General features: G+C 46.6%; 1 protein-coding gene across 1 annotated transcript; it reads left to right on the forward strand.

The window, feature by feature from the left end:
• Window positions 1–17,817: 17,817 nt before the first annotated feature.
• Window positions 17,818–95,941, forward strand: MYL10 (myosin light chain 10). Its single transcript, XM_073670764.1, has 7 exons — window positions 17,818–17,888; window positions 47,853–47,942; window positions 57,819–57,894; window positions 75,585–75,689; window positions 90,352–90,430; window positions 92,235–92,283; window positions 95,787–95,941. Exons 1-7 carry the CDS (start codon window positions 17,886–17,888, stop codon window positions 95,889–95,891), a joined length of 507 nt encoding a protein of 168 aa, XP_073526865.1. The 5' UTR covers window positions 17,818–17,885; the 3' UTR covers window positions 95,892–95,941.
• The last annotated feature ends 48,238 nt before the right edge of the window (window positions 95,942–144,179 follow it).

Here is a 144,179-nt window from a genome sequence, read left to right on the forward strand (position 1 = left end):
CTGACATGTCACCACACTCACTCACACCCCTGTCAGGCTGATAGGCCCCCCTCACTGACCCCAGTTAAACAGAACCTTGTCAGCCTGGTAGAGCCACCACCAGTTTCTATTAGATATAAGTCCCTGGTCCATTAACAGTAATTATATCGGGCCAGAAACCAGCCCCTGTAGCATGAGAATTAAGTCGAACAACGGATGTGTGGATTCGTGGATCGAGATAAAAGAGCAGCCGAAGGTTATATTATATATTTAATCGCCTTAAGGGTACACAAGACAATACACTATATACATAAGGGTTATACATACATAATGGTCAGAGATGCAAACACAATAGTAAGGGTACAAAACATATAAGCAGATATTAAGAGTCATTTAAATGGAAGAGTTTATTAAATGGAAAGAGGGAGGCATATCTAAAGAAGATTATAATGCAGTCTGCAGATCCTGCAGGGCACGTATCAGGTTAGCTAAAGCTGACAATGAATTAAGGCTTGCAAGAGATGTCAAAAGCAATAAAAAAGGATTTTGGGGGTATGTCAAAAGTAAAAGAAAAGTCAAAGATGCTATAGGATTTTTACAGGATGAAAATGGAGAAATGGTAAGAGAGGATGTTGAGAAGGCCGAACTTTTTAATTCCTATTTTGCATCTGTTTTCTCTCAGAAAGAAAATGTAACATCAACTGATCTTCACTGTCCTTTTAAAGGAATAGAGGAATCCAAGTTATCTGTAAACAGAAAGATTGTGAGGGAATATTTAGCTAACATAAATGAGTTCAAGTCTCCAGGTCCAGATGAATTACACCCCAGAGTACTGAAGGAGATCGTAGAAGAAATTTTAGAACCACTCTCCATAATCTTTGAAAATTCTTGGAGAACAGGAGAAGTCCCAGAAGACTGGAGAAGAGCAAATGTTGTTCCTATCTTCAAAAAGGGGAAGAAGGTGGACCCTGGGAACTATAGGCCGGTGAGTCTGACTTCTATACCAGGAAAGATCTTTGAACAAATTATTAAACAACATGTATGTGTAATGCACACGCCCGGGCTGAGCGGCGTGTGCATGTGATTCCACTGGACCGTGCCGGAGAGTGAATGCCTGGAGGGGCGTAACTAGGTATTCACCCGATCCGACCAGGGTCGCACGACGGCATACGACGCCAGTGCACCCAGGAGGAACCGAGCAGAGGGACCAGGTGCTACTCCAGGACAGACCCCGGACACGGCTGTTGACCCACACAGGGGAATACAGGAACAGACTGGTTAGGCTGGCACACAGACTGGTGGGAATAGGCAGGCACGACTGGTATGCGGGCAGGTGGGTATGCAGGCAGGGGGGTACAGGCAAGCACGGCAAGAGTGCAGACAGGAAGGCACTAGCAGGTAGGAACACAGGCGGGATAGGACCCAGTACACACTGGGACTCTGGAACAGAACCACAGATGTGGCAGACAAACACAGCAGAGTGAGGCCGCCCAGAGAGGTGAGTGAGAGCAGGGCAGGACGAGACCGCCTGGAGCGGTGAGCAAGAGCAGAGCAGGACGAGACCGCCTGGAGCGGTGAGCAAGAGCAGAGCAGGACGAGACCGCCTGGAGCGGTGAGCAAGAGCAGAGCAGGACGAGGCCGCCTGGAGCGGTGAGCAAGAGCAGAGCAGGACGAGGCCGCCTGGAGCGGTGAGCAAGAGCAGAGCAGGACGAGACCGCCTGGAGCGGTGAGCAAGAGCAGAGCAGGACGAGACCGCCTGGAGCGGTGAGCAAGAGCAGAGCAGGACGAGACCGCCTGGAGCGGTGAGCAAGAGCAGAGCAGGACGAGACCGCCTGGAGCGGTGAGCAAGAGCAGAGCAGGACGAGACCGCCTGGAGCGGTGAGCAAGAGCAGAGCAGGACGAGACCGCCTGGAGCGGTGAGCAAGAGTAGAGCAGGACGAGACCGCCTGGAGCGGTGAGCAAGAGCAGAGCAGGACGAGACCGCCTGGAGCGGTGAGCAAGAGCAGAGCAGGACGAGACCGCCTGGAGCGGTGAGCAAGAGCAGAGCAGGACGAGACTGCCGGAGCAGTGAGCAAAGGAGTCAGAGCGGAGCGAGACTGCCGGAGCAGTGAGCAAAGGAGTCAGAGCGGAGCGAGACTGCCGGAGCAGTGAGCAAAGGAGTCAGAGCGGAGCGAGACTGAGCAGGGGGAACAGGGCTCTGTTCACACGGAACAGACAGGAAGGGAAAGGCAGAGCCAGATACCCACAAGGTACTTGCAGTGAAGTAGCGAGTGGACCACAAACACACAAACGGGAGTACAGAGACAACAAGCAGGAGTTAGGTACGAGTTCAGACTCTGCAGAAAAAAGGAAAGGAACGGACATAGAGGCAAAACAGGTAAAGGGTAGGAGAGAGTTCAGACTGGAACTGAGTGTACGGAAGAGACCGACACTGCAGCGGGATACAGGAGCGGGTCTGGGAATACGGCCCCCAGAGAGGCGGGACGAACAGACAAGGAGCATGTTCAGACAGGACAGACAAGATACAGGAGCGGGTCTAGGTAATCGGCCCCTAGAAGGCGGGAGGAACAGGCTAGGAGCGAGTTCAGACAGGACAGACAAGATACAGGAGCGGGTCTAGGTAATCGGCCCCTAGATGGCGGGAGGAACAGGCTAGGAGCGAGTTCAGACAGGACAGACAAGATACAGGAGCGGGTCTAGGTAATCGGCCCCTAGAAGGCGGGAGGAACAGGCTAGGAGCGTGTTCAGACAGGCCTGGAAATACAGCCTCCAGGATAGGCAGACAAGAGAACACAGAACGGGACCTGGCACCTTCAGAGTGCAAGCACACACTGAATGAAGCACAATGCTCAGGCAGGGATTGATTGGAGCAGCTGGGTTATATACCAGGTGACAGACAGCAATAGGCTGAGGACGCACAAGGGGTGTGACCCACAGCAGGTACAAAAAGCAGGAAGTGATCGGGCGCCGCCCTTAAGCAGCAGAAACAGACACAAACAGACAGCATGGAGGGAAGCCAGAGAGACATTCTGAACTGGAGATCAAGTGCGCGCTCTTGCACAGTGGGAGATGGTGTTAGAACCTTGCTGTTAGGTTTTTTTTCCTTTGCTGGTCACATGACCTTGTTGGCCTATTTAATCCTGCTCCGCCCTTCTGGCTTTGCTGGACTTCATTGTATATCTACTTTCTAGCTAGCCTGTGCTCTGTATCTAGCTCTGTTAGTTTGCTTGGTCTACGGACCTCTATGTTCTATCTATTTTGTTTGTTCGTCTGTCTGCTACTATTTCTGTTAGGAGGTGTCCCATATTCCTCCCAGTCCTTAGTACTTGTAGGGATTCCCTCCCCACATCTATAGGTCTCCGTACAGACTAGATTAGGACTTTAGCAGGTCTGATCGCAGGATCAGGTTCCCTGTTACATCGTAGGGATTCAGCTGAGTCCTATAGTAGGGACAGATCTCCTCTCTTTCCTTAGCTTTGGTAGCAGAACATAACAGTAAGTCCAGCCTGCAAATTCTCTAAGGAAAGATTTTTTTTTTTTTTTGTTCCATCATGGTGTCGGTTCAGGATTTGGCTAAACACCTGCAGGGACTCTCTCTGGAAGTGGCCGAGCTCCGTCAGCACGTGAGTAACTGTCCTGGAGCATATTTCTTGGAGCCTAAGGTATGTTTGCCGGATTTATTTTTTGGTGAACATCGAGATTTTTTTTCATTTAAAAATGCTTGCTTATTGTATTTTCGTTTGAGACCCAGGTCGTCTGGGGATGAATCCCAGCGCGTAGGGTTCATAATGTCACTTTTGCGCAAAGAGCCTCAGGAGTGGGCCTTTTCTTTGCAACCTAGTGATACATGCTTCAGATCAGTGGATAGTTTTTTTTCTGCTTTAGGATTATTATATGATGATCCTGACCGTGTGGCATCAGCTGAGACTGAGTTGAGACGTTTAAAACAAGGATCAGGTAATGTGGAAAAATATTGTACTCATTTTCGTCGTTGGTCCACTCAAACAGGGTGGAACGATTCTGCTCTGAAAAGTCTATTTCTTGCTGGGCTCAGTGAAAGGGTTAAAGACCTGCTAATTGCTTATCCTACACCTGAGGATTTGCAACAGGCTATGCAATTAGCTATGCGGGTGGATAGAAGACTGCGTGCTAGGGTTAATGAGAGCAAATCCTCTGCTATGTCAGTTTCTGGTTATGATAATGTGTGTACTAACAGTGGTGAACCGATGGAGATTGGATCGGTGGCACCTCGCTCTCAAGAAAAAGACCGTCGTTTTTCGGAAGGCTTGTGTTTCTATTGCGGAAAATCTGGTCATTTGATTAAAGGCTGTGAGCTTCGTATGAAGAAAGAAAAAAAAATGGTCAGTCACGCCCGTATTGCCTGTTTAAATTCCAAGGGTATATTTTTAGCTGCTTCCACGATTGCTCAGGAAAAATTAATGGAATTTCGGGTGTTTGTTGATTGCGGGTCTACACTGAATGTAATTGATGGGGGATTCGTGGAAAAACTCAATTTAAAACCTGAACCTTTATCATCCCCCATTGCTGTGGTTTCTGTGGATGGCTCCCCTTTGAAGAATATTACTCTCAAGGTCAGTGAATTTCCTCTCACTATTAATGGTGTTCACCATGAGAAATTGGATTTGGTAGTGTTGAATAACTTGCCTTCTCCAGTAATATTGGGTTTGCCCTGGTTAAAATTTCACAATCCTGTACTGGATTGGTCTACCAGTGAAATTAAATCCTGGAGCCATAAATGTTATGACAAGTGTTGTAACGGGCGTATTGCAGCTTTGGATAGGGGAGAATTGCCTGTTCCTATTCAGGATTTTTGGAGAGTTTTTTCTGAGAAAGAATCGCAGGTTTTGCCTCCCCATAGAGACTATGATTGTTCTATTGAATTTGTCCCTGGAGCGATTCTTCCTAAAAGTCGTTTATTTAACCTTACTATTCCTGAGAGGAAGGCTTTGGAGGAATACATACAGACAAGTTTGGCCGCCGGTCACATTAGGCCCTCTAAGTCTCCTGTGGCGGTTGGATTTTTTTTTGTAAAAAAAAAGGACGGCGGTTTACGTCCTTGTCTGGATTTTCGTGAGATTAACAAAATTACGGTACGCAATCCTTACCCACTGCCATTGATTCCTGATCTGTTTAACCAGTTATTGGGGGCCAAGTGGTTCTCTAAAATTGACCTTAAGGGGGCATACAATCTGTTGCGCATGAAGGAGGGTGATGAATGGAAGACTGCTTTTAACACTCCTGTGGGTCATTTTGAGAATCTGGTTATGCCTTTTGGTCTTACTAATGCTCCTGCATTTTTTCAGAATCTGATTAATGACATCCTTAGACCTTTGATCGGTAAAAATGTGGTTGTGTATTTGGATGACATTTTGATTTATTCGCCAGATCTGGAGTCTCATTGGCGGAGCGTGCGTGAGGTATTACAGTTATTAATGGACAATTCGCTTTTTGCTAAGCTGGAGAAATGTGAGTTCGCTGTACAGAGAATTAGTTTTTTGGGCTACATTATCTCCAGCAAAGGTTTTGAGATGGATCCGGTTAAGGTTCAGGCTGTGCAGGAATGGCCTAGGCCTATTGGTTTGAAATCGATACAGAGGTTTTTGGGTTTCGCCAATTACTATAGAAAATTCATAAAAAATTTTTCTAGTATTGTCAAACCTCTGACTGATCTCACCAGGAAAGGTGCTGATGCGGTTCAGTGGTCTTCTGAGGCCATTGAAGCTTTTGTGTATCTCAAGGAGAGGTTCACCTCTGCTCCCATCCTTATGCAGCCTGATGTTACTAGGCCGTTTTTGGTTGAGGTTGATGCTTCCTCTGTGGGGGTTGGCGCAGTATTGTCTCAGGATAACGGGGATGGATTACATCCCTGTGCCTTTTTTTCAAAAAAAATTTCGGAGACTGAATTGAATTACGATATTGGTAATCGGGAATTATTGGCTATTAAACTCGCATTTGAACACTGGCGCCACTTCTTGGAAGGTGCGGAATTTCCCGTTCAGGTTCTTACGGATCATAAAAATCTGATATATCTTGATGCTGCCAAGCGCCTGAATGCCCGTCAGGCTAGGTGGGCACTGTTTTTCTCGCGGTTTAATTTCTCCGTTACTTACATCCCTGGTACTAAGAATGTTAAGGCGGATGCCTTGTCTCGCAGTTTTTCTCCCATAGTCGGTGCTGAGAAAGAGGAAAACATTTTACAAGAAGGTGTTGTGATAGCTGCTTTAGACTCCGTTTTGGAAGATGAGATTCTTAAAGCTCAGGAGAATGCCCCATCTAACACTCCTCATGGGAGGTTGTTTGTGCCTGGGACCTTTAGGAGAGATTTGTTTGTTGAGTGTCACGAATCTCGGTTGGCAGGTCATCCCGGAATCTCTGAGACCAAGAGACTGGTGGGTCGCAGTTTTTGGTGGCCTGGATGGCAGAAGGAAGTCATTAAGTGGGTGCGCCAATGTACTATATGTGCTAGATCTAAGTCCTCACATACTCCTGCTGCGGGGTTACTTTGTCCTTTGGAGGTCCCCAGTGCTCCTTGGACACATTTGGCTATGGACTTTATAACTGACCTTCCCCCTCTGAGGGTTTTACTGTCATCTGGGTGGTCGTGGACCGTTTTAGCAAGATGTGTCACTTGGTTCCCTTCGTCAAACTGCCCTGCGCTAAAACTCTCGCTAAGGCCTTTGTCAAGGAAATTGTCAGACTTCATGGCGTTCCTACTGACATTGTTTCTGATAGGGGTCCTCAGTTCGTGGCTCGTTTTTGGCGTGCCTTTTGTGACAGGTTGGGAATTCATTTGTCGTTTTCGTCCGGATATCATCCTGAATCTAATGGCCAGACAGAAAGGAAAAACCAGGATGTTGAGCAGTTCTTGCGTTGTTTTGTGGCAGACAATCAAGAGGGGTGGTCTGAGTTTCTGCCACTTGCCGAATTTGCTCTGAACAATCATACATCTTCTTCTGCTGGTTGTTCGCCTTTTTTTTGTTGTTCTGGGAGACATCCGTCGTTTGGGTCGTTCTCCAAGTTGGGATCTGCCGTGCCTGAGGAGGAGAATTTTTCCGGTGATTTGGAAAGAGTTTGGACGGATGTGCGTGGTAATCTTCAGGAGGCCAACAGAAAATCTAAAGACTACTTTGATAGGAAACGACAGGAGGTTTTGTTCGCTGTTGGTGACATGGTTTGGTTGTCCTCTAGGAATCTGCGGTTGAGGATTCCTTCTAAGAAATTGGGTCCCAAGTTTGTAGGGCCCTTTAAGGTGCTTCAGGTTGTCAACCAATCTGCTGTTAGGTTGGAGGTTCCTACCTCCTGGAGAATTAATCCGGTCTTTCATGTCTCTCTGTTAAAAAAAGCTGTTGTGTCGGATGGTGACGCCTCTGCCTCTGTTCCTCCGGTGGTGGAGGACGGGGAATATGAAATTTCTCGCATCCTTGACTCTAGACGGTATAGAGGTAGTTTGCAGTATCTTGTGGCCTGGAAAGGTTTCGGACCCGAGGATAACTCTTGGGTGAGGTCAGATGATGTTTCCGCGTCCAGACTTATCAGAGCGTTTCACAGGAGATTTCCTGATAAGCCTGGTCCTAGGGGATCCGGAGGATCCTCTTAGAAGGGGGGGTACTGTTAGAACCTTGCTGTTAGGTTTTTTTTCCTTTGCTGGTCACATGACCTTGTTGGCCTATTTAATCCTGCTCCGCCCTTCTGGCTTTGCTGGACTTCATTGTATATCTACTTTCTAGCTAGCCTGTGCTCTGTATCTAGCTCTGTTAGTTTGCTTGGTCTACGGACCTCTATGTTCTATCTATTTTGTTTGTTCGTCTGTCTGCTACTATTTCTGTTAGGAGGTGTCCCATATTCCTCCCAGTCCTTAGTACTTGTAGGGATTCCCTCCCCACATCTATAGGTCTCCGTACAGACTAGATTAGGACTTTAGCAGGTCTGATCGCAGGATCAGGTTCCCTGTTACATCGTAGGGATTCAGCTGAGTCCTATAGTAGGGACAGATCTCCTCTCTTTCCTTAGCTTTGGTAGCAGAACATAACAGATGGACCACCATGCAAGGGCGCCGCCAGGTATGTTACAGTACCCCCCCCCCCTTACGCCCCCTCTTCTTCAGGCCTGCCAGAATCTTCCGCAGGGAATTCGAGGGCCAATCCTTCACTTTAAGGAGATCACTCCCACTGTCCACAGGAAAAACTGGTCTCATCTGTTTAGCTAGGATGCTACCTCCTATCCAGCCATCCTCAGCAACAGACGAAACGGGTGGAGTACCAGGAACAGCACACAAGGAAGTCTCTCTCCACATATTTTCAGGTGGCACCCCAGAGGGTACAGGAGACAACTGGAAGTCCTCCACCGGGTTGGAGGGGAGCAGAGACTTGGGGGTAAACTCTGCTTCGAGGTACATCTTGTCAAGCACACAGGAAGAAATAGACGGGTTATCAGGTACAGGATGAGGAAAAATCACTGTCTCTTTGTTATCTGGTGGTACCCCGGAGGATTCAGGAAACAACTGGAGGTCCTCCGCCGGGTCAGAAGAGTGCAGAGGCTCGGAGAAAACATCTGCTTCAGAGTACACTAGGTCGGACTCACTGGACGAAGCAGGCGAGGTATCGGGTACCGAGTATAGGAAAGTCTCTGTCCATTCACCACCAGGTGGCACCCCTAAGGGTACTGGAGACAACTGGAGGTCCTCCGCCCGGTCGGAGGGGTGTAGAGACTCGGGAGTAACCTCTGCTTCGGAGTACACTAGGTTGGACTTACTGGACGAAGCGAGCGAGGTATCAGGTACAGAGTATAGGAAAGTCTCTGTCCTTTCGCTACCAGGTAGCACCCCGAAGGGTTCTGGAGACAACTGGAGGTCCTCCGCCTGGTCAGAGGGGTGTAGAGACTCATGGGTAACCTCTGCTTCAGAGTACACTAGGTTGGACTCACTGGACGAAGCGAGCGAGGTATCAGGTACAGAGTATAGGAGAGTCTCTGTCCTTTCGCTACCAGGTAGCACCCCGAAGGGTTCCGGAGACAACTGGAGGTCCTCCGCCTGGTCGGAGGGGTGTAGAGACTCATGGGTAACCCCTGCTTCAGAGTACACTAGGTTGGACTCACAGGACGGAGCGGACAAAGTATCGAGTACCAGGTGTAGAGAAGTCTCTCTCCATTTGTCATCGAGTGGTATCCCGGAGGATTCAGGAGGCAACTGGGGGTCCTCCGCCAGGTAGTAGAGGTGCACAGACTCTGAGGTAATCACAGCTTTGGAGCATCCTTGGACATGCACACCGGTTAAAGTGGGTGAAGCATCTGATGCCGGGTGCAGGAAGTTCTCCTGTGTGGAGTCTGGATGGGCAGTAGTCTCTTCGGGCAGGAGAACTGGTGCACTACCCACGCACATTACCCATTGGGGCTTCTCCGGGATACAGGGAGATGAAGCTTCAGTAGGGACTTCAAGGTTGGGGTCAGGAGGTCTCAGGGAGGACAGACCCTGGCGTGACGGCTTGCCTCTACGTCTAGCACGTCTGGACTGCCTCTTGAGGTTGGGAGAAGTATTCCGGAGAGCGTAGTCACCCTGTGAGGATTCTGGGTGGGCAGTAGTCTCATTGGGCTGGAGGACTATTGCGCTACCCACACACATTACCCATCGGGGCTGCTCCGGGATATTGGGAAGTGAAGCTTCAGCAGGAGCCTCCGGGTTAGGATCATCGAAGACCATTAGAAAGGCCACCAGGAAGGCCATTATGTCCAGGACGATAGGATCCTGTGTTTCCCATAGGGGGTTGATCCATTCCAAGGCATCACCTGCTAGGTTAGACATAATGAATGCCACCTTAACCCGATCGGTGGGAAAACATAGAGGGTAGAACTTGAAGTGTAGCATGCATTGCTCCACAAATGCACGACTTTGTCTTGGATCCCCATAGTAACGTGGCGGATCCGCAGGAACGAGAGCAGATAGATCCATCTGGACGGGTGCGTAATTAGCCAGGAACTCAGCTAGAGAAAAAAAAAATTGTATTTATTTATTTTTAATGCATGTATTCGCTGGAAAACGTCTCAGAGAGCGAAGGCCGTGGGGCTCAACGGGAACCATGGCCTGAGCATGCTGTAATGCACACGCCCGGGTTGAGCGGCGTGTGCGTGTGATTCCACTGGACCGTGCCGGAGAGTGAATGCCTGGAGGGGCGTAACTAGGTATTCACCCGATCCGACCAGGGTCGCACGACGGCATACGACGCCAGTGCACCCAGGAGGAACCGAGCAGAGGGACCAGGTGCTACTCCAGGACAGACCCCGGACACGGCTGTTGACCCACACAGGGGAATACAGGAACAGACTGGTTAGGCTGGCACACAGACTGGTGGGAATAGGCAGGCACGACTGGTATGCGGGCAGGCGGGTATGCAGGCAGGGGGGTACAGGCAAGCACGGCTAGAGTGCAGACAGGAAGGCACTAGCAGGTAGGAACACAGGCGGGATAGGACCCAGTACACACTGGGACTCTGGAACAGAACCACAGATGTGGCAGACAAACACAGCAGAGTGAGGCCGCCCAGAGAGGTGAGCGAGAGCAGGGCAGGACGAGACCGCCTGGAGCGGTGAGCAAGAGCAGAGCAGGACGAGACCGCCTGGAGCGGTGAGCAAGAGCAGAGCAGGACGAGACCGCCTGGAGCGGTGAGCAAGAGCAGAGCAGGACGAGGCCGCCTGGAGCGGTGAGCAAGAGCAGAGCAGGACGAGGCCGCCTGGAGCGGTGAGCAAGAGCAGAGCAGGACGAGACCGCCTGGAGCGGTGAGCAAGAGCAGAGCAGGACGAGACCGCCTGGAGCGGTGAGCAAGAGCAGAGCAGGACGAGACCGCCTGGAGCGGTGAGCAAGAGCAGAGCAGGACGAGACCGCCTGGAGCGGTGAGCAAGAGCAGAGCAGGACGAGACCGCCTGGAGCGGTGAGCAAGAGCAGAGCAGGACGAGACCGCCTGGAGCGGTGAGCAAGAGCAGAGCAGGACGAGACCGCCTGGAGCGGTGAGCAAGAGCAGAGCAGGACGAGACCGCCTGGAGCGGTGAGCAAGAGCAGAGCAGGACGAGACCGCCTGGAGCGGTGAGCAAGAGCAGAGCAGGACGAGACTGCCAGAGCAGTGAGCAAAGGAGTCAGAGCGGAGCGAGACTGCCGGAGCAGTGAGCAAAGGAGTCAGAGCGGAGCGAGACTGCCGGAGCAGTGAGCAAAGGAGTCAGAGCGGAGCGAGACTGAGCAGGGGGAACAGGGCTCTGTTCACACGGAACAGACAGGAAGGGAAAGGCAGAGCCAGATACCCACAAGGTACTTGCAGTGAAGTAGCGAGTGGACCACAAACACACAAACGGGAGTACAGAGACAACAAGCAGGAGTTAGGTACGAGTTCAGACTCTGCAGAAAAAAGGAAAGGAACGGACATAGAGGCAAAACAGGTAAAGGGTAGGAGAGAGTTCAGACTGGAACTGAGTGTACGGAAGAGACCGACACTGCAGCGGGATACAGGAGCGGGTCTGGGAATACGGCCCCCAGAGAGGCGGGACGAACAGGCAAGGAGCATGTTCAGACAGGACAGACAAGATACAGGAGCGGGTCTAGGTAATCGGCCCCTAGAAGGCGGGAGGAACAGGCTAGGAGCGAGTTCAGACAGGACAGATAAGATACAGGAGCGGGTCTAGGTAATCGGCCCCTAGATGGCGGGAGGAACAGGCTAGGAGCGAGTTCAGACAGGACAGACAAGATACAGGAGCGGGTCTAGGTAATCGGCCCCTAGAAGGCGGGAGGAACAGGCTAGGAGCGTGTTCAGACAGTCCTGGAAATACAGCCTCCAGGATAGGCAGACAAGAGAACACAGAACGGGACCTGGCACCTTCAGAGTGCAAGCACACACTGAATGAAACACAATGCTCAGGCAGGGATTGATTGGAGCAGCTGGGTTATATACCAGGTGACAGACAGCAATAGGCTGAGGACGCACAAGGGGTGTGACCCACAGCAGGTACAAAAAGCAGGAAGTGATCGGGCGCCGCCCTTAAGCAGCAGAAACAGACACAAACAGACAGCATGGAGGGAAGCCAGAGAGACATTCTGGACTGGAGATCAAGTGCGCGCTCTTGCACAGTGGGAGATGGACCACCATGCAAGGGCGCCGCCAGGTATGTTACAGTATGTAAGTACATGGATAAGAATGAAGTGATTAACCAGAGTCAGCATGGGTTTGTAACTAACAAGTCATGTCAGACTAACTTAATTTCCTTCTATGACAGAATCACTGACTGGGTGGATCAGGGAAATGCTGTAGATATAGTATATCTTGACTTCAGCAAAGCATTTGACAAAGTATCTCACACCATCCTTATTGAAAAAATGACCAAGTATGCAATGGACCAGGCAACTGTTAGGTGGATTCATAACTGGCTTAGTGATCGGACTCAAAGGGTGGTTGTAAATGGCTTCACATCCAGCTGGATGAATGTCTCAAGTGGGGTACCACAGGGCTCTGTCCTGGGACCTGTATTGTTCAACATCTTTATCAATGATTTAGATGAAGGAATTGAGGGTAAACTGATTAAATTTGCTGATGACACAAAGCTAGGAGGGATAGCTAATACTAGAGAAGAGAGAGAGAGGATTCAAAAAGACCTAAATAAACTGGAGCAGTGGGCAGCAACCAACAGAATGTTTTTTAACAGAGAAAAATGCAAAGTACTACATCTGGGCAATAAAAATGAAAAAAAGCATATACAGAATGGGAGGTATAGAGCTAAGCAACAGTACATGTGAAAAAGACTTAGGTATACTAATAGATCATAGACTGAACATGAGTCAACAGTGTGATGCAGCAGCAAAAAAGGCAAATACAATTCTGGGATGTATTAACAGAAGCATACAGTCTAGATCACGTGAAGTCATTATCGGTCTTTACTCCTCTTTGGTCAGACCTCATCTGGAATACTGTGTACAGTTTTGGGCACCACATTTTAAAAAAGACATAGACAAACTGGAGCAAGTTCAGAGAAGAGCGACCAGAATGGTGACTGGTCTGCAAACCATGTCCTATGAGGAACGGTTGCAGGATTTGGGAATGTTTAGCTTGCAAAAAAGAAGACTGAGAGGAGACTTAATAGCTGTCTACAAATATGTCAAGGGCTGTCACATTGTAGAAGGATCATCTTTATTCTCATTTGCACAAGGAAAGACTAGAAGCAATGGGATGAAACTAAATGGGAGGAGACACAGATTAGATATTAGAAAAAACTTTTTGACAGTTAGGGTGATTAATGAGTGGAACAGGCTGCCACGAGAGGTGGTGAGTTCCCCTTCAATGGACGTCTTCAAACAGAGGCTGGACAGACATCTGTCTGAGATGATCTAGTGAATATTGCTTTGAGCAGGGGGTTGGACCAGATGACCCAGGAGGTCCCTTCCAGCTCTACCATTCTATGATTCTATGATTCTATGATTTACCAGTCAGATGGAAGGCGTGGCATGTGGGGGAGGGCTGCCACGATGTGTCTTCGTGACCTACCAGAGAAAAAGCACTAAGCCAGAGCTGCAGAAGCATTTAACCCCTCTCGGCCATCCCCCTCCTGCTCCCTGGGCTGGACCTAAATCTCCACCCCTGGCCTCCATCAGCTACAAACTATAGAAACTAAAATGGGTTATAATTCCTTACTGGATGCTCCTAGGGAGCCGGTTCTGGTGTCACCGGATCCAGCCGGGCCCCTGCTACGTATGAAGACCAACACAGTGGTCCTAGGGGTTTCTGAAAGGCTGTGCCGGGTATCTCCCCATCCCTACGCGCTTGACTGGGCTGGGAGCCAGGCTGACATTCCCCATCCTCTTGGATCTCGAACACCTATGTTATGAATAACTAGGACATATAGAATTTCCATAATTTGGTATTGAATTATAATTGTCTGACACAAAGGGAAGACCGCATGGCATGGATCCACCGGGGGCCTTCCTGTTGTAGCCCACCAGCTAGCTGGTGGTGGTGTATCTCCTTGGCTTGGAGCTGCTAAGTGAGATTTTTGCCACTCACTGTCTCTTCGCCCTCTCCCTTCTCCTTGGCTGCAGAAGTGTCCAGTTACACCTGTACACTGTAGACCTTTATAATACTCTGCCAAATAGGATACAATGATTGACATGGGATTATAATTCCAATATTCTTCATAGGGGGGTAGACCCTGTAAGGGTCTTAGTCCTGTAATCCAGCAGGGGAATGTGCAACAATCGCAAAACAACTGGGATGGGGGAAAAACACACTGTAAACACAAATTCTTCTTCATCTCTGGCCGGGCAGGCCAATACCCGACACTTCTGGCTTTCTTTCAGGGCTGTCTGCCCTCAGAGATGCAGAACAGTATCTCATTTTTTTATCTTGGTGCATCTGGCACCAAGCTCTGTTGAGGCTTGAAAATTTAAAGGGATCACTTTCACTCTACTGTGTCCTTGCAGCTAGCATAGTTGGCCGCTCCATGGCCCTGCACATATATGAAAGTGGGCCCTGTTGACGACCCACTTGAGGACGAGTCACCATTTCCTCTTCTGACTCACTCTCTAACCACAGGGCTCGGTGGTCATAATGCCATGTTTGGCTGCGGTTCAGAAGCCGCTCAGGGTTTCTCCGGCATAAGTGATGCCGACCTTGGGGGAATAAGGGCCTCCTGTTCAGTGACCGCTATCTGGGCTGCGGCCTTCGCCTGTGGCTGCCAGCTCTTAGTGCTGGCGCCCACCTTCAGGTCATCTTCAGAGGAGGGCCACCGCCACTACGATGTACCCCCTGGGTCTGTTCTCCTAAATAAAGGTGATACGATCACCCTCCCGCAGTGGCCACTGGAACTTGATTGAACCGACATTTACATACAACTTGTCATTGGGGATGGGTTGGTGTAGGTGAGTAGGCCACATATTGCAGCTCTGCCCAAATATCCTTTTCTCGCTGCTTCTTTCTTTCCACCACCCCCGCTATCCACGCCTTGTGTTCAGGGAAGGTAAAGGGGCCTTCTCCCTCTTTGTACCTGGGTGGGGAAAAGCTGGGAGACACTGCATGGAACTTGAGCCTGGGCAGAGGAGATTGGGGTTGAATGTCACCGCTGACACGTCCTCATGGTTTTGGTGATACGGTCGCGACAGGTCCTCGGCTGCGTGGTTTAGTCACCTCGGCCGCATTCTCTTCATGACCACGAGACACAGGATCCCTGGCCACATCTCCTTTACGCCCGCTCAGCTTCCACGCTTCTCGTCACTGCTGGAACGCGCTCCCCACCAGTATAGGCAAGTCGTATTCACTTCTTAGAGGCCTCCAGGCCTCTCTTCCTTCTCGGCCACCCATTGCCTCCACTCCATGGGGCTGATTCAGCTGCTGTGCTTTATGCTGGTTGGTATCATTTTTTGCAATGGCACAGCACTGCTCGACATGAGGGATCCCCCTTCCAGACTCTGCCCTTTCCATGGGTGGAGCCACTTCTGCTTGTTCCGCCAATTCAGTTTAGGGCTCCTTCCGTTCTTTGGGAATCTGCTGCAGGGGGCGAGGCTGCTTCTTCAGCCATGCCCACCGTGGGCAGGCACTGCTCACACCAGATGGATTTTCAAGTTGTTTTTCTTCCAGGACGCCCATGATGGGCAGAGATTTTGCCAGACTCCGCGTCATCATCCACAATTTTAGTATTTTCAACGGTCATCATCTTTGCCATTTTTTGGGTTCCTCCGCTTCTGAATGCAAAGACTCTAAATCCTGCCAACTACGCCAAGTTGTAAGGTGGTGGTCATGGGCAAGGGGCTGTTGTTCTCCCACACCTTCGTACCCCACAAGTAAATAATGTCCCGTCTGTCGTATCGTCTGTGTAACGTGGATAACACTCACTTTTGGTCCCGAGGATTCCACTTGCTCCACGATTCTGGATCTGGATGCAGCTACACAGTCAACAACACACTCTTTGTCGTTTTTAAACAGTTTATTTATTTATTTCAAAACACTTAAAAAATGCTTGGTAATATGTGCCCCATGGTCCCCAATAATAATCCGCATGTGCTGTGCACATGCTGCGGAAATTTCCGCTGCGGATTATCATTGCGGAAAAATACACAGCATGTCCATTAATTTTGTGGACACGCAGCGTAATCGCCGCCATTGACTTGCATTGGACCGCGTGACATCCGCATCACTGCATCTGTACATGCGGATATCACACAGTTCAATGTGCGGATGGTACCCAGGTCTGGAGGAGAGGAGACTCTCTTCCAGACCTGGGTACCATAGTAAAATAAAAAAAAGATTATACTCACCTTCTGATGTCCTCCCAGTGTTTTCTCCCCTCCGTCTGGTCTGCTGTATGGGTCGCGGTGTTGTGAAGGACCTGCCATGACGTCATTGAGTCATGTGACCTGTCACATGACTCAATGACGTCACCGCAGGTCCTTCACATCACCGCGAGCCGCCCAAGACACCGGACGCAGCGGAGAAAACACCGGGAGGACATCGGAAGGTGAGTATAATCTTTTTTTTTTATTTTTTACCATTCTTATTCTTTTTTTTTTAACTAACTTGGTCACACTACTATAAATCCATGCCGGTTGCATGGATTTATATAGTGTGACCAAGTTGTCAAGCACTTTTCCAAGTGATGCTAAAATCGCTTGGAAAGCGCTTAATAACCCGCATGCAGAAATGTATGCAAAAACGCTTGACAAACGCTTCTACCTGGTGGGAAAAATGCATGTAAAATCCGCATGCGTTTTTCCTGCCAGGGAGAAGCGGAAAAAATATGCAGCATTTCTGCATCGTGGGCACATAGCCTTATATTTGCTTGTCATATTGATTTATGCAGTTTGTTGAAACAACAGTGACCAATCAAAATGGTAAATTTAAGTAAAATTAAGTACAAGGTATCAATAAAATAAGCCTCCACACTCTCACCAGCAGAATACATCAGTCACTGTCTCCATGATTTACTTTATGTATATTTAACTCTGAAGTACTGTGGCATTTCAGAGAAAAATATAATTTAAAAGCCACCGGCAACAAAGCCGCATGGCTTCTCCCTGCCCGCTGCCAATGAGTTACAGTCACTCAAAGGGAGCAGGCAGGGATAAGTCACCGGGGATCGGCCTTTGTGACTAGTCTCTCGTGTGGCTCAGTCCACAGTCGGCTTTTGAAGCATGTTTTTCTCTTGAAAGGCCCCTGAAACCATGCGGCCAGTGTCTGATCCGGCTGCCCGCAGATGGGGCAACATGTGTCAGCTGTCACGTTTCCATTGACAAATGCTCCTTTTTAAATGCTTCTTAAATAATCTTAAGTAGAAGTGCTGCTGAGGGCGCTGAATTTTTCCTTCTCCAAGTGGGTGAAGTAGATTCGTACATATGCACAATATTGACAAGTCTGGGATCTCTAGTGGGACATGGGACTAGTAGTTTGCTAGGAGCCTGCAGTGCCGCTGTACCAGCTCTTGTTCATTATATAATTATATATGTTCTTTTCAGTTTTGTTGCCTGGAAAAGTTAGAAGAACCTTTTGAATATGGTTCCAGGCACCTGTTAAGTCTGTATCAGTGTTAGATCACATTGGCTGCTTTCTATTATCTTTGCACCATTTGTTTCTATGACATACCGTGAAGTCTTTTATTCACAGCTGCCATTCCGTAAAATGTTTACAGGTGCAGAAATATTCCAAGTGAAAAGGGCTTCCCATAATCAATTTGTATTTCTCTGAAAAACAATGGCCCCTGGGACAGATGCCTTGGATAATTCTGAGATCCAGTTACTGAACTTCTCCGACCTTACATCTATTGTCTAAACTTGGAACAAACGTATTTAATCCTGAGTGACACTATAAAAAGACAATCATGGATTCAGCTGGCTTGATAGTTGGCACTGAGGAGGGCAAGGGAGCAGCAGCAACATGGTAAGACATACTAGTAAAATTTATACATTAGTTTGCTTTCATATTGTCTATCACAATGTGTACATGTGGGGTTGAGTATGTTTGGTAATGTGTTAATAAATCTCTTTTTATAGCAAATATAAGCTCTGCTCATATCAGGTTTGTGGCCTAAGTCAAATGTGTGGCATGAAAAATTTCTTATAGTTCTGCATGTGAGATGCTTTTTCAAGGGATATCAACATGATCTGTCCAAATGTATAGGAAAAGGACACACTTTTATCTTACATCAGGTGGAAGTGTATACATAAAATCAGCATCAGTGACTGTATGTCAGGGGCAATTTTTGCCATATGTGCTGGATGTACAAAGGTTTACGTCAAAGTTTCCGATAACTTTCTAGTATTGTTGATGGCAAGAATAGTGCAGTATATTGTACAGGACAAAAATATTAAAAACCCAATGGAATAAGTTCCAAAAATAAGGGTAATTTAATCTTCTGTTCATAAACCAGAGGTCAGAGCCATCTAAGAATATGTCCCCTTAGTTTGGAACCAGTGCTTTACAGGAGCAATGATTTGTGAATCTTCCAATGAGAAAGAATACAACTGCTCTGACAGATATCAATAATTTATTTCCTAGCAATGCAACAATGTTATCTCAGAATTACCTGTTATAGATTGTTCATCATTTTAAAGGGGAAAGGAGGGGGGGGGACTGTTTTTTTATTATTAAATCCTCGTAAAGTTTTGAGGCAATAGAAGGTGGTCTTACCTATTCGAACCACAGAATTTCTATGAATTCCAATGGGGTTCTATACAGTTTATTTATTCTGAAAAACAAAGGTGGTCTGCTTTTGACCCACTCTTTGCTTTTAAGCAAATACATATTTGATAAAAGTTGTCCAAACCTGACAATTGTCTAAACCTTCCAAACGCTAGCCGACCACCTAGTACCTCCTGATTGTCCCCAGATTATGTTGGGGATGTAAGGATAAAGAGAAAGGAATTCAATCATTTGATCCTTTTTTTTCAGTCGGGGGATAAACTGTTGCCAGATGATTCTCTCATTTGGAATATGGAGAACTGTATGGGGGAGTTGGGAGACATGGCTGTCTGTTGAACAATAGTTCGGCCGTCAGCTTGGCCAGCTTTACTCATGGAAACTCACAATCTTTAAGGTAATTACCTAAGTTTGTTCTTTTGAATGAGCAGTTATCATCCCTTCAACAGAAGGGAATGAGTGTGTACAAAATGTTAATATTCTATTGTTATGGATTATGTGCCATAATGCTTATAATTTGAGTATAGTCACACCCAATGGTCCATGTAAGTTACTCATTCATATCAAAGTTCAGGGTCTGTAACACCGGACCTGATAATTGTGTGACAAAGAGGTTCAAGCTTGTAATAAATGTAATCCAATTTTACAATTTTACAATAACCATTAGGCGTAAAAGTGTATTTATTGTCATTTGAGAAAATCGGATCTATTATTCTACTCACACTCTGATCAAACTCTCTTCACAGGTTGATCAGAGTGTGATCATAGTACGATCCGATTCTCTCAGATGAGAAGTTGGAGAAAAACATTTCTCCCTCTTCTCCATTGTGTCTCAGATGTCATCCCAGTGTAGTCTAGTGTTTTCTATGCACTCATTGACTTGCATGACTGAGTACAATTTGAATATTGGATCAAACTCGGGCATGCAGTGAATTTTTCCTGGGACAGCCTCTGTCCGAGGAAAAATTCGGAGATGTGCTCTGCCCCAAAGAATAACATTGGTCCAAGTACGATCTGATGTTTTGTCGGATGGCACTCGGACCAAACATATACGCTCAGCTGCACCTGCCCTAACGCTGTATTCTAAAATGAGCTTCCATCAAACTATACAGAATCCTACAAATGCAATAAGCATAATGTAACTTTGAAACTTCCCCAGATATGTTACCTATAATTATGAGTAATGACTTAATCTTTCTCAGTGATGCTACTATGGGCTTAGTGGAATTATTTTTTTTATAGATAAGAAATCATCAAGCAATATAAGCTACACTCAATTCAGTTATGTATCAACAGGTTTTATTGAACCCTGAGGCTTAAAACTAATGTACAAGGAGCAAATGCTTGTGTAAATCCACACTATATAAACTTGTTGATACTTATTTTTTTTTTTACTTTTAATTAAAACTAATTACTCTCTGGTACAGCCAACATCTGTTATGCTTAACATACATGATAGACAGTCACATACCATCAAACATCACCTAGTTTTCTTGGTACAGAATATAGTTACTATTTCATATTATTCCTATTGTTTCAACTTAAAGAAGCACTCCCAGGATTTTTTCTATTTGTTAAACCTGTATATAAACGTGTTTTCTGTAGTGTAAGTGCAATAAAATACTTACTGATCTTTCCCCATTTCCAGTGCCACTTTGGTCCTCTGCTCACTTTAGTGACTTTCCTGAACACACTGGGGGTTATGTGTGAGCCGGAAGTCGCTTTAACAATGTAAGTCCATGAAGCCTTGTTCTGACGATTACTAGACCTACATTGTAAAAGCGATTTACCCTGTGTGATATGGTGATTACAGTTAAATGAGTGAAAAGAGGACTGGAGCAGTGCTGGAAACGGGAGAAGACGGAGATCGGTAAGTATTTTTTTGCTCTTTATATACACCAATGTACACTATTTATTCAGTGGATTAGCTATATGTTTGCTAGTCTCCTTACTAATGTGCAGGTACTGCTGAAATTGGAACTTTGAATAGTATTAGTATAATTGATCCATCAGTAGATTGCAGTTTGCTATTTAAAGCAGCCTGCAGTCTGAAGGAAATATTTAGTATCTGAACAATTCCATTTGTAATGCGAATATCCAGAGTAACAATACAAAGAAATGTAATCCAGATTTTCAAGAGAAGGCACTAGGGCTCCAGATGTAGAGTAGAACACATGGATCAGTTTATTCACCCATATTGTGACATTTTGTTTTCGACTTAAAAATTAAGGGTTATAAATTAATACACATTTTCTGAGCTTAAGTCCATCTAGTTCAACTTATTTTCCTGCAATATCGTATAAGGCAACACAATCATGACTTTAATTTTCTCTCATTATGAAAAATATTTAGATTTGAGAGTCCTCAGTGATTGATACCTTTTAATGGCTAACTGAAAAGATGGTAACAAACAAGTTGCGAGCTTTTGAGTCTACGCAGGTGTCTTCATCAGGATCGTATAATGCAAAATCTGAAGAGTCACATATTTATACACAATAAGACACAGAAATAATGCAATAGATGAGACAGGTGACGGAAAGGTGAGTTATTATGGGAGAGATACACAGTTCTGGCTATAAATATTTTAGCAGTTAATAGATAAGGAGTGTGAAGGTTTTATTGTCCTGTGACTAGGTCCAGTGTTATGATGACCTCACAAGTCTGATGGGCACATTCCTTAGTTGATCTAGAAAGACATAAATCCATGCGACACATTCATGCCTGCTCTGAAAGTGTCAAAGGTCACCATCATTTTATATTCCGAGATTCGTCTTTCTCTTTGAGATTTGAAGTTACCTTTTAATGCCAGTAATTTCATGTCTTTTATGCTGTGATCAGTGGAACAAAATGCTTGGCTACAGGTAGATCTATTCTTTTTTCTTTTATTGTGTGGCGATGATGATTCATCCTTGTCCTAAGTTTTTGCCCTGTCTCCCCTACATAAAGACCCCCAGCTGGACATTTGGTACATAGAATTAAGTACACTACATTAGATGTGATACCGCTGAAAGTACCTGGGATCTTATAGTCCTGATGTGAATTGGGAATCTTTATCTTGTATGTGGTCGTTATAAACGGACAGGTTTTACATTTTTTCTGGTTGCAAGGAAAGGTACCTGTAGCTGGTGGAGATGACAGGGAGCTACAGGTACCTTTATGTAGGGGAGACAGGGCAAAAACTTAGGACAATGATGTATCATCATCGCCACACACAATAAAAGAAAAAAGAATAGATCTAGCTGTAGCCAAGCATTTTTGTTCCCCTGATCACAGCATAAAAGACATGAAATTACTGGTATTAAAAGGTAACTTCAAATCTCAAAGAAAAAGAAGAATCTCGGAATATAAACTGATGGTGACCTTTGACACTTTCAGAGCAGGAATGAGTGTGTCGCATGGATTTATGTCTTTCTACATCAACTAAGGAATGTGCCCATCAGACTTGTTAGGTCATCATAACACTGGACCTAGTCACACACAGGACAATAAAACCTTCACACTCCTTATCTATTAACTGCTAAAATATTTATAGCCAGAACTGTGTATCTCTCCCATAATAACTCTCCTTTCCGTCACCTGTCTCATCTATTGCATTATTTCTGTGTCTTATTGTGTATAAATATGTGACTCTTTAGATTTTGCATTATACTAGCCTGATGAAGAGACCTGCGTAGACTCGTAAGCTAGCAACTTGTTACCATCTTTTCAGTTAGCCATTAAAAGGTATCAACCACTGAGGACTCTCAAATCTAAATATTTTTCTATCTACTGGGTAACACGGTACAAAAATATATATTTTCCCTCTCTCATTATGACAAATTTCTTTCAATCTATTAGTTCACAAAAGTCTATCAATCTTTTCTCTATCCATCTATCTGGTATCCAACTTCTAAAATCTATCTGTTGTTTTCTAAGGTACATCTATTGCGAGCAAAGAGTAAAACTTTTACTTTTTTGGATGAAAGCATTGACCTAGGCTGGCCTCTGTGATTGAAGTTAAATCTGATTTTGTTCCACAGGTCAGAATTAATTGGGCGATTTTGAGATTCTTTTTTATGCATTTATTTTTTCTCCTTCTCTGATGGATGGAAATGGATAAAATGCTCAAAAATGAAATACGTATATTTGTCTTAGCATTAGAAGGATGTGGAAAAAGCTGATAATTGTTTTTATAATCCTCTAGAAATGTTCAAGTAGTAATTATGTCAAATGAACTCTGCTGGGAATTTGTTCTTTCTGATGTCTGAAGGGATTCTTCAATATTACAGCAATGTTGAAGGTATCGTAATATTTCAAATGGTTGGTAAATCTACTTTCAAAGGATTAGTCCATACAAAAGCGGCAGAGTGAAAATAATTACACGTTTTAGCTTGAGCTGTTGGATACTGACAAACAGTAATGACGTGTGCAATGAGACCACACAAATTTACAGAGCGGAGGCTGTGTTGTTTTAAGTAGAACACTGGAATGTAACTGAGGGTGACATAAAAGTATTCTCTATTTTTATACTCCGTAAGCCCGGGGAGGGTTTATTAAGCTTGGCGACACTTTGGACTGAGCTGTGTATGCAGGAGGATTTTGGGGGCAGTGATTCATATGTCTGAAAATAGATGCTCTCCTGATAAACTGTCTGGAATTTACCACCTGAGCTGAGAAATCAACATGTCCCTGTAAAAATAATAGACATCACAGAAAAAGAAAGTTCATGTCAGAATTTTCTAGGAAGAGTCCTTGAAGTTTGAGACAGTCTGGAGCTTAGTTTTAGGATGTTAGACATTTGTGAGCTGTGGGAGTTTTTTTAATATCCTTTTTTGGCATACTGTATGAGAGTTCTCATTTTAAAGATGCTATTGAGGTTCTCCATCTAAATTAATTTTTGGGAAAAATATAAGTAATAACATAGGAAAAGATGGGCTTGACTGCTGCCATGCTGCATATATCTTAAGGTCAGGTTCACACATTTTTGCCACACACCAGGGCTTCTGTCTGAAGCCTTTAAAAACATGATTTAGCAGTATCCACCGACGGGGCTATTGGATTTCATAAAGCAGATGGAGTCTGGCCTTATACAGTAATAATGTCCCCCAAATGACACCCTACAGTAATTAAGGGATTCTTCAATATTACAGCAATGTTGAAGGCATTGTAATATTTCAAATGGCTGGAAATTCTACTTTTAAAGGACTAGTCTTTCCTATCCAGGTAAAAATGAACATTTAACTTTTTTCACAAAAATGTTACTTTAGATCCCAATTTTTTTTATTTTTGCAAGGGTAACAGGAAAAAATGGACCCCAAAATTTGTTGTGCAATTTCTCCTGAGCACGCCAATACCCAATATGTGGGGGCAAACCACTGTTTGGGCGCATGACAGGGTTCGAATAATTGAATAATTAGCGGACGCCATATTGCGTTTGGAGAGCCCCTGATGTGCCTAAACAGTGGAAACCCCAAACAAGTGACCCCATTTTGGAAACTAGACCCCTCAGGGAACTTATCTAAGGTGTGTGGTGAGCACCTTGAACCCCCAGGTGCTTCACAGAAGTTTATAACATTGAGCCGTAAAAATAAAATTTTCACATTTTTACCACAAAAATGTTTTTCAGCCCCCAATTTTGCATTTTTATAAGGGTAACAGGAGAAATTGCGCCATACAATTTGTTGTGCAATTTCTTCTGAGTAAGCCGATACCCCATATGTGGGAGAAAACCACTGTTTGGGCGCACGGCAGGGTTCGGAAGGGAAGGAGCGCCATTTGACTTTTTGAATGTAAAATTTGCTTGAATAATTAGTGGATACCATGTTGCGTTTGGAGAGCCCTTGATGTGCCTAAACAGTGGAAACCCCTCACAAGTGACCCCATTTTGGAAACTAGACCCCTCAAGTATTTTATGAAGAGTTATAGTGAACATTTTGAACCCAGAGGTACGACACAGAAATTGATAACATTAGGTCATCATATTGAATAAGTTGTCATTAGTCTTGAGCGCAAGTGCTCGCTACTTGAGTTTGCATCAGGTACTCAGGTATGCACCAAGTATTGCGGGTGCTTGAGTGACATGCTCGAGTCCCCGCCCCGCATGTTTCATGGTTGTTAGACACCCAAAAAGAAACATGTGGGGATCACTCGTGCATGGCAGGCAATTCCCGCCAGGTTTTTTTGGCCACGAAGCATATGGGGCGGAGGCTCGAGTTTGTCACTCGAGCACCCGCGATACTCTGTGCATACCCGAGCACCCAATGCAAACACAAGTAGCGAGAACTTGCGCTTAACACTAGTCGCCATATCACCACTTTTTTTTCTTTACTTTTGAAAAAATCCCAACCCAACACAACCATAACCCTAGCACAACCCTAACCCTAGCAAAACCCTAACCCTAGCACAACCCAAACCCTAGCACAACCCTAACTCTAGCACAACACTAACCCTAGAGTTTATTTTTGACGCCTTTCCTCATGCCATATAACTGATTAGACGACTTTATTCTTCGGGTCGGTGTGATTAGAGCGATACCAGATTTATAGCAGGTTTTTATTATTGACAGCTGTCACACACTAAAAGACTTTTTTTTTGCAAAGACCAGTTTTTGCATCACCATATTTTGAGAGCTATAATTTTTCCAAATTTCTGCCAACAGAGTCATGTGACGGCGTGTTTTTTGCGGGACAAGTTGGCGTTTTTAATGGTACCATTTTCAGGCACATGACATTTTTGAACGCTTTCTATTCCAATTTTTTGGGAGGCAGAATAAACAAAAACCAACAATTCAGGAATAGTTTTTTTTTTTTTTATGCCGTTCTGCGTGTGGTAAAATTGATAAGGTAGCTTTATTCTTCGGGTCAGTATGTTTACAGCGGTACCACATTTATATAGTTTTTTATGTTTTGGCGCTTTTACACAATAAAAACTATTCAATACAAAAAAAATATTTTTTGCATCGCTTTATTCTGAGAGCTATAACTTTTTTATTTTTTGGCCATTGGAGCTGTATGGCAGCTTGTTTTTTTGCGGGACAAGATGACGTTTTCAGCAGTACCATTTTTATTTACATTCATCTTTTTTATCGCGTTTTATTCCATTTTTTGTTTGGCGGCATGATGATAAAGCATCGTTTTTTGCCTCGTTTTTTATTTTTACTTTTTACCCTGTTCACTAAAGGGGTTAACTAGCGGGACAGTTTTATAGGTCAGGTCATTCCGGACGTGGCAATACAAATATGTGTACTTTTATTGTTTTTTCTTTTGTTTTGTTTTTTCATAGTACTATTTATTGATGGGCACAATATATTTTTATTTTTTGGGGATTATTTTTTTCATTTTTTTTTTTTTATATTTTTACAATTTTATTTTTCACTTTCTGATTCTTTTTTAACTTTTACACATTATCCCACTATGGGGCTTTCCCTTTTTACATTCTGATCTCCTGTATAGCACAGGAATGCAGCAGCATCCCTGTGCTATACAGGCCAGGCTGCCACAGCTGCAGAGGGAGAAGATACTGTGATCGTGCACTGCGCATGATCAAAGTATCTTCCTTCATCACGACATCCGGGTCACATGACAACCAGGGGACCCGGCCACAGACACCGCAGGACGCCGGAGAGGAGTACCGGCGCTTACTTCCTCTTGCCACCGGAATGCTGCAATCGACTTTGATCGCAGCATTTCGGGGGTTAATGTGCCGGGAGTAGTGATGAGCGAGCACTAAAATGCTCGAGTACATAGTTGCTCGGGTCGAGCAAATTGGAATACTCGGGTGCTCGACCCGAGCAATGAGCCCAATGTAAGCCTATGGGAAACTCGAGCATTTTTCAGGCGGCTCCCCCCGGCGGTCTGCAGAGGGCCTAAAAATTGCCCAAATCGATGGGAACTGTGCTCAAATGACATGGGAACAGCATGAGGAAGACCCCTGGAAGCATCTCTGACTCCCAGATCACTGCTGTCAGCAACGTGGTCAGAGTATTACGCCACTTTTACGGACTCACAATAAAACATACAAAAATGAAACCAAAATGGATTTTCCTGGGAAATATGTTAAGGAGCATCCTTTCCAGTGTAATGACTTGTATATAAGGCAAAATAAATAACCAAAAACAAAAATACTCCTCCAGAACTTGGGCTATGTTCACACGTAGCGTTTTTGATGCGTTTTTGCAGTTTTGAATCGCTTTCAACCAAGACAAATGTATTCACCAGGAAATGTCATTTTAACATTTTACAACCTTATCTGGCCATGTGGTGTGTGACACATCATCAGACACATGCATACAGTGCTGAAAAGTCATGGGAACAGCATGGGGAAGACCTCTGGAAGCATCTCTGACTCCCAGGTCACTGCCTAAAAGTGTGCCCATCATAAGTGATCCTTGGCGCATGCGAAGATGCCTCCCGCCATGCACCTGTCGTTGCAGACTTGCAACAATCACCGTCCACGTCCTTGTCCCACTGCAGCTTCAGTTGTCCATACCCCATTCCTTGGAATGCAAGCACAAGTAAGCAGGCAGCCACCCACCCACCCACAGGCTGCAATACTATACTGCCAAATTTTCGACAGCTGCTTGCACTTGAAATGTGGCCTTTTAGGCTCGTGGAGGTGGAAGCTTTTCACAACCTCATGCCGGCGGGGGACGAGTGTCCATACTCGGTCCCCAGCCGCCACTATATTTCCCGGTATCGCCTCCGCCTTCCACAAGCACGGGTCCCACAACATTACCCGTGCCTTCCCCAGTGCACTTACTGGGAAGGACCGCCTAACCACAAACATGTGGATAGGTGAATGTAGCCAGGGACGGTACGGAGCCAGTCCACAACTGTTTTTCCTAAGAGTTGTATTTAGCTCGGTGAAAGTACTGGCATAGAGGGAAACCGTATGTACCCTGTGTGTCATTTCTCCCAGGAAGTCCTCTAAAGCTGCTTGCACTTGAAATGTGGCCTGAACATTACTGCTGGTACTTTTCTGTGGGAATTTGCTTGCCTCCTACCAGCCTGGAATATTTCCAGCAAACTATGGTACGACGCCATGGTATTAGCACTGCCCCCAGTACCAGTAACGAAGCCATCCCCAATTTCCTTCTCGGGAATTTTATTTGGTAGACTGAGTGGCTGCCCAAATACATTTTCTCACAAAGGAGCTGAAGATAGAGTGGCAGTAGGTACAAGTTTCTCCAGCCTGTTAGATATTAGAGGGTGAACGGCAGCACATTGGATCAGTGGTTAGCACTGATGCCTGGCAGCGCTGGGATCCTGGGTGCAAATCCCAGCAAGGACAACATCTGCAAGGACTTTGTATGTTCTCCCCGTGTTTGCGTGTGTTTCCTCCTCAGTAAAAAAGCAGCCATAGAGTGTCCGGGAACCTTCCCACACACTTTTCTTAGCCAGGACTGCTTCTCAGCAGGGTTGGACGGTCCCACCAGAGAATCCACTGGTGTGCCTTGACTTCTACCTCAGGAGAGTTCATGATAGCACTAACTTTGCAGCTGCTATGGGGCTCTTGAGTGGGTGAGAAAGGTGAGCCCTCAGAATCAAATCCTCTGGTGGGCACAATGTTTTTCAATCTGAAACAGCTTCTCAGTGGGAGTTGTATTTCACCACAGCCATATTCTTTAGCTCGGTGAAAGGACTGGCATAGAGGGAAACCGTATCTACTCCGGCTGTCATTTCTCCGTCACCTGGTTCCGCTCATTGTCACACACGACCATGCCTAGCTGTATGTTCAACGGTGAGAGGCACAGATCAGGCTGCTGTGTCACAGCTTTCAACAACTCTGCAGCGCTGGGCGGTTTGTCAATTAAGCATGTTATCTTCAGCACAGCCTGTTGCCGCTTGGCCAAGGCAGTGTTGCAGTGCTGTCAGCTTGTGACTGATGTGATCATTTCGGAGATGGAGGAGGAGGTGCATGAGCTGAACAATGTGATTACATTGAGGTTAAATTGGTGACGCTTATTTTTATACTAAAGAAAGATCCTATTCTTTGGTTTTTTTACGTTATATTTTAAGACAAATGCATTCACCGGGAAATGTCATTTTAACATTTTACAACCTTATCTGGCAATGTCGTGTGTGACACATCATCAGACACATCCTTTTTTATTTATGATGGAGGGACTCTGAAAGTCATAAAGCCTATTTTTACAGGGACATCAGACGGCCCTTACTATTCTTAAAAGGCCAGCAGTCGGCCCTCGCTATTGTTAGAGAGCCATCAGCCGGCTATGCTTTGTTGTTGCCATTATTAACAAGTGGGTCTCCTATACTGTTATTGCGTATCCAGTGACTGCAAGGGTTGCCAAAAATTTGGACGCAACCCAATACCCCTTTAAAGAGACATAGAGGAAGGTCTCAGTAAAAAAAATGTTCCCATTATAAAGGAGCGGGTCTCCAATAGTGGTAATGCCCATGCTGTGACTGCAAGGGCTGCCAAAATTTGGGAAAAACCCCACTAAGAATTTAAAGACACACGGAGCAGGGCCACAGTAACAAGGTACGACATGTTCCCATTAGAAAAGAGAGGGTCTGCTATACAGTTATAGGGTATGCGGTGACTCCAACGGCTGACCAATTTTAGGAAAAACCCCACTAAGAATTTAAAGACACACGGAGCAGGGCCACATTAACAAGGTACGACATGTTCCCATTAGAAAGGAGGGGGTCTGCTATACAGTTATAGGGTATGCAGTGAGTCTAACGGCTGACCAATTTTAGGAAAAACCCCACTAAAAATTTAAAGACACACGGAGCAGGGCCCCAGTAACAAGGTACGACATGTTCCCATTAGAAAGGAGAGGGTCTGCTGTACAGTTATAGGGTATGCAGTGAGTCCAACGGCTGACCAATTTTAGGAAAAACCCCACTAAGAATTTAAAGACAGATGGAGCAGGGCCACAGTAACAAGTACGACATGTTCCCATTAGAAAGGAGAGGGTCTGCTATACAGTTATAGGGTATGCAGTGAGTCCAACGGTTGACCAATTTTAGGAAAAACCCCACTAAGAATTTAAAGACACACAGAGCAGGGCCCCAGTAACGACAAATTCCCATTAGAAAGGAGAGAGTCTCCCATAGTGTTGGCCTATGCAGTGAAAGCAAGGGCTGCCAAAAATTTGGAGGCACTTCAATGCCCCTTGGAAGAGACGTGGAGGAGGGCCTCATAAAAAAATGTTCCCATTAGAAATGAGCGGGCCTCCTATACTTGTAATGCCCATGCACTAAGTGTATGGGCTGACAAACATTTACCACTGGGGGGTATACATGAACATACTGTATAAAAAAAAAATTTTCACGGGCGTCATAAACACCCTTTAAAAAATTTATGTGGGTGCTACATCACGGCCCACGGTCACCCTGGTGATATGGTGGTGGAGGATGAGGAGAAGGAGGAAGACAAGAGAAAATAGACAAAATCAGGAAGCATATGCCCATCTGTGGGTGTGAGAAGGTTCATGGGAATACACCTCCAAAGAAAAGACACTGGATTTGAGTTTATGTGACGCTGCTATCATTCGGTGGTGTTGAGAAGTCTGGCCCAATCCAGCCCTTGTTCATTTTTATAAGAATCAGCCTGTCAGCATTTTCAGTTGACAGGCGGATGCGCTTATCAGTTATAATTCCACCAGCGGCACTAAAAACCTGCTCTGATAAAACGCTGGCGGCAGGGCAGGCCAGGACCTCCAAGGCATAGAGAGCCAGTTCATTCCACGTATCCAGCTTGGATACCCAATAATTATAAGGCACAGAGGAATCACGAAGGACGTTGGTACGGTCGGCAATGTACTCCCTCAGCATCTTCCCAAACTTTGCACTCCTTGTGAGAGTACCCCGCGCCTCAGGGCCTGTGCGATTGGAGGGTCTGAGAAAACTCTCCCAGAACTTTGACAATGTTCCCCTGCCTCTGCTGGATTGAAGTTGTGTCTCTCTCGCCTGTACTCCTTGGTTGTCCAACGAAGTGTGCCCTCAGCTGCCAGCGTTTTCAGAATGGAATTTTTTTTAATAGTTCCGCAACAAGGGCCTTCTGGTACTGACCCATTTTTGTAGACCTGTCTGCCTCAGGAATAAGAGATATAAAGTTCTCCTAGTATTGTGGGTCTAGAAGTGTCACCAACCAGTAATGACTGTCACCCAAAATTTTGAGAACGCGAGGGTCATGGGAAAGGCAGCGTAACATAAACTCAGCCATGTGTGCCAGACTACTAACAGGCAAGACTTCCGTGTCCTCACCAAGAGGATGACTGACCATGCTCTCCTCCTCCTCCTCTTATCGGTCCACTGGCCATCCACGCTTAACAGACAGTATGACAGTTGTGCGTGTAGTACCGTCTATAGTGCATGAAACTAGCTCCTGTCCTTCCTCCTCCTCCTCCTCTTCCTCATTGTCACCCAATCTGATGGGATGAGATGAGGCTTGGCTGTGTGTAATCACCCTGTGTGGTTCCTTGCTCCGTCTCATCGTGCTCCGCCTGCAATGCATGCTCTTTGATTGTGAGCAGAGAGCATTTCAGAAGACAGAGAAGCGGGATCGTGACGCTAATTATGGCGTCATCGCCGCTCACCATCTTGGTGGAGTCCTCAAAGTTTTGGAGGATGGTACATATGTCTGACATCCATGTCCACTCCTGAGGTCTTATGTGTGGAGTCTGAACTGAATACCGACGGCCTTGTTGATGCTGGTACTCAACAACTGACCTCTTCTGCTCACAAATCCTTCCCAACATCTGCAGTGTAGAGTTCCAACGCGTAGGGACATCACACACCAGTCTGTGAGCCGGAAGCTGCAAACGCTGCTGAAACACTGCAAGGGCGGCGGAAGCTGTAGCGGACTTTCTAAAATGGGCCCACAGGCGGCGTACTTTAACAAGAAGATCCGGCAGCTCTGGGTAGGATTTGAGAAACCGCTGAACCACGAGGTTAAGCACATGGGCCAGGCATGGTACGTGTGTGAGCTCGCCTCTCCTCAGAGCCGCCACCAGGTTCCGTCCATTGTCACACTACCATGCCTGGCTGTAGGTTCAGCGGTGTGAGACACATATCTGCCTGCTCTTTCAGAGCTGTCCACAACTCTTCAGGATTGTGCGTTTTTTCACCTTAGCATATTAGCTTCAACACAGCCTGTTGCCGCTTGGCCGAGGCAGTGCTGCAGTGCTTCCAGCTTGTGACTGATGTGGTTATTTTGGAGATAGAGGCTGAAGAGGAGGAGGAGGCTGAGGAGGATGAGGTGCAGGAGCTGTAGAACGTGGGGGCAACCCTGATTGACCTAGGGCCCTCAATCCTTGGAGTCGGGAGGACTTGTTCCATCCCAAGGTCCGACTGGGTCCCGGCTTCCACCCAGTGTGCCGTCAGCGAGATGTACCGTCCCTGCCCACAAGCACTTGTCCACGTGTCTGTGGTTAGGTGGACTTTACCGGTAACAGCGTTGTTGAGAGCACGGCTAATATTTTGGGACACGCGCTTGTTTAATGCGGGGACGGCACACCTGGAGAAATAGTGGCGGCTGGGGACCGAGTACCGAGGGATGGCCGCCGCCATCAGGTTGCGGAACTCTTCCATCTCCACGAGCCTAAAAGGCAACATTTCGAGCGCAAGCAGTCGTGAAATGTGAGAATTTAGTAGTGTGACCTGTGGGCCGTTGGCTGCATATTTGCGCTTGCGTTCCAAGGACTGGGGTATGGACAACTGAACGCTGCGCTGGGACAAGGACATGGACGTGCTTCCTGATGCTGCTACTTGAGAGAGTGCAACGACAGGTGCAGGGCAGGAGGAGTCTTCGCATGCACCATGGACAGGGGATTGGCTTGCATGTACAACAGCGGAAGAAGCAATGGTGCCACCCGCAGACACTGTATCTGGACACTGGGGTTCGGCCCACAAAGTCGGGTGCTTTTCTGCCATGTGCCGGAGCATGCTGGTGGTGGTCAGGCTGGTTGTTTTGCCACCCCTGCTGATGCTGGCCTGGCAGGTGGTGCAAATGGCCTTTTTGGGGTTATCGGCAGAGTCTTTAAAAAACAACCAGACTCGGGAAGACCTAACAGTTGTACTGGCAACTTCCTTTGTGTTGGTGTTACTGGGAACGGCTGTCTGCGGCCACCACACTGCTTCTTCCTGCCTGCTGGGGTGCTCTGCCTCCCTCCCCCTGTGTGCTGCTCTCCTCGCTCTGAATGTCCTCCTGCCAGGTTGGGTCAGTTACTATATCATCCACCACCTCGTCTTCCACTTCCGCACCCTGGTCCTCCTCCTGACTTTCTGCCAATTGTGTCTCATCATCATCCACCTCTTTTGACACTTTCCCACCGTCGCCTTCGTGTGACCGTGGCTGCTCAAATATTTGGGCATCGCTACACGCGATCTCCTCTTGCCCCGCTTCAAGTGGACCGGGCGAGAGGCCCGAATCTATAAATGGAAAAGTGAACAGCTCTTCAGAGTGTCCAAGTGTGGGATCAGTTGTCCCTGGGTACTCGGCATGGTGGAAGGAAGGAGGATCAAGGTGAGGAATATGTGGTCCCGACTCACGGCTACTGAGACTTGACCGTGTGGAAGACAGGGTGGTGGTAGTGGTGGCTAAGTCACTGGAAGCATTATCCACTATCCAACCAACAACCTTTTGACACTGCTCTGGGTTCAATAGTGGTGTGCTGCGGTCCCCTAGAAATTGGGACAGGAAGGTCAGGCGAGAAGATGTGGGTGTTTGTTGTGGCACAATTTTGGCTTGCCCATGGCCTTGTCCTCGGCCTCTGCATGCACCATTACCATCATGTCCAGTTCCCCGTCCCTTGCCACGTGCCTTGCCCATTTTAAATGGAGGACAGTATCTTCCACGCTCACTACAAATGACTGAGTTTGGAGCGAACTTATATGTGATCCGTGTGATAGAGAAAACAGAGTTTTAAATACCTGGCCTGTAGGTAAGTAGTTTGAACAGCAAACTGGTCTGAATTGCTTCAATGACACACTAAAGGAAATTTTTAATGGAGGCCAGAAATGGCAGTATTTTCTGATAACATATATGTGATCCATTTGACGGAGAAAACAGTGTTTTAAATACCTGGCCTGTAGGTAACTAGTTTGAACAGCAAACTGCGGTGAATTGCTTCAATGACACACTAAAGGAAATTTTTAATGGATGCCAGAAATGGCAGTATTTTCTGACAACGTATATGTGATCCGTGTGACGGAGAAAACACAGTTTTAAATAGCTGGATTTCTAGCGCTCTAATATGGAAAGGACCTGGCTGTATTCTGTAGTGCCAAAATGCAAATGGCACAAAAAAAATGGTGTTCTCTGGATTGCTTTTTGTAACATACCTGGCGGCGTCCTTGCATAGTGGTCCATCTCCCACTGTGCAAGAGCGCGCACTTGATCTCCTGTCCAGAATGTCTCTCTGGCTTCCCTCCATGCTGTCTGTTTGTGTCTGTTTCTGCTGCTTAAGGGCGGCGCCCGATCACTTCCTGCTTTTTGTACCTGCTGTGGGTCACACCCCTTGTGCGTCCTCAGCCTATTGCTGTCTGTCACCTGGTATATAGCTCAGCTGCTCCAATCTATCCCTGCCTGAGCATAGTGTTTCATTCAGTGTGTGCTTGCACTCTGAAGGTGCCAGGTCCCGTTCTGTGTTCTCTTGTCTGCCTATCCTGGAGGCTGTATTTCCAGGCCTGTCTGAACACGCTCCTCACCTGTTCCTCCTGCCTTCTAGGGGCCGATTACCTAGACCCGCTCCTGTATCTTGTCTGACCTGTCTGAACACGCTCCTAGCCTGTTCCTCCTGCCTTCTAGGGGCCGATTACCTAGACCCGCTCCTGTATCTTGTCTGTCCTGTCTGAACACGCTCCTTGCCTGTTCGTCCTGCCTCTCTGGGGGCCGTATTCCCAGACCCGCTCCTGTATTCCGCTGCAGTGTCGGTCTCCTCCGTACACTCAGTTCCAGTATGAACTCTCTCCTATCCTTTACCTGTTTTGCCTCTATGTCTGTTCCCTTCCTTTTTCTGCAGAGTCTGAACTCGTACCTAACTCCTACTTGTTGTCTCTGTACTCCCGTTTGTGAGTTTGTGGTCCACTCGCTACTTCACTGCAAGTACCCTGTGGGTATCTGGCTCTGCCTTTCCCTTCCTGTCTGTTCCGTGTGAACAGAGCCCTGTCCCCCTTGCTCAGCCTAGCCTGCTCTGACTCCTTTGCTCACCACTCCGGCGGTTCTAGCCTGCTCTGACTCCTTTGCTCACCGCTCCGGCGGTTCTAGCCTGCTCTGACTCCTTTACTCACCACTCCGGCGGTTCTAGCCTGCTCTGACTCCTTTGCTCACCGCTCCGGCGGTTCTAGCCTGCTCTGACTCCTTTGCTCACCGCTTCGGCGGTTCTAGCCTGCTCTGACTCCTTTGCTCACCGCTTCGGCGGTTCTAGCCTGCTCTGACTCCTTTGCTCACCGCTCCGGCGGTTCTAGCCAGCTCTGACTCCTTTGCTCACCGCTCCGGCGGTTCTAGCCTGCTCTGACTCCTCTGCTCACCGCTCCGGCGGTTCTAGCCTGCTCTGACTCCTCTGCTCACCGCTCCGGCGGTTCTAGCCTGCTCTGACTCCTTTGCTCACCGCTCCGGCGGTTCTAGCCTGCTCTGACTCCTTTGCTCACCGCTCCGGCGGTTCTAGCCTGCTCTGACTCCTTTGCTCACCGCTCCGGCGGTTCTAGCCTGCTCTGACTCCTTTGCTCACCGCTCCGGCGGTTCTAGCCTGCTCTGACTCCTTTGCTTACCGCTCCGGCGGTTCTAGCCTGCTCTGACTCCTTTGCTCGCTCCTCCGGCAGCCTTGCTCCGCTCTGACCCTTTTGCTCACTGCTCCGGCAGTCTCGCTCCGCTCTTATCCTTTTGCTCACTGCTCCGGCAGTCTTGCTCCTCTCTTGCTCACCGCTCCAGGAGGTCTCGTCCTGCTTTACTCTTGCTCACTGCTCCGGCAGTCTCGCTCAGCTCTGACCCTTTGCTCACCGCTCCTGGCGGCCTTGTCCTGCTCTACTCTTGCTCACCGCTCCAGGCGGTCTTGTCCTGCCCTGTTCTCGCTCACCTCTCTGGGCGGCCTCACTCTGCTGTGTTTGTCCGCCACATCTGTGGTTCTGTTCCTGAGTCCCAGTGTGTACTGGGTCCTATCCCGCCAGTGTCCCTACCTGCTAGTGCCTCCCTGTCTGCACTCTAGCTGTGCTTGCCTGTACCCCCCTGCCTGCATACCCGCCTGCCTGCATACCAGTCGTGCCTGCCTATACCCACCAGTCAGTGCGCCAGCCTAACCAGTCTGTTCCTGTGTTCCCCTGTGTGGGTCAACAGCCGTGTCCGGGGTCTGTCCTGGAGTAGCACCTGGTCCCTCTGCTCGGTTCCTCCTTGGTGCACTGGCGTCGTATGCCGTCGTGCGACCCTTGTCGGATCGGGTGAATACCTAGTTACGCCTCTCCAGGCAATCACTCTCCGGCACGGTCCAGTGGAATCACACGCACACGCCGCTCAGCCCGGGCGTGTGCATTACAGCATGCTCAGGCCATGGTTCCCGTTGAGCCCCACGGCCTTCGCTCTCTGAGAAGTTTTCCAGTGAATACATGCATTAAAATAAATAAAAAAATTTTTTTTTCTTAGCTGAGTTCCAGGCGAATTACGAACCCGTCCAGATGGATCTATCTGCTCTCGTTCCTGCGGATCCGCTACGTTATTAAGGGGATCCAAGACAAAGTCGTGCATTTGTGGAGCAATGCATGCTACACTTCAAGTTCTACCCTCTATGTTTTCCCACCGATCGGGTTAAGGTGGCATTCATTATGTCTTACCTGGCGGGTGATGCCTTGGAATGGATCAACCCCCTATATGAAACACAGGATCCGATCCTCCTGGACCTAATGGCCTTCCTGGTGGCCTTTCTAATGGTCTTCGATGATCCTAACCTGGAGGCTCCTGCTGAAGCTTCACTTCCCAATATCCCGGAGCAGCCCCAACGGGTAATGTGCGTGGGTAGTGCACCAGTTCTCCTGCCCAAAGAGACTTCTGCCCATCCAGACTCCACACAGGAGAACTTCCTGCACCCGGCATCAGATGCTTCACCCACTTTAACCGGTGTGCATGTCCAAGGATGCTCCAAAGCTGTGGTTACCTCAGAGTCTGTGCACCTCTACTACCTGGCGGAGGACCCCCTGTTGCCTCCTGAATCCTCCGGGATACCACTCGATGACAAATGGAGAGAGACTTCTCTACACCCGGTACTCGATACTTTGTCCGCTTCGTCCTGTGAGCCTGACAATGGGTACCCCAAAGTGATAGTTACCCCCGAGTCTCTACACCCCTCCGACCAGGCGGAGGACCTCCAGTTGTCTCCTGAACCCTTCGGGGTGCTACCTGGTAGCGAAAGGACAGAGACTCTCCTATACTCTGTACCTGATACCTCGCTCGCTTCGTCCAGTGAGTCGAACCTAGTGTACTCCGAAGCAGAGGTTACTCCCGAGTCTCTACACCCCTCCGACCAGGCGGAGGACCTCCAGTTGTCTCCAGAACCCTTCGGGGTGCTACCTGGTAGCGAAAGGACAGAGACTCTCCTATACTCTGTACCTGATACCTCGCTTGCTTCGTCCACTGAGTCCAACCTTGTGTACTCTGAAGCAGAGGTTACCCTTGAGTCTCTACACCCCTCTGACCAGGCGGAGGACCGCCAGTTGTCTCCAGAACCCTTCGGGGTGCCACCTGGTGGTGAATGGACAGAGACTTTCCTATACTCGGTACCCGATACCTCGCCTGCTTCGTCCAGTGATTCCGACCTAGTGTACTCTGAAGCAGATGTTTTCTCTGAGCCTCTGCACTCTTCTGACCCGGCGGAGGACCTCCAGTTGTTTCCTGAATCCTCCGGGGTACCACCAGATAACAAAGAGACAGTGACTTTTCCTCATTATGTACCTGATAACCCGTCTATTTCTTCCTGTAAGCTTGACAAGATGTACCTCGAAGCAGAGATTACCCCCAAGTCTCTGTCCCCCTCCAACCCAGTGGAGGACTTCCAGTTGTCTCCTGTACCCTCTGGGGTGCCACCTGAAAATATGTGGAGAGAGACTTCCTTGTGTTCTGTTCCTGGTACTCCACCCGTTTCGTCTGTTGCTAAGGGTGGCTGGATGGGAGGTAGCATCCTAGCTACCCAGAGGAGACCAGTTTTTCCGGTGGACAGTGGAAGTGATCTCTTCGAAGTGAAGAATTGGCCCTCGAATTCCCTGCGGAAGATTCTGGCAGGCCTGAAGAAGAGGGGGCGTAAGGGGGGGGGTACTGTAACATACCTGGCGGCGTCCTTGCATAGTGGTCCATCTCCCACTGTGCAAGAGCGCGCACTTGATCTCCTGTCCAGAATGTCTCTCTGGCTTCCCTCCATGCTGTCTGTTTGTGTCTGTTTCTGCTGCTTAAGGGCGGCGCCCGATCACTTCCTGCTTTTTGTACCTGCTGTGGGTCACACCCCTTGTGCGTCCTCAGCCTATTGCTGTCTGTCACCTGGTATATAGCTCAGCTGCTCCAATCTATCCCTGCCTGAGCATAGTGTTTCATTCAGTGTGTGCTTGCACTCTGAAGGTGCCAGGTCCCGTTCTGTGTTCTCTTGTCTGCCTATCCTGGAGGCTGTATTTCCAGGCCTGTCTGAACACGCTCCTCACCTGTTCCTCCTGCCTTCTAGGGGCCGATTAACTAGACCCGCTCCTGTATCTTGTCTGACCTGTCTGAACACGCTCCTAGCCTGTTCCTCCCGCCTTCTAGGGGCTGATTACCTAGACCCGCTCCTGTATCTTGTCTGTCCTGTCTGAACACGCTCCTTGCCTGTTCGTCCTGCCTCTCTGGGGGCCGTATTCCCAGACCCGCTCCTGTATTCCGCTGCAGTGTCGGTCTCCTCCGTACACTCAGTTCCAGTCTGAACTCTCTCCTATCCTTTACCTGTTTTGCCTCTATGTCCGTTCCCTTCCTTTTTCTGCAGAGTCTGAACTCGTACCTAACTCCTGCTTGCTGTCTCTGTACTCCCGTTTGTGAGTTTGTGGTCCACTCGCTACTTCACTGCAAGTACCCTGTGGGTATCTGGCTCTGCCTTTCCCTTCCTGTCTGTTCCGTGTGAACAGAGCCCTGTCCCCCCTGCTCAGCCTAGCCTGCTCTGACTCCTTTGCTCACCGCTCCGGCGGTTCTAGCCTGCTCTGACTCCTTTGCTCACCGCTCCGGCGGTTCTAGCCTGCTCTGACTCCTTTGCTCACCGCTCCGGCGGTTCTAGCCTGCTCTGACTCCTTTGCTCACCGCTTCGGCGGTTCTAGCCTGCTCTGACTCCTTTGCTCACCGCTCCGGCGGATCTAGCCTGCTCTGACTCCTTTGCTCACCGCTTCGGCGGTTCTAGCCTGCTCTGACTCCTTTGCTCACCGCTCCGGCGGTTCTAGCCAGCTCTGACTCCTTTGCTCACCGCTCCGGCGGTTCTAGCCTGCTCTGACTCCTCTGCTCACCGCTCCGGCGGTTCTAGCCTGCTCTGACTCCTCTGCTCATCGCTCCGGCGGTTCTAGCCTGCTCTGACTCCTTTGCTCACCGCTCCAGCGGTTCTAGCCTGCTCTGACTCCTTTGCTCACCGCTCCGGCGGTTCTAGCCTGCTCTGACTCCTTTGCTCACCGCTCCGGTGGTTCTAGCCTGCTCTGACTCCTTTGCTCACCGCTCCGGCGGTTCTAGCCTGCTCTGACTCCTTTGCTTACCGCTCCGGCGGTTCTAGCCTGCTCTGACTCCTTTGCTCGCTGCTCCGGCAGCCTTGCTCCGCTCTGACCCTTTTGCTCACTGCTCCGGCAGTCTCGCTCCGCTCTTATCCTTTTGCTCACTGCTCCGGCAGTCTTGCTCCTCTCTTGCTCACCGCTCCAGGCGGTCTCGTCCTGCTTTACTCTTGCTCACTGCTCCGGCAGTCTCGCTCAGCTCTGACCCTTTGCTCACCGCTCCTGGCGGCCTTGTCCTGCTCTACTCTTGCTCACCGCTCCAGGCGGTCTTGTCCTGCCCTGTTCTCGCTCACCTCTCTGGGCGGCCTCACTCTGCTGTGTTTGTCCGCCACATCTGTGGTTCTGTTCCTGAGTCCCAGTGTGTACTGGGTCCTATCCCGCCAGTGTCCCTACCTGCTAGTGCCTCCCTGTCTGCACTCTAGCTGTGCTTGCCTGTACCCCCCTGCCTGCATACCCGCCTGCCTGCATACCAGTCGTGCCTGTCTATACCCACCAGTCAGTGCGCCAGCCTAACCAGTCTGTTCCTGTGTTCCCCTGTGTGGGTCAACAGCCGTGTCCGGGGTCTGTCCTGGAGTAGCACCTGGTCCCTCTGCTCGGTTCCTCCTTGGTGCACTGGCGTCGTATGCCGTCGTGCGACCCTGGTCGGATCGGGTGAATACCTAGTTACGCCCCTCCAGGCAATCACTCTCCGGCACGGTCCAGTGGAATCACACGCACACGCCGCTCAGCCCGGGCGTGTGCATTACACTTTTTAAGCAAATAATGAGGATTATGATCCAAAGAAAAGTATTCCTGGCCCCTGAGACCTGGGCCTTTGTATAGAAATATCTAACAGCAGCAGAAGGCAGAATTGGAATGGAGCCTCTTGTGCTATATGCACTGCAGTCTGCTATATACACCGCCTGCCTATACACCCTGCCTGCCTGATATCTGTGCAGATGAATTAGTCCTCAGAAGGACTGTTTGCTAAGATGGATATGTGTAATGTACGGTTTTTCTCCCTTCACTACCTAATACACAAGCAAATCTGTCCCTGACGCTGCAGCACCTCTCCCAAAACAAGCAAATGGCGCAGAAAAACGGTGTTCTCTGGATTGCTTTTTAAGCAAATAATGAGGATCAAGATCCAAAGAAAAGTATTCCTGGCCCCTGAGACCTGGGCCTTTGTATAGAAATATCTAACAGCAGCAGAAGGCAGAATTGGAATGGAGCCTCTTGTGCTGTATTCACTGCAGTCTGCTATATACACCGCCTGCCTATACACCCTGCCTGCCTGATATCTGTGCAGATGAATTAGTCCTCAGAAGGACTGTTTGTTAAGATTGATATGTGTAATGTACGGTTTTTCTCCCTACACTACCTAATACACGATCAAATCTCTCCCTGACACAGCAGCAGCTCTCCCTACACTGTCTGATCCGCAGTGACTGTGACGAGCATGGCGGCGCCAGGTCTGATATAGACCTGATGATGCTGTGCGGCCAGCCAATCACTGTAATGCCCACAACCAACATGGCTACGGCATTACAGTGCATGGCAGGCAATCCCTGCATGTTCATTGGCTCTCTAAAGAGCGCCAAACATGCAGGGAGGGGACCCGAGTTCCCGCCCGAGCAACCCGGAAATACTCGGGGAGCGCCGAGCATCTCGAGCAGTGAGATGTTCAGGCGACCTCTGACAGTAGTGAGCATGCTCGCTCATCACTAGCCGGGAGTGGTGCGGGACCGACATGATACATACTAATATTGATCTGTGCCCTGGGCCTTATGGAGCAGATACGTCTTAGTACGCATCAGCGATTCTGCCCGCACACAGGCCGTACGGGCGGAATCGCCGCCAGGTGTTAGCTGATTGTCACATGTATCATGTCGGAAAGGGGTTAATCAATGTGTTAAAAAAATGTGTTTTAAAAAAAATGTCCCTGTGCTGAGATATTGTTATAAATGGTGTGTACAGTGTAATGGCTGTTATATAGAAAGGAGGACTACTTGGAGTTTTAAAGTAAATATATACATTTTATTCAATACAAAAATTAATTGATAAATATAAAAGAGTTTGTGCAAAAACGACCAACTCTCTTTGAGAAAGCTAATGACTTAAAACAGCGAAACATGCGTTGGGGAGTTTATTCTTTCTCTGGTAACAGACTTGGTTGACTTCAGCAATGGGTAAGGTGTCTGGTTCCTTAAATTTTACTATAATCATGTGATGTATACTTTGTGGACCACTGTGTCATTTTACCTTGGAACCTCACTTATGGCCAGTGGTATGTGATCTTATACTTAGATATATTGACCTCACCAGTGTTTGTTATCTGTCTGTCTGTCTTTTTTGCACAAACTCTTTTATATTTATCAATGAATTTTTGTATCGAATAAAATTCATATCTTTACCTTAAAACTTCAAGTAGTCCTCCTTTCTATATAATATGTTGTTTTGGAGTGGTTTATACCATTCATATGGGTTTATCTTTTGACCACAATTTGTGGCAGTATCCATATTCATTATGCATTTTGGTATATGTTTCTGTGTAATGGCTGTGTCTGACCGTATAGGAACATGGCCTGATCATACCAAATCTTCTGGGCAGTGGAGGAGCAAAAGAGTATACAGACATTACGGCATGGATCACAGCTGATTCTTTCTGTGAGGCAAAACATTTCACTGCCTGTTTTTAAACAATGTTTTGCCTCACAGAAAGAATCAGCTATGATCCCCATCCTGTCCTTTTTGTATCCTCTTTTGCTTCCTCCCCTGCCCAGGAGATGTGGTATGATCAGACCATGTTCCTGCACGGTCAGATACAGCCATTACACAGTACACAGCAGGGGCACATTTATAAGATTATCTCAGCACAGGAACATTTTTTTAAACACATCCAATTGTGGAACATCTTATTATTCAAAGATCTATTGATTAAAATGTTGATTAAATTAACTTTGTTAGTGGGAAAACCCCTTTAAGTAGACAGGGATTTAACCTCGTACCAACATAAAATGTACGGAGTGTCCTATGTCGGGTATGATTTTATGGAACAGACTCAGAAATTGAGTTGGTTCAATACTCGGTGGGTGTTTGTCACGCTGTCTCTGTGTACTGGAGGTAGGGGGCCTAAGCTGACCCTAAGCTGGGGCCCTGACTAATCCCTCTACCTGGAGGTACTGTTAAAGGTACAGAGGTCCAGGTCGCCAGCGTAACCCCTACCTCCTGAGGATCCCTGCACCTAAGTAATCTAGTCCTGAGAAGGACCCCTGATCACAACAAAAGGGGACAGGTAATAATATGCCCACACTCAGTACTTAGACGAACGAGAGAGTACAAGGGTAAAACCAAAGCCACCTTGCATACAAAAACTACACAACTACAACAGAGGGAACACCAACGGGAAAGGAGATAAATGATAAAGCGAGGAAGGGAAAAAACACTCCAAATACACTTAGCTCTGAAACTCCAACTACCACGATCCGCTCTGTTAGTCTGCATGAAATGCTTTCACCGACACTTCCCTAACAGACCGGCAGGCATTTGAAGGAGTCCCACTACAGCAGCATTGATTGCAGCTGGGCGAGGCTGGACCTCGTCTAGCACAGAGAGAGAGAGTTAACTCCCTCACTGCCGAAAAACACAAAGCACCAAAACCTCAGCTGCGAGAAGTTAGGTTGTGTAATCGTGACGATCTTCGTCGCGACACACCCGTGACAGTGTTATACAGCCTGCACTTGCCATTAACAGCAACAACTATCTGATCACTGCTGTTTAAGTATTTAAATGCTGCTGTGCATCTCTACCACTGGCAATTGCCATGCGCACCCATCGTGCCTCCAATATGATGAGAATGCGGGGTGTCAGTGGGTAGCCATGGAAGCCTGGGATCTGCTGATGGTCATTGTTGCCACCATCTTGGAGCTGTAGTTGGGCTTCATAGGAGATCGTAACTGTACTATTTACCAGAAAAATGTGGTATTGCAGTATATAGTACAACATTTCAAAAGATCACAGATTTATTTTCCCCGGAGGGATGAGAAAGTAAAAAATGAAGTGAAAATGAATGAAAAATATTAAAAATATAAAATAAGAACAATATTTACAATAATGTTTTATTTATATAGCACCAACATATTCCTCAGCACTTTACAATTAAGCAGGGACATGTACAGACAATAAAGACATTGCAAAGTAACACATAGTTCAACAGTTACAAGAAGAGTGAGGGTCCTGCTCGCAAAGCTTACAATCCATGAGGAAATAGGGGGAGATAATAGGTAGAAAGTGCTTGTCATGTATGGTCCAGCCATCATTATAATAAATAGGGGTTTCAAAGAAAGCTGCCTCATGAACTGGTTATCAACTAGTCTCTAAGTTCAGTTATGAAGTGCTATTGGGTGCATGAAGCATGTAGAAACAGATGAATAGGAGGGACCAGATTGTGAGGAAAAATTTTAAATGGAGGAACAGGGAAGAGTTAGATTAGTGAGGTGAGATGATAGGCCAGTCTAAAGAGATGTGTTTTTAGAGCATGCTTAAATAATATGGGGGTTAGGTATTAATAAGACTGTCTGGGGTAGGGCATTCCAGAAAACTGGTGCAGCATGAGAGAAGTCTTTGATGTTCAGATTATAGAGGATGTTAATCTTATATCAGTTGTAGAATATAGAGCATGGGTAGGGTGATAGACAAAGATGTTGGAGGAGATGTATGATGGTGCAGAACTGTGGAAAGATTTGTAGGTGAGGGTGATACGTTTATATTGTACCATGAAGTAGATGGGTAACCAGTGCAATGACTGGCCCAGGGTGGTGGCATCAGTGTAGCATCTGGACTGAAATACGACTGTGGCTGTCACAGATGAGAATCAGTTAGAGCTACAGTAAGAGTTTTGCAGTTTCAAAGGTGAGAAAAGGTCGGATTCTGCAGAGGTTTTTAAGGTATGAGTGAGTGAGTGATTGAATACAGTTAATAAAGGAAAGTTCTGTGAAGTTATAAAAATATTTAAAAGTTTAAATCACCTCTTTTTTCCCTAAATAAAACAAATTAAATAAATAAGTATATTTGGTTTCATTGTGTCCATCAAAGTCCAAACTATCAAAATTTAAAATTATTTAACCCATGTGTTAAATGCCAAAAAGAAAAATATATTGAAATGTGGGAATTGGCATTTCTTAGTTGTTGCACATCGCCTCAGAAATCCAATAAAAAGTGATTGAAACTTTGTATGTATCCACAAGTCGTATCAATAAAACTAAAGCTTGGTATATGAAAAACAAGTCCTCACATAAGACCATTGATGGCGCAAATAAAACAGTAAGGGCCTCAGAAAATGGTAACACAGAATGTATAATTTTCCCCCAACTTCCCCCTTACAACTGAATTTTGAGTATGCAATAAATCTAGTTTTGGGCACCAGTTCATTAAAAAGATATCAGAGTTCTAGGAAGAAAAAGTTCAAAGAAGACCAACCAAATTAGCATGAAGTATGGAAGATCTCAGTTACAAGGATAGGTTGTTCAAACTAAATTAATTTAATCTAGCGAAGAGAAGGCTGAGGGGGGATATGATAGTATAAAAGTATAAAGTATAAAATGTAAAAACTATGTTAATTTACAAAGTGAATAAACTTAGGTCCTTTGTCAACCCAGAAACTATCTACGACTTGAGATTATATAGAACTTACACATTAGATAAGGACAGAAGCATATAAGTATGCAATAAATAATAGACCTGTTCACACTGACTCCACATGAATAAATCAAATAGAAATACATTAACTTTCCATTATAAGGCAATCTAAATAAGTGGCCTCATATATTGTAACATAAACCATATGTATAACTGTGTCATAGAAATGCCCCTTTAGTTATATGATGAGAACTGAGTATTTTAACTTTGTATCCCTCAAATGAAAGTCTTCATAATTATTTTACACATAAACATATGTCAAGCCCGAACTCCTCCCGTAGACGCTGAGCAATTATAAAATAGAAGTCTAAGTCATTTTTCCGCAGAACAATATCCTATAAAACACAAACCACCTCAATGATTTTCTCGTCTAGAGATTAGGAGTATCATGGGGAGACTTTTAGGCTCTTGCTTGCATGAGAATGCGAGGTCACACCCAGATCTATCACCGATTTATGTGTTATCTTAATTTATGTTGTGTAATAGTTATGTGCGATTTGGCGATCTTAACCTGTGAATCAAACAATGTTCAGATCCCTGCCTGTAGTATTGGTTATGAGAGGCGCCTCAATTTTCACTTACATGGATACGGTTCTTTAGAATCAGCCGCACAACCAAAATGAATGTTGAACTTTGCACAGCCAAGTAATTGATTCATTATTAAGAAAAAAAAAGTTGTTGATGCAAAGTATTAGGAGAGACAGCTGAAATCACAGATCGTGTGTGTTCTGCACATGACTTGAAATACATGGTGGTGTCATTATCTGAGCATATAGCGGCAAAAGTACAAGGGTGTAAAAGAGGTTGCATTTGGAATTTTAATAGTCCATCTGTGAACTTGTAAAGCTTGCCCTGAATGTACATTTGTGGGAATCTATCAAACCATGTTCTACTTTAACCAGTTGAGGACATAGCCATTTTATCCCATTCCTGACGTTTTGGGGTTTTATCATACATGCAGTTTTAACAACTCTAAAAAAATGTTCTGGTTCAAATATTGAAATAATTGATGCTTCATTTTTATCATGATATATGGGGCTTAATTTTTATGTAATTTTTCATTATTTTTTTCTTTTTGCTATTATTAAGAGAATAGTGTAAAGAAAAATAAAATAATATGTATCAGCCTTTCAATTTTTTTTTATTTTACATTTTTTTATGACCCCAAAGGACCAATAAAAAAAACTTTTTGTGTTCCCTTTTCCATAGAAATTATTTTTATATATTGGACATATTTGTTCAACAGGGGCCAAGCTATAAACAGCTATTCAGACTGGCGGTATTTCTTTTTTTGTTTATTTTTTTCTTGCTTTTTTTTTTTATTATTTTCATTATTTTTTTCATTTATATTACATTGTGCCCTCCACAAGGTCTTTAAACAACGTTGGGGGCATTTGAACATATTAATACATTATTGTTTTGTTACTGATTTCCACAGTAACTGTGGCTGGTATATTAACACCAGTTACAGGAGAAATTCAGCCTCCTGCCTTCATAGCATAACTGACTGGGTCTCCTAGGACCCAGCTGATCCTGTTCCCTCCTTACACCCAGCAATCACATGATCACTGGGTCCAGAGGAGGAAGCACTAAACCAATCTGTATACACAGCAATTTTTCAGCGTTGTGTATACAAGGATGAGGAAGGCAAACATGATAATAAATCATGTTTACCTTCTGTGCGAGGAGTCTGACTGTGTCTGACAGCTGACTCCTCAACCCCACACCTGCACAATCTTCTACAAGCTGCTTACTATGCAGTAACATTTTAGAAGGTCACTGCAGAATAAAGTATGGTCTGCCCAATAGTTAAAAAAGTTAAGAAAGAGTGAAACGGCATATCGTAGAGTAGAGATATATAATTTTAATAGGATATTCTATTTAAGAAACACATTTTTTAACAGCATCCAGAAGATGTTACCTACCTGAACCTTAGGAGAGTAAGAACATCTTTCTCAAATCTTTCTTAAGATCTTTTTATCTAGAAAAGGAGCCTAATTGCGAAATTTCATGAATATTCTCTCTCCCTACTTCAACAGGTCCACATTTTTATGGATTAGCCTCTATTAGGAAATTTTTTAAGCCTACACACTGAATGTGCCACCCCAATGTGGTGTAAACTTAGCCTTAAGAGGAATCTGTCAGCTGTTTTTTGCTATGTAATCTGAAGGCAGCATGAGGTAGGGGCTGAGACATATATGTCAGGGATGTGTCACGTATTAGGCTGTATGATGTTGTTTCTATACAATGAATATTTTATCACCAGGAGATTATCACTGCCTGGACCACAGGTGAGCACTAGTCTGACCACACCCCCTCCTCTGATTACCAGTTCGCTGTCAATGTACAATGTACACAGAAAGCTGTTGTGTGGGCGGAGTTAGCTTTCTGAGCTCGATTACATGCTATATCTAAAAACTCTGATTATAGCACAACTGCTGCACTCAGTAAGCTAAGTGATACGTCATTAGAATCAGGGTTTTTAGTCCTTCGTTATGTTGCTCTCAGATGTGGTAGCAAAAACCTAGTGACAAATTCCCTTTAAAAATTGTTGAAGAAATAGAATAAATTTCAACCTATTATTTTCCTACTATGATAACTAAAAAACTTGTCAGTCGTAATAGTGTGAAATATATGACATTTTTTGAAAGCCACATAGAACAAAATAACCCTCCCAAAACATCGAAACTCCTGCTTTAGTTCAATGCTGAAATTGCGCTCATAACTATAAATTACAGAATAGAATAAAGGTAGAATTGATTTCACCAATGGATGTGATAATGATAGCTTGTAAATTTCAATTGTCTGCTTTTTTGTTTATATTTTTTTAAAGTCTCCCAAGAAAGCAAAAAAGAAAGTTGAAGGAGCTGGTTCCAATGTGTTCTCCATGTTTGATCAAAGCCAGATCCAGGAGTTTAAAGAGGTAACTATGGTGACATTAATATATACTACTCATTTCTATCACCTGGAATTTTAAACTAATGGTCAACTCTTTTGGTCAAGACAGAAGTATGAATGCGATGCTATTTAAAATTCCAATTCATTCTGATTTTCTGTTTGGTCCTAGAAATGTTATTCTTGCAGCAATCCTGCATAGAACACAGGGATTAATCTTCATTCGCCCAGTTCCACCTTTGGCTGAAGACTGATTGAAGCCAAGGTTACACGGCTCAGTTATTTTTTGTCCTAATGCAGACATGGTAGAGTGGAGAGACTTCTGCTGCAGTCAGTTGTCTTACAGGCACACACAGGACAGGGAGAAGAAGGTGTGTGGGTATGGGGCATGAGATCCTGAGACATACTGAGATTTCTTTTATATGTTTCTCAGTTTTGTTATATTACAGTTTTGTGCATCAATTCATGGGACTCTGGTCCATTGGCCAGATCAGTAGTCACTGAGCAGGAGGCTTGCAAATCTCTTACCTTCTGGGGCCACCTGTGCGGCTTTTGAAGTCATTGGTGCATCATGCTGCAATGATGACGTCACCCCAGCTTGCATAATAAAAAGCCGCAGGATCCTGGAAGGTAAGAGATTTGTGAGACTTCCGTTCAGTGGCCAGAGACTACTAACCTAGTCAATAGACCGCAGTCCCATGAATTGATCCACCCAACTCTATTATTAGACAGTATAGAATCAGAGAAATGGACGATATTACAGGGGTATTCTCATCTCCAAGATCATATCCCAATATGTAGTAGGTGTAATAATAATAATTTTTCGCAAATACCTCGAATTAGAAATGTAGTATATTTCTTCTAAATCGCTATGTCACTTACCCCATGTGCAGGACATTGCAGTAGCTTAGATATCCATGGTTACGACCACTCATATAGTGACAGTTAGTTAATTGTAAATGGTTGAAACCATGGATACCTTAACTACAGCAATGCCCTTTATACTGGATGAGCCGCATAGCTTATCAGACAAACTATACTACATTTCTAATTGGAGGTATTTGCTAATATTATTATTATTATTATACATACTACATATTGGGATAGAATCTTGGATATGGGAATTCTCCTCTAAGGGAGGCATTCCTAATGAAGATATATTTATTATTTTTTGTGCACAATTTATGTTTAGTATTCCCTAAAACTAGTGTGTATGATTAGAGCCGATCCATAAACATCAGCTTATTAGTATGAGAAACTTCAAAATATAAAGGGTCAGAATTTTACAGGAATTCATAAAGTCATAACAGGATAAATTCAGATCCTATTTCTGACTGGTGTCACTGATTGGAGAGGTGTCTGCACACGTGGCTCTCTCTAAATTTAGCTCTATGGGAGTTCTGAGAGCTGAGCAAATCATAGAGGAAGTCTTATGAGTAGTCATGTAGTCCTGGTTTGAACAACAGCTCCACTGGTACCTGAGACATGTGCAGTGTGCAGATGAAGCCTAAGCTAGTAGATCTCACTTTACTGTGCACAAGTCTTACTTTATTACTCCTTGATGGTGCAAAGCACATTTAAGAGATGGACATTAGTGATGAGCGAGCATGAATTGTTAACCCTTTCGGCGAGCATGCGTGGGTGTTCGCCGAGTATTGCGGTGTGCTTGGCATCGATGTAAGTGTTGTCGCGGCTGCATGTGTCACATCTGTTAAACACCTGTGACACATGCAGAGATTGCCTAACAAACAGGTAATCCCTGCATGTATCACAGGTGTTTAACAGATGCGACACATGCAGTCGCGGCAACACATTGATGCCGAGCACACCACAAATACTCGGCAAGCACCCGAGCGGGCTCGCAGAAAGGGTTAATAATTCATGCTCGCTCATCACCAATGGACATCTTTATAAACCTTTTGCCTTGATTTAGGACTTGTGCAGATGGCCGTAGCTTCGGGCCGAGTGTGATCTGTCAAAACATCGGACCGCACTCGGACCAATGTTATTAAACAATACCGTGCATATGTCCGACTTTTTCGCAGCATACAGTACAGACCAAAAGTTTGGACACACCTTCTCATTTAAAGATTTTTCTGTATTTTCATGACTATGAAAATTGTACATTCACACTGAAGGCATCAAAACTATGAATTAACACATGTGGAATTATATATAAAAAAGTGTGAAACAACTGAAAATATGTCTTATATTCTAGTTTATTCAAAGTAGCCACCTTTTGCTTTGATGACTGCTTTGCACACTCTTGGCATTCTCTTGATGAGCTTCAAGAGGTAGTCACCGGAAATGGTCTTCCAACAATCTTGAAGGAGTTCCCAGAGATGCTTAGCACTTGTTGGCCCTTTTGCCTTCACTCTGCGGTCCAGCTCACCCCAAACCATCTCGATTGGGTTCAGGTCTGGTGACTGTGGAGGCCAGGTCATCTGGCGTAGCACCCCATCACTCTCCTTCTTGGTCAAATAGCCCTTACACAGCCTGGAGGTGTGTTTGGGGTCATTGTCCTGTTGAAAAATAAATGATGGTCCAACTAAACGCAAACCGGATGCAATAGCATGCCGCTGCAAGATGCTGTGGTAGCCATGCTGGTTCAGTATGCCTTCAATTTTGAATAAATCCCCAACAGTGTCACCAGCAAAGCACCCCCACACCATCACACCTCCTACTCCATGCTTCATGATGGGAACCAGGCATGTAGAGTCCATCCGTTCACCTTTTCTGCATCGCACAAAGACACGGTGGTTGGAACCAAAGATCTCAAATTTGGACTTATCAGACCAAAGCACAGATTTCCACTGGTCTAATGTCCATTCCTTGTGTTCTTTAGCCCAAACAAGTCTCTTCTGCTTGTTGCCTGTCCTTAGCAGTGGTTTCCTAGCAGCTATTTTACCATGAAGGCCTGCTGCACAAAGTCTCCTCATAACAGTTGTTGTGGAGATGTGTCTGCTGCTAGAACTCTGTGTGGCATTGACCTGATCTCTAATCTGAGCTGCTGTTAACCGGTGATTTCTGAGGCTGGTGACTCGGATATACTTATCCTCAGAAGCAGAGGTGACTGTTGGTCTTCTTTTCCTGGGGCGGTCCTCATGTGAGCCAGTTTCTTTGTAGCGCTTGATGGTTTTTGCAACTGCACTTGGGGACACATTTAAAGTTTGCCCAATTTTTCGGACTGACTGACCTTCATTTCTTAAAGTAATGATGGCCACTCGTTTTTCTTTACTTAGCTGCTTTTTTCAGGCCATAATACAAATTCTAACAATCTATTCAGTAGGACTATCATCTGTGTATCCACCTGACTTCTGCACAACACAACTGATGGTCCCAACCCCATTTATAAGGCAAGAAATCCCACTTATTAAACCTGACAGGGCACATCTGTGAAGTGAAAACCATTTCCGGTGACTACCTCTTGAAGCTCATCAAGAGAATGCCAAGAGTGTGCAAAGCAGTTGTAGCACCCTGAGGATTCGGCTGCTACAGGGGTATTGCACCTCAACCCAGAGGTGTGATATTCCACTCCCGGGTAAGGATGGAGTGTGGAACTGAGCTCAGTTAGCTGCATGCACTACACACATCCCATTTCCGAGGAACAGACCGACGGTACTCCCACTAGAGAAATGTGCAGGTACGACAGTGTCTGTTCCTGGCTGGAGTGGGAGGGGGGTGGAACATCCCAGTAGTGTAGGGGCAGATAGGGGGAGCAGCCTGGGTAGTGTTAGGAGCTCATTGGGTGCTGGTCACCTGAGCTCACACATAGAGGGAGTATATAAGGTGGGCACCATCTTAGATCAGGGTCTTTGCAGAGGAAGAGAGCAGAGGAGAAGAGCAGCTCCAAGGCCAAGAGAGAGAGAGAGAGGAGAAAGAAAGATCCAGAGGGGGAGAAAGAAGGAACTCCAAGAGCCCAAATTAGACCAGAGGGTGAAGAGTTGGCAACAGGGTACCGGATCCCAAGCTGGCAGAGGCTACAGCACACCTTAGCCAGGAACCGGAGGTCGTGGGCAGGATCTGCCACGATCACCCACTAAATCCACCCGGAAGGCAGACCACGAATAGGGTCAGGGAACCCAGAGACAAGGGTTTACCACCAAGAGGCCCGAGGGAGCCGGACATAGGTGGATCCCTGGTGGGGAAGGCCAGAGAAGAGGACAGGACAGAAAGGGAGCTCAGGACCACGCTCCAGAATCACCTGGGGGTTGGCCGAGTTCAGGACCTGGTGGACGCAGCACGGCTCGGGTGGTCACTTAAGGCCGGAGTGACCAGAACAACTGCAGTAAGTAAACAAACCCTGAACTGCACAGCCCGACTCTGAGTCTCATTTCCATCCCCGCTGCACCACCACAACCCCCATCCTCTGCAACTGACCCCCTGAGGCTATACCCCTCCCGTTGGGGGTTATACTACCTGAGCTGCACATACATCACCAGCCTCAGCGGACCCTGCTGCAGCGGCGGCCGTATTGACCGCAAATCAACGGGTGGCGTAGTCGACATAAAAGAACATCTAGTAACATCTATAAGGACTGCCACACACTGAGCTTGACACCCTGGGCACGGACCGGGTCACAGCCACTCGGAGACTACAACCCCCATCTGATCCGGCTCCGGGTATCCCCAACAACACTGGCCCAGGGGGCGCGTCAACTTTGGCGTAGTCGGCAGGATCTCGTGCCCGCAACAACCGGGTACTGCGTGCCTGAAGAAAAGTTCACCGTTACCTTAAAAAGAAGTTTCCCGCCGGTTCCGGAGGGTCCCCGCCAACGGACCCCATCACAGGTCGTTTCCCGCCGGTTTTCCGCCATTTGCAGCTTTTTCCCGCCATCCATGGAGTTTCCCGCCACTGGGAGACGATTCCCGCCATTTCCAAAGATTTCCCGCCTTGGGAGAGCGGACGCCATTATGGGCGTGCCAGAGGGTGGCAAGAGGCCACCTCCCATCGTGGGCCAGGTCGAAGAATGGCGCCAAAAGCGGAAACCGCGCCCACCAACAGAGACTGTGATGCTGGAAGTGTCCATCAGCGTAAGAGAACTGCCCCTGGAACTGAAGTTGCCCCGGGACCACCCTCAATGTGGGCGGAGGCAGAAGAAGAGAACAAAGATGGGTGTCGCTTGGAGCAGTCTGGAGAGAGAGCACCCGGAGACAAGACGTCTGGAGGGAGAGCCAGGCAGCACCGACCCAGCGGTCAGGAGCCTGATGCGGGCCGCCACTCCAGGCAGCACCGACCCAGTGGTCAGGAGCCTGTTGCAGGTCGCCACTCCAGAAGGCCTGCTGGAGATCCTAGCACAGCTCCCCCGAGACCGGGAGTGTGCACAGACCGCGCTGGAGGGCCTCGCACAGAGGTTGGCCCGGGTGCAACGAGAGACGTTGGCGGAGTGGAGCCGAGAGATGGCCCAGCAGACCGAAATCCGTCAGCGGAGCACGCCACCCGAGACGAGGAGACAGACCGCCTCTGAGGATGGCGCAGGAGGACTGAAGGCCGGAGACGGCGCCGAGAAGGGAGCCGAACGAATGGAGGCAGGTAAAGGGGACGTCTCTACCCCGAGCCGGGAAACCGCGTGCCTGCCCCAGCTCCCCGTCGCAGAGCCCGAAGTACCCCCTGCCGTGCCCGTCGCTGCAACGTCACCGCCGCAGACTAGGCCTCAACCGGAAACCGCGGCCGCGACCCCTGTGACGTCACACGCCTCGACCCCGAGCGTGGCCAAGCAGGAAGTACCATCGGCCTGGTCGCGAGGCCTAGTACCCCCGGGCGTCGCAATACCAACAGCGCCCCCTACCTCCGCGGAGCCCCCGGCCTGGCCGCAGGGCCGAGTAACCACGGGCGCCGCCGTTCTGACGGTGCCCTTTACTTTCAAGGTGCCCCAGGCCTGGTCGCAAGGCCTGGTTAACCCGGGCGCCGCTACCACCACGGCGCCCATAACACCTAAAGTACCGCACCTGGGTGAGGACCTGTTCGCCCAGCATACGTGCCCGGATGGGCAGCCCTTCATATGGCCCCAGGAGTACATTCAGCTGGAACTCCAGAGAGCAAGGCCCATGTGCGAACCCCTGATCCCGGCTCCAAAGCCCATAAAGAGGATCTCGCCCCCGCTAGAAGAGACCCAGTTTGAGTGGGATCCCACCGGAGAAGACCTCATGGGGTTCACTCAGGAGACTCGGGCAGCCGCAGCGGAGCGTGCAGAGTGCTGCCGCCAGCAGCTCGAGGTCTTTGAGAGGGAGCGGAGAGAGAGGCGGGTCCGGGAACAACAAGCCCAAATAAGGAGCGCGGAGCAGAAGAGCCGGACCAGGAGAAACCCCCGTGCAGCGCATGGTCCCCGTACCATCGGGACTGTGATAAAGTTCAATCTGCAGCATGGGTGGGGTTTCATCAGGGATCACCGCACCCCAGGCGACGTCTTCGTGACCAGGAGAGACGTTGAGTCCCACCTACCGGAGGGACACAGAGGTCGTGACCTGTATTTAGGGGACGAGGTCACCTTCACCCGGCACAAGTGTGCCAAAGGACCCTACGCCCTCCATGTGCATCGCCTGACGGAGGAGGAGCTGCGGTGTGAGGAGGAGCAAGAGGACCCGGACGGGTCTGAAACTGAAACTGTCCACAAAGAAGGAGCAGGAGGACGCCGTCGTTGAAGTACGGTAGAGAGAGACGGTATAAAGTTGCCCGTCAGGGTATAAGAACTGTTCTAGTTAAAATATAGTCCCCGTTGGGACCAGCCAAGAGTGAACTGTTAATCCCGTGTGTCCCTATTCCCACTGACCGAGGACTGAGAGCGGTCATTCCTTTCCTAATACCTGGCCGAGGACTGAGAGCGGCCATATCCCCTTGTATATAGTTGCGCTTCCTAAAGCGCCCCCTACCGGTTTTATAGGAAACTGTTTTATTCCAAGAGAGACTGTCGCACTTTACCCGGTCACAAGTTGCACCGTGACCGGAGGAACCAGAAACAAGAATGTTTATATGAAAAGTTTATTGCTGCTGATGATGTTTTATAAGTTTTATATGTTTATGTTTTATGAAAAATAATTGTATGTTTTGGATGTTTTTATCTTACAGCCCGAAGACGTGCTGTGATTTACCAGGGGGGAATGTAGCACCCTGAGGATTCGGCTGCTACAGGGGTATTGCACCTCAACCCAGAGGTGTGATATTCCACTCCCGGGTAAGGATGGAGTGTGGAACTGAGCTCAGTTAGCTGCATGCACTACACACATCCCATTTCCGAGGAACAGACCGACGGTACTCCCACTAGAGAAATGTGCAGGTACGACAGTGTCTGTTCCTGGCTGGAGTGGGAGGGGGGTGGAACATCCCAGTAGTGTAGGGGCAGATAGGGGGAGCAGCCTGGGTAGTGTTAGGAGCTCATTGGGTGCTGGTCACCTGAGCTCACACATAGAGGGAGTATATAAGGTGGGCACCATCTTAGATCAGGGTCTTTGCAGAGGAAGAGAGCAGAGGAGAAGAGCAGCTCCAAGGCCAAGAGAGAGAGAGAGAGGAGAAAGAAAGATCCAGAGGGGGAGAAAGAAGGAACTCCAAGAGCCCAAATTAGACCAGAGGGTGAAGAGTTGGCAACAGGGTACCGGATCCCAAGCTGGCAGAGGCTACAGCACACCTTAGCCAGGAACCGGAGGTCGTGGGCAGGATCTGCCACGATCACCCACTAAATCCACCCGGAAGGCAGACCACGAATAGGGTCAGGGAACCCAGAGACAAGGGTTTACCACCAAGAGGCCCGAGGGAGCCGGACATAGGTGGATCCCTGGTGGGGAAGGCCAGAGAAGAGGACAGGACAGAAAGGGAGCTCAGGACCACGCTCCAGAATCACCTGGGGGTTGGCCGAGTTCAGGACCTGGTGGACGCAGCACGGCTCGGGTGGTCACTTAAGGCCGGAGTGACCAGAACAACTGCAGTAAGTAAACAAACCCTGAACTGCACAGCCCGACTCTGAGTCTCATTTCCATCCCCGCTGCACCACCACAACCCCCATCCTCTGCAACTGACCCCCTGAGGCTATACCCCTCCCGTTGGGGGTTATACTACCTGAGCTGCACATACATCACCAGCCTCAGCAGACCCTGCTGCAGCGGCGGCCGTATTGACCGCAAATCAACGGGTGGCGTAGTCGACATAAAAGAACATCTAGTAACATCTATAAGGACTGCCACACACTGAGCTTGACACCCTGGGCACGGACCGGGTCACAGCCACTCGGAGACTACAACCCCCATCTGATCCAGCTCCGGGTATCCCCAACAACACTGGCCCAGGGGGCGCGTCACAGTCATCAAAGCAAAAGGTGGCTACTTTGAAGAACCTAGAATATAAGACATATTTTCAGTTGTTTCACACTTTTTTGTTAAGTATATAATTCCACATATGTTAATTCATAGTTTTGATGCCTTCAGTGTGAATGTACAATTTTCAAAGTCATGAAAATACAGAAAAATCTTTAAATGAGAAGGTGTGTCCAAACTTTTGTTCTGTCCTGTACATGATTTGCCTCTGATAATCGGATGGCACTCGCTGTTCATATCTATAGATCTGTGGAAAACATCTGACCATGCTCGAATGACACCTGAGTGTGGCCTGATTTTCACAGACAGTCTGAATGGAGAAGATGGAGAAACTTTTTTTTAAATTCTACACATCCAAGAAAAATGGATCCCACGCTGATCAAACTCTCATTAGCATAATCAGACTGTTTTTCTCAGATGGAGAACATACTGTAGTCTGCACATGCCTTTAGAGTTTCTATCTCTCATGACAGATTCTCTATAGGTATGGACATTAGGGTAGGTTCACACGACAGTATGAAAAATCGTTCAGAGTTTCATCCAGAAAAGTGGAACTATTTTTTTCTCACTTGTCATCCGTGTGCTGTCTGTATACAATACAATTTTTTACAGCAGCAGCTTTTAATTATTTACATGACCATTTACAGTTTCCTATGTTACAGACTTACAATGTACCCGTAAAAATCAGATGCTATACTGTGTCATCCAATTTTTTTCTCACACCCATAGACTTAAAAGGGTGAGTTTCCGTAGGAAAATCGTGCATGCTGTAATTTTTTTCACATGCAGATTCAGTCACTGAAAAAAATCATTAATCTGCACTACCCCATTGTATAACATTGGTCAGAGTGTGATCCGTTTTTCTCATGGACAACGCTTGTACCAAAAATACGGTCGTGTGCTTGAGTCCTAATGCTGATGAAAAATAGCTTGTTTCATAGATGTTTATTAAAAAGCAAAATCCATGCTAAAACTTTAATTATTAGGGAGTGTTTGACTACATTTTATGGACAGTAAAGTTTGGCTCATTATAGTGCCTGCTGGATGGAGAACAATATAGGATTAGATACAGGATACAGTCTAGAGATGCGGAGGCCAGAATACATAAAGCTATAATGGCAGAACTTCAATTCTTGGAGTAAAGAAACAATTTTATAGTTCGCCAAGAGATCAAATACATCTATAATTTGCAGATGCGGATATTTCTCTGGATTCTGTCCATAAACAGTTGGGTTAATCAGAGAAATCATTTTGTCATGTTCATTTGGTGCACGGTGCCATTATAGCTTTGGGTATTGTTGTCTATTCGGCTCCAGTAGAGAGTTAATGCTGGCTGTATCTAATCGTATATTGGATCCCATCCAGCAGCATATTGTGCCGAGTATTAATTTAGTTCAAGGAACTTGGGGTGGGTTAATTGTATTTTAATTAAACCCCTTGTCAGGATTCATTAGCATACTAAACGTGCCTAATTCACACAGGCTTTGTTTGTTGCTTATTTTTAACTGAAAGTGAAATGTGTCACAGGCTGTAAGCGAGGATCTGAGAGGATGGGAGATCCTGCGGATCTTACTAATGCTGCGCTGTTTCCTTGTCACTAGGCCTTCACCATTATGGACCAGAACAGAGATGGCTTCATTGATAAAGGAGACCTGAGAGACACATTTGCTGCTCTGGGTAAAAGAAAAGTGATATCTAAATCAAATTCACATGCTCAAATATGTAGGAAATGATTATACTTAAACTGAAGCTGCGTGAGTCAAAGGAGATATGTCAAAGTCAGCGAGCCAAAAGGGAAGTCTGCCAAACTGATTTAATGTGATCCTCTTCTTTATGGGTTTAGAATCACTATGTGTTTAGTGAAGCAGAGTCTTACTTCTTACATTTTACTACAATGCTGGTCATATATGTGCATGTTTGGAACTATACAGAAAAACTAAGTACACCCTAATTGTATTATATGGCTTTACATTTTAGGACATTATAATAATAATAATAATAATGATCTTTATATAGCGCCAACATGTTCCACAGCGCTTTACAATTCAGAGGTTTATATACTATACAGCAGTCATAAGTACCATAGTTAAAGATCATACAATAATTAAAGCAAAAATAATGACGACCCTGCTCGTAAGAGCTTACAATCTACAATGAGGTGGGAGTGAAAAAGAGACAGTTAAAGGGGTTTTCCCATGAAAGAAAGTTCATTTTAATCAATAGATCTTGGAATAACAATAAGTTCCACAATTGGATGTGTTTAACTAAAATGTTCCTGTTCTGAGATAATCTTATAAATGTGCCCCTGCTGTGTACTGTGTAATGGCTGTGTCTGACCATACAGGGACATGGTCTGATCATACCACATCTCCTGGGCAGAGGAGGGCGCAAAAGAGTATACTGACATTACAGCAGGGGATCACAGCTGATTCTTTTTGTGAGGTAAAATATTTCACCGCCTGTTTTTAAACAATGTTTTACTTCAAAGAAAAAAATCAGCTGTGATCCCCTGTTGTAATGTCTGTATACTCTTTCGTTTCCTCCCCTGCCCAAGAGATGTGGTATGATCAGACCATGTTCCGTACACGGTCAGACACAGCCATTACACAGGGGAACATTTATAAGATTATCTCAGCACAGGAACATTTTATTTAAATACATTCAATTGTGGAAGTTATTATTATTCCAAGATCTATTGATTAAAATTAACTTCTGTTCATGGGAAAACCCCTTTAAGGCAAAATATCATTTTAAATGGACATTACTAAAAATATACACTGCTCAAAAAAATAAAGGGAACACTCAAATAACACATCCTAGATCTGAATGAATGAAATATTCTCATTGAATACTTTGTTCTGTACCAAGTTGAATGTGCTGACAACAAAATCGCACAAAAATCATCAATGGAAATCAAATTTATTAACCAATGGAGGCCTGGATTTGGAGTCACCCCCAAAATTAAAGTGGAAAAACACACTACAGGCTGATCCAACTTTGATGTAATGTCCTTAAAACAAGTCAAAATGAGGCTCAGTATTGTGTGTGGCCTCCACGTGCCTGTATGACCTCCCTACAACGCCTGGGCATGCTCCTGATGAGGTTGCGGATGGTCTCCTGAGGGATCTCCTCCCAGACCTGGACTAAAGCATCCGCCAACTCCTGGACAGTCTGTGGTGCAACGTGACGTTGGTGGATGTGTGACGCCCCTGAGGGTTCGACCGCCACAGGGATGCTGCACTTCTTAAATGGAGTGTAGTGTTCCTCCTCTGAGGTAAGAACAGTGTGATAGTCATGACCCAACCTTTGCATCCAACACCACATTTCTCCACCAGAGGGGGCTAGTATGCACTAGGTGCTGCTCACCTGGTTACAGGGAGACTGGGGAACCAAGAGTTAGGGGAACCAGTTAGTGGGTGAGGGTGGAGGACTTACAAGTTAGTTACACTTTAAATTTCATATTTAATAAAGAGCCATCTTGGTCATTGGTCTCTGGCAGTCAGTCTGTCCTTAGTAATGGTTCTTTTACTGCCTTCAATCGCTCTTTGACTGCCTTGGGACGAGGGGTAGGTTGTAGACAAGGAATGTCTCGACCCGGTCAAGGACCAGGACCAAGAAGGCCCGGAGCTTAAGAGTGTGGCTCCATAGCAAATGGATCCCAGACAGGATGCAGACGGAGCGGTGTACGCCACCTGTCCTCGCCATGCTGATATATTCAGAGGGAGTCTGGCTGCAAGAGGGGTAAAGGCCCCAGACACCCGACCTTGCTACTCCATGTCCTGGTCGGGAAAGCCCGGTAGGCCCTGAGGATCCCACCGGGTATCGGACGGAGCGGAGCTGCCGCCCGTGCCCTTGTTCTGAGAGGAGCTCAGAGGGAGACCCGGCCTATTTGCACACACACGGACAGGAAAGGATTTGGTCTGTAGTTCAGGAACACTCTGCTGTAGGGTCCCGACTGAATGCTGGACTTACTCGGAGGTTGTCAGACCCCTGTCCCTGGTGACCGCAGGACTCCGTGGGGAGCAGGGAGTCGCCTTCCTTCTGCCAACTCTAAAGTGAGTAAAGCCTTGGAAGTTCACTCCTATGGCCTCCGGACTGTTTATTCTGCGCCACACAGCGCGATGTGGCACCCATATTCCTCCACTACTACCCCTATCCTCCTGTCTTTCTGCCCTGAGGCCTCGCTCCGCCTGTGGGGAGTAGTAAGAACTTTGGCCGCCATAACATCGTGCCTCAGCGGACTGAAGCGGCGCTGGTGGCCCTCACCAGGTGCCACAGGTGGCGTAGTCGTAAAAACGCCACTCAACCCGGATAAGCCCATACCATCTCCTTTTAATGTGACGGCCCTGAGCACGGGTCGCGTCCGGGCCACGGCTGCACCCCATCTCTACATCACAGGACCCGACTCCGAGTCCCCCATCTCCCAGGGTAAAATAAAAGGGCTTTTCGAGTAGAGGCGTCACAACCTGGCGTAGTCGGCAGGATCGCGTGCCCGCAGCAAAGGAAGAAAGTACCCATTCCTACCGAGTACTGTGTGCCTTACACCTTGAACTGTCGTTTTACACTTAAAATTGCGTGCGCCCAAGAAGAACAGGCGCCATAATGCTGAGAAAAGACTGTCTTTGAACGCCTCCCATCGTGGGCTGGGCTCCCGCTTGGCGCCAAAAATGTGGACTGCCCCTTCCATCCGAGACTGTCCGCGGGGTAATGCCCATCAAACCGGATGGGCTGAACGAAGGCGGGCCTGTCAACATGCCGACCAGGAACCGCCCCGAAAGAGGAGGAAGAAGAAAAGCAACAAGGTGCGGCCATTGCAGTCGGAGCTTGGCATTCGTCAGAGGCAGACATGGACGCTTCTGGAGAGCAAACCCACGCACCTTCTGAACCCGGTTCAGGCCCTTCACCCGGCAGAGAGCGAAGCAGCAGTATCCTCACATCGGGAGATTTTGAATTTCTCCAGCAGGAAGCTCCAGGTCTCTTGCGGAGACAGAGAGAGGCCCAGGAGGCGGCGACTGCTGCGTGGCGGGAAGACATGTTGCTGCGTATCCGGGCCCGCCGCCAAGGAGTTGAGGTCCCAGGACAAGGAGACACGGTGACAGAGGTCGGGAGCGGCCCAGCGGCGGGTGAGTGTGTTACCCCTGCCCCGGCTGCAGAGCCTACCGTAACAATCCTGGACCTTATGACGGAGTATTTAATACCCCACGCGGCCACCTGGGAGCAGGCTTTGGCTCTGGAGCTGCAAGCGGCAGCTATTAGTGGGTACCTGCGATGCCGCCCTAACCCTGAAACGGAAGTGCCTGAAACTGCGGAGGAATCCACCGGCTCCAACCCGGACTGGTCCGTGCCTGTAGAGGACCCGCAACAACCTGTAATGACCCCGCTACCCGCACCAGCAGTAACCTGGCCTGAGGCTGAGGAGTGGGCCTGGGACAACCAGGGGGAGGGCTTAATGGGCTTCCCCCGGGAGACCCGGGCTGAAGCGCGGAGGAGGAGCCAGTGGTGCAGCGACCAGATTTTCCAGCTCGCTCGGGAGCAACGTCAATGGGAGCTCCGCTGTGAACGTTTAGAGGTACGGGCCAAAGCTGCCAAATCCCGGGCTCGTCAGGAGGAGGCCACCCGTCCCAGTCCCCGAGTGGAAGGGCAAGTCGTCCGCTTCCACCATGAGGCGGGGTGGGGGTTCATTAGAAGTCCCCAGTACCAGGACGACGTCTTTGTCAGCCGGCGGGACGTCGAGCCGTGTCTGAAGAAGGGACACCCTGGTCGGAACCTCTTCCCGGGCGATACGGTGACCTTTTCTTGCCACCAGGGGGTGCGGGGGTGGTACGCCCTGGATGTACACAAAGTGCCCGGGAGCGATGCCCCCTCGCGCTTGGCCTCAGGGGACCGGTTAGCCTCCGTCGGGAGGAACGAGCCTTTTTCCAGGAGGGAGCCCGAGGTTTAAAGCAGCTGTTGCAGTTTTGTTTACAAGTTATGTGTGTTGACATTTCTATTTTTGCTTATTTTATAATCCCTGGTTTCTAGAGACATGTGTCCCTGCGGACTGGCAGCAGACAGACTCTTTCCTTTGTATATAGTTTGCATCTCTTTAGGTGCTCTATATTGGTTTTATACAAAACCGCGGATATTTCTACCTCAAGACCTCAGAAGGAAAACCTGTCAGGGTGGCTCTCTGGGAGGTCCAACTCGGGATCTTCATGCCCTGCAGCCACCCCAGGGCCCACGTTGAGGGTTTGGGACAGGTCCCTTGCACTTCTGAACTGACTCTGCGTCTTTGCCCTTTAACCCGTCTGTTTGCACCAAAATGTCTCTGGAAAAATGCTAGCATTTTTATAATTTTATACTTTTATACTTTTGTAATTTTCTACTGTATAACCTGTTATGCAACGTTTAAGAAGATGTGCCTCCCATAAAGGGAAGATAGTTCATGTTTATATTAAAAAGAAAATTTCCTTGGTGTTACTTCTTTTGCAGCCCGCAGACGTGCTGTGTTTTACCAGGGGGGAATGTGACGCCCCTGAGGGTTCGACCGCCACAGGGATGCTGCACTTCTTTAATGGAGTGTAGTGTTCCTTCTCTGAGGTAAGAACAGTGTGATAGTCGTGACCCAACCTTTGCATCCAACACCACATTTCTCCACCAGAGGGGGCTAGTATGCACTAGGTGCTGCTCCCCTGGTTACAGGGAGACTGGGGAACCAAGAGTTAGGGGAACCAGTTAGTGGGTGAGGGTGGAGGACTTACAAGTTAGTTACACTTTAAATTTCATATTTAATAAAGAGCCATCTTGGTCATTGGTCTCTGGCAGTCAGTCTGTCCTTAGTAATGGTTCTTTGACTGCCTTCAATCGCTCTTTGACTGTCTCTATGCTGTCAATTGCTGAGTGGACTGTGATCTCCCACCCTAACGCGGATCCTGTGTGGGCCCGCATCGGAGGGAGACACAGCCCTCGTGCCCCGGCCTTGGGACGAGGGGTAGGTTGTAGACAAGGAATGTCTCGACCCGGTCAAGGACCAGGACCAAGAAGGCTCGGAGCTTAAGAGTGTGGCTCCATAGCAAATGGATCCCAGGCAGGATGCAGACGGAGCGGTGTACGCCACCTGTCCTCGCCATGCTGATATATTCAGAGGGAGTCTGGCTGCAAGAGGGGTACCGGTCCCAGACACCCGACCTTGCTACTCCATGTCCTGGTCGGGAAAGCCCAGTTGGCCCTGAGGATCCCACCGGGTATCGGACGGAGCGGAGCTGCCACCCGTGCCCTTGTTCTGAGAGGAGCTCAGAGGGAGACCCGGCCTATTTGCACACACACGGACAGGAAAGGATTCGGTCTGTAGTTCAGGAACACTCTGGTGTAGGGTCCCGACTGAATGATGGACTTACTCGGAGGTTGTCGGACCCCCGTCCCTGGTGACCGCAGGACTCCGCGGGGAGCAGGGAGTCGCCTTCCTTCTGCCAACTCTAAAGTGAGTAAAGCCTTGGAAGTTCACCCCTATGGCCTCCGGACTGTTTATTCTGCGCCACACCGCGCGATGTGGCACCCATATTCCTCCACTACTACCCCTATCCTCCTGTCTCTCTGCCCTGAGGCCTCACTCCGCCTGTGGGGAGTAGTAAGAACTTTGGCCGCCATAACATCGTGCCTCAGCGGACTGAAGCGGCGCTGGTGGCCCTCACCAGGTGCCACAGGTGGCGTAGTCGTAAATCAGCCACTCAACCCGGATAAGCCCACACCATCTCCTTTTAATGTGACGGCCCTGAGCACGGGTCGGGTCCGGGCCACGGCTGCACCCCATCTCTACATCACAGGACCCAACTCCGAGTCCCCCATCTCCCAGGGTAAAATAAAAGGGCTTTTCGAGTAGAGGCGTCACAGATGGAGTGAGACATGATGTTCCAGATGTGCTCAATCGGATTCAGGTCTGGGGAACGGGTGGGCCAGTCCATAGCTTCAATGACTTCATCTTGCAGAAACTGCTGACACACTTCAGCCACATGTCCTGCATTAGGAGGAACCCAGGGCCAACCGCACCAGCATATGGTCTCACAAGGGGTCTGAGGATCTCATCTCGGTACCTAATGGCAGTCAGGCTACCTCTGGCGAGCACATGGAGGGCTGTGCGTCCCTGCCAAACTGGTCATGCTGAAGGATGTTGCAGGCAGCAGATCGCTCTCCATGGCGTCTCCAGACTCTGTCACGTCTGTCACATGTGCTCAGTGTGAACCTGCTTTCATCTGTGAAGCGCACAGGGCGCCAGTGGCGACTTTGCCAATCTTGGTGTTCGGTGGCAAATGCCAAGCGTCCTGCACGGTGTTGGGCTGTGAGCATAACCCCCATCTGTGGATGTCACGCCCTCATACCACCCTCATGGAGACAGTTTCTAACCGTTTGTGCAGACACATGCACATTTGTGGCCTGCTGGAGGTCATTTTTCAGGGCTCTGGCAGTGCTCCTCCTGCTCCTCCTTGCACAAAGGAGGAGGTAACGGTCCTGCTGCTGGGTTGTTGGCCTCCTATGGCTCCCTCCACATCTCCTGGTAGCTGCTCCATGCTTTGGACACTGTGCTGACAGACACAGCTACCCTTCTTGCCACAGCTCGCATTGCTGTGCCATCCTGGATGAACTGCACTACCTGAGCAACTTCTGTGGGTTGTACTGTAGACACCGCCTCATGCTACTGTACCTCTAGGGGTGAGAGCAATGGTAAAATGAAAAAGTGACCAAAACAACAGCCAAAAAGGATGAAAACAGATAAATAGTCTGTGGTCACCACCAGAACCACTCTTTTATAGGGGGGGTCTTGCTAGTTGCCTATCATTTCTACCAGTATTCTGTTCCATTTGAACAACAGCAGGAGAAATTGATTCACATTCAGTGTTGCTTCATAACTGGACAGGTAGATTTCACAGAAGTGTTATTGACTTGGAGTTACATTGTGTTGTTTAAGTGTTCCCTTTATTTTTTTGAGCAGTGTATTATCATTTGCATTGGTATGATCAGCTGATATTCTATATCTATTTAAGTACAATACAAACTAGTTTCAGATAATTACCCAAATCTGGAGTGATAAATAGCTAGAACATGCAGCAACCCTCTGACCAATGTAACTTGGATAAAAGAAAATTGAAAACTTGGCAATGAAACATCAAGTCAGGATCAGGGATGGTCATCTCATGGTTTTTTTCTGTAAGGTTCCATTGTATATTGTAAATGGTTAATTCTCATGACAAATGTGACACTACATATGGCATCTTGAAGGGAAAAAACTGAATATGACAGTATTCTTGGTGCCCTGCCTTCATCCCCAGTGGCTCCCATCTAAGCTTCAGTCCATATCGTGACAAGGGCATATTCAAACGAATAGAGACTAAGTCCCAACTGTATTTCCATTCTGATTAATTCTAATAGATTGTTTGGTGTGAATTTCATGTAGATACATGCACTAACTAAATTAAGTCCCTTGCTATTTGCTTTCAGCATCAGATTGTAGACAGATTTACAAGCAGAAATGTCTTAATGTCTTCATAAAAGTTGGAATTCAAAAACAAAAAAGGATAACACAATGAGAACAATTGTATACTGCATATACCCATCAAATGTGCTGAAAATGTGAAGCAAATTTAATAAAGCAACAATTTTTTTGTACTTTTTTCAGTTCTGCTTTCCAGAAATTTTGTTATACTGTATATAATTTTTAATAATATTTAACCCTTAAATATCTAGACAGACTGCATACTCAAGAATAGTACAATATTAAAGGGAATGTATCAGCAGGCTTTTTCTATGTAATCTGAGAGAAGCATGATGTATGGGTAGAGACCCTGATTTCAGTGATGCGTCACTTGTTGCAGTTCCAATAAAGTAAGCGTTTTATCAGCAGGAGATTATCACTAGAGAACTAGCTGAACACTCTTGGAGCGTAACAATGGGCAGCGACTAATAGAATGGTGTTTAACAAGGAGAAATGCAAGATTCTACATCTGGGCAAGAAAAATAAAAATGACATCTACAAAATGGGAGGAATAGAACTAAGCAACAGCATGCATGAGAAAGACTTGGGTATACTAATAGATCACAGACTGCACATGAGTCAACAGTATGATGCAGCAGCAAAAAAGGCAAACACAGTTCTGGCATGTATTAAGAAAAGCAAAGTGTCTAGATCATATGAAGTAATTATCCCCCTCTACTCCTCCTTGGTCAGACCTCAAATGGAATACTGTGTACAATTCTTTGTATAAGAATGCATTAAGACATAACTGTCAGTCACTGAATAGAACTGCCAACTGGACCGAAAATCCCTGTAAGGCTATGTGCGCATGATCAGGATTTGAAGCAGAAATTTCCTGAGCGTTTCTGCATCTCCTTCGCAGGAAAAACGCTACAGAAATTCCGGGTGTTTCTGACGCGTTTTTTATGTGTTTTTTTTAAGCATTTTTGTACATCAATGAATGCTTTTTGGAGCTAAATAAAGTCATTTGGTGGGACATGGCTTAAACCCTTGGATTACTGTCAGAACTGGGGTGAGTATATTAGTTAATTTAAATGATTAAAGAATGTGTCTGTTGTATTTCAAATAAAGTGTTTGCTCTGTGTCTGTGTGTTTATTTAACTCTTTACTTTACTTTAATTAGGATTGGTCATGAAAAGGTCTGATTGACACCTTAACATCACCAAACAAAAGAGCTAGGTGTCAGCTAGTCCCATACACCCAATCTTTATTAGCATTTCTATTCATGTAATTTATGCGGCTGCTGTGAGTTGCTATTTTTAGCCTGGGAAGGTGCCATTTGCAAACATGGTCCATGGCTATTATTAACAGCTCACAGCTGGTTCATTAGCCACTATGTCCCCACGATCAGCACTCAGCAGCGCTTTGGACGCAGCGTATTTTTGTTGCGTCCAAAACGCAGTGTTCTAATGCCGCACTTTTTTTGTCGGTACATGTGAATCCACCGCATATAATGACATTTCAATCGGTCAAAATCTGCAGCGGAGACTAGCGTGTCCACTACAGAAATTGACATGCTGCGGGTGAGTTTGGGTACGTGGCCACGGTCAGGAGCCGCTGCAGGCTTGACGCTGCGTGTATATACAGTGTTAAACCCGTAGTGTCCAGATGTTACAGCATAGTGGATGGGATCTCTAGAAATCCCATGTCCACTATGCGTGCATCAGGGGCTGCGAATCACCCGTGGACACTGACATGCGGCATGCCTTTCAGGACCGCGGCATGTCAAATTATCTTACGCAGTCGCTAGTCTATGCAACAGAAATTTGACCACTAGAATGTATTGAATGCGATAAATACGAATGGTTCAGTGAACACATGTGGATTTACCTGCATTCAATAGAATGCAATGTTTTGGACGCAGCAAAAAATATGCATCCAAAGTGCTGCTACGTCCGAATCGTGGGCACAGAGCCTAAAATAAAAAAAATGGTGTGGGCTCCCGCATCATTTTTATAACAAAAAGAGGGAAAGCCGACCCCTTGGGGGCTGATATTAGTAGCTGGGGAAGGGGCCATTTGCCCACAATGTTCCCTGGCTATTAATATCAGCCCACAGCTGTTTGTTTAGCCTTTACTGGATAGATTACAGGGGGACCCCAGAAAAAAATTGATGTGGGGTACCCCTATAAAGACAGCTGCGGGCTGATATTAATAGCCAGGGAAGGGGTCATGAATACTAGCCCCCTCCGCAGCTATTAATATAACCCCTCAGCAGTCCCAGTAATGGCACGTCCATAAGATGCGTCAAATCTGGTGCTTAGCCTCCGCTCTTCTCACTGCCCTGTAGCGGTGACGAGTGGGGTAATCGGGTTGGGGTTCACGTCAACCTTGTATTGGTGGCTGACGTGAAGCCGAGGTTAGTAATGGAGGACGTCTATAAGATGCCCCCATTACTAACGTGTAGTAAAATGGTCGCCGCTCTTTCAATAAATACACGGCCAGAATAAAGTATTTTAATGAAATAAAAAACATACTTTTTTAAGAAAAATGTTATTGTACGGGTCCGTGAAGCCATCGATCTTCTGAAAAAAAACGTAAAATATCAAACAACCATATCCCTTACCTGTCGCCGTCAACGATGCAGTCCACGTACCGCCGATTGTCCCACGGCGATCTGGGTCACTTCTACAGCAGTGACATCAGCAATCACTGATGTCACTGCTGTAGAAGACAGCAGTGTATACTACTGACAGTGATGTAAAATCACTCCTGTCAGTATACATTGCTGCTTCAGGAGGTCACTGGGTTTCATAAGCTGAAGATCAGCTGATCAGCCCCTGTGAGCTCTCACCATCATCACCCTGGGAACGTTCTTCAGAATTTTCCCAGGGTGAGGTCGCGTGAACGATCACCTGATCGCTCACGTGACCGCAGGTCCTGGAAGAACATTATACTGTGGAGAGAGCGTTCGCTTCCCGCAGTATACCGCCGGCTGCCGGGAGGAGAGGATCGCCGGGACCGAGGATACCGGGGACCGCCGGACAGGTGAGTATAAGGTTTTTATTTTTTACTTTTTTTACATTTTTTTCACTGCCGGTGGTTCCCAGCTTTGCTCAGGAGAACTACTGCTCCCCTCAGCAGCGCCGCTCTCGCTGTTATCAGCGGGAGCGGCGGTCAGATGAGAGGAGTTGTAGTCCTCCTTTCCCAACCCAGGTACCATATTACGGAAAAAAACGCAGCATGACCATTATGCCCAGCGTTTCCGGAGCGTTTCCCGCTCATTGACTTTAATTGAAAAGCAGCAAATCCGCAGGTATAAATATTATACCTGCGGATTTATGCCTGCGGATTTGTTGCGTTTCAATTAAAGTCAACGGGTGGGAAACGCTCTGGAAACGCGGGGCATAATGGTCATTCTGCGTTTTCTTCCGCAATGCTAATCCTGAGTGGAAATTTCCACATCATGTGCGCAGCACATCAGGATTAGCATTGCTATAGCTGGCAGACCTATTAACAAGCATTTTTGCAGTGTTTCTGTGGCAGAAAAAACGCAGCGAAACCGCATCAAAAACGCTTCGTGTGCACATAGCCTTAGAGTAGAAGTTTAAATGATAAAAACACAGGTTATACTGAATCTTTTCTAACAAAACTATATATCAATCTGCTCAGCTTCCCCTGGTCTAGAACAAGATGTCTGCAGATTGAACTGCATCTTCATGGTGACAGTTTCCTTTTAAGCCATATATTAACACTGTAATAATATGTATATGACGCGCCCCTGGGCCTGTGTCGCGCTGCGTTGCGCACGCGGGAGGTTACCCGGAGCCGGATCTCTTGAGGGTTGTAGTCTCGTGGCGGTGATCCGGTCCGTGCCCAGGGAGTCAGACTAAGTGGCGCTGTATTAGCGGTAGATGTTGGACGACTACGCCACCCGTTGAGTACAGCTAAGGAGCTGCTGCTGCAGGGCAGACCGCTGAGGCCGGTGGAAGGATTGTGCAGCGTGATAGTATAACCCCCAACGGGAGGGGCATGGCCTCAGGGCAGCCGACGTGGATGATGGGGGTAGCAGGAACCACTCGGAGACGGTACGGTGTAGTTCAGGGTCTTTACTGGTGACAACGATAGACCCTCCCGGAGTACTGGCTAGCGATTGGGGCCTGGTCAGTCCTTGAGCAGATGGGATCTCCCCTGGCCAGGCGGAGTTGTAGGCCTCCCAAACTAACGATACTCTTCTGGCTACCTTGCTAGAAGCGGGTATAAGTAGCCCACGTCCCTGAGTGTACCGTGTGGTGCTCACCCGTATGGCCGGTGACTCGGGGCCTTCTAGCTGCTTCCGCTCCACGACGGCGGTGCTGGTCCCACGCGTGTGACCGTGCCTTCGGGTTTCTGGGCCAGAGGACCTGCAATCCCCTGCCGGTCGGTTTCTGCTGCTGGATAGGAGTTAGTCCCCACAGCCTCGGACTCCGGGTCCGGTGATAACTTCTCAGTCAGGGCGAGCTCTGCAGCTGCCAGCCCCTGACTCCTTGTAGCACTGCTCCCACAGAGCTCCTGATGTTCTTTTCCTATATCTGCTTCTCTTCTCTGTCTCTACTTCTGGCATGGCCCAGGAGCTGGGCCCAGCCGGAGCCACAGCTCCCTGTCAGCCCTCCTGGCTGAACTCTCCCTCTCAACTCTCTAACCCTGCCTCAGCCCCAGGTTTATATAGGGGAAGTTCTTCCCCTCCCAGGACTGGGCAGGAGGTGTGGCATGCACAGGATCCCTGACCAAGAGACCTCCCACCTGCTCTCAGACATAACATTGCTGTTACTGTGGAAACCAGACCCCTGGGGTGCCACATTCCCCCCTAGTGAAATTTAGTACTCCGGGACTAAACATATTTTTAGAAAAACATAACAAGGTATAAACAATAATAATACAATAAGAAAAACACATAAAGATGGTTACGGCGTGTCCGCAACCGGGTGCAGTTTTTTGAAGAAAAGCAAGGTGTCCATTTCACCAAAACAGGGAGACGTAACCAGGTAGGGGTCTGTCCTGCCCCGAGTCCTTAACAGTCTTTAGTCCATTCCTAGGTTACGCTCCAACTATGTACAAAGGATTCCCGGTAAATCCACCAAAGACTCCCATAAATTACTAGAAACACATAATTATTTACAGGATATGGCCGCTCTCAGTCCTCGGCCAGTGGGGAAAAAGGGATGGCTACTCACAGTCCTCAGCCTGGTTAGGGATAGGGACACACGGGAACAATTCACTAGTCCCAACGGGGACCATATTTTAATTAGCAGCAGTTCTTGTACCCTTACGGGTAACTATTTACAGCTCTTTATTCACGCTACTTCCCTTCAGTAGCTATGTCCTCTTTGTGCTCCCTCCTGAGGGTAGTCCTCAGACCCGTCCGGGTCCTCTTGGCTTTCCTCGTATTGGTAGTACTGCAGCTCCTCCTCGGTTAGCTGGGTTAGTATCTCTGCGACAGTCCTCCTCCCAGGTGGCCAGGACTTTACCCCCCTCTGGGCTGCCCCGGTTAATTGGGCCACCAGGATGCTCACTTTTTGCTCCTCTGTGAGGGGGTACACCTGGAAGAGGCTATCCAGCTTTTCTCTAAAGTCATGCAGGGTATGTGACTCCCCTGAGTACTGGGGTAGCCAGGCTGCCCCCGGGATATAGGGCATGGTGAAAGGCATGACCGCAACAGCGGTGGCGCTGGCGGGGGTTGAAGCGGTGAAGCTCTCCTCCGTATCCGGCATCCTTCTCCCCCCTAGTGGACCGTGGCCTACCTTGCGATGATCCTCTTCCGTAGGCCGCGGCTCCGCAGTAGATCGTCAGGGTTGAGGACCTTCCGTTGCGCTCCTGTGACGTCGGCGTCTGCTGGGCTCCTTCCAGGACCTTACGCAACGTCCAGACGTGAGGCGGGGCTTCAGTTCTCGCGCGCTTTCGGAGTCCACGCCCCTCTTCTTCCCGCGCGGCGTCCTCAAGATGGCGTCCAATGGCGGGAAAACTCCACGTATGGCGGGAAGAAGGCTGAAGATGGCGCCGGATGGCGGGAAAACTCCACCGATGGCGGGAAGGAAGCGGAAGATGGCGCCGGATGGCGGGAATCTTCACCACAGGTAAGTTTGAACAGTCTTTTTCAGGCACGCAGTACCCGGTGGTTGCGGGCACGAAATCCTGCCGACTACGCAAAAGTTGACGCGCCCCTGGGCCTGTGTCGCGCTGCGTTGCGCACGTGGGAGCTTACCCGGAGCCGGATCTCTTGAGGGTTGTAGTCTCGTGGCGGTGATCCGGTCCGTGCCCAGGGAGTCAGACTAAGTGGCGCTGTATTAGCGGTAGATGTTGGACGACTATGCCACCCGTTGAGTACAGCTAAGGAGCTGCTGCTGCAGGGCAGACCGCTGAGGCCGGTGGTAGGATTCTGCAGCGTGATAGTATAACCCCCAACGGGAGGGGCATGGCCTCAGGGCAGCCGACGTGGATGATGGGGGTAGCAGGAACCACTCGGAGACGGTACGGTGTAGTTCAGGGTCTTTACTGGTGACAACGATAGACCCTCCCGGAGTACTGGCTAGCGATTGGGGCCTGGTCAGTCCTTGAGCAGATGGGATCTCCCCTGGCCAGGCGGAGTTGTAGGCCTCCCAAACTAACGATACTCTTCTGGCTACCTTGCTAGAAGCGGGTATAAGTAGCCCACGTCCCTGAGTGTACCGTGTGGTGCTCACCCGTATGGCCGGTGACTCGGGGCCTTCTAGTTGCTTCCGCTCCACGACGGCGGTGCTGGTCCCACGCGTGTGACCGTGCCTTCGGGTTTCTGGGCCAGAGGACCTGCAATCCCCTGCCGGTCGGTTTCTGCTGCTGGATAGGAGTTAGTCCCCACAGCCTCGGACTCCGGGTCCGGTGATAACTTCTCAGTCAGGGCGAGCTCTGCAGCTGCCAGCCCCTGACTCCTTGTAGCACTGCTCCCACAGAGCTCCTGATGTTCTTTTCCTATATCTGCTTCTCTTCTCTGTCTCTACTTCTGGCATGGCCCAGGAGCTGGGCCCAGCCGGAGCCACAGCTCCCTGTCAGCCCTCCTGGCTGAACTCTCCCTCTCAACTCTCTAACCCTGCCTCAGCCCCAGGTTTATATAGGGGAAGTTCTTCCCCTCCCAGGACTGGGCAGGAGGTGTGGCATGCACAGGATCCCTGACCAAGAGACCTCCCACCTGCTCTCAGACATAACATTGCTGTTACTGTGGAAACCAGACCCCTGGGGTGCCACATTTACATTCTAATAATATAGATTCATATTTGTATAAAAATATATTGAGGGCTGTCGGAGGCCACGTTTTAAGAAGTTCTAGATGAAATCTTATTTTTATTTTCAACTTTTTCCAAAATCACAAAGGTACAGTATATAAAAAAAAAATCCATTGACAGTTTAAAAAATACAGGGGAAGATTTTTGAAAACTGCTATAGGATGCATCAACTTATGTGGAAAATGTTGCAATCTCAGTCAAAGTTATTAAAACCACTCATGTGGGATGGTAAATTTAATGAAAATTGCCCGACATGTTTTCTCTTCCAGTTGCCATCCGATGATTAGTATACATTTATTTACATTTTAAGCATTAAACATAGCAAATATATATTTTAGATACTTTGAAAGAGTATTACATAAATAAAAACTATTACAATACAGAAGAAACATAACACATAGCATGTGACCCAATATTTTTGGTGTATTGCTCTTGTGCATTGATATGCAAGAACAATTCTATTTCTTGATCATATAAATTAGGAGAAGCCGAAAGATTTAATAATACAAAGAAAAAGCAAGTAATGAGTTTGTCATTTCCATTATTGTTCTTGTGTATGTTAATATATAATGCATATGTTTCCCAGGGACCCATCCTGATCTATAATATGCATATCTAATTATACACTCATTAGTTTCCGTAACATTAATTTGTTTTATTACATCTTTAAAAACCAAACGTTCTTTGTAGACATATTGCTGTAGTCAGTCATGTAACCGCACTCATAATTTTGATCAGTTTATTAGCAGTAGATAGTGTTATTTTTACTAATATTAATTTGTGCACTGGGCTTTATGCACACAACTGCCTGTAATAAGGCATTGTATAAGGGCCATAAACCTTATGCTCCTCTTTATTTTACCATAAGAGGCTGCTTATTTGTTAAAGAGATGGTACACAATGTGTAATTTGCAATTTATGCTATTTATTTTGTGTTTTGAGATGGTGTGTAATGCTTTGACCGTGTACCTTGCACTCAAAGATTGCCTGGACTCAGCAGCACTGCCATACTCACAGTTGCTGACAGTGAGATTGTGGGTTCCTCAGGTATCAGCTAATAGGAAGAGGTCCCAGCTGCAATATAAATCTAGAAAAAGACAGTCTGATGTGGGTGTGTTACGATTCCTCCACTCAGTGTGTCCTGGACACAGTGACTGAGTCGTCCAATCTAGTGCAGGGGCGTGCTGAGCTGTCAGTATTTTGATTGACAGCTCAGTTGTCCAATCTAGTGCAGGGGAGCGCTAAGCTGTCAGTATTTTGATTGCCAGTTCAGCAGTGAAATCAGAGACTGGAGCTGCTGAGCTTCCTTCAGGTGTTCCCTGTTCCAAGCGATTACCCATCTACATAGCTAAGCTGTCGCAGATCTCTACCAAATTTAGCTTTTGCACAGTGGTTTTCCTTGTATTCCTGTGCTCTATTTGTTGATCTGTTACTGCCTGACTCTGGACCTCGTTCTGACTATCTGTTTGTCTAGCCCCTTTGCTCTGATCCACTATCTTCCTGGTATTCTGACCACGGACCATGATCTGACTTCACCTTTGTCTTTCCCGTTTAGTTTATGACATGCTCTCTTGGTATGTGACCCCGGAACGTTTGACTACCCTGCCTCACAGCTTGTCTGTGAGTAGTGACTAGCGTCACAGGGTGTGTATGCTGTGATGCTGGAACATTGAGCCACAAACAAAAATGGAGGGGCAGATAGGAACTGATAAAAGGTATTGGTTCAGTGCCACAAGGGCTTGTGGAGACTTAAAAAGTAACTGACATTTTAATTTTTATTCCATAAATTAACTGTACAGATGAAAAGAAGAAACTTTGTAATATACAGTATCTTATTAGAGAAATCTGCTTCTTTCTCCTCCTGAACTGATCTTTCATTTTCAAAATTCTCAATTCATGGCTATAATATGAATTCAGTGAGGACAGATTTTTACATTACTGAGATAGGAGATGATATTTGCTACTGAAAAGATTCTACGTATGTAGAGGGGAGAGAGGAGAAGGATAGAGCTAGAGACAGAGCTCCTTCCTCGAACACTCTACATAGAATCCTATAAAAAATAACTGCCACCTCCTATCTCAGTAATGTACCATTCTGTCTTCACTGAATACAGATTTTACCAGAGAATTAAGTTTGAGAATGACTGATCAGTCCTGGAGCAGAAAGAAGAAGATTTCTCTGATGAGATATATTACAAAATTCCTTATGTACATGTGCACTATTGGTTTATAAAATTAAAATGACTGTTACCCTATAAATTTTGGGTCATGTGCCTTCTCTCTAGATGCAGGGTGGTGAGTATATCTCATAGGATGTCTGGGTGGTGGGGGTCAAAAACCAGGTGAGATAACATTATTATTATTATTATTTATTTATATGTCTGCATATAAATATAAGGCAGTCAACAACTGACAGAGACTCCTTATACAAATATATGCCGGGAAAGTATCTATTTTGACATCAATTTGACTGTTCTTTCTTTATAAAAGGATGACAGCAGAAAATATTTTTACAACAGTTGCAGAAGTCTAGGATGTACTTTCTGAAGTAAAAGTCTCAAACATGACGTGAATCTGGCTATAGTAATATACTTACCTGGATTTACTTGTTATTTTCTTTTTATTAAGGTCGTATCAATGTAAAGAGTGAAGAGCTGGATGACATGGTGAAGGAGGCACCAGGACCTATCAATTTTACTGTCTTCCTTACAATGTTTGGTGAAAAACTTAAAGGTATGATTATATGTAAAAGACAAATACTCCAGATTTAGCAAAATGCAGGAATGTTTACCTGTGATTGATTCCAAAACTAACCTTATTGTTCAACTAAAATACCACTTAATCTGTGTCTGAGCATAAATAGTTTTCTTATTAACCCCTTAGCAACATATGACGTTCAGTTATGTTATATGTCGGCTCCCTGTCTTTCATGCAGGCTGAGTTCCTGAGCATGCATCTTTGTAGGAAGACAATGGCTGTATCATTCAGCCATATTCTGCCTTTAAAAGCCACTCGTGAAGTGGAGCTAAACCTGTTAAATGTTGCTTTTAATCTCTGGCAGTGGCATTACCTGCTTGCGGCCCAGGGGCACGTTGTTTAGACCACCAATCGGCACCTTCGATGTTGAAAAATGTCATGACAGTGAGGGGTCTGCTGAAGATTCCTGTGCCTGTCATGATGGTACTCCTGTGAATGCCAGTTCCTGGTTGGTGTTCATAGGATACAGTGATTTTTCCTATAAAGAGCAATAGTGTGGTACAAGTGATCAGATGATTGCAGATACAAGTCCCCTACAAGGAATAACAAATACAATGAAAAATAATTAAAAAAATAACTTTTTTTAAAAAAATATAAAAGTTCGAATAACACCCCTTTTCCCTCATTAAAAATACAGAAGTACAATTAATTAAAAAATATGCATATATGATATCACTACATCCGTAAGTCCAATCTATTGAAATATAAATTAATTAACCCTATTAGTAAATATTGTAATGACAAAAAAGTCAAAACGCCAGAATTGAGTTTATTTTTGGCCTCTGCAACACTGCAAAAAATGCATTTTTTTTTTACTCCAGTTGCTGACTGGAGTAGCATTTATGGCGCAGTACACGCCACTCAGAAGAAGTGTTGAATTCATTAAGTGCCAAATGTTCCTTAATTATTTCTGTGCCTCTTCTACTCCAATAGTAATGTAGTGCAAGTATTCGCTACGCCAGTCTTGATGAATTGGCCACAAAGTCTTTTGGAAATACATAATGCCAGTGTATTGTAGCTTATGATATCAGATGATCATTTCCATATCTGTGTACAATTTCAGGTACAGACTTTTATATACATATTAGACTTGTGTTAGTTGACTATATTCCTGGTGCCACTGGGATGAGAGGGCTCCTTAGCAAAAGACCTCACAGGGGTTCTGCATATACAATGTTGTCCAGTATGGCAGTGAAGCACAGACAGGTGTTTTTGGTTCAATCCAGCTTTGTTTGTCAATTTGGCATTAAATGTAAGAAGCTTGTTATGTAATCTTCTTACACGATTTAACACAAATCATTAGCCTGCTTTCGAATTGGCAGCGATTTCTTTAAAGCAGAAGGAAGAGATGTAATTTAGAGAGGATAATACATCTAATTATAATATGCATATTGTTTAATGCTTCTTCAAGTCTACTAATAAAACTGTTCCTAGTAAACACTGCAAAAATAATAACGTCAGTCACAATAGCATATGCAGAGTCCTTGTACTAGAAAGCACTATAAAACTCTGTCAACCATGGAACCAGAATTATCTCACAGCTATTGCTGATTTATGCCAGTGAGAGGGATATCATGAACAACGTTCAGGACATTTTACTGATAGAGAGAGGTGTAAGCCAGAAAATAACATGGGTGAGATTTAGTATTATTAGTGCTCCATGCCAATATGCATTGGTTTCTCCTCAACATAGTGTACAATGGACTTATCAACAGACTTGGTTTTTGCCATAACCCCCCCCAATTCATCAAGACCGATGTTGTTCATGCCGGTTGTGATGGGGGGGTGTGTTGGAGTCAGATGCTCCTGATTTATTACATCAGGCCAAGACTGGAATATGATTTAAGGTAAGGTACGCCACAACTCGTCATTAGTTTGATGAATGGGCACTCCCATGCCCCATCCTACCCCAGGTGTCCAAAACAGGCTTGGAAATGCCAGAAGTTGCTACATTTTTGCACAACTCCATGATGCACAAAAATTTTCCAAGTTTTTAAAACTTTTTATGCCAAAAATCGTTTTGATTAATTAGGCCAAAGTGTCATTCCAGCATATCCAAAAAATCCAGGCTTCATTGAAATATCATGATTAAAAATTGATGCATAGAGCATCATGGTGAACAAAATGCCCAAATGCTAAAAGTTCTTTGTCACAGCATGATGTGTTATAGTTTGAAAAGCATATCAAGTTGTGACAAAGAACTTTTAATGTGGTTCAAAAGACGTAGAGAGTTTGAGCATTTTATACATCAGAGAATGGCTCTCTATGTTCATTTTTAATCAAGATGTTTCATTAAAGTCTGGATTTTCTGAATATCCTGGAATAGCATTATGTGTTTGATAAACCTGTCCTGGAAGCCACCTAGGACCACGTCCACTCCAACGATTACAAGCAGACATTCAAAGGAGTTGGGCGAGCCCTCTGTGATAGTTTTTGCTATATGCTTTCTGACTCCTTTCTGATAATTGCAAACCTTTGACAACTCAGAGGTGTTGGACAACCTGGCACAGGGTTTTCATAATTATGACATTATCTACCTGAGCCCCATATTATTCACTGTAAGTATGCTCCAATTTATTTACTCAGTCTTGCTTTTAATGTGAGCCACCACACTTCCACAAATGTTACCCTTATGTGTAATGATCTGTCAGTTTCATCGAACATGCATAGTTAAGCTTTGCGCTGGCAATTTTGTTTAGTAGAATAATGGACTCTCAAGTTTTCACCCTTTAAATCCTGTAGAGGGATCTTAGTCCAAGTTTTATCTGCAGTGTTAAAAAAAAAGTGATCATATCCAGAAGGGCAATAAAAATGGCAGAATTGGATCCAAAACTAGAATGGTAATAGCATTCAATAGCTGGCACAAAGAAAACATCTAGGGGAAGTTAAATTGGGCAGCGGAGACCCATCCTGCTATCTGTTCAGTAACCAGTTTCCATTATGGACTAGTCAGAAAGATACTGCAATTGACAAGAATAGCTGTGTTTAGTTCTGGCTGGGTCCTGGATGCTCTGCCGCGGCAGTTTAAGACACGGGGCACTGTCTTTTTAATGTTTCCATTGACCTAAAAGTGGTTGCAAAAACATGTCCGACTCATTACAAACCACAGCTTTCCCTCTTTAGTAGGTTTTAAGTACGACTATATTTTCTCTTGTCAAGGTTATATTAGTGCCACAGATTATGCATGAAGCAGATTTAGGCTTATGGGATACTGAAATAATGACCCGGTTATAATTGACCATTGCCCATCATCATCCTTCTTGGACAGAGCTGTTACTTTAATCGAATTTTTCACCACAGTGTGAGTGGGAATGAATTTCTAATCACCAGATTACGTCGTACCGGGTCAAATGGACAAACACAAATAACAGAACAGCTCCACCTCTGGTGCAGGAGTTTACCAAGAAAAATATAGTGAAAGGATTCTGGGCCCTTGGAAAACATGACCAACATGTCACTGTTAGAGGCAGAGATTGGCTACAGTTATTTGCACATAGTACAGGGATGGATGGGGAGAAGGCGGAAAAAGCAACGGTAGAGAATTAGCATAATGAATATTAGTCATTTTATTACTGTATATAATATGGAGAGGTTTTTTTTCAATTGGCTATTAATGACCTTTAAAGGGGTTGTCCAGTGGAAACAAGTGATGGGAATTAATGATCATTCGCTGATCAGTGGGTGTCTCACCGCTGTGACCTGCACCAGTCAATAGATTGGGGAATTTTATCTTCACTGTTGGGAATCTTTTATCAGTGTAACGGGTTGGGTGTCTAACCATCACTCCATTCATTCTCTATGATGCTGCCGGAAAAAGTCAAGAGCAATGACTGTCAGCCCTGGAGTGAATGAATGGAGCAGAGGATGGGCATGTGCACTGCTGTTCCTTTCTATCAGTGTATTCCCCTTTCTGCCGATCGGTGCGAGTCCCAGCAGTCAGATCCCCACTGAACAAGTCATTTCCTATCCTGTGGTTTAAGTGATAATTTATTTTCACCTGACAATCTCTTTAACTATTAATATAATATTGATTTACTATTTATGTACATATTGATGTAGATTGTGATTTGGATCCAAACAATGGCTGAGACATGTCTATATCATAACAGAGCCCTTATTTTTTATTGAGGCTGGGGGTACACGGCAACTTGTGTGGCATGCTGGCATTTCTTTGTTTGAAATTGCAGACGAGTTGCAATTGCATGCAATTGGCATTGAAGTTCAGGGCAAATGAGTCATGTGCAACTTGTTGCCAGTGACAGAAAATCAAACACATTTGCAAACATTTGCTTTTCTGTGTCACCGTTGCGGTAGGTGCCAAGTCGCAATGCAATACCATAGGAATTCACTATAAGGGATGTTGTGCGCAACACATGTATCAGGAAGGTGTCTTTTCCACCAACAGGGTTGCAGACGGCAGCGCAAGCAAGATTTGCATCAAATTTGTCAAAGTAGGCATGCCTAATAAGTCTGAATTCTTTTGGAATTGTGTGACTGTTTGTATTTCTTTTTATACTTGCTATAAGGAGATGGGGTACATTTGTGCCTTTTTCACCTTAAAACTACATTTTTGTGCAAATTCGGCACAATTTTAGTTTTGACAAATGTTGGCAAATTCAAATAAAATGTGGCGTAAACTTAGAAATAAATAATAAGACCTTATAATGTAAATATTAAACAGATTGACATTTTTTTTTATATACACTGCCTTGAAAAAGTATTTACACCCCGTGAATTTTCCACATTTTTTCACGTTACACCCACAAACTTAAATGGATTTTTTGGGGATTTTATGTGCTAAACCAATACAAAGAAGCAAGTATTTTGGGAAGTGTAAAGTAAATGATACATGGTTTTCTAATTATTCAAAAAATATAGATATGAAAATTGTGACGTGCATTTGTATTCAGCCCCCTATTGTCTGAAACCCCTAAATAAAATCCTGAGTGACTTATTGCCTCCAGAAGTCACATAATTAGTAAATGTAGTCCACCTGTGTAATTTATTCACAGTATAACTACAGCGGTTCCGTGAAAGCCTCAGGTGTTTGTTAGGGAACATTAGGGATCAAACAGCATCATGAAAACCAAGGAACACACCAGACAGGTCAGGGATAAAGTTGTGGACAAGAGTAAAGCAGGGTTAGGTTATAAAAGATAGCCCAAGCTCTGAACATCTCATGGAGAACTGTTCAATCCATCATCCAAAAATATAAGGAGTATGGCACAACTGCAAACCTACCAAGACATGACCCCACTAGTGACGCTTACCCAATCTGAGTATAAATGGAATATACTCAGATTGGGTAAGCGTCACTAGTGGGGTACCACAGGGGTCTGTACTAGGCCCAATGTTATTTAATATCTTTATTAACGACATAGTCAACGGGATAAATAGTAAAATATCAATATTTGCAGATGACACAAAGTTATGTAAAACAATTAATACAAAAGAGGACAGTGCAGACCTACAGAGGGATTTGGATAAGCTGGGTAGGTGGAGCATTAAATGGCAAATGAGGTTTAACAAGGAGAAATGTAAGGTCATACATATGGGAAGGAAAAATGGAAGTCACCAGTACTCACTGAATGGGAAATCATTGGGGAATTCAGAGATGGAGAAGGACTTGGGCATCTTGATTGATAGCAAACTAAATTGGAGTGCCCAAAGTCAGGCCGCTGCTGTAAGGGCAAACAGGGTAATGGGATGTATCAGAAGAGGTATAGCTGCAAAGGATGAGAACATTGTTCTTCCACTGTACAAAGCACTGGTCAGACCACACTTGGAATACTGTGCTCAGTTATGGGCCCCAATATATAGAAAGGATATAAATGAGCTTGAAAAGGTACAAAGGAGGGCAACAAAATTAATAAAGGGAATTGAGGGACTGCAATACCCAGAGAGGTTGGCAAAACTAGGACTATTCAGCCTGGAAAAGAGAAGGTTGAGGGGGGACATAATAAATGTGAACAAACATGTTAGGGGACAGTATAGAGATCTTGAAGGAGGGATATTACGGTAACAAGAGGGCATTCACTAAGACTGGAAGAGAAAAGGTTTCAGCACCAGCATAGGAAGGGGTTCTTTACGGTAAGAGCAGTGAGAATATGGAATTCACTGAGTGAGGAGACGGTAATGTCAGATTCACTACACCAGTTCAAGCGGGGACTGGATGCATTTCTAGATACAAGGCAGATTTCAGCATATACTTAAAAATAAAATAAAATAGTATGTTGATACAGGGATTTATTCTGACTGCTGGTTTCAGAGTCGGGAGGGAATTTTTCCTCAGGTGAAGATTGGCTAAATCATTTGGGGTTTTTGCCCTCCTCTGGATCAACTTTAGCAATTACAGAACTAACAGGTCGAACTTGATGGACGCAAGTCTTTATTCGGCTTTACAAACTATGTCTACCTAGAATGATATCTCAAGCAAGGAAAGCACTAATTAGAGAAGCAGCCAAGAGGCCCATGGTCATTCTGGAGGAGCTGCAGTGATCCACAGCTTGGGTGGGAAAATCTGTCCACAGGACAACTATTAGCCATATACTCCACAAATCTGGCCTTTATGGAAGAGTGTCAAGAAAAAAGCCATTTATGAAAGTAAGCCATAAAAAGTCCAGTTTTCAGTTTGCAAAAATACATGTAGGGGACACAGCTATCATGTGGAATAAGGTGCTCTGGTCAGATGAGACCAAAGTAGAACTTTTTGGGCTAAATTCAAAATGCTGTGTATTGCACATCACCCTGAAAACACCATTCCCACTGTCAAACATAGTGGTAGCAGCATCATGCTGTGGGGATGCTTATCTTCAGCAGGGATAGGGAAGCTGGTCAGAGTTGATGGGATGATCAATGTAGCTAAATAAACATCAATCCTGCAGGAAAACCTGTTGGAGACTGCAAAAGACTTCAGACTTGGGCATAGGTTCACCTTCCATCAGTACAACAACCCTAAATATACTTTCAGAGCTACAATTGAATGTTTAAGATCAGGGATGTTAAACTTAAACACACAGAGGGATAAAAGGAAAAATGTGGACAAAGTAGTGGGCCAACCAGTATACAGTATAATGGGCCCCACATAGTTCTCTATACAGAATAATGGGCCCCACATAGTCCTCCATACAGAATAATAGGCCCCACATAGTCATCCATGCAGAATAATGATCCCCACATAGTCCTACATACAGAATAATGGCCCCATATTGGGTTGGCGGTTCTGGTGTCACATTACAAATATAACCACACTGCGGGCCAGATTTAGTCCACGGGCCGAATTTGACACATATGGTTTAGATCAAAGCATACTGTATTCATATGTTTAATAGCCCAGTTCAAGTCCAGACCTAAATCCCAGAGAATCTGTGGCAAGACTTGAAAATTGCTTTTCACAGGCGCCTCCATTCAATCTCATTGAGCTAGAGCTAGTCTGAAAAGAAGAATGGGCAGCGAAAGGTGGCCCTACAAAGTATTTGACTCAGGGGGCTGAATACAAATGCACGTTACAATTTTCAGATTTATATTTTTAAATATTTAGAAAACCATGTATTATTTCTTTTACACTTCACAAATGCTTGTTACTTTGTGTTGGTATATCACATAAAATACCAATAAAATACATTTAAGTTTGTGGGTGTAACGTGAAAAAATGTGGAAAAGGTCACGGAGTAAGAATACTTTTTGAAAGCATTATAGCTTAAAATTCCTTTTATATATTATCTTTAGTAGTTCTCCTTTGTGAGAATCTTTTCTTTCATGTTGTATAAGAATGATTTTCCTTCCAGTGAAGTTAGTTATATAAAAAATCGCTTTTTTTTTTTTTTTACTTTAAATCAACAGTAGCTGATGCGGGAAGACTGCAAATTGCCTTAATATTAGGAATTAGCCCAATGCTCATATCTAAAAGTCTATTTACGTAATATTAACTGCTTGATGTTTTCTATTGAGTGCTACAAAAATGCATTTGCAGCTTGCGAAGAAAATAACTTTGATACACATGAAAAGGACCACTTTATTTACCAACTAATCAATAAAGGATGAGTTATATATCACATTGTTTCAGACAATGCCTGGAGAAATAGTGAGAGACAAATGTAGAACACTGCATGAAATGGTGGGAACCCGAGCTTTTGTGAAATGCCTCATGTTTGCCACCGGCAGTATGATTGACAATAGGGAACTGAGCGTAAAGAGATATTGATTGAAAAGGAAAGACGCTCAGTGATCCCTTGAAGGCACATAGCACACAATCTTCAAACTACAATAATGCATCTTTCTGCCCTTAAGTATATTTCAGGAGATTTTTATTTCCTTTATCGACAGTCTGCTCAAGTGAAACTTAAGTGATGCACTTGGATATTGAACAAGTAAATCCCAAGGAAAATGCATTTGCTTTATTGACTCAGCATCATATAAAACCAAGAGCTGAATATATATGTAACGAACAATAAGCAGATAAAGAGATCTATAGAAGAATATCAATTGTGAACGTGGAAGAAGAGCACATAGGGCACATGGGGCTAACAGATTATGGATAGTAAATCCAATGCTATAATATTCATTTGATAACCTCCTCTTTCTAGTTTAGTCATTCTACTAAAATTATTACTTAAAAAAATTAATAATCTGACACGTCCTATTTTTCTTGAACTGAAAAATCAGATTTACGTAATTAAAGGGCTATTTTTAAAGGAACAAGTCGGGTTACCTTGGCATAATATGTTTCGCTCAGTTCCCGGGGCATTGACTAGAGCCACGCGATTACTTAATTCATTGTCGGTCATCACAGATGTTACTTAGTTGCACATCTCTTCCATTTATCCGAAAACAAGAAGTCAGAAATTGCATGGACTAGGCATAGCATAAGGAATCCCTTTATTGAGACACTAAATGAGATAACCTCCTGATCACTGGGGGTCCAACCGCTGGGACTCCCACTGATCATGAGACCCGGGGCTCTGAAGAACCCAATGTGAATAGTGATGTGGTAAATCATGTGCACTGTCGCTTCATTTATTCTTCATGAGAGTGCGGACAACCAGCAAGAGTGCAGTGCTCAACGCTCTCCAGCGGTCCCAAAGAGAATGAATGGACGGCACTACGCATGATTGACTAACTGTGGTGATGGTGATCTTTAGAGCTCTAGCTCTCAGAATCAGTGGGGTTCCCAGCGGTCAGACCCCCAGTGATCGAAATGTTATGCCTTACCCAATCTCAGTCAGCCCTCCTAGAACTGACAAAAACTGAGCAGCTCAACAGATCCATTCGTAACAGCTGTTTCTGGGGTTCTTACTCCTTATCAGTAGCCCTAGAGGCCCTGTTCTCTACTTCTGTAACCTCTTAAGGACTGGCTGATTTTTCATCCTTTCCCTTTTTTTTTTCTTTACCTTATTCCAAGAGCCATAACTTTTGTTCATTTTTTCTGTCGTCATAGCCATGTGAGAGCTTGTTTTTGCGGGATGAGTTGTAAAAGTGACTCGGAATCATGAATCTCCAGAGCAGTACGATTCCGGCGATACTAAATTTACATCTATTTTTTTTTTCATTTAAATAGAAAAAAAAAATTGGAGGTTTGTCAAAAAAAAACTAAAAAACCTTTTTGTTCGTGTTACCATTCTCTAAGACCCATAACAATTTTATTTTTCCATCGATTGAGGTGTGTGAGGGCCGGTTTTCTCCATGGAGAGCTGATGGTTTTATTTTGTGATAATTTTTTATTGCATTTCTTAAGGAGGAGTGCTGACAAAAAAACTACAATTCCGTCTTATTTTTTTTTTTCTCATGATGGTGCTTTACTGATCTGGATACTTAAAGGGGTTTTCCCACGAACAAAAGTTAATATTAAAAAATGCCTTGTCTGACCATGTACGGAACATACCACAGCTCCTGGGCAGGGGATGATGCAAAAGAGTGTACAGATATTACAGCAGGGGATCACGGAGGATTCATTTTGTGAGGTAAAATATTGTTTAAAAACAGACAGTGAAATGTTTTACCTCAGAAAATGAATCCACTGCGATCCCCTGCTGTAATGTCTGTATTGTATTTTGCTTCCTCCCCTGCCCAGGAGATGTGGTATGTTCCATACACGGTCAGACACAATTTTTAAAATAAACTTTTGTTCGTGGGAAAACTCCTTTAAATTTATATATTTTGATAGATCAGACTATTACGAACACCACAATTTCAAATGTTTATTTTTTTTTTTACATTTCTTTAGTTTTAATGGGGAAAAAGGAGGATGATTACAATTGCTTTGTAGGATTAACTTTTTACACAAAATTAGAGGTTAATCCCGCAAGTCCATTTGCATGATCTTAGGGAGCGTTGATGAGCTATAAGTCTCACTTTTTCTCTGACAAGGGAAAAGAACCCCCAAAAAAGTTTTCTGTTTTTGGAGGTCTTTTTCTGTTGGAGAAGATTCTGGTTTGGCTTTATGTCATGTGTCACAGCTATTTAAGGTATCAATATTAACTTCTAGGATACCTAGTGCTACCTCCAATGGCTGACACTAGAGGAGATCCTGCTCTCTTCCTCTGTGATAAGGATATTTACATGCAGTATTTACCAGGGGGCAATACATGGACTATAGGCCATTTTTGTCCTCCTTTCAAGGAGAAACTTTCCCCCTAGACCTCTATCTATATATTTTATACACTTGTTCAATAAATATATATATAAAAAAATAGCACATAGAAATACTCCTGCCCTGACAGTACTGGATGTCAACAAAAGTATAGTACTTGTTGAATATTTGACTGTGAACGGGACATCTTCTAGTGGCTAAAATCTGCACAAACCTGGACCATCCATAGAGATCAGGGATAGTTATTGGAAGGGACAAAATTACATTCTGAAAATCATATCAGAATGGGGATCTTTTGGGCCACCTGAAGAAATTATTCTGCAGCTCACCTTCATCTACATCGAACTTGTACATGTCCGCTTTGAACATAATCTGTGTTGTTTTTTTGGCACACAAAACATACTGTATTATCGATCAGTGAATATCTCCATAGAAAATAGACCCTAGAAGCATGTGACCATAGATGGGATTGTGTTAGAGCCTAGGTCCACTGGATAATCACGTTTTGTGTGTTGTCTAAATCTGTATAAAAAGCATTTTCATATAGTATATTGTGCTGGGTCCTGTAAAAAATACAAGCAAAAAAAATACAATTTTGTCAAATACAAGTTTTTGATATTTTTCTAGTTACTATTTTCAATATTTGTTATGCGATTTGTTATGTTCTTTAAGAAATCAGGAATGTTTGATGGTTGTGGAATACTTCACATGAAAGCTATATCAGAGAGGTTTACCATTAGCCCTCAGCCAAACAGACATCAATGATAAATCATTTTACATCCTTATGTCAATATGTGGCAGCCAAAGATATAACCTTGGGCTTCATTTTACAAATTAAAATTCTTTTTAAGTAACTTTAACCTGAGCCCCTGCAAACAGCATCAAGATTTAAATGACATTTTATAAACTTTACACAGCTATACATGGTCATTATGGTTAAAGAAGGAAAATATGGATGCAAATAAGTGAGTTTCCATTGCAAACTTTGATAAATAAAATCATGTACCAGAGTAATAAAAAGGAACCTGTTATTAGATTGCTGATGCAGAACCCCGGCCTGGCTATACGATTTTTGCCAGGCATGTATTACTCTGAAATGCTGCGGCGTTTCAGAGAAAACACAGTTTGAAAAGTCAGAAGGGGACCATAGGAAGAGTAGAAAGAGACCTGGTTAGTCTGATGCCTTTCCCAACTCCCGTCTCCCTGCCCCACTAGAGTTGATTGACAGGTCTCCCTCTATGTATACACAAGAGAGAGACCTGTCAATCAACTGGAGTGGAGCAGGGAGAAGCTGGTTGAGGATGTCATCAGAATAGCTGGCTTTTCAAATGATGTTTTCTATGAAAAGCCGCAGCATTTCAGAATAAAACATACCTGGTCAAACAGACAGGCTTTGATGGTGATTCGGGCAACATGAATCTAATGACTCTTTAAGCTTTAGAGTCAATGTACATGGTATTTCCATGTGCAAAAAACTATGAAATGGCACACAGAATTCTGATGACTATGTGAGGCATTGTATTGTCCCTTAAAACCCCCATAAACATTAGATGGAAGTGTGGTAAACCAGTTAATTTTGATGGGATCAATTAACCATCTCTGTATGTGCACCTAGCTTCTCTCGAGAGACAGCGGACATCAGGCAGAGAAGGATTGGACTACTGAAATTTCAATTTCCAATCCTTTTATTTTCAGGGAACTTGAGACGCTACCAGATGAGTCTGTCATTGGCTTTCTCCTCTATCCCCATTGAAAACACATAAATCTCAACCAAGAACTCATTTGCATGGGAGAGTTGGTAGAGATAGTTGTCTGTTTAACTAATGTTTGGCTGACAGCTATCTCTAATATATGTACAGCTATAGACTGACTGTGCTGCAATGATCTTGTTGTCATAATAGGATCTAAGGGGAAATGTCTCTCCTTGTGGAGAGTGACATGTCTGACATGCCAGTGTAAGGAGACTTATAGTCCATGCAATGCTCCTCTGGGGACTTAAATATGCAAATTGCCTCTTCAGAGATGTCAATATTGACTTTTAGGATTGACATACTTCCAATTTCTTGCACTAGTGTTCAAGTTCTCTTCCTCATTGAATAGGCAATTTGCACATTTAATTTCATAGAGGAACATTGCATGGCCTATAAGTCTCCTTACATGAAAAATACCTAAGATGAAAAGGACTTGAACTCTAGTGCCACATATTGGAAGTTGCAATCCTAAAAGTCAATAGTGACCTGTCACAATAGCAATGGGTGTCATATTATGGAAAGTGATACATATTCTTTCATGAGCACAGACATAGACTTAATGTGCCAACAAACCTTTGATACTAGTAGAATGAACACTGGCTTGGCTAACAGCTATCTCTTCCAGCTGCCCCACATACATGAACGCTCAGTTTTGCCAATTGCAGATGTATTTTTAATAGGAAAGAACATAACATGCTTCCCGACACCTCAGGGGGCAGCTTATCTCCCAGGAAAATATAAAGATCAGATGTTGCAGTTCAGCATGCTAGATCCTTCTCTCCTCTGAAATCAGTTTTGAGGGGCGAGTCAAGTGGACATCATATTAGATGTTTGGACGGTCCTGCTGAAATTGTCGGGTTCATCGAACTTTAACCTAATGTACATGAAGGCCTTTAGGTTTACAGTCTACACCAAATCCTGATCCCGATTATTGATAATATTGTCTATGTTTGTAATTACAGTAGCTGAAGGTAATTAGCAAGTGATATGGCTGTTTCTCACTAATTATAAACATATAGAAGAATGCCATTGTACAGCTATGTTTATTGAATGAGTAAAATGAACAGTATTAGCGGTAATTAATAAGGAATAAAGAGGACATCTTCATTATTTCCATATACCTGGTGAGTGGAAGCATTTTTGATCCTTATGTATGTTCATGACTATGGCACTCTATCATTCCCCCTTTGCTTTATTATTCAGAATTTTCAATTATCATTTTTATTTAATGAGTTCCGCATCAACAAGATCCGGCACCCACTGATAACACAACGGATGCATGTGGTGTTATGTGATATCACAATTCATTTGTAAACATGACTATCAGCTTCACATACACTTTCAATAATGGCAGAATCTCCTGCAAACAATTCTACTAAAGAAAAATGAAATTCTAAAATGAATCAGAATAATCATCATATCCACTGATAAATTAACAAGTAACCGGGCAGGAGAACAGGATTCATATTGCTGTTATTTTCCCACTTTTATTCACCATAATATTAATGCTAAAAAAATATGTTTTAAAAGGCCTGTCAAAATCATGTTCTGGGGCCCTGTCCTGCTTTATCTATGCTTCTTAGGGTGCTCTTACATTGTGTCTAGTACACGCTCGGTGGCCCCCTCGGGGCATACATCAGAACCCCCCGCAAAACAGGATTTGGAAGTATGCTCTGCTGTGCATAATTACCCAAGTAATTTTCTACCAGATTACAGTATGGGCGTATGTAATTGTCAATATCCATAAATTACCGTATACTTTTTTTTGTACCTTTTAATATTTGGGCTACAATATAAACTGAGTATGCCATGCCTGTTGTGAAGTATTATTTTATATTGTTACATTATAATTATATAACTGAGGTTGACAGGTAATTGTTTCTGTATATTATGGCATTTTGAGAAAACATTTAACTCTATGACCTCCTTTTAAACATATATCAATGTCCAGCAAAGAAAATGTAATAATGATATTGCCCTCCAGGTAACAAACAGCAGCTGGAAATATTGAGTGAGACATCAATGATGGTGCTGTCTAATAAGTTCATTTCACTCAACCCCACTTGACAGCTTTTCCCTGGACCCTGTCACTCTTTCAGTAATTTAAAGTTTGCAAGGTGCTAAAATAGTTTATAGTTGTGGACTCTTTAGGCTGGGCCAAAAATGGGCAGAAAAGCATATAGTCAGATATAACTGATATCTTAGGACATCTGGAGAGAATGATAGATAGGGAGCGCAGTAGCATTACATTAAAATGATGATCTGCAGACAGATGTTCTATGAATTATGTCTATTTTAGGCACAGACCCAGAAGAAACCATCTTAAATGCTTTCAAGATTTTTGATCCTGACGGTAAAGGTCACATAAAAGCAGACTAGTAAGTATACGACTTTTACTACGGAATCTCGATGAATGATCAGTTTTCTCTTATACTAATATAAAAGTATTAAAATAAACTTTATTGTTGGTATTTTTGTTATTTGTATTGTTAAAGGGAATCTGTCAGCAGGATTTCACCCACAAACTATGTATATGTGCATGTAGCCCGTTCAAAGACAACGACAAGTCCAGCAATACCTTTATATGGCCAGTCCATTCATAGTTTACGGAGAAATCAGTTTTTGAATTCATATGCAAATTTTACTGTAAATCTGAAACCTCTGTCACTACAACTCTATTCCCCACCCAGCACACCTCCTCCAAGCCTCAGATCTTCAGCCTCATTTGCATATTCAATTCAAAAGCTGATTTCTCAGTAACAGAGGAAGGACTGACCATGTAAAGGTATTTCTGGACTAGTCTTTGAAGGAGCTACATACACATTTAAATAGTTTTGGGGGTGATGGCCTGCTGACAGATTCCATTGAATGGTCACAGTTGTTTTAAAAAACTTTGCATAAGTCAATAGTACAAGTGAATAATTGAAACGTTGTAATATGTGCTATCAGAGAATGTATGCTTCTTTTACACTTATGAGCCACTTCTTCACCCCCACACTTCCCCCGCCTCCTGGACTTGCCATCTACTATATAAAATAGTTAAAATCTGTTTGATAAAGGCAAGATAGACTGCCAGCATAATGAGGTGATTGGTTACAGAGAAAATTGAAGTCTATGGAATGGGGGAAAGGTGAAGAGAAGTAAGGATTACTCAACACCGTGAAAGACACAAGCAGATCGTGCTGCAGTTTTAAAAAAAAATGTTACCTGGCTCCTCTGTTCCTGGCATACATCTGCTCTGCAGTGAGCTATTAGGAGAGCTGTGACAGAGAAACATAGGTGCTGGGGGAGTGAAAACTTTGAAGACACTGGCTGTGCCTAGACTGTTAATAACGGTCAGGGACCTTGACTGCTGCTACTGAACCTGGACTAGTTTCACTGAGTAAATGCCTCACCAGACTAGCCCTGATTAATTGATTTTACTCAAATATGTTCAGTTGTATAAAACTATTAAATTATTACCGGAATACCAGAATAAATGACTTGGTGTCCCTCAGGCACTGTTTGTGGTCACCTGGCAGCTCCAAAATATCTACCACAAACAGACTTGGTGTAAGGTACATCATTTTCCAAAACACAGGGATTGCCCTGGACTCACCCTTTAACCCCTGTACTGGGACCTGGACTTAAACAGGGGTCGCTGGGCTAGGGCCACAGAGTCAGCTGCTGTTATGTGGCGCAAATTGGCAAGAAGGATAGTCAGGTAGCCGGGTCAGATTCAGGAGGTACAAAATTGTTAAGCAGGAGAAATGTCTATAAACTGGCCGAGGTCAGGGAACAGAATAAATCAGGATGAAACACCAGATGCACAGAACACAGGTAAAGCCAGGTAGCACAACATTGACTGGCATTGGGAAGTTGCTCTCAGGGGTTCACATAATGAACAGCCCCACCTAGTGCTGACAGAAGGAAGGTGAATAGGATTGATGCTGTCAAGCATCACCCATGACAAAAGTGCGCCGCCACCTAGCGGCAGAAGCAGAATCCGGCACAGGTGTTACACTTCGGTGCAATTTAAAAGCATACGGGGACCCTTTAAATTCTCCAGCCAATGTCATATCGTGACAGGTCCTATACCCATGAATCATCTGCCATTTATTAAGGGCATCTTTATATGTATCAAGTTTCTGATTGAACTGAAATCCTATGGTGATATTTCATTTGTCTTCTTTTTTGTCCTAGTATCAGAGAAATGCTCACAACTCAAGCGGACAGATTCAGCCAGGAAGAGGTATTATTCTTTTCTTGTTTTATAATATGGCATATTTTATATATGGATTTACTGTAGGATTCGATGTATACTTTATTTACTATAGTATTAGATGTGGAGTAGGACTGTTTTCATGAATGAGTTAATGGAGAGGTTCGTGATGAGGGTTTAAGGGTCTATCAAAAGTTTTTAAAATGTTTAGTTACCCTAAGGCTGTCTGCCCACGATGCGGATTTAATGCATTTCCGCCGTGGAAACGCATTAAAATCGCTTGCGAAGATGTCTGCCATGTTTCCCAATGATAATCCGCATGTGCTGTGCACATGCTGCGGAAATTTCCGCTGCGGATTATCATTGCGGAAAAATCCGCAGCACAACCATTTATTGTGCGATTTCGTGGCAAAATCGCTGCCATTGACTTGCGTTGAACCGCATAACATCCGCATGTATACGTGTATACATGCGGATGTTATGCAGTTCAATGCGCGGATGGTACCCAGGTCTGGAGAAGAGGAGACTCATTCAACCAGGGTACCATGGTACCTGCAAGTTAAAAAAAAATTATAAAGTAAAAAATAAAAAAAAATATTCATAGTCACCCCCCGTCTGCTCCCGGCGGCGTCCTCTCTCCTCGGCGTCCCGCGATGTTCTGCCAGGACTTGCGGTGACGTCATTTAGTCAGTTGATGGTCACGCGACCGCTGACGTCAGCGGTCAGGTGATGGTCGCGTGACTAAATGACATCACTGCAGGTCCTGGCAGAACATCGCGGGATGCCGAGGAGAGAGGACGCCGCCGGGAGCAGACCAGGGGCCGCCGGAGAGGTGACTAAGAATATTTTTTTTTATTTTTTACTTTATAATTCTTTTTTTTTTACTATAGGTGCAGTATTTTAAGCAGAAATCTCGGTCACACAATATAAATCCATGCCAGCTGCATGGATTTATATTGTGTGACCAACTTGTCAAGCCCTTTTCCAAGTGATGCTCAAAATCGCTTGAAAAAACACATGCATAAACGCATGTAAAAACGCTTAAAAAAACGCTTCTCCCTGGCAGGAAAAATGCATGTAAAATCTGCATGCGTTTTTTTCTGCCAGGGAGAGGAAAAAACGCTCAGGAAATTTCTGCTTAAAATCTGCATCTTGAGCACATACCCTAAGATCCTGTATGTCCCCCAACCAGTCAGCAGGGCCGGTGTCAGCACCCGGGCAAGTGCCGGGGCCCTGAGCAGGCAGGGGGCTCACTCGCCGTCGGTCACCCCACCGCGCTATGTCAGTGTGTCAGTGCCCGCTCCCCCCTGCTTGCACAATAAATACCTCTCCCCGTGCCTCCGCAGCAGCTCTGCAGCTGCTGCACTGTGACGTGTCAGGTCAGTGGGCGCGGTGATGTCTTTACACCGTGCTCTCTCCTGAGCCGTCGCAGCGCAGAGTGGGAAGACGCCAGCGACGCTGAGGAGTATTTGATTTTTTTTTAATGTATGGAGGCATGGGGCAATATATGGGGGGGTGACATCTTGCCTGGGGCATTATAAGGGAGGGGGGGTGACATCCTGCATGGGGCATTAAAAGGGGGGAGGTGGGCAGTCACATCCTGCATGGGGCATTATAAGGGAGGTGGATGACATCCTGCATGGGGCATTATAAGGGGGGAAGTGACATCCTGCATGGGGCATTATAAGGGAGGGGGAAGTGACATCCTGCATGGGGCATTATAAGAGGGGGTGACATCCTGCATGGGGCATTATAATGGAGGGGGAAGTGACATCCTGCATGGGGCATTATAAGGGGGGGAAGTGTCATCCTGCATGGGGCATTAAAAGGGAGGAGGGAGAGGTGACATCCTGCATGGGGCATTAAAAGGGGGGGAAGTGTCATCCTGCATGGGGCATTAAAAGGGAGGAGGGGGATGACATCCTGCATGGGGCATTATATGGGGTGGGAGTGACATTCTGCATGCGGTATTATAAGGGAGGGGGGGTGACATCCTGCTTGGGGCATTATAATGGAGGGGGAAGTGGGGAAGTGACATCCTGCATGGGGCATTATAAGGGGGGAGAAGTGACATCCTGCATGGGACATTAAAAGGGAGGGGGGAGACGTGACATCCTGCATGGGGCATTAAAAGGGGGGGAAGTGACATCCTGCATGGGGCATTAAAAGGGAGGAGGGGGATGACATCCTGAATGGGGCATTATATGGGGGGGAAGTGACATCCTGCGTGGGGCATTATATGGGGGGGGAGTGATATCCTGCATGGGGCATTATATGGGGGGGAGTGACATCCTGCATGGGGCATTATAAGGGAGGGGGGTGTGTGACATCCTGCGTGGGGCATTATAAGTGCGGGTGACATCCTGCATGGGGCATTATAAGGGGGTGGGGGTGACATTCTGCATGGGGCATTATAAGGAGGGGTGACATCCTGCCTGGGGCATTATAAGGGGGGTGACATAATGCATGGGGCATTATAAGGGGGTGACATCCTGCATGGGGCATTATAAGGGGGGGTGACAGCCTGCATAGGGCATAATAAGTGGGGGTGACATAATGCATGGGGCATTATAAGGGGGGTGACAACCTGAATGGGGCATTATAAGGGAGGGTGACATCCTGCATGGGGCATTATGTGGGGGGAACAGCCTGCATGGGGCATTATAAAGGGGGAAGAGCCTGCATGGGGCATTATGTGGGGGGGGGAACAGCCAGCATGAGGCATTATGTGGGGGGAGCAGCCTGCATGGAGCATTATTTGGGGGCACAGCCTGCATGGAGCGTTATATGGGGGCCAGTATTCTGTATGGAGCGTTATATGGGGGTCAGTATCCTGTATGGAGCGTTATAAGGGGGCCAGTATCCTGTGTGGAGCATTATATGGGGGCCAGTATCCTGTATGGAGAGCTATATGGGGGCCAGTATTCTGTATGGAGCAATTCACCGGTTTCTGAGCTATTGTGGAATTTACAATACATATCGCTCATGTAATGTAAGAAGTGAAATCTTCGGCATTATACTATATATATATTTCTCTGCGGTATCTGTGCATCATGAATCGTGGTATGTGTTAAAGGGGCCCACTGAGGCTCTTTCGCCCGGGGCCCACAAAAACCTGGAGCCGGCCCTGCCAGTCGGCATCTACCAAATAAGCCGCATGCCTTGGCATCCCAAGCTATACCCCTAATACAAACAGGCAAGGAAGTTTTGGAAGTAAATATATCTAAAAGTCTGCTGCATATATAATAACCATGATTTAGTGCATTTTGTGCTTTGATGGAGAGGACACTGATGACGATGATGATTAGAATTCTTTGAGCAAAGGAGACAGTAAACTTTGATTGCTTGGACAATAAAACTGGTGCCACAGAGATCTTTCTTTGAACAATGAAACACAAACAATATTTTCTGGCATCACACATGTCCCACATTGGATCGTATTGCACAATAGAAATTACTGAAATCATGAAAACCAGATATTACTAAGATTTTCTTAAGTTTTATTGTAACCTTGTTTCACATTTATCTTCTAGATCAGCCAGATGTTTAATGCGTTCCGCCCAGATGTAGCTGGTAACCTGGATTACAAGAATTTATGTTATGTTATCACCCATGGTGAAGAGAAAGACCAAGAGTAACAAGGGGATCTAGAGCAGCAAGTCATGTTGTGGCCGGCCCGGATTTATTGTGATGAACAATAACATTGTATAAAAAATAAAAACATAAATATTTACTTCCAGTGGTTGCAAAGTCATTGCTCATGGTTTCTGCAGGTCCTAACATATGCACATCAGTTTCACATTAGCAGCCAAAGTAAAACACAATTCTTTTCTAGGAAATGGAATTAAAGGGGTGGTCTGAAACTAACACTGATTTAATCCTAAATGTCTGTAATAATCTAATTACTTTTCTAATATACTTTAATTAAAAATTCCCTGCTATTCCCTCTCTAACAGCTTTATATATTTTTTACCAACTTCCTGTTTGATGACATTATGTTTGAGAATCCCCAGTGCTTGCTGGCATACCTAAGCGAGATGTCATCAGGGGCCGAGGCGGTGGTTACTGCCGCCGCCTTTGTCCCCACCCTGAAATGACCAGTTATCAATGGCATCCCTTTCAATGACCGGGCTAACCCCTGCTCTACTGAGCATGTGATGGTTGTCAATACCGACGTATGTTCAGTAGGATCTTGTCACTATGCAATATTCTTTTTAATGCACTGACAGTGCACTCTCTTTGCCGGCTCTGATGAGAATTGACGATAGAAGAAGATAGTGCACTGTCAGTGCGCATTGTAAGGAGAGAAGTTGGCGAGCAGGGACCAGTCCTGCAACTGAAACCCATGTCACTTTCAGGGATTGGGCTGGTCTCTGCTTTATTTGCTTGCTGAGTTACCTCCTTACAATGCGCACTGATAGTGCGCTCTCTTGCCAGGAACGGTAGGGAATTTTTACTTAAAGCATATTAGAAGAGCAATTAGATTATTAAATTAAATAGATAGACATTTAGGATTAAATCAGTGTTAGTTTTGGACCACCCCTTTAACACATTTTATATAGTAAGGACATGAGTCCTCAACAGTGGGCTCTGCAGTCGCCAGACGTTATGGAGTTAAAGATGCCTTCATTTACTGCTACAGAAATACTTCCTGGATTAACAAGGTAAATAAATGGTGTTGTTTAGTATATGTTGGGTCATAGAAGAAAATTTCCACTAATTCATGTATTAAAATGACATCTACTCTGAAAAGCTGCATTTTTGCAGAATTGTAAGGAGCTTAATTGGGGCTGTTCTATGTATAATGATTTTCAACAACTAGATATCATATGTTTTAAAATACACTACTAGAGATGAGCGAACCTTTAAATGCTTGATTCGTTTCAGATCGGCGAACCTCCAATTGTTCAAGTGCATTCAATGGGAGACAAAACCAAACACATACACAACACTTTCAAAGAGGCCCAAAAGCTGCCAAAACAGCTCAAATTAGGGACAGACACCAGAAAAGTGGAATCAATAGACCCACAGTACAAATATTATTATTATTTATTATTACAGCACCATTTATTCCGTGGCATTTTACATCTGAAAAGGGCAAACAACAAGTACAATAATTTTGAACGAAAAAGAGTCCAACTGGTACAGGAGGAGTGAGGACCCTGCAATCATAATCTACAAGGGATAGGTGAGGATACAGTAGGTGAGGGTAGAGCTGGTCATGCAGTGGTATGGTGGAGCGAGGGTTACTGCAGGTTGTATGCTTGTCAGAAGAGGTAGGTCTTCAGGTTCCTTTTGAAGGTTTCCACGGTCGGTGAGAGTCTGATATGTTGGGATAGAGAGTTCCAGAGCAAGGGAGATGCATGGGACAAAACTTGTATGTGATTTTGGGAAGAGGAGATAAGAGGGGAGTAGAGAAAGAGATCTTGTGAGGATTGGGGGTTGCGTGCAGGTAAGTACTGGGAAAATAGGTCACAGATGTATGGAGAAGACAGGTTTTGGATGGCTTTGTATGCCAAAGTTAGGGTTTTCAACTGGAGTCTCTGGGCAACGGGAAGCCAGTGCAAGGAATGACAGAGGGGAGAAGCCGGAGAATAGTGGGGTGACGGATTAGTCGGCCAGCAGAGTTTAGGATAGATTGGAGGGGTGCGATAGTGTTAGAAGTGAGGCCACAAAGCAGGAGTTTGCAGTAGTCGAGGTGGGAGATGGTGAGGGTGTGTACTAGTAGTTTTGCAGATTCATGGTTGAGGAATGTGCGGATCCTGGAGATATTTTGGAGTTGGAGTCGGCAGGAAGTGGAAACGGCTTGGATCTCAGGTTTGAAGACGAGATCAGAGTCAAGCTTGCGGGACTGGGGAGATTGGGTAACCATTGACTTTGATGGATAGGTCAATTGGGGGGTTGAATGAGATGGTGGAAAGATGATGAATTCGGTTTTATCCATGTTAACTTTTAGAAATATAGCAGAGAAGAAAGATGAAATAGCGGACAGACATTGTGGGATTCTGGTTAGTGAGGAGGTGATATCAGGTCCAGAGAGGTATATCTGTGTTTCATTAGCATAGAGGTGATACTCATGAGACTCAGATACCTGAGGCGCACACGGACTGTACTGCGCTGTCAGGGCAGGAAGAGGAGGAGGGTGACTTTCATGGCGAGGAGTGGGTGAACAGAGAGGATGACGATGAGGTTGCAGATCCCACTTGGTGTGAACCCAGGGGCACGCAGCTGAGTAGCTCAGCAGAGGAGGAGGAGGAAGACGAAGAGGTTACGTTGTGGCTTCCCGCACACAGACTGAGTAATGCAACCATGATAGTCACTGCATCCACAGCCACAACTGTGACTGTGGCCAGCAGCAGTTGTGGGTCTGCAGTTCGTAGGGGCAGCAAGGGTTGCGTAGCCTGGGTCTTTTTGGAGACCGCAAAGGATGACACACTCATGTTATCTGCCAACTTTGTTAAAAAAGAGTAGAGGAAACCTGAGTAGAGGAAAAAATTGCAATAATTTGACTACTACATGCATGAACTGGCATATGCGCAATCAACATGCGTTAGACTGGGAATCTCACTGCGCTAAAATGCAGACTAGCGTACCTCGCCGACCACCCGTCGCCCCATCAACCGCAACTGCTGCTTCTTCCTCCTCCATCATCGTGGCAAGTGTTCTCACACAGGTCTCCGGCCGCAGAACCTCCACTTGTTTACTTGTTTGTTCGCTAAAATCAGGGTGAATGAGAGCTTGTCAGGTGTAATAGTGCAGAGAGAATCACCCCCCACCTCCGTACTGCGCAGCCAGGACTCACCGCAATCAGGCAGTGTTTAAATTAATATGCCTTGGAGATTGCAGTCATACAGATCAAGAGTATCAAGACAGCTATCCATGTCCAGTTTGAGCATGGCCTGTCTCCACTGAACCTGGAGCCAGGGAAGGCTGTGTGCGATAATGGTGCAAACCTGGTGTCGGCCCTACACCGGGGCAACCTCACACACGTGCCTTGCATGGCTCACATCCACAACCTGGTGGTACAGCAATTACTCCGCCATTATCCCAGCCTGGATGCGCTGCTGCAGAAACCACGGCCGCTGTGTGCTCACTTCTGTCATTCACAACCCGCATGTCACTGACTTGAATTGCTATAGAGATCTACCGCATACCGGTTAACCGGTTGATATGCGATGTTGTGACATGGTGTAATTGAACTCTGCACATGTTGCAGCGACTGTGGCAGCAGCGACGAGCCCTGACGCAGTATGTCATATTGCATAGCCTGGGCCAATGCAGTATGGACGTGGTGCAAACCACACTTGCGGAGAGGACACAGATGAAGGACCTCTGCACCCTTCTGCACATTTTCGAAATGGCTACTAAGATGGTTAACTCTGATGATGCCATCATCAGCATCACTATTCCAGTCATCTACATGCTGGAGCACACTTTGAATAGTCTGCGGGAGGAGGTGGTGGTCCCAGGGGAAGAGGAGGAAGCAAAGGAGGATGCGGAAGGGATAACAATATCTCTAAGTTCCAGACTGTCGTCGCACAGGCGGTTGCCATGGGAGGGTGGATTACAATGATCAAGAGGGGCTCATGGTACAAGACAAACTGTTAGTTAAAGTGCAGGAGCCGAGGAATAAATAGAGGAGAACGAGAAGGAAGAGGTGATCCATGCTCCACAGTTAGGAGATGAAGAGGATAATGATCCCCTTTCTGTTTTCTGTGGTTGGCAGGAAGGGATGGAGGAAGCAAGCTTCAGTGTTATCCCGCCACCAACACACTATGGACTTGGACCGTATGAAAAAGACCGACCCATGAGCGCCTTCTTGCAGCACTATCTGCAACATGATTGTATTTCTGGGATTTTTAGACCAGACTGTGCACTGGCAGAACAGAGTACAAGTCTAACCCGTAGTGAACAACTGGAGAAGATAGTGCAGGAGTATCTCGAGCTCAGTATTAATGCCATCGGAGGTATTTTGACCCTTTTGAATTTTGGCCTAAAAAATTGAAGAGTGGCCTGAGCTCACCTGCCACGCCTTGGAAGTTTTGTCAAGGACGGCAGCCGGCGTTTTCTCAGAACGTGTCTTCAGCGCTGCTGGTGTCTTCATGAATAAACGCATCTGGCTGTCCCCTGAAAGTGTAGACCGCCTAACTTTAATCAAGATAAACAAGTCATAAATCTCCAATGATTTTTGCACCCCAGTTGCAGACTAAGAAGACTAGGCGATGGTGTAGTTTTTAGTGTGCTGCATTGATCTTGCGTTATTGCAGTCTGTGATATCTTTGTCGTGGCTTCTATGCCTGCTGTTGCTGCTGCTGCTGATGTTAACAATAATTTTTGTAAATTTGGAGACCCATCTGGTGGGTTGCCTGTACAGGAAGGGGTGTCAGAGCCCCATTATACTATTTCTACTATGGGGAGATTGATATGGTCTTTAAAGCGCTGTGGAATTATTGGCGCTATATAAGAAAGTAAAATAAATAAATAAATAGAAACTGATGCAACTTTAGTGGTATCTGTCCATAATTATTGGAAATGTTTGGTCTCCAAGTTGGGTCTCCCTCATGTGTGTTGCCTGAATTTGGCAGAGCTCTCAGAGGACCAAGCCTACACCTGTCGCTCATCCACCAGTTACTGATTAAAGTTCCAACTAGAAATGCTGCTCCAAGCCCTGTCCAATGCTGAAATGTGGCATAATAATAATAATAATAATTTTTATTTCTATAGCGCCAACATATTCCGCAGCACTTTACATTTTAGAGGGGACTTGTACAGACAATAAAAGACATTACAGAATAACAATCACATAAATCAACAGATACCAGGAGGAGAGAGGGCCCTGCTTGCAAGCTTATGATCTACAGTATGAGGAAATAGGGGAGACACGAAAGGTGGATGGTAACAATTGCTTGTATTGTACGGTCAAGCATAAGGTAATAAAAAGGGTAATCACTTAATGCTAAATGAACCAGTCACAAACCAGTATTTGAACAAGTACAGACACAGTAGTCTACTAAGTTATGGGACGTGTGAACAGAAGATATGAGGGTATGCGGGACATGATTTGGAAGGAAGTTTTGTATGGGGGAAAAAAAAAGAAAAAAGGATAGTTACATAGGTGAGGTGATAGGCCAGTCTAAAGAAATGCGTTTCTAGGGCACACTTAAAACTGTGGGTATTGGGGATTAATCGAAGAGTCCTGGGAAGTACATTCCAAAGAGTTGGTGCAGCATGTGAGAAGTTTTGGAGACGGGAGTGGGAAACCCGGATTATTGAGGATGTTAATCTTAGGTCATTAGCAGAACGGAGGGCACGGGTAGAGTGGTAGACCACGCTATTAGCACAACCAGATTAGATTTTGGAATGTGGACCCCTGGCTGTAGCCCAATACTAGCACAAAATAATTAAAAGCTGAAATGTGGCCTAGTTTCTGTAGCACTGTAGCAACAGAACAAATTTAGATTTTAGCATGTGAACCCCTGGAGAAGAATATCAGTACCAAAGAATTTAAAGCTAAAATGTGGCCTGCTTTATGTATCACAGTAGTAAGACAACAAATTTAGGCTTTATCATGTGAACCCCTGTATGGAGAACAATATCAGCACCAAAGAATTAAAAGATGAAACGTAGCCTGCTTTATGTATAGCAGTAGTAAGACAAATTACAATTTATCATGTGTACCCATGTATGTAGAAGAATATCAGCACCAAAGAATTAAAAGATGAAATGTAGCCTGCTTTATGTAGCACAGTAGTAAGACAACAAATTTAGGTTTTATCATGTGAACCCCTGTATGGAAAAGAATATCAGCACCAAAGAATTTAAAGCTAAAATGTGGCCTGCTTTATGTATCACATTAATAACAGAAGAAATTCAATTTTTTACTGTGGACAAGGCCTGGTTACAGCAGAATATTTGCACCAAAAATTTAGAAGGTGAGATGTGGCCTTCTGTATGTATCACGTTAGTAACAGAAGAAATTAGATTTTTTACTGTGGACGAGCCCAGTACACAGCAGAATCTCAGCGCAAAAAAATTACAAGCTGAGATGTGGCCTGCTGTATGCATCACATTAGTAACAGAAGAAATTGGATTTTTTACTGTGGATGAGGCCTGCATACAGCAGAATATATGCGCCAAAAAATTAGAAGCTGAGATGTGGCCTGCTGTATGTATCACGTTAGTAACAGAAGAAATTAGATTTTTCACTGTGGATGAGGCCTGTATACAGCAGAATATATGCGTCAAAATATTAGAAGCTGGGATGTGACCTGCTGTATGTATCAAGCTAGTAACAGAAAAAATTAGATTTTTTTTTTACTGTGGACGAGCTCTGGATACAGCTGGAACTCACCCCCAAAAAATTACAAGCTGAGATTTGGCCTGCTGTATGTATCACGGTAGTAACAGAAGAAATTAGATTTTTTTACTGTGGATGAGGCCTGGATACAACTGAATATATGCACCAAAAAATTAGAAGCTAAGATGTGGACAGGCTTGGTCTGGCCCACAGGAGAACAGGAGATTCCTCCGGTCGGCCCCTGTGCAAGAGTGGCCACCACCCTCTGATATGATCAGCACTTGGCACAATATACTTGACTCACTATGTATAGACAAAGCCGGCATCTTATTCATTTAAAAATGTGCCCAGTTCATTGTTATTTGAATTTGTGATTGAGGATAATGTCACATTTGCATGAAGCTGAAAAGTGGGGCCCTGGAGTTGGTTACTGGTGGGCCCTTGGCACCCCAGTCCGACACTGCTCGTGTCTCTTGTATTCGCCGGCTCGGTGTCCCTGTCTTCATTCTTCTATCAGGTAGTTTGTTGTGTAGGACATATACTATTTTTGTTTCCTGCCCCCATCACAGAGATAGGCCCCCCTAACAGTTGTAATGTAACTTGGGACAGGAGCTGACATTATGATACCACAATGGTGGAGATATATGTGGTCTGCCGTCTGTAAATGGCGCCCCCATAATTCCTGGCTCTCCTTGAGGAATATTGAGGGTAGTAATGATCACTCCCATCATTGTAACTGTGTAAAAAAAAGTCAAGATAAAAAACCTCACATGACACTTTTATTTTCTTTCTTTTTATTTTTTATTGGAATAGCAATAAGCAACATTGTAATAAAAATATTACTGGCCCTTCAAGAAATGAAACTATGATCGCAATGACTCTCAGGTCAGGCCCCATAGAGACCACAGAACTAGCTGTGGTCATTGAGGACCGACTAAGAGACACTGGACCCAAAGATCCAGAGGAAGGCGAAGAGACCCCCCGGAGAGTCCTGCCTCAGAGGGGGAAAAAATTCCTTCCTGACCCCAGCTGTGGCGATCGGATATGTCCCTGGATCACGTCTGTCCTGCTGCATATTGCTGTAAATCTGCATTTATTATAAGCTCAGGAGAAGGAAAAGACAAATACACCCTGGTAAAGAGGAGCTTACAATCTAATATAGAATATACAGGCTGCTCCTGAGGGCATGCAGAATAATGTACACCCTGTCCTAGGAGCTTACAATCTAATATAGAATATACAGGCTGCTCCAGAGGGCATGCAGAATAATGTACACCCTGTCCTAGGAGCTTACAATCTAATATATAATATACAGGATGCTCCTGAGGGCATGCAGAATATTGTACACCCTGTCCTAGGAGCTTACAATCTAATATAGAATATACAGGCTGCTTCTGAGGGCATGCAGAATAATGTACACCCTGTCCTAGGAGCTTACAATCTAATATATAATATACAGACTGCTCCTGAGGGCATGCAGAATAATGCACACTCTGTCCTAGGAGCTTACAATATAATATATAATATACAGGCTGCTCCTGAGGGCATGCAGAATAATGTACACCCTGTCCTAGGAGCTTACAATCTAACATATAATATACAGGCTGCTCCTGAGGGCATGCAGAATAATGTACACCCTGTCCTAGGAGCTTACAATATAATATACAATATACAGGCTGCTCCTGAGGGCATGCAGAATAATGTACACCCTGTCCTAGGAGCTTACAATCTAATATATAATATACAGGCTGCTCCTGAGGGCATGCAGAATAATGTACACCCTGTCCTAGGAGCTTTCAATCTAATATACAATATCTGAAGGTAGCTTACCGAGGGGTGGCTGGGGTGGAGCGGGGTCACAAGAGGCAGTGTCCCTGCTTCAGGGGGCCGGTGTCGGTGGGCCCTGGGTTCTCATAAGATCTCGGCGCCGGTGAGCAGAGTCCCTTTTCCCATTGATTGCCCTGCAGTGGGTTTTGGGAAAATGGACGCTGGAGGAGGCACATGCATCACCCAAGATCTCAATCTGCGCACGCCTCACCTCCAGTGGCCATTTTCTCTAAGCCCACGGCAGGTCAATCAATAGCAAAGGGGACTTTCCTCACCGGTGCCGACATCGTATGAGAGCCCAGGGCCCGCAGCATCGCCCCACTCATGTTGCCTCGGCCCCCTGAAGCAGCTGCCCTGCCTCCTGTGACCCCGTTCCACCGCCGCCCCCCTGGTAACCTACCATTAAATGAACTATAAGAGGCACCACCATTTTATTTAAAAAAAAAAATTTCAACCCCAAAATTTGGGGTGCGTCTTATTGGTTCAGTGCGTCTTATAGTCATATAGTCAGCAAAATATGGTAATGGCAATGCAAGTCTATGGGTTTGTGAAAAAATTGGACCGCACTTTGATGACATTATCAGTGTGGCCCGATTTTCACCGACTGACAGAAGGGACAAGATGAGAAACCTTTTGTTTCTCCTCTCCACGTCCGAGAAAAACTGATACCACTCTGATCAAAGTCTGATCAGAGTCTGTAACTTTATTACACCAGTTGCCGTTGCTTCAATTCTGCTCATGATTTCCAGTGGGTCCAGTTCTGGTCCTCTGGTCAAGCTACTACGTTCTCCGTTGTTTCTGCTCGGCCATCCTGCTGCGTCGCCGTCATCTGTCCGTGCTTCATTACAGCTGCTCATCTGAACTAGATGAGACATAACACCTATCATTAAAAAAAAAAAGAGGATTAAACGATAGGCCCTATTTAAGGAATCATCCTGATACTCAAGAGGGAACACGTCACTCAGAGATGTTTGCTGAGATTTTTTAGGGGTAAATGGTGCAGTTCTAAACTTCACCACAAACACCCCACAGCTACACAAGGTGTGAATGGGGCCTTAGTGTTAAGTGAACAGCTACCTACGTGGACTTGTCTTCCTCAAGCTGCTGCCTCTGGGACACAAGATGGTTCAGGATTAGAACCTTACACATTCTCTACCAATTGTGATGTCATGTGATATCTATGATGCCATGTACCCTGTGATGTCATAATAACTGCCACTGCTGTGTTATGTATCAAGTTTCCAACATGAAGGAAAAGTTGAATTAATAAAGCAAAATCACAGGCTGCAAATAACCACCAGCCCCATTTTTAATTGAGTCATGACGTACGTTATAACCTAAACATTTCCACCCTTTTATTCTAATCCGCATCACCTACTGTTCTATGAACTAAAGGAAAACTCAAGACGCCATACTGCAATCCTTGATCACGATAAACCGTCAGCTCCAGGTCACCCCTGATCCAACAGGACCAAGAGAGCTGACAATGGAGAACTGGAGCAGTCTGCAATTACATTTATGTTATGAACGCTATGTTTTGACAACATTAATGGCAAGCTACCCAAAAATGGAGCCAAATGGAGTTGTCTCAACTGGCCCACCCCTTTCTATGTGCTTTTATTAGAGCACATTGGTGTCATAGAGGGCAAAACCAGCCGATTGCTGAGGGTCTTCAAGACCTCTGACAGATGATCAGTGGATCGACTAGCAAGTCCTCATTTAGGGAAGGGTTTGTCCAGATTGGTAACTCCTGTTAGGCCGGGCTCACACTGATTTACTAAAGCACCCAAATGTGCAGATTTTCCTTGGAATCTGGTTAATAACATTTTATTTAAATCATAGAATCACTATAACAATCACAGCACAGGACACAAGATCCAGCGCCATCTGCTGAGATTTTCAGGTTAAAGATGCAGTTCTGAATCCCACTACTAACCCCCCATCTATACAATGTATGAGTGAGGTCGTAAGAGAAGAGTTCCCTACCTGGACTTGTTTCCTTCAAGCTGTCAGGCTCTAATGAAACAAGATGGCTCAGATGTTACACTTTGTACATTCTATACCAATTGTGATGTCACATGATGTTTATGATGTTTATGTGCTTTGTGATGTCAACAAAACTGCCTCTTTAACCCCTTCCAACCCAATGACTTACTTTCATTTTGTGAACAGGTTATTTGGATGCAACGTGGAGACAATGAAGGGACAATAGTAATCATCCAAAATGATAACTATAGGGACACACACACATATATATATATACTGCTCAAAAAAATAAAGGGAACACTCAAATAACACATCCTACATTTGAATGAATGAAATATTCAGATCTGGGCATGCTCCTGATGAGGTTGTGAATGGTCTCCTGTGGGATCTCCTCCCAGACCTGGACTAAAGCATCCGCCAACTCCTGGACAGTCTGTGGTGCAACGTGACGTTGGTGGATGGAGCGAGACATGATGTCCCAGATGTGCTCAATCGGATTCAAGTCTGGGGAACGGGCGGGCCAGTCCATAGCTTCAATGCCTTCATCTTGCAGGAACTGCTGACACACTCCAGCCACATGAGGTCTGGTATTGTCCTGCATTAGGAGGAACCCAGGGCCAATTGCACCAGCATATGGTCTCACAAGGGGTCTGAGGATCTCATCTCGGTACCTAATGGCAGTCAGGCTACCTCTGGCGAGCACATATAGGGCTGTGCGGCCCTCCAAAGAAATGCCACCCCACACCATTACTGACCCACTGCCAAACCGGTCATGCTGAAGGATGTTGCAGGCAGCAGATCGCTCTCCACGGCGTCTCCAGACTCTCTCACGCCTGTCACATATGCTCAGAGTGAACCTGCTTTCATCTGTGAAGAGCACAGGGTGCCAGTGGCGGCTTTGCCAATCCTGCTGTTCTGTGGCAAATGCCAAGCGTCCTGCACGGTGTTGGGCTGTGAGCACAACCCCCATCTGTGGACGTCGGGCCCTCATGGAGTCAGTTTCTAACCATTTGTGCAGACACATGCACATTTGTGGCCTGCTGGAGGTCATTTTGCAGGGCTCTGGCAGTGCTCCTCCTGTTCCTCCTTGCACAAAGGCCGAGATAGCGGTCCTGCTGCTGGGTTGTTGCCCTCCAACGGCCCCCTCAACGTCTCCTGGTGTACTGGCCTGTCTCCTGGTAGCGCCTCCAGCCTCTGGACACTACTCTGACAGACACAGCAAACCTTCTTGCCACAGCTCGCAGTGATGTGCCATCCTGGATGAGCGGCACTACCTGAACAACTTCTGTGGGTTGTTCAGGTAGTGTTCTGCTACTACGAGTGTGAAAGCACCAACATTCAAAAGTGACCAAAACATCAGCTAGAAAGCATTGGTATTGAGATGTGGTCTGTGGTCCCCACCTGCAGAACCACTCCTTTATTGAGTGTGTCTTCATAATTGCCAATAATTTACATATATTGTCTATTCCATTTGCACAACATCATGTCAAATTGATTGTCAATCAGTTTTGCTTCCTAAGTGGACAGTTTGATTTCACAGAAGTTTGATTCACTTGGAGTTATATTCTTTTGTTTAAGTGTTCCCTTTATTTTTTTGAGCAGTGTATATACAGGGTGGACCATTTATATGGATACACCTAAATTAAATGGGAATGGTTGGTGATATCAACTTCCTGTTTGTGGCACATTAGTATATGGGAGGGGGAAAACTTTTCCAGATGGATGGTGACCATGGTGGCCATTTTGAAGTTGGCCATTTTGCATCCAACTTTATTTTTTTCAATGGGAAGAGGGTCATGTGACATCAAACTTATTGAGAATTTCATAAGAAAAACAATGGTTTGCTTGTTTTTAATTTAACTTTATTCTTTCATGAGTTTTTTACAAGTTTATGACCACTTATAAAATGTGTTCAAAGTGCTGCCCATTGTGTTGGATTGTCAATGCAATCCTCTTCTCCCACTATTGACGCTGATAGCAACACCACAGAAGAAATGCTAGATGAGATGGCAGAAGGAAGGCGACTCCCTGCTCCTCGCGGAGTCCTGCGGTCACCAAGAACGGGGGTCCAACAGCCTCCGAGTAAGTCCAGCATTCAGTCGGGACCCTACACCAGAGTGTTCCTGAACTACAGACCGAATCCTTTCCTGTCCGTGTGTGTGCGAATAGGCCGGGTCTCCCTCTGAGCTCCTCTCAGAACAAGGGCACGGGTGGCAGCTCCGCTCCGTCCGATACCCGGTGGGATCCTCAGGGCCTACCGGGCTTTCCCAACCAGGACATGGAGTAGCAAGGTCGGGTGTCGGGGCCGGTACCCCTCTTGCAGCCGGACTCCCTCTGAATATATCAGCATGGCGAGGACAGGTGGCGTACACCGCTCCGTCTGCATCCTGCCTGGGATCCATTTGCTATGGAGCCACACTCTTAAGCTCCGGGCCTTCTTGGTCCTGGTCCTTGACCGGGTCGAGACATTCCTTGTCTACAACCTGCCCCTCGTCCCAAGGCCGGGGCACGAGGGCTGTGTCTCCATCCGATGCGGGCCCACACAGGATCCGCGTTAGGGTGGGAGATCACAGTACACTCCGCAATTGACAGCATAAAGACCGTCAAAGGGCTAGGCTAAAGACGATCAAAAGACTTGACTAACAAGGACCAAGAACCAAGATGGCTTTTTATTAAATATGAAATTTAAAGTGTAACTAACTTGTAAGTCCTCCACCCTCACCCACTAACTGGTTCCCCTAACTCTTGGTTCCCCAGTCTCCCTGTAACCAGGGGAGCAGCACCTAGTGCATACCAGCTCCCTCTGGTGGAGAAGTGTGGTGTTGGATGCAAAGGTTGGGTCACGACTATCACACTGTTCTTACCTCAGAGGAGGACCACTACACTCCATTAGAGAAGTGCAGCATCCCTGTGGCGGTCGAACCCTCAGGGGCGCCACATTCACCACCCATCTGAAAAAGTTTTCCCCCTCCCATATACTAATGTGTCACAAACAGGAAGTTGATATCACCAACCATTCCCATTTAATTTAGGTGTATCCATATAAATGGCCTACCCTGTGTGTATATATATATATATATATATATATATATATATATATATATATATATATATATATATATATATATATATATATATATATATATATATTATATATATATATATATATATTATATATATGGTCAGCAGGTATATATATGGTCAGCAGGAGCGTACATAGAAATCATAGGGCCCCATAGCAATAGTCCAAATTGGGCCCACCCTATTAAAAAAAATATATATATATATTCTGCAGCGTTAGTGGAATCACAGTATATAGGTGCTTTCACCCTATAGATTTAAATACCCAAAAACATGCATCCAACACACTGTATTATACCCCCCTACAGTAAATTCCCCTACTGTAACCCCCACACGCACAGTATGATGGCCCCCCATATACCCACACTATATGATGGCCGCCCAACAACCCCCCTCTGTCACACAGTATTATGGTTCCCAAAAAGTATGATGATCCCCACAGACCCACATTGTATGATGGCCCTATCAGCCGCTCACACAGCATGATGGCCCCACAGGTCCTCCACTGTATCATGGTCTCCACAGGACCTCCATACAATATGATGAAGGTACCCACAGTATAATGACCTGCACAGGTCCCCCACACACAGTAATGTTGGCCCCTACAATAGTGCTCACTACAATATGATGGTCCCCACAAGGCCCCCACACAGTATGATGACCCCACAGTAGTCCCCTGCACAGTATAAGGCCCCAGAGCCCCCTACAAGTCCTGACTGATGAAAAAAATATATACAAATTAATCACCTACCCCTGTTTCCCCAATGAGCTGCTCTATGTGTGGCACCCCAGGGGTCTGGTTTCCAGAGTAACGGCAATGTTATGTCTGAGAGCAGGTGGGAGGTCTCTTGGTCAGGGATCCTATGCATGCCACACCTCCTGCCCAGTCCTGGGAGGGGAAGAACTTCCCCTATAAAAACCTAGGGCTGAGGCAGGGTTAGTGAGTAGAGAAGAAGTAGAGACAGAGAAGCAGATATAGGAAAAGAACATCAGGAGCTCTGTGGGAGCAGTGTTACAAGGAGTCAGGGGCTGGCAGCTGCAGAGCTCGCCCTGACTGAGAAGATTTCTTACCGGACCCGGAGTCCGAGGCTGTGGGGACTAACTCCTACCCAGCAGCAGAATCCGTCAGGCAGGGGATTTCAGGTCCTCTGGCCAAGAAACCCGAAGGCACGGTCACACGTGTGACACCCCAGGGGTCTGGTTGCCACAGTGATAGAGATATTACGTCTGAGAGCAGGTGGGAGGTCCTTTGGTCAGGGATCCTGTGCATGCCACACCTCCTGCCCAGTCTTGGGAGGGGAAGGACTTCCCCTATATAAACCCGGGGCTGAAGCAGGGTTAGGAGTCAAGGAGAGTAGAGACAAGAAACAGTCACAGGAAGAAACAGCAGAAGCTCAGTGGGAGCAATACTACTACAAGTCAGGGGCTGGCAGCTGCAGAGCTCGCCCTGACTGAGAAGATTTCTTACCGGACCCGGAGTCCGAGGCTGTGGGGACTAACTCCTACCCAGCAGCAGAATCCGTCAGGCAGGGGATTTCAGGTCCTCTGGCCAAGAAGCCCGAAGGCACGGTCACACGCGTGGGACCAGCACCGCCATCGTGGAGCAGAAGCCATTAGAAGGCCCCGAGTCACCGGCCATACGGGTGAGCACCACACGGTACACTCAGGGACGTGGGCTACTTATACCCGCTTCTAGCAAGGTAGCCAGAAGAGTACAGTCAGTTTGGGAGGCCTACAACTCCACCTGGCCAGGGGAGATCCCATCTGCTCAAGGACTGACCAGGCCCCAATCGCTAGCCAGTACTCCGGGAGGGTCTATCATTGTCACCAGTAAAGACCCTGAACTACACAGTACCGTCTCCGAGTGGTTCCTGCTACCCCCATCATCCACATCTGCTGCCCTGAGGCCATACCCCTCCCGTTGGGGGTTATACCATCTACGCTGCACCATCCATCCACCGGCCTCAGCGGACTGTCCTGCAGCGGCAGCTCCATAGCTGCATTCAACGGGTGGCGTAGTCGTACAACATCTACCGCCGATACATCGCCGCTCAGTTTGACTCCCTGGGCACGGACCGGGTCGCCGCCACGAGACTACAACCCTCAAGAGATCCGGCTCCGGGTAAGCTCCCGCGTGCGCAACGCAGCGCGACACAGGCCCAGGGGCGCGTCAACTTTGGCGTAGTCGGCAGGATTTCGTGCCCGCAACCACCGGGTACTGCGTGCCTGAAAAAGAGACTTTTCAAACTTACCTGTGGTGAAGATTCCCGCCATCCGGCGCCATCTTCAGCCTTCTTCCCGCCATCGGTGAAGTTTCCCGCCATCCGGCGCCATCTTCTGCCTTCTTCCCGCCATCCATGGAGTTTTCCCGCCATTGGACGCCATCTTGAGGACGCCGCGCGGGAAGAAGAGGGGCGTGGACTCCGAAAGCGCGCGAGAACTGAAGCCCCGCCTCACGTCCGGACGTTGCGTAAGGTCCTGGAAGGAGCCCAGCAGACGCCGACGTCACAGGAGCGCGACGGAAGGTCCTCAACCCTGACGATCCACTGCGGAGCCGCGGCCTACGGAAGAGGATCATCGCAAGGTAGGCCACGGTCCACTAGGGGGGAGGAAGATGTCGGATACGGAGGAGAGCTTCACTGCCTCAACCCTCGCCAGCGCTACCGCTGCTGCAGTTATGCCCTTCACCATGCCCTATATCCCGGGAGCAGCTTGGCTACCCCAGTACTCAGGGGAGTCACATACCCTGCATGACTTTAGAGAAAAGCTGGATAGCCTCTTCCAGGTGTACCCCCTCACAGAAGAGCAAAAAGTGAGCATCCTGGTGGCCCAACTAACCGGGGCAGCCAAAAGGGAAGTAAAATCCTGGCCACCTGGGAGGAAGACTGTCGCAGGGATACTAACCCGGCTGAAGGACACCTTTGATACCCGCACCTCAGCCGAGATTAAGCTTAGATTCTACGGGTGCAAGCAGCGAGCGCATGAGAGTATAAGGGACTATGCACTAAACCTACAAGAGGCCCTGAGGGCCATTAAGCAGACCGACCCTGATGGAGTGGGAAACGAGGACAGGCTGTTGACCGAACAGTTTATAGAGGGACTATATTGTAATACCCACCGAACCCAGTTGCGGGCAATGGCCTTGCAGGATCCCCATCTGGGATTTGCACAGTTCAAGGACAGAGCCATCCGGGTGCTCCGAGAACCGGCACCAGGTGGCGTTGTGACCCACAGGCGCCCCACTACCACTTACCACCAGGAGGCGGCGCCCTTGTCGGCAGGGCCTGTGGGAGCTGATGCGCAGGCTTTGGACAATGACCCGGCTCCAGACCTACACCATCAGGTCCAAGAGCTAGCTAAGAGCGTTGCTGCGCTAACCCGAACTGTGCAGTCTTTACAGGTTTCCACTCCAGGGAAGATCCAGCTGGCATCCGGACCGGAGGACATCCCGTGGCGTCGACCAAGGAGGACCCCACCGGCCAAAGGAAGACCCAGCGACCGATACAACGAGGACGGACGACCCATCTGCCGCCGCTGCAATCAACCCGGACATATGGCAAGGTACTGTTCTTTAAACGGGCACAACCTGGGGTAGAGGGCCAACCCCCAGGAAAAAGATCACCAGGCCCATCGAACTGGCGCGACAGATATGTGGGAGGACGTCCAGTCTTGCCTGTGGTACTGGATGGCATTCCCATGAGTGCCCTACTGGACACCGGGTCACAGGTCACCACCATCCCGTACGTGCTCTTTAAGCAATACTGGAATGACTCGGATATTACCCGCTACCCTGACGACGACTTGAGTATAATCGCCAGCAATGGCCAGCCCGTGCCACAGATCGGATTTAAAGAAGTGACCATCAAAATCGGTAGAGTCGAACTGGCAGCACAGGGACTGATCATTGTAGATATTGACAAACATGAGAGTCACCCAAAAATAACTCTAGGAACTAATGTAATTGAAAATTGTCTTGCAGAGGTGATTTTCCTTCTACAGCAGGTTGCCAAGAACGCCAGTTCCGGCGAGCAGCGGGTGCTCCAGAAAGAGATCCGGGCACTGATGCGACGGCAACAGGTGGAAATCTCCGGCGGTGAGATTGGTAGCGTAAGAATGTGTGACCCTTTTCCTATTGCCATGCCCCCAAAAAGTGAAATGATGATTTGGTGCCGGGCAGCTATTGGTCTGAGAGGTAGAGATTACCAGGCAATGGTAGAACCAGTTTACTCAGACAGTAGGCCCACCATCTTGACAGCACGGGGGGTGGTTAATGTACGCCATGGGAGGGTGCCCGTTCGCATAATCAATATCGGGAAGAGGGAAGTGTACCTGCCCCGGTATGCCACGCTAGCCAAATTATATACCATTAACCAAAATGCTATACAATCTGTGGAACCCTTGCCTCCATCTCACCCGGAGGAAGGTAACGGCTCTACGAAAACAAAGGAGGACTGGTGTCAGCAACTACATTTGGGTACTGACTCCACTCCCTCACATCAGAAACAGGGAGTCTATCGGGTGGTTCAAGAGTACGAGAGAGTGTTTAGTAAACACCCGTTAGACTTCGGGCGAGTCAAGGGGGTAGAACACCACATCCCCACGGGAGACCATCCTCCCATAAAAGAGAGGTATCGACCCGTACCCCCTGCACACTACCAACACGCCAAGGGGATGCTTAGAGACATGAAGGAGGCTGGGGTGATCAGGGATAGCTGTAGCCCCTGGGCAGCTCCACTAGTTTTAGTCAGAAAAAAAGACAACACCATGAGGATGTGTGTAGATTACCGGAAAATCAACCGTATCACACACAAGGATGCGTACCCCTTACCAAGGATAGAGGAGTCATTGGCTGCTTTAAGATCTGCTAACTTCTTCTCTACCTTGGATCTCACTAGCGGGTACTGGCAGGTTCCTGTAGCAGAGGCGGACCGGGAGAAGACCGCATTCACCACCCCGATGGGACTTAGCGAGTTCACCTGCATGCCGTTCGGACTCTGCAACGCACCAGGAACCTTCCAACGACTAATGGAGTGTTGTCTGGGCCACAGAAACTTCGAGACAGTCCTGTTGTACCTGGACGATGTCATCGTATATTCCAAGACGTATGAGGACCACCTGAAACACCTGGCGGAAGTGTTCGAAGCTCTGGCAAGTTACGGCCTAAAGGTGAAACCCTCCAAGTGTCACCTCCTGAAACCAAAGGTGCAGTACCTGGGACACGTGGTGAGCGCTGACGGAGTGGCTCCCGACCCTGATAAGATCACCGCAATTAAGGAATGGCCAAGCCCCTCCAGCGTAAAAGAAGTGCGGCAGTTCCTCGGGTTGGTAGGCTACTACCGAAGGTTTATTCCCGGTTTCACCAAAAAGGCAGCACCTATGCAGGACCTCCTGATAGGCCAGTCCCGGAAGGCCAAGAACCAGAAGCCGCCCTTCAAATGGGAGGAGCTGGAAGAAGAGTCCTTCCGCCAGCTGAAGATGGCCCTCACGGGGGACGAAATCCTGGCGTACCCGGATTATAGCCAGCCCTTTATCCTCTACACCGACGCCAGTAACATCGGGCTAGGAGCCGTACTGTCCCAGATCCAGCAGGGGAAGGAACGAGTAATCGCCTACGCCAGCCGAAAACTGCGACCCACCGAAAGGAACCCCGAGAATTACAGCTCATTTAAGCTAGAGTTCCTGGCCGTAGTATGGGCAGTCACCGAGCGCTTTAAGCATTACCTCGCTTCTTCCCGGTTCACCGTGTACACGGATAACAACCCGTTGACACACCTGGACACAGCAAGACTCGGTGCCCTGGAGCAGAGGTGGATGGCCCGTCTGTCCAACTACGAGTGTCACGCTGTCTCTGTATACTGGAGGTAGGGGGCCTAAGCTGACCCTAAGCTGGGGCCCTGACTAATCCCTCAACCTGGAGGTACTGTTAAAGGTACAGAGGTCCAGGCCGCCAGCGTAACCCCTACCTCCTGAAGATCCCTGCACCTCAGTAATCTAGTCCTGAGAAGGACCCCGATCACAACCAAAGGGAACAAGAAATAATATGCCCAAACACAGTATTTAGACGAACGAGACAGTACAAGGGAAAAACCAAAACCACCTTGCATACAAACAACTTCTCAACTACAACAGAGGGAAAACCAACGGGAAAGGAGATAAATGATAAAGCGAGGAAAGGGAAAAAACACTTCCAAATACACTTATCTCAGCAACTCCAAACACCACGATCCGCTCTGTCAGTCTGAATGAAATGCTTTCACCGACACCTCCCAAACAGACCAGCAGGTATATGAAGGAGTCTCACTACAGAAGTATTGATTGCAGCTGGGCGAGGCTGGACCTCATCTAGCCCAGAGAGAGAGAGAGAATTAACTCCCTCACTGCCGAGAAACACAAAGCACCAACAAGTCAGCTGCGAGAAGTCAGGCCGTGTACTCGTGACGATCTTCGTGGCAACACACCCGTGACAACGAGTTCACAATCAAATACCGGGCCGGACGCTCCAATACCAACGCGGATGCCCTGTCCAGGATGCCCAACCTGCCGGACGAAGGAGAAGATCCGGAGGGACTGGAAGAAGTTGAACTCCCTGCGTTCCACCGTCATGGGACTATCCAGTATTCCCACCGGGTAAGGAGTAAGCAGGCTGCTACGTTGAACCCCTTACCCCACTACAACTGGGCGGAAACGCAAGACAGCGACCCTGCCGTCCGACTGGTGAAGGAGATGCTGACTCGCCCGGAGGCTTGCCTTGAACCAGACGCTCCGGAGGAAGCCAAACAACTATGGGCAGAGAAGAGTCGACTGTTCCTTTACAAGGGGAAGTTGTGCCGCAGAATGGTTAACTCCCGGACGCATGAACTACTCTGGCAAGTAGTGGTGCCACGAAGAGACGCAGCCATGGTGATGGAGGCATACCACGACGGAGCTGGACACTTCGGGTGGAAGAAGCTGGAGTTCCTGCTGCGCGAGCGGTTCCACTGGGTAGGCATGAGGGGAACCATCGAGAAGTGGTGCAGAGACTGTGGCCCGTGCAACCTGAGAAGGAAGGACCGTGCCAGCCAGAAGACTCCCCTGCAGTCCATCGTCACCCGGCAACCGTTGGAACTGGTAGCCTTGGATCATGTAAAACTGACCCCAAGCAGAAGTGGCTACGTCTACGCGTTAACCATCGTGGATCATTACTCCCGGTTTCTGGTTGTCGTCCCCGTCAAGGACTTAACGGCTCAAACAGCAGCTAGAGCCTTCCAGCAGCACTTTTGCCGTCCACACGGGTACCCGGACCAAGTGCTGACGGACCAGGGACCTGCCTTTGAAGCGGAGGTCTTCCAGGAATTCTGCAATCTGTATGGCTGCCGGAAGATAAGGACGACACCCTACCATCCGCAAACTAATGGACTTTGTGAGAAAATGAACCAGGTGGTAATGGATCTTCTAAAAACGTTGCCCCTGGAAGAACGCAGTCTGTGGCCTGAGAAGTTGCCCGATCTGGTGGACCTATACAACCACATCCCGGTAGGTTCCACCAACTGTACCCCGGCTTACCTAATGAGGGCAAGACCTGGTAAGTTACCTGTTGACCTGGAAATGGGAGTCCTGACACCCGAGGACACTTCACCAGAAGCAGACTGGGACACAGAGAGGCAGCAGCAGTACCGGAGAGTACAGGAGAGCGTGGAGCGAAGTCTCTGTCAGGCTAGGGAAAGACAAGAGAAAACTTACAACCAGTATGCTCCCGCTGTTCCCCTGGTACCCGGAGAGCAGGTCTTGAAGAGGAAGAGACGGCTCCACAAGTTGGACGACCAGTGGGAAAAGGACCCGTACACCGTACTGCCCTCAAGCCACGAGAACCCGAAGGTTTGTACCATCAGTAAAGATGGAGGGGAAACCACAGCTATTGTATCCCGGGACCACCTGAAGAAGTGTCCCGAACAACTGAGGAACCCTGAAGAGGAACAAGAAGACCATCGACCCGTAGAGGAAAGGGAAGATATGGTTAGTACTGTGCTCGGGGACTTCCCTCGGTCTTGGACTCAAGTCAATGGTGCAGTTGTGGTACCCGTACTCACCTTCCTCCAACCAGCATCCCAAGCACCTACGGAGCAACAGGTAGAGCTGGAAGAACAGCCGGTCCAGGAGGCAGAAGACTCCACACAAGCAGAACAGGAGGATCAACCCTCTGCTTATAGTGAGCCTGCCGTACCCCTAGTGAGACAAAGAGCCGGTAGACAGCTGCCCAGTTTACCCTTGACAGCTCCTACACCCTGTAGTTCAGGGCCAGACAGTCAGCTCCGTAGGTCCACTAGGGCCACTAGAGGCCAGTTACCCGCACGCTGGAGGATTTGAAGTGTATAAATTGTTTTATTTATGTTTACCTGTGTATTGTTGCTTGTGTGTAATTTTGTGTTTCTAGTTATTTGTAGGAGTCCTTGGTGGATTTACCGGGAATCCTTGTACATAGTTGGAGCGTAACCCAGGACGGACTAAAGACTGTTAAGGACTCGGGGTAGGACAAACCCCTACCTGGTTACGTCTCCCTGTTTTGGTGAAATGGACACCTTGCTTTTCTTCAAAGACTGCACCCGGTTGCGGACATGCCGTAACCATCTTATGTGTTTTTCTTATTGTATTGTTATTGTTATACCTTGTTATGTTTTTCTAAAAATATGTTTAGTCCCGGAGTACTAAATTTCACTAGGGGGGAATGTGACACCCCAGGGGTCTGGTTGCCACAGTGATAGAGATATTACGTCTGAGAGCAGGTGGGAGGTCCTTTGGTCAGGGATCCTGTGCATGCCACACCTCCTGCCCAGTCTTGGGAGGGGAAGGACTTCCCCTATATAAACCCGGGGCTGAAGCAGGGTTAGGAGTCAAGGAGAGTAGAGACAAGAAACAGTCACAGGAAGAAACAGCAGAAGCTCAGTGGGAGCAATACTACTACAAGTCAGGGGCTGGCAGCTGCAGAGCTCGCCCTGACTGAGAAGATTTCTTACCGGACCCGGAGTCCGAGGCTGTGGGGACTAACTCCTACCCAGCAGCAGAATCCGTCAGGCAGGGGATTTCAGGTCCTCTGGCCAAGAAGCCCGAAGGCACGGTCACACGCGTGGGACCAGCACCGTCATCGTGGAGCGGAAGCCATTAGAAGGCCCCGAGTCACCGGCCATACGGGTGAGCACCACACGGTACACTCAGGGACGTGGGCTACTTATACCCGCTTCTAGCAAGGTAGCCAGAAGAGTACAGTCAGTTTGGGAGGCCTACAACTCCACCTGGCCAGGGGAGATCCCATCTGCTCAAGGACTGACCAGGCCCCAATCGCTAGCCAGTACTCCGGGAGGGTCTATCATTGTCACCAGTAAAGACCCTGAACTACACAGTACCGTCTCCGAGTGGTTCCTGCTACCCCCATCATCCACATCTGCTGCCCTGAGGCCATACCCCTCCCGTTGGGGGTTATACCATCTACGCTGCACCATCCATCCACCGGCCTCAGCGGACTGTCCTGCAGCGGCAGCTCCATAGCTGCATTCAACGGGTGGCGTAGTCGTACAACATCTACCGCCGATACATCGCCGCTCAGTTTGACTCCCTGGGCACGGACCGGGTCGCCGCCACGAGACTACAACCCTCAAGAGATCCGGCTCCGGGTAAGCTCCCGCGTGCGCAACGCAGCGCGACACAGGCCCAGGGGCGCGTCACACGCATGGGACCAGCACCGCCGTCGTGGAGCGGAAGCTACTAGAAGGCCCCGAGTCACCGGCCATACGGGTGAGCACCACACGGTACACTCAGGGACGTGGGCTACTTATACCCGCTTCTAGCAAGGTAGCCAGAAGAGTACAGTTAGTTTGGGAGGCCTACAACTCCGCCTGGCCAGGGGAGATCCCATCTGCTCAAGGACTGACCAGGCCCCAATCGCTAGCCAGTACTCCGGGAGGGTCTATCGTTGTCACCAGTAAAGACCCTGAACTACACCGTACCGTCTCTGAGTGGTTCCTGCTACCCCCATCATCCACGTCGGCTGCCCTGAGGCCATACCCCTCCCGTTGGGGGTTATACTATCACGCTGCACAATCCTACCACCGGCCTCAGCGGTCTGCCCTGCAGCAGCAGCTCCTTAGCTGTACTCAACGGGTGGCGTAGTCGTCCAACATCTACCGCTAATACAGCGCCACTTAGTCTGACTCCCTGGGCACGGACCGGATCACCGCCACGAGACTACAACCCTCAAGAGATCCGGCTCCGGGTAAGCTCCCGCATGCGCAACGCAGCGCGACACAGGCCCAGGGGCGCGTCAACTTTTGGCGTAGTCGGCAGGATTCCGTGCCCGCAACCACCGGGTACTGCGTGCCTGAAAAAAGAGACTTTTAAACTTACCATCGGTGAAGATTCCAGCCATCCGGCGCCATCTTCAGCCTTCTTCCCGCCATCGGTGAAGATTCCCGCCATCCGGCGCCATTTTCAGCCTTCTTCCCGCCTTCCGTGGAGTTTTCCCGCCGTTGGACGCCATCTTGAAGACGCCGCGCGGGAAGAAGAGGGGCGTGGACTCCGAAAGCGCGCGAGAACTGAAGCCCCGCCTCACGTCCGGACGTTGCGTAAGGTCCTGGAAGGAGCCCAGCAGACGCCGACGTCACAGGAGCGCGACGGAAGGTCCTCAACCCTGACGATCCACTGCGGAGCCGCGGCCTACGGAAGAGGATCATCGCAAGGTAGGCCACGGTCCACTAGGGGGGAGAAGGATGTCGGATACGGAGGAGAGCTTCACCGCTTCAACCCCCACCAGCGCCACCGCTGTTGCGGTCATGCCTTTCACCATGCCCTATATCCCGGGGGCAGCCTGGCTACCCCAGTACTCAGGGGAGTCACATACCCTGCATGACTTTAGAGAAAAGCTGGATAGCCTCTTCCAGGTGTACCCCCTCACAGAGGAGCAAAAAGTGAGCATCCTGGTGGCCCAATTAACCGGGGCAGCCCAAAGGGAGGCAAAGTCCTGGCCACCTGGGGGGAGGACTGTCGCAGGGATACTAACCCGGCTGAGGGACACCTTTGATACCCGCACCTCAGCCGAGATCAAGCTTAGATTCTACGGGTGCAAACAGCGGGCACATGAGAGTATAAGGGACTATGCCCTGAACCTACAAGAGGCCCTGAGAGCCATTAAGCAGACCGACCCTGACGGCGTGGGAGACGAGGACAGGCTGTTGACTGAACAATTTATAGAGGGTTTATATTGCAATGCCCACCGAACCCAGTTGCGGGCAATGGCCTTACAGGACCCTCATCTGGGATTTGCACAGTTCAAGGACAGAGCCATCCGGGTGCTTTGAGAACCGGCACCAGGTGGCGTTGTGACCCCCAGACGCCCCACTGCCACTTACCACCAGGAGGCGGCGACCTTGTCGGCAGGGCCTGTGGGGGCTGATGCGCAGGCTTTGAACAATGACCCGGCTCCAGACCTGCACCATCAGGTCCAAGAGCTAGCTAAAAGCGTTGCTGCGCTAACCCGAACTGTGCAGTCTTTACAGGTTTCCACTCCAGGGAAGATCCAGCTGGCATCCGGACCGGAGGACATCCCGTGGCGTCAACCAAGGAGGACCCCACCGGCCAGAGGAAGACCCAGCGACCGATACAACGAGGACGGACGACCCATCTGCCGCCGCTGCAATCAACCCGGACATATGGCAAGGTACTGTCCTTTAAAATGGCACAACCTGGGGTAGAGGGCCAACCCCCAGGAAAAAGATCACCAGGCCCATCGAACTGGCGCGACAAATATGTGGGAGGACGTCCAGTCTTACCCATGGTACTGGATGGCATTCCTATGAGTGCCCTACTGGAGACCCGGTCACAGGTCACCACCATCCCGTACGTGCTCTTCAAGCAGTACTGGAATGACTCGGATATCACCCGCTACCCTGACGACGACTTGAGTATCATCGCCAGCAATGGTCAGCCCGTGCCACAGATTGGATTTAAAGAGGTGACCATTAAAATCGGTAGAGTCGAACTGGCAGCACAGGGACTGATCATTGCAGACATTGACAAACACGAGAGTCACCCAAAGATAACTCTAGGAACTAATGTAATTGAAAATTGTCTTGAAGAGGTGATTTTCCTTTTACAGCAGGTTGCCAAGAACGCCAGCTCCGGCCAGCAGCGAGTGCTCCAGAAAGAGATCCGGGCACTGATGCGACGGCAACAGCTAGAACTCTCCGGTGGTGAGATTGGTAGCATGCGAATGTGTGACCCTTTCCCTATTGCCATGCCCCCGAAAAGTGAAATGATGATTTTGTGCCGGGCAGCTATTGGTCTGAGAGGTAGAGATTACCAGGCAATGGTAGAACCAGTTTACTCAGACAGTAGGCCCACCATTTTGACAGCACGGGGGGTGGTCAATGTACGCCAAGGGAGGGTGCCCGTTCGCATAATAAATATCGGGAAGAGGGAAGTGTACCTGCCCCGGTATGCCACGCTAGCCAAATTGTATACCATCAATCAAGATTCCATACAGTCCGTAGAACCCTTGCCTCCATCTTCCCCGGAGGAAGGTAACGGCTCTCAGAAAACAATGGAGGACTGGTGTCAGCAACTACATTTGGGTACTGACTCCACTCCCTCACACCAGAAACAGGGAGTCTATCGGGTGGTTCAAGAGTACGAGAGAGTGTTTAGTAAACACCCGTTAGACTTCGGGCGAGTCAAGGGGGTAGAACACCACATCTCCACGGGAGACCATCCTCCCATAAAAGAGAGGTATCGACCCGTACCCCCTGCACACTACCAACACGCCAAGGGGATGCTTAGAGACATGAAGGAGGCTGGGGTGATCAGGGATAGCTGTAGCCCCTGGGCAGCTCCACTAGTCTTAGTCAAAAAGAAAGACAACACCATGAGGATGTGTGTAGATTACCGGAAAATCAACCGTATCACACACAAGGATGCGTACCCCTTACCAAGGATAGAGGAGTCTTTGGCTGCTTTAAGATCTGCTAACTTCTTCTCTACCTTGGATCTCACTAGTGGGTACTGGCAGGTTCCTGTAGCAGAGGCGGACCGGGAGAAGACCGCATTCACCACCCCGATGGGACTTAGCGAGTTTACCTGCATGCCGTTCGGACTCTGCAACGCACCAGGAACCTTCCAACGATTAATGGAGTGCTGTCTGGGCCACAGAAACTTCGAGACGGTCCTGCTGTACCTGGACGATGTCATCGTATATTCCAAGACGTATGAGGACCACCTGAAACACCTGGCGGAAGTGTTCGAAGCTCTGGCAAGCTACGGCCTAAAGGTGAAACCCTCCAAGTGTCACCTCCTGAAACCAAAGGTGCAGTACCTGGGACACGTGTTGAGCGCTGATGGAGTGGCTCCCGACCCTGATAAGATCACCGCAATTAAGAAATGGCCAAGTCCCTCCAGTGTAAAGGAAGTGCGGCAGTTCCTCGGGTTGGTAGGCTATTACCGCAGATTCATCCCCGGTTTCACCAAAAAGGCAGCTCCTATGCAGGACCTCCTGATAGGCCAGTCCCGAAAGGCCAAGAACCAGAAGCCGCCCTTCAAATGGGAGAAGTTAGAAGAAGAGTCCTTCCGCCAGCTGAAGATGGCCCTCACGGGGGATGAAATCCTGGCGTACCCTGATTACAGCCAGCCCTTTATCCTCTACACCGACGCAAGTAACATCGGGCTAGGAGCCGTACTGTCCCAGATCCAGCAGGGGAAAGAACGAGTAATCGCTTACGCTAGCAGAAAACTGCGACCCACCGAAAGAAACCCTGAGAATTACAGCTCATTTAAGCTAGAGTTCCTGGCAGTGGTGTGGGCAGTCACCGAACTCTTTAAGCACTACCTCGCTTCTTCCCGGTTCACCGTGTACACGGATAACAACCCGTTGACACACCTGGACACGGCAAGACTCGGTGCCCTAGAGCAGAGATAGATGGCCCGTCTGTCCAACTACGAGTTCACAATCAAATACCGGGCAGGACGCTCCAATACCAACGCGGACGCCCTGTCCAGGATGCCAAACCTACCGGACGTAGGAGAAGATCCAGAGGGACTGGAAGAAGTCGAACTCCCCGCGTTCCACCGTCATGGGACTATCCAGTATTCCCATCGGGTAAGGAGTAAGCAAGCCGCTACGTTTAACCCCTTGCCTCACTACGACTGGGAGGAAACGCAAGACAGTGACCCTGCCGTCCGGCTGGTAAAAGAGATGCTGACTCGGCCAGAGGCTCGCCTTGACCCAGACGCTCCGGAGGAAGCCAAGCAACTGTGGGCTGAGAAGAGTCGACTGTTCCTTTACAAGGGGAAGTTGTGCCGCAGAATGGTTAACTCCCGGACGCATGAACTAATCCGGCAAGTAGTGGTGCCACGGAGAGACGCAGACATGGTGATGGAGGCATACCACGACGGGGCTGGACACTTCGGATGGAAGAAGCTGGAGTTCCTGCTGCGTGGGCGGTTCCACTGGGTAGGCATGAGGGGAACCATCGAGAGGTGATGCAGAGACTGTGGCCCGTGCAACCTAAGAAGGAAGGACCGTGCCAGCCAGAAGACTCCCCTGCAGTCCATCGTCACCCGGCAGCCGTTGGAACTGGTAGCCTTGGATCATGTAAAACTGACCCCAAGCAGAAGTGGCTACGTCTACGCGTTAACCATTGTGGATCATTACTGCCGGTTCTTGGTTGTCGTCCCCGTCAAGGACTTAACGGCTCAAACAGCAGCTAGAGCCTTCCAGCAGCACTTCTGCCGTCCACACGGGTACCCGGACCAAGTGCTGATGGACCAGGGACCTGCCTTTGAAGCGGAGGTCTTCCAGGAATTCTGCAATCTGTATGGCTGCCGGAAGATAAGGACGACACCCTATCATCCGCAAACTAATGGACTTTGTGAGAAAATGAACCAGGTGGTAATGGATCTCCTGAAAACGTTGCCCCTGGAAGAACGCAGTCTGTGGCCTGAGAAGCTGCCCGATCTGGTGGACCTATACAACCACATCCCGGTAGGTTCCACCAACTGTACCCCGGCTTACCTAATGAGGGCGAGACCTGGTAAGTTACCTGTTGACCTGGAAATGGGAGTCCTGACACCCGAGGACACTTCACCAGAAGCAGACTGGGACACAGAGAGGCAGCAGCAGTACCGGAAAGTACAGGAGAGCGTGGAGCGAAGTCTCTGTCAGGCTAGGGAAAGACAAGAGAAAACTTACAACCAGTATGCTCCCGCTGTTCCCCTGGTACCCGGAGAGCAGGTCTTGAAGAGGAAAAGACGGCTCCACAAGTTGGACGACCAGTGGGAGAAGGACCCGTACACCGTACTGCCCTCAAGCCACGAGAACCCGAAAGTCTGTACCATCAGTAAAGACGGAGGGGAGACCATAGCCATTGTATCCCGGGATCACCTGAAGAAGTGTCCTGAACAGCTACGGAACCCTGAAGAGGAACAAGAAGACCATCGACCCGTAGAGGAAAGGGAGGATATGGTTAGTACTGTGCTCGGAGACTTCCCTCGGTCCTGGACTCAAGTCAATGGTGCAGTTGTGGTACCCGTCCTCACGTTCCTCCAGCCAGCATCCCAAGTGCCTACGGAGCAACAGGTAGAGCTGGAAGAGCAGCCGGTCCAGGAGGCAGAAGACTCCACACAAGCAGAACAGGAGGATCAACCCTCTGCTTATAGTGAGCCTGCCGTACCCCTAGTGAGCCAAAGAGCCGGTAGACAGCTGCCCAGTTTACCCTTGACAGCTCCTACACCCTGTAGTTCAGGGCTAGACAGTCAGCTCCGTAGGTCCACTAGGGCCACTAGAGGCCAGCTACCCGCACGTTGGAGGATTTGAAGTGTATAAATTGTTTTATTTGTGGTTACCTGTTTTTCTTGTTGCTTGTGTATAATTATGTGTTTCTAGTTATTTATAGGAGTCCTTGGTGGATTTACCGGGAATCCTTTGTGTATAGTTGGAGCGTAACCCAGGACGGACTAAAGACTGTTAAGGACTCGGGGCAGGACAGACCCCTACCTGGTTACGTCTCCCTGTTTTGGTGAAATGGACACCTTGCATTTCTTCAAAGACTGCACCCGGTTGCGGACACGCCGTAACCATCTTTATGTGTTTTTCTTATTGTATTATTATTGTTTATACCTTGTTATGTTTTTCTAAAAATATGTTTAGTCCCGGAGTACTAAATTTCACTAGGGGGGAATGTGGCACCCCAGGGGTCTGGTTTCCACAGTAACGGCAATGTTATGTCTGAGAGCAGGTGGGAGGTCTCTTGGTCAGGGATCCTATGCATGCCACACCTCCTGCCCAGTCCTGGGAGGGGAAGAACTTCCCCTATATAAACCTAGGGCTGAGGCAGGGTTAGTGAGTAGAGAAGAAGTAGAGACAGAGAAGCAGATATAGGAAAAGAACATCAGGAGCTCTGTGGGAGCAGTGTTACAAGGAGTCAGGGGCTGGCAGCTGCAGAGCTCGCCCTGACTGAGAAGATTTCTTACCGGACCCGGAGTCCGAGGCTGTGGGGACTAACTCCTACCCAGCAGCAGAATCCGTCAGGCAGGGGATTTCAGGTCCTCTGGCCAAGAAACCCGAAGGCACGGTCACACGCATGGGACCAGCACCGCCGTCGTGGAGCGGAAGCTACTAGAAGGCCCCGAGTCACCGGCCATACGGGTGAGCACCACACGGTACACTCAGGGACGTGGGCTACTTATACCCGCTTCTAGCAAGGTAGCCAGAAGAGTACAGTTAGTTTGGGAGGCCTACAACTCCGCCTGGCCAGGGGAGATCCCATCTGCTCAAGGACTGACCAGGCCCCAATCGCTAGCCAGTACTCCGGGAGGGTCTATCGTTGTCACCAGTAAAGACCCTGAACTACACCGTACCGTCTCTGAGTGGTTCCTGCTACCCCCATCATCCACGTCGGCTGCCCTGAGGCCATACCCCTCCCGTTGGGGGTTATACTATCACGCTGCACAATCCTACCACCGGCCTCAGCGGTCTGCCCTGCAGCAGCAGCTCCTTAGCTGTACTCAACGGGTGGCGTAGTCGTCCAACATCTACCGCTAATACAGCGCCACTTAGTCTGACTCCCTGGGCACGGACCGGATCACCGCCACGAGACTACAACCCTCAAGAGATCCGGCTCCGGGTAAGCTCCCGAATGCGCAACGCAGCGCGACACAGGCCCAGGGGCGCGTCATATGCACCGTGTGAATGGAGGTTATGCACATCAGACGTAATATAGTGATATCATGCTAGGTGCGCTGAGACACAGACTCATGGCTAAATGGTACCGCAGGGAGCCTTTAAGCATCTGGTCCCCTAAAGCAGAGGTCCCCAACCGCCGGTCCGCGGACCAGGACCGGGCCGTTGGGGTTTTTCAGCCGGTCCGCGGCGCCGCTGACCAGGGCCGGCGTCAGCACCCGGGCAAATGCCGGGGCTCTGAGCAGGCAGAGGGGCCCACTGGCGGTCGCGCACCCCGCTGGGCTATGGGCGGAGGAGAGCGGTGTCAGCGCCCGCCCTTCTCCGCCGCTTGCTTAGGGCCCCGGCAGCCCGATACTTACCTCTCCCCGTGCCTCCGCAGATCAGCTGTCTTCCTGCTCTGCGCTCCCTGTGACGTCTCAGGTCAGAGGGCGCGGTGACGTCTTTACACCGCGCCCTCCCCTGAGCCGTCACAGGGAGCGCTGAGCGGGAAGAAACGACAACGCTGGAGTTCGGAGCCGAGCAGCGAGCGGCGGGCAGCAGGTAGCAGGTGAGGAGAAGGGAGGTGAGTATTTGATTTTTTTTTTTTTTTTTTTAATGTATGGAGGCATGGGGCAGTATAAAGAGGGGAGGGGGGGCATCCTGCTTGGGGCATTATAAAGAGGAGGGGTGACAGCCTGCATGGGGCATTATAAGGTGGGGAACAGCCTGCATGGGGCATTATAAAGAGGGGGGGATTCCTGCTTGGGGCATTATAATGAGGAGGGGTGACAGCCTGCATGGGGCATTATAAGGTGGGGACGAGCCTGCATGGGGCATTATAAAGAGGGGGGGATTCCTGCTTGGGGCATTATAATGAGGAGGGGTGACAGCCTGCATGGGGCATTATAAGGTGGGGACCAGCCTGCATGGGGCATTATAAGGTGGGGAACAGCCTGCACGGGGCATTATAAAGAGAGGGTGGGACATCCTGCATGGGGCATTATCAAGAGGAGGGGTGACAGCCTGCATGGGGCAGTATAAAGAGGAGGGGTGACAGCCTGCATGGAGCATTATAAAGAGGAGGGGTGACAGCCTGCATGGGGCATTATAAAGAGGGGGGGTGACAGCCTGCATGGGGCAGTATAAAGAGGAGGGGTGACAGCCTGCATGGGGCAGTATAAAGAGGAGGGGTGACAGCCTGCATGGGGCATTATAAAGAGGGGGGGCAGCCTGTATGGGGCATTATGTGGGGGGTAACAGCCTGCATGGAGCATTAAAAGGGAGGGGCCTGTATGGGGCATTATGTGGGGGGTAACAGCCTGCATGGAGCATTATAAGGGGGGGACAGCCTGTATGGGGCATTATGTGGGGGGTAACAGCCTGCATGCAGCATTATATGGGGACCGGTATCCTGTATGGAGCGTTATATGGGGGCCAGTATCCTGTATGGAGCGTTATATGGGGGCCAGTATTCTGTATGGAGCCTTATATGGGGGCCAGTATTCCGTATGGGGTCTTATATGGGGGCCAGTATTCCGTATGGGGCCTTATATGGGGGCAAGTATTCCGTATGGGGCCTTATATGGGGGCAAGTATTCCGTATGGGGCCTTATATGGGGGCAAGTATTCCGTATGGGGCCTTATATGGGGGCAAGTATTCCGTATGGGGCCTTATATGGGGGCCAGTATTCCGTATGAAGCGTTATATGGGGGCCAGTATTCCGTATGGGCGTTATATGGGGACCAGTATTCCGTATGGAGCCTTATATGGGGGCCACTATTCTGTGTGGAGCGATTCACCGGTTTCTGAGCTATTGTAGAATTTACAATAGATATCACTCATGAAGTGAAATCTTTGCATTGTACTATATATATATATATTTCTCCGCCGTATCTCTGCATCATGAATCGTGGTATGTGTTAAAGGGGCCCACTGAGACTCTTTCGCCCGGGGCCCAGAAAAACCTGGAGCCGGCCCTGCCGCTGACAGCTAGCTCCGCGGCCCTGCGCCTGGTCAGAACTCGCTCTGTGTGGATTTATAATGTTTTCTGCCATAGCCGTGACAGCTCGCAGCTCCCGGCAGAGAACATTATGCAGCACGGGGTGGGGCGTCGGGCGGGTCTTAGTGACGCAGCCCTCCACAGCACAGCATGGTACCTGTTGTACGTCACGGGGCGGGTCTTAGTGACGCGGCCCTCCTGCACAGCATGGTGTGATCCTGACGGGGTGGGGCGGCAGGCTCTCCTCACTGACACGCCCCCGGCAGAACATGTTATGTGGGGCGTGCTGGGGCAGCAGACTGGCTTCAGTGACGCGGCTCCCGGTACCGGTGTTCAGTGTGTAGCGCTGCTAAGCAGCAGCGCTGTATACACTGACGCTCAATGTACAATGCTGCTACTTAGCAGCGCTGTACACCGAGGTCCCGCCAGCATCCTCCCCATACAGCTCCACCCCTCCATAACCCCACCCCCATATGACCAAAGCCCCGCCCCCACCCCCACCGGGCCATGGAAAACTGGTCTTGCTTAAAGCCGGTCCCTGGTGCAAAAAAGGTTGGGGACCTCTGCCCTAAAGAGCTCAAAAGTGGCCACATGATGTGCTGCTATTAGTGCTATGTCACCGGTACTATAGTAAGAGCTATTTTACACACTAACATTTTTCTTTACATATATAGTGAAGTCCATATTACGTATAGAGCATCACTCATAAAGACAACCTTAGTCCATTTGCCCAAATATCAACATCGTGGATGAAATCCCCTGATCAGAAACTGGGCTAACTTTAGTCTATGTTCACACATTGCGTTTTTGCAGTTTTTCATGCAAATTTTCAGTTGCGTTTTACAGTACCAGCAAAGTCTATGAGATTTCAGAAATCTCATGCACAGACATTGTTTTTTTTTCTTGACTGTTTTGTCAAAGAGCTATATGTCACTTCTTTCAGCGTTTTTCACCCATAGAAAGCACTGGGTAGTGCAAATTGCAGCAAAAAACCCAGGAATCATATTTTGCTGTGTTTTTGTGCAAAAACCTGAGGAAGTTGAATTATGTTTTTTTATGCACCAAATTTTATCAGCATGCACAAGAGACAAATGTACCCTGACAAAAACGCAGGAAAAAAACCTCAACAAATCCTGCTTTTTTGACGTTGCTTCTTTACTGCCAAGAGAGCAGGTTTTGCCTGCGGAAAAAAATGCAGCAAAAACACAATATATGAATATAGCCTTACGGGTTTGTAACCTCACCTGTATCACCCCTGACTGAGCCCACCCTGTATCACCCCTGACTGACTGAGCCTCCCCCTGTATCACCCCTGACTGAGCCCCCCGTATCAGCCCTGACTGAGCCCACCCTATCAAACAGGCAATCCCTGCATGTGTCACATCTGTCTAACAACCATGACACATGCCGTCGCCGTGGCAGTAAAAGAAATGCCAAGAACGCCAAAATACTCGACAAGCACCCGATCGTGCTCACTGAAAGGGTTAATGAGACATACTCGCTCATCACTAAATGTCACCCATCCTGGTATATTATCCCAATTCTGCAATATTGTCCCCATCCTAATATAATGTCTCCAGCCTGATATTTTATTCCCCATCCTGATATAATGTCCTCTATTCTGATATAATGTCCGCCATCTTGATATAATGTCCCCATCCTGATATAATGTCCGCCTTCCTGGTATAAAGTCCTCCATCCTGGTATAATGTCCTCCATCCTGATATAATGTCCTCCATCCTGGTATAATGTCCTCCATCCTGGTATAATGTCCCCCATCCTGATATAATGTCCGCCATCCTAGTATAATGTTCCCCCAGCCGGGAGCTGATTTCTGCGGTCTGCCAAGGGCAGCGCATGACGTCACTGCCATGTGCAACCCATCAGTGGCAAGGCGACATATGCTGCCAGCCTCTGATTGGCCGGCAGTGTGTATTGCAGTGCAGGGAGCCGGCGGGTCTCTGTGTCACAATACATTTCAGCAGAATGTGCGTCAGAGGGTGCATATCCAGGTGAAATTGGTGTAGGCGGGCCACGCTCAAGCATGGGTCTGGTCCCGGTTGAACCCTCTATGGCCGCGATCATTACGCTCCTGCTTGTTTTGTATGTTTTAGTATAACAGTAACAGTATTGCAGTATATAGTGGAAATAATGATCTCATATGAATCCAGCCTAATGCTGGATTTCACAGGAGTATCAAGATGGGGGCGCACAGCTGAATGGTAACCATACAGGCACATGCCCGCTGTATATTGTGTGTGAAGAGGGCTCCACTCCTGAGCCAACTCCACACTGCGGATCCTGCTGTGGACATACTGGTACTGTATGTTCATCTGTGCCAAGGGATTAATATTTTGAATTGATTTTATGTATGAGCATGTGGAGAGGAGCGCCCTTATCCCGGCACTGGCTGTCTTAAAAAGGCACAGAACAAATGCACTTATATTAAAACCATTTTTACATGCATAAAAAGTTGCAATTTGTACAAAATTATATAACTATGCTACATTTGACTCACTGGATGTCAGCTCTTTATTAACATTGAGAAGTGTAGCTACCATGCTTACAATGTTGTGTTAAATAATTTGCACCAAATTTATCATTAGAGGTAAAATTTGATCAATATGGAATAGTGGAGTTGAAGTTAGTACACAAGATTTTGCTATTTTTGATAAATGTGAACCATTGTGTTTTTATGTTACACCACAATATTAGCACAGTTTATCTCACAATTGGTGGGCTTGTATTATTTCTATGTAGCTACATAGTGGGCCCCAGGAAAGAATTTCGCTGGTGGGCCCAAGGCACACCAGTCCGACGCTGGATGAGGCCTGCTGTATGTATCACGTTAGTAAGAGAAGAAATTTGATTTTTTTACTGTGGATGAGGCCTGTATACAGCAGAATATATGCGCCAAAATATTAGAAGCTGAGATGTGGCCTGCTGTATGTATCATGTTAGTAACAGAAAAAAGGTGTACTCCTACATGGAGTACAATATCATCAGTGCACAACAAAGTTCTATGCTCAAATGTGGCCTGCTGTCTCTCTCTGGACCACACTAATAGCAAAAACGATTGATCTGCTGGAAGGTCGATTTCCCAGCCACACAGGATCCTATCTATCTAAACTATCTGACTTAGAAGCAATTGCCTATCTAATTATCTCAAATCTCTCAGTACACAGGAGCAGCGTCAGGAGCAGACTCTCTGTGCTGTTACACTGACAAAATGGTGCTAAAACAACATGTCCGCTCTTTATATGGAGCTGGACATGTGACTTCAGCTGCCAATGACAGAGGCATTTGTGTCTGAATGTTGTGGATGGTTCCTGTGCCCTGATTGGCTTGCCGGAATCTGCATACATTGAAGTACATGCCCCCATCAAACACGCCCCCATTGCTCATCATACAGCACAACTATCCTAGCCAAAGTCCTAAAAAATACAGTAGTGGGAATGTGATCATTTACTGCACTTTTGCCGAATTGGGCCGATTTTCAGTAAAAACGCTCGGGTTTTCGGGTTACGAATCTGAATGTGCAATGTTCGTTCCGAATTTGAAAAAAATAAACGTTTTCTGAACATGTTCTCTCATCTCTAGTTATGACCATAAATTTCATTAAGATGATTATTAAGAATTACAATTTCTGTTGTAGGCTGAACATGCGTTACAAGATGAATGCTGTTCTAAGTAACAAAGTGGCTGAAACATAATTTAAAAGATTGGCATTTAAAGCATATTTATCAACAATGCAATGCCCAAAACCAAGGCCTCTCACACAGGGAACACCCTAGAATTGACAGAAATGCCAACTTTTGGGCAAAGTTAACAAAAATCCAACACCTATGTGCTTCGGTTATCAGAATTGTCACTGCAAAATCAGGACTGTTGGCAAGTATGCTATCAGCATGTTTGTGTGGTTTCCTGTGGGTAACCTGTTTCCCTCCATACTCTAAAAACAAATTCTTACATGAAATCTATAGTGTGTATATCTGAGAGCAGGTAATTAAATTGTTATCCCTATTGGGTCAAGTAAGCAGCATGGCTGCCAAAGAGGTAGCACCACGACCTTACAACATGCAGTGACCAATGAGGCCTGGATGCGGCCAGAATTCCTGGCCTATAATGAAGGGTCCAGAGAGGAGGTGCGTGACGGCGGAAGCAAGAAGACTGGTTGCATCGAGCTGCAGGGTGGCTGGAGAGGTGAGCGATGAGGTTAATATTAGTTGCTTTTTTTTAACACCTTACGTTCATAGCTAAGACAAGTCTGTCTGTCCAGCACTGCAGAATATGTTGGCACTATATAAGCTGCATAAATACATATGAAATATTGTCCACATCTGAGTTTAAAGGGAATCTTTCAGCAGGTTTTTGTTGTGTAATCTGAAAGCAGCATGATGTATGGACAGAGAGCCTGATTCCAGCGATATATCACTTACTCAACTATTGGTGCAGTTTTGATAGAATTCCTGTTTCCTCTGTTGTAGATGTAGCAGTGATCAGAATGCTGAGCTGTTTATAACCCCGCTCACACCATTGATTGGCAGCTTCCTGTATACACTCTGCATTGGCAGCAAGTTGCCAATCAGTGGTGGGGGAGGGGTTATACAGATAAGTCTGACTGGCCTGCGAGTGAGATCTAGTCCTCTAGTGATAATCTCCTGCCGATAAAACACTGATTGCATTGAAACTACAACACACTGCCTAATAAGTAACACATCGCTAGAATCAGACTCTCTTGGCAGATACAGTTAGGTCCATATATATTTGGACAGACAACATTTTTCTAATTTTGGTTCTAGACATTACCACAATGAATTTTAAACAAAACAATTCAGATGCAGTTGAAGTTCAGACTTTCAGCTTTCATTTGAGGGTATCCACATTAAAATTGGATGAAGGGTTTAGGAGTTTCAGCTCCTTAACATGTACCACCCTGTTTTTAAAGGGACCAAAAGTGATTGGACAATTGACTCCAAGGCTATTTCATGGACAGGTGTGGGCAATCCCTTCGTTATGTCATTCTCAACTAAGCAGATAAAAGGCCTGGAGTTGATTTGAGGTGTGATGCTTGTATTTGGAAGGTTTTGCTGTGAAGTAAACATGCTGTCAAAGGAGCTCTCCATGCTGGTAAAACAAGCCATCCTTAAGCTGCAAAAACAGAAAAAACCCATCCGAGAAATTGCTACAATATTAGGAGTGGCAAAATCTACAGTTTGGTACATCCTGAGAAAGAAAGAAAGCACTGGTGAACTCATCAATGCAAAGAGACCTGGGCTCCCACGGAAGACAACAGTGGTGGATGATTGCAGAATAATCTCTATGGTGAAGAGAAACCCCTTCACAACAGCCAACCAAGTGAACAACACTCTCCAGGAGGTAGGCGTATCAATATCCAAATCTACCATAAAGAGAAGACTGCATGAAAGTAAATACAGAGGGTTCACTGCACGGTGCAAGCCACTCATAAGCATCAAGAATAAAAAGGCTAGACTGGACTTTGCTAAAAAACATCTAAAAAAGCCAGCACAGTTCTGGAAGAACATTCTTTGGACAAATGAAACCAAGATCAACCTCTACCAGAATGATGGAAAGAGAAAAGTATGGTGAAGGCGTGGTACAGATCATAATCCAAAGCATACCACATCATCTGTAAAACACGGCGGAGGCAGTGTGATGGCTTGGGCATGCATGGCTGCCAGTGGCACTGGGTCACTAGTGTTTATTGATTATGTGACACAGGACAGAAGCAGCCGAATGAATTCTGATGTATTCAGAGCCATACTGTGTGCTCAGATCCAGCCAAATGCAGCCAAACTGGTTGTCGTTTCATACTACAGATGGACAATGACCCAAAACATAAAGCCAAAGCAACCCAGGCGTTTATTAAAGCAAAGAAGTGGAATATTCTTGAATGGCCAAGTCAGTCACCTGATCTCAACCCAATTGAACATGCATTTCACTTGTTAAAGACTAAACTTCAGACAGAAAGCCCCTCAAACAAACAGCAACTGAAAACCACTGCAGTGAAGGCCTTGCAGAGCATCAAAAAGGAGGAAACCTAGCGTCTCTAATGACTTTTGTGTTTTCATTGGCTGTAAGCCATACTCATCAACATTAACAGAAATAAACACTCGAAATAGATCAAGTTGTTTGTAATGACTCTATATAATATATCAGTTTCACTTTTTGTATTGAAGAACTGAAATAAATTAACTTTTTGATGATATTCTAATTTTTTGAGATGCACCTGTATATACTGTATGTATATTGTGGTAGATCAGATCGCTCGTCTGCTTAACAAGGTAGTCACAGGAATGCTTCTCGTTTAAATTTTCAACTGGTTTATCAAAACAGGCATCATAAACCAGTTCAAACAAAAGAAATAGGCATATTCAGTCTTCTTGACATAAACCAAACAGCACTCATTATAGTCCTTATAGCTGCGGGGTTCGCCCGAACAGGAAACAGGATTCAGCTGTGTTTACCAAAAACCCAGCTCTGGAGGTCAGCTCTCCTCTCTCCCTAGGGTGGAGATATGGTGAAAAGCTGTCCCGCCCATCTCTTCAGCTGTTCATTATAGACATAGGCCTGTCATGGCCGATTAAACCCTCTCAGCACATAAAATTCTGGAGCAAAACTTCCAGGTTTATATCACTGAAGCTAATAACCTCAGTGAAGCATACAATAGATCGAAATCTTTTGGTGACATCCCGGCCAGTAGAACCTTTGAACAATCCGCTCTTGTCTACACCGAGATGGTAACCCAAGACATGAGAATGGGCAAGGTTTAACACTCTATACCTAGGGCCCTGGTACTACCAATTGTTCCAATACCTCTCCCCCTAGCTCAGTCACATGATATAGCATATCCCCGCTTACTGCAAAGTGTGGAAACCTGGTGTCGGCCCCCGGCTTTGGCAACCCCCTTTAACAGGGTGACATTATTAAATGCTCTTTTTTGCATAAGATCCTTCAGTTGAGCAGTCCCAAAGTTCTCCCCGGTATCCCCAAACTCAGGGATGTCAGCCTCAGGGGTCGCTGTCTCGTCCTCATTGCCCACAAGCACACACAGGGGAAACCCGTCCACCTCTGACTGTAATGAGGGTTTTTGAAGGGCGACCCTGTTCTTATCTGAGTCACTTGGCACATCCCCTTTTTCCGTAAGTCCCAGAATAAGGTAAAGTCCCGCCCTATTATAATAAGGTGTATCAGGTCCTTGACCATTCCAACCTCACGGGACTCAGTTTCACAGTTTATTTCTATGGTTACTTGAGCGACAGGGTAGTTCTTAGCATCCCCATATATACAGTTGTGCTCAAAAGTTTACATACCCCAGCAGAATTTTTCATTTCTTGGCCTTGTTTCAAAGAATATGAATGATAACAAAAAAACTTTTTCTCCATTCATGGTTATTGGTTGGGTGAAGCCATTTATTGTCAAACTACTGTTTTCTCTTTTTAAATCTTAATGACAACCAAAAACATCCAAATGACCCTGATCAAAAGTTCACATACCCTGGTGATTTTGGCCTGATAACATGCACAGAATTTGACACAAATGGGTTTGAATGGCTACTAAAGGTAACATCCTCACCTGTGACCTGTTTGCTTGTAATCAGTGTGTGTGCATAAATGCTGAGTGAGTTTCTGGTATCCAGATAGACTCTTGCATCTTTCATCCAGCCACTGACGTTTATGGATTGTGAGTCATGGGGAAAGCAAAAGAATTTTCAACGAATCTACGGGAAAAAGTAGTTTAACTGGAAAGGGATACAAAAAGATATCCAAGAAATTGATAATGCCAGTCTGCAGTGTTCAAACTGTGATTAACAAATGGAAAATCAGGGGCTCTGTAAAAACAAAACCATGGTCAGGTAGACAAACAAAAATTTCGGACACAACCGCCAGGAAAATTGTTCGGGATGCAAAGAAAAACCCACAAATAACATCAGCTGAAATTCAGGACACTGAAAACTAGCGGTGTGGCTGTTTCAAGATGCACAATAAGGAGGCACTTGAACAAAAATGGGCTGCATGGTCGAGTCACCAGAAGAAAGCCATTACTGCGCAAATGCCACAAAGTATCTCGCCTACAATACGCCAAACAGCACAGAGACAAGCTTCAAAACTTCTGGAACAAGGTAATTTGGAGTGATGACACCAAAATTGAACTTTTTGGCCACAACCATAAACGTTACATTTGGAGAGAGGTCAACAAGGCCTATGATGAAAGGAACACCATTCCTACTGTAAAGCACGGAGGTGGATCGCTGATGTTTTGGGGATATTTGAGCTACAAAGGCACAGGAAACTTGGTAAAATTTGAAGGAAGATAAATGCAGCACGTTACCAGCAAATTCTGGAGGCAAATTTGCACTCATCAGCCCGGAAGCTGCTCATGGGACATACTTGGACGTTCCAACATGACAACGATCCAAAACACAAGGCCAAGTTGACCTGTCATTGGCTACAGCAAAACAAAGTGAAGGTTCTAGAGTGGCCATCTCAGTCTCCTGACCTCAATATCATTGAGCCAGTCTGGGGAGATCTCAAGAGCGCAGTTCATGCTAGACAGCCCAGGAATTTACAGGAACTGGAGGCTTTTTGCCAAGAAGAATGGGCAGCTTTACCATCTGAGAAATTAAAGAACCTCATCCACAACTACCACAAAAGGATTCAAGCGGTCATTGATGTTAGAGGGGGCTATACACGATATTAAGAACTGGGTTATGTGAACTTTTGATCAGGGTCATTTGGATGTTTTTGGTTGTCATTAAGATTTAAAAAGAGAAAACACAGTAGCTTGACAATAAATGGCTTCACCCAACCAATAACCATGAGTGGAGAAAAAGTTTTTTTGCTATCATTCATATTCTCTGAAATAAGGCCAAGAAAGGAAAAATTCTGCCGGGGTATGTAAACTTTTGAGCACAACTGTACAGCGGACGTCCACAATCCTTCCGAGGATCAACTGGTGAGGGAGTGTGGCCCTTACGAGGGTCACTAGACTCCTAGTGTCCAAAAGTCCAGACATCAGTACTCCATTTATTGTCAGGGGACATGTCTGCGGCCCCTTCCTGGGTTGACAGTCCACACTGCGGGCCGGATAAGCATAGTACGAATTGCGCTACCCTAGGCTGCAGTCCATTGATTCAGGGGACATGGGACAATGAGCAGCTATGTGCCTCGGATCCTGACACCTCCAGCAAATTAAGTCCTTCATCCCTACCCTCGGCAACCCCTCAGTGGGCCCTTGGGACCTTGGATGACCCCCATTTGTGGCTCTAGTACACCTTTTTTCAGAGACATTCTCGGCGAGGCGATGGTACCTGATTTTCCTAATGACTTCTCGACCACCTGGTACCTTTCCATTAGGCCAACCAGATTGTCCACAATTTGAGGATCTCCTTGGGCAACCCAGGTCAGCACTGGTCTAGGGAGGGAATGAATAAATCTGTCCATTACTATATGCTCAACCATCTGGGCTGGGGTGGAGGATTCTGGCTGTAACCACTTCTAAAACAGATGTAGCAAGTCAAACATTTAGTAGCGGGGGGGTTCGTCACTGAAATACGCCCAGTGGTAGATCCATTGTGCCCTGACAGACAAAGTCACTCCCAAGTGTGCCAATATTTATGTCTTTAGTTTGGAAAATTCCTTTGCGTCCTGTAAGGTGAGATCATAATAAGCTGTTGGAGCTCGCCAGTTAGATAGGGCGCCAGCACCTCTGCCCACTGCTCCCACTCTGCTACCCTTTCAAATACTGTCAAAATACGCCTCGACATCGTCCCCCGGGTCATCTTTTGCATGGCATGTCTTACTGCCTTTTGGACATGAGAGTCAGTATCTGGACTTGGGGTTGGGGTGGTTTATCTGCTGCGGATCTCCCGTGCCAGGAGTTCCATCTGTCACTGCTGCTGTTGTATCTGTTATATCAGAAATCTATTTTTCTCCTGCAGGGCTTACTGCTACTGCTTGTGCTCCTAGCTTTAGACCAGGTGCTTGATAATCTGCTCCATTTTGTCCAACCGCTCTTCCATCCTTAAATCCGCCTTCACCCAGGACATGCAGTTTGTCCACAGCTGTTATACTTGCTTCCTGGGAATCTTGCCCACATTCTCCACCAATTGTGGTAGATGGGCTCACTCGGCTGCTTAACGAGGTAGTCACAGGATTGCTTCTCATGTAAATTTTCAACTGATTTATAAAAACAGGCTTCATAAACCAGTTTAAACAAAATAAATAGAAATATTCAGTCTTCTTGAAATAAACCAAACAGCAGACACATCTCTACAACAACTGTTAAGAGGGAACTTTGTGCAGCAGGCCTTCATGGTAAAATAGCTGGTAGGAAACCACTGCTAAGGACAGGCAACAAGCAGAAGAGACTTGTTTGGGCTAAAGAACACAAGGAATGGACATTAGACCAATGGAAATCTGAGCTTTGGTCTGATGAGTCCAAATTTGAGCTCTTTGGTTCCAACCACAGTGTCTTTGTGCGATGCAGAAAAGGTGAACGGATGGACTCTACATGCCTGGTTCCCACCGTGAAGCATGGACAAGGAGGTGTGATGGTGTGGGGGTGCTTTGCTGGTGACACTGTTGGGATTTATTCAAAATTGAAGGCATACTGAACCAGCATGGCTACCACAGCATCTTGCAGCGGCATGCTATTCCATCCGGTTTGCGTTTAGTTGGACCATCATTTATTTTTCAACAGGACAATGACCCCAAACACACCTCCAGGCTGTGTAAGGGCTATTTGACCAAGAAGGAGAGTGATGGGGTGCTACGCCAGATGACCTGGCCTCCACAGTCACCAGACCTGAACCCAATCGAGATGGTTTGGGGTGAACTGGACCGCAGAGTGAAGGCAAAAGGGCCAACAAGTGCTAAGCATCTCTGGGAACTCCTTCAAGATTGTTGGAAGACCATTTCCGGTGACTACCTTTTGAAGTTAGTTCATCAAGAGAATGCCAAGAGTGTGCAAAGCAGTCATCAAAGCAAAAGGTGGCTACTTTGAAGAACCTAGAATATAAGACATATTTTCAGTTGTTTCACACTTTTTTGTAAAGTATATAATTCCACATGTGTTAATCCATAGTTTTGATGCCTTCAGTGTGAATGTAGGTGTGTCCAAACTTTTGGTCTGTACCATATATATATATATAATATATATAATATATATATATATATATATATATATATACATATATACATACATAAAGTATATATATAATATACACTGCATAAAAGGAACACTCAAATAACACATCCTAGATCTGAATGAATGAAATATTCTCATTGAATACTTTGTTCTGTACAAAGTTGAATGTGCTGACAACAAAATCACACAAAAATCATTAATGGAAATCAAACTTATTAACCAATGGAGGCTTGGGTTTGGAGTCACCTGCAAAATTAAAGAGGAAAAACACACTACAGGCTGATCCAACTTTAATGTAATGTCCTTAAAATAAGTCAAAATGAGGCTCAGTATTGTCTGTGGCCTCCATGTGCCTGTATGACCTCCCTACAACGCCTGGGCATGCTCCTGATGAGGTTGCGGATGGTCTCCTGTGGGATCTCCTCCCAGACCTGGACTAAAGCATCCGCCAACTCTTGGACAGTCTGTGGTGCAACATGATGTTGGTGGATGGAGCGAGACATGATGTCCCAGATGTGCTCAATCAGATTCAGGTCTGGGGAATGGGCGGGCCAGTCCATAGCTTCAATTCCTTCATCTTGCAGGAACTGCTGACACACTCCAGCCACATGAGGTCTGGCATTGTCCTGCATTAGGAGCAACCCAGGGCCAACCGCACATGCATATGGTCTCACAAGAGGTCTGAGGATCTCATCTCGGTACCTAATGGCAGTCAGGCTACTTCTGGCGAGCACATATAGGGCTGTGCAGCCCTCCAAAGAAATACTACCGCACACCATTACTGACCCACTGCCAAACCGGTCATGCTGAAAGATGTTGCAGGCAGCAGATCGCTCTCCACGGCGTCTCCAGACTCTGTCACGCCTGCCACATGTGCTCAGTGTGAACCTGCTTTCATCTGTGAAGAGCACAGGGCTTGAGTGGCGACTTTGCCAATCCTGGTGTTCTGTGGCAAATACCAAGCGTTCTGCACGGTGTTCGGCTGTGAGCACAACCCCCATCTGTTGACGTCGGGCCCTCTTACCACCCTCATGGAGTCGGTTTCTAACCGTTTGTGCAGAAACATACACATTTGTGGCCTGCTGGAGGTCATTTTGCAGGGCTCTGGCAGTGTTCCTCCTGTTCCTCCTTGCACAAAGGCAGAGGTAGCGGTCCTGCTGCTGGGTTGTTGCCCTCCTACGGCCCCCACCACGTCTCCTGGTGTACTGGCCTGTCTCCTGGTAGCGCCTCCAGCCTCTGGACACTACGCTGACAGACACAGCAAACCTTCTTGCCACAGCTTGCATTGATGTGCCATCCTGGATGAGCTGCACTACCTGTGCAACTTCTGTGGGTTGTAGAGTCCGTTTCATGCTACCACGAGTGTGAAAGCACAACCAACATTCAAACGTGACCAAAACATCGGCCAGAAAGCATTGGTACTGAGATGTGGTCTGTGGTCCCCACCTGCAGAGCCACTCCTTTATTGAGGGTGTCTTGATAATTGCCAATAATTTCCATCTATTGTCTATTCCATTTGCACAACAGCATGTGAAATTGATTGTCAATCAGTGTTGTTTCCTAAGTGGACAGTTTGATTTCACAGAAGTTTGATTTACTTGGGGTTATATTCTGTTGTTTAAGTGTTCCCTTTATTTTTTTGAGCAGTGTATATATTAAACAAGAAAAATGTTTGTACTTATGTACTATATATATACACCCGTGGTTCAAAATTGTTGGTACCCCTTGTTTAATGAAAGAAAAACCGACAATGGTCACAGAAATAACTTGAATCTAATTCAAGTTATTTCTGTGACCATTGTGGGTTTTTCCTTCATTAAATGAGGGGTAGCAACAATTTTGACCATGTGTCTATATATATAGTACATAAGTACAAACATTTTTCTTGTTTAATTCTAGTAGATTTTTTTCATTTTCATAAGGTATGTTACTTTATTGGACAAGGCATTTAACAAACTTTGTATAAAGGTTCCCTAAAACTTTGAAATATGCACATCTCCTTTTCAAAGAGGAAGAGGTCTATTGGATGTATTTATGATCACATTGTAAAAAGATATTCAGGGGGAGAGTTTCCAAAATACATGTACTCCCTTTGTCTGAAGTCTTCTTGGACTGTATAAATACTGTGGACCATACATATATCATTCTGTATCTGTCAAAGTAGTCTCCAAATTACTAGTACAAAAACCAAAACAGATATTGTGCAGAAGAGAACCTACGTTTTTTGTTGAGTTTAGATTTATTGTTTGTTATGGTCATTTCTACAAAGGAAATAAATCTAAAAGCCCTGAAGAATTCTTCTGTAGGAGTAATTTAATACAAATATGGGGATGTGCAGATAGCAGTACGTAACTTATGGCTCACCAATCAGTACATAAAACATTATACAACACAAATGCCCCCAGGAAAAGTCACTTTGGTAAAGAACAACTTTCTAGTGTCCTCAAAGCTATCTAGAGAAAGATAGGACATATAAGAATTAAAGTATTCTCTAAATTCACCTAAAGTGCATACTTTTAATATTCTCCATGTGAACTGAAAGCCATATTTTCTTTTATTTTTGGCTATCATGGCCAACACAAAAATGCCCAAAATGTTACATTTAAGGTGGAGCTGCAAGGAAAATCAAAAACTTGTTTGTCAGGAGCTTCCTCTTTGTTCCCGGTTTTGACAAAGATGCTAGCTTGCGTATTGCAACAAACATAACCGGTTTGCCTATGGGCCAGTCATTCTGGCTAACTGGCCAATTATTGGAACTTTATCTAGTAATGGGTTTCATAGCCAATAATCATACCTGCCTTATTTAAATCACCTGTGTCCTGTTAACTGTGCCATCTATTGTAGACCTATGGATACTACCCAGGTGCACTTTTTGGATTTATATTTTGTTTTCTAACTGAGCTGTATTCGGTATTATTTTACTGATTAATCCTTTAAAATCCTTGTTGGTTTCACCCTTGGACTGACTGACACCTCTCTGCCTATTGTTTCTGATTGATTTCCTAAACTCCTGGTCCAGGATTGACCTGGCCTCTCTGACTATGCATTTGTATCCAATTTTGTCTTTGCCCTCATCTTTCAGTTTCTGACCCTTTTTATGCTTAATTACTAAGTTCTCTTCACTAGTCTGCAGCTATTTTGTAGTTGCAACCTAGAAGCTTCTACAATAAAGTGGCTAGTGCCAAGCCTGACCATGGAAGCTGTCTGTGAGTTGATGGATTTGTTAAAACACAGCTCCAAAATACTAATATTAAGCAGTAGGTACAGTTTGTTTTCCCTTAAATAAAACAGTCTGGACAGGTGGCAAATCTGTCCTCTCCGTTAGTGATGAGCGAATATGTTCAAAATCCGATCTCAAGCTCGACACAAATGTGGCATATTCGAGTTTGTGATTGGAAAAGCGAGTAAAATTTGTTAAATTCGAGAAAATCGGTAAAGTTTGGCGAATTTACGTGATTACGTGATTACAGTTTAGGGGTGCGCTGTTTTGTTATTTTTTTCCCTTCCTGTAGGCGGTGACTTTAAGTCAGGAAAGCACGGCTAGCCAATCAGAGCGCAGGAAGCATCCACAGTGTCCCAGACACAAGGGCTTCTGCAATTGGCTGCTGAAATCACATGTCCTCTACCTATAAAAGCCAGCCATGTTCCCTTAGCGCCATTTTATGCAGGTCACTGAAGGAGATAGACGCTGCTGAGCGTGCTGTGTCCTGTGTAATGAGAGATATTAGCTAGATAGATGGGTGTTTCTGTGGAAGCCAGATAATGTAGATAAGTCGTGTGCTGTGCACCTGTTCAATCGACTTTGCAGCCTTTTTTTTTGTTTTTGTGCAATTACTGAGATTCTCACAGAAAGAGCAGGGCCTATGACATAGAAAAGTGCTGTGCATCAGTTGTACTGTCTGTGCTCCATGCAGACCTTCAATCTATTTTTGCACTTGCTAAAGAAAGCAAGCCCTTGTAGGCCACTTTTTGTTTTTGTGGGGTTGAAATTCAGCTATCTGCAGAGCTTGTCAGTGCAGAGCACAAAAAACTTTTTTTTTTATTTGCTAATATGATAGTGCAAGCTGTGTTAGCCCAGTTTGTCATTTTTTGGTGGATGAACTTCAGCTTTATGCACAGTAAAACAAATAATTTTTTTGCTGTGGCTAGCCTTAGTTCACCAAAGATTTTTTTGTGTTGCAGACGTGTTACACTCTGCTATAAGCCACCCAGTGCTTTTAATGGCAGTGAAATTCAGCTGTTTTCAGAGTAAAAATATATATAGTTTCTGTTGCTAGCCACAGTCCACTAAAGATTTTTTTTGTGTTGCAGACGTGTTACACTCTGCTATAAGCCACCTGGTTCTTTTAGTAGCTGTGAAATTCAGCTGTATTCAGAGCTTGTGTAAAGTCAA

Source organism: Phyllobates terribilis, unplaced genomic scaffold (genome assembly GCF_046119375.1).
Source record: "Phyllobates terribilis strain yellow unplaced genomic scaffold, ASM4611937v1 Scaffold_2__4_contigs__length_985480577, whole genome shotgun sequence".
In the NCBI taxonomy this organism is placed as follows: domain Eukaryota; kingdom Metazoa; phylum Chordata; class Amphibia; order Anura; family Dendrobatidae; genus Phyllobates; species Phyllobates terribilis.

Bases quoted from the DNA above. Each gene is read 5' to 3' on its own strand.
- MYL10 (XM_073670764.1), top strand. The intron at 75,690-90,351 runs GTATGATTATAT...TGTCTATTTTAG, and splicing joins GTTTGGTGAAAAACTTAAAG to GCACAGACCCAGAAGAAACC. The intron at 90,431-92,234 runs GTAAGTATACGA...TTTTTGTCCTAG, and splicing joins GGTCACATAAAAGCAGACTA to TATCAGAGAAATGCTCACAA.